Raw genomic sequence first — 144,179 nt, 5'->3', positions numbered from 1 at the left:
CAGAACCAGTAGGGAACAGTAATATCTATCAGAACCAGTAGGGAACAGTAATATCTATCAGAACCAGTAGAGAACAGTAATATCTATCAGAACAGTAGGAACAGTAATATCTATATCAGAACCAGTAGGGAACAGTAATATCTAAACAGAACCAGTAGGGAACAGTAATATCTATCAGAACCAGTAGGGAACAGTAATATCTATCAGAACCAGTAGGGAACAGTAATATCTATCAGAACCAGTAGGGAACAGTAATATCTATCAGAACCAGTAGGGAACAGTAATATCTATCAGAACCAGTAGGGAACAGTAATATATATCAGAACCAGTAGGGAACAGTAATATCTATCAGAACAGTAGGGAACAGTAATATCTATCAGAACCAGTAGGGAACAGTAATATCTATCAGAACCAGTAGGGAACAGTAATATCTATCAGAACCAGTAGGGAACAGTAATATCTATCAAACAGACTAGATAAGGGAACAGTAATATCTATCAGAACCAGTAGGGAACAGTAATATCTATCAGAAACAGTAGGGAACAGTAATATCTATCAGAACCAGTAGGGAACAGTAATATCTATCAGAACCAGTAGGGAACAGTAATATCTATCAGAACCAGTAGGGAACAGTAATATCTATCAGAACCAGTAGGGAACAGTAATATCTATCAGAACCAGTAGGGAACAGTAATATCTATCAGAACCTGTAGGGAACAGTAATATCTATCAGAACCAGTAGGGAACAGTAATATCTATCTCACCAGTAGGGAACAGTAATATCTATCAGAACCTGTAGGGAACAGTAATATCTATCAGAACAGTAGGAACAGCTTAGAACACAGTAGGGAACAGTAATATCTATCAGAACCAGTAGGGAACAGTAATATCTATCACCAGTAGGGAACAGTAATATACTCAATCAATCAAAATATAATAGAATAATAATCAAATATCAAGAACCATGTAGGGACAGTAATATCTATCAGAACCAGTAGGGAACAGTAATATCTATCAGAAACCAGTAGGGAACAGATAATATCTATCAGAACCAGTAGGGAACAGTAATATCTATAATACCAGTAGGGAACAGTATATCTATCCAAAGACAGTAATATGGGAACAGTAAATATCTATCAGAACAGTAGGGAACAGTAATATCTATCAGAACCAGTAGGGAACAGTATTATCTATCAGAACCTAGTAGGGAACAGTAATATCTATCTCATCAGTAGGGAACAGTAATATCTATCAGAACCAGTAGGGAACAGTAATATCTATCAGAACCAGTAGGGAACAGTAATATCTATCAGAACCAGTAGGGAACAGTAATATCTATCAGAACCAGTAGGGACAGTAATATCTATCAGAACCAGTAGGGAACAGTAAATATCTATCAGAACAGTAGGGAACAGTAATATCTATCAGAACCAGTAGGGAACAGTAATATCATATCATCAGTAGGGAACAGTAATATCTATCAGAACCAGTAGAGAACAGTAATATCTATTCACCAGTAGGGAACAGTAATATCTATCAGAACCAGTAGGGAACAGTAATATCTATCAGAACCAGTAGGGAACAGTAATATCTATCTCACCAGTAGGGAACAGTAATATCTATCAGAACCAGTAGGGAACAGTAATATCTATCTCATCAGTAAGGAACAGTAATATCTATCAGAACCAGTAGGGAACAGTAATATCTATCAGAACCAGTAGGGAACAGTATTATCTATCAGAACCAGTAGGGAACAGTAATATCTATCTCATCAGTAGGGAACAGTAATATCTATCAGAACCAGTAGGGAACAGTAATATCTATCAGAACCAGTAGGGAACAGTAATATCTATCAGAACCAGTAGGGGACAGTAATATCTATCAGAACCAGTAGGGAACAGTAATATCTATCAGAACCAGTAGGGAACAGTAATATCTATCAGAACCAGTAGGGAACAGTAATATCTATCAGAACCAGTAGGGAACAGTAATATCTATATCATCAGTAGGGAACAGTAATATCTATCAGAACCAGTAGAGAACAGTAATATCTATTTCACCAGTAGAGAACAGTAATATCTATCAGAACCAGTAGGGAACAGTAATATCTATCAGAACCAGTAGGGAACAGTAATATCTATCTCACCAGTAGGGAACAGTAATATCTATCAGAACCAGTAGGGAACAGTAATATCTATCTCATCAGTAAGGAACAGTAATATCTATCAGAACCAGTAGGGAACAGTAATATCTCAGACAGAGGACAGAATATCTATCAGAACCAGTAGGGAACAGTAATATCTATCAGAACCAGTAGGGAACAGTAATATCTATCAGAACCAGTAGAGAACAGTAATATCTATCAGAACCAGTAGGGAACAGTAATATCTATCAGAACCAGTAGGGAACAGTAATATCTATCAGAACCAGTAGGGAACAGTAATATCTATCAGAACCAGTAGGGAACAGTAATATCTATCAGAACCAGTAGAGAACAGTAATATCTATCAGAACCAGTAGGGAATAGTAATATATGTCTCACCAGCAGGGAGCAGTGTTGTCCCAGTGTGACATCAATAGGTTGAGTATTATACCATAGTGGATTTATCAACCCTTCCAGGTTCCTAACCTAAACCAGAAGTTATTTAAACACAACACATGATCAGTGCATCACCCAACCTAAATAGTACACTAAAATGAACGGTGAATTGTCTCAACCATCATTGGCAACTAATTATGTACAAAACCAGGAGCAACTGCAGGCGATGCACATAACATCCTATTATAGGTTCATCTATGGGGGGGGGTCACATAAGATGTAGTCAAGGTTCAGATTTGTTACAAGTTGTTGAACTGTGTAAAGCTAACTGTAGAAATTGTCGCCGCAGGCAAATATAATTTAACGCAATTAGCGGTAAGTGGGAATCAGTTGGCAACAATAGGGCCCTCTCTGGGAGTTTTTTGGGGAGGCCCAGGCATGCAACAATAGGGCCCTCTCTGTGAGTTGTTTGGGGAGGCCCAGGCATGCAACAATAGGGCCCTCTCTGTGAGTTGTTTGGGGAGGCCCAGGCATGCAACAATAGGGCCCTCTCTGTGAGTTGTTTGGGGAGGCCCAGGCATGCAACAATAGGGCCCTCTGGCCCTCTCTGAGAGTTGTTTGGGGAGGCCCAGGCATGCAACAATAGGACCCTCTCTGGGAGTTGTTTGGGGAGGCCCAGGCATGCAACAATAGGGCCCTCTCTGTGAGTTGTTTGGGGAGGCCCAGGCATGCAAGAATAGGGCCCTCTCTGGGAGTTGTTTGGGGAGGCCCAGGCATGCAACAATAGAATGTGAGTGAGTGACAAATTCAGTCACACATGGTCAGAGTATCATCAAAACATGTGTTGTGTCATTATGTAACCATAACAGGACCCCGCCCCCTCTGTGCAAGGCCCCATATCCTTCCATAACAGGACCTCCCCCCTTCTCTCTGCGGAGCCCCATATCCTTCCATCTTGCCTGAGTGCCTCAGCAGGAATAGCAACAGATCAATTGCTATTGAGCGGGGCGGCAGCGGGGCGGCAGCGTTCAAGTAGAAAAAGGGCTGACATTCTAGTTTGTTTTTGCAGGGACATCCAGGCGTGTTAATATGGTACAGGTTTGTTAGAGTTTCAAAAGAGGAGAGTTGAACGATCCAAAGACAGCCTGTCACCTCAGAGAGCCCTGAGACTCTGGCCTCTCTCATCACTCTGCTACCTCTCATCACTCTGCTACCTCTCATCACTCTGCTACCTCTCATCACTCTGGTGCCTCTCTCATCACTCTTGCCATCTCTCATCACTCTTGCCTCTCTCCACTCTGGTACCTCTCATCACTCTGGTACCTCTCATCACTCTGGTACCTCTCTCATCACTCTGGCCTCTCTCATCACTCTGGTACCTCTCTCATCACTCTGGCCACTCTCATCACTCTGGCCTCTCTCATCACTCTGGCCTCTCTCATCACTCTGGCCTCTCTCATCACTCTGGCCTCTCTCATCACTGGTCCCTCTCATCACTCTGGTCTCTCTCACCACTCTGGTCCCTCTCATCACTCTGGCCTCTCATCACTCTGGCCTTTCTCATCACTCTGGCCTGTGTTAGCCTGCAGGGCTACAGCTTATACAGCCTCGCCAGGCCTCTAGTGACCGAGCCTCTCTCTGATCCTCTCTCCTTGTTAGAGAGCTCTGTGAGAAGAGATATCCTACCAGAGAGCTGGGTGAAGTTAGTGCTATGTTTCCTAAACCCATCTAATTCTATCAAATCAGGGGCTAGGGGCTAGGGGCTAGGGGCTAAGGTCTAGGGGCTTGGAGGCAGACAGGGGTTTGATTTCTGACTGAGCACTGAAAAAAAAGGAGAATGAACGCTTGTGGGCCTGCAGTGAGAGAACACTCTCGTTTCATTCGATTTCATTAGGATACCTGTCAAACATTACAACGAGCTGAGAGAGGTGTAAAGAGGACAAGCTGAGAGAGGTTTAAAGAGGACAAGCTGAGTTAGGATCAATGTAAGATGGAGGATCTTTTATTATAATAACTGACTTTGAGGAGGCACAACAACACACTCCTGTGGTCAATAGAGGTGTTTCTTTTTGTTTCCTACTTGACCATCATGTGTTTGTTGGTGGTTTCTATTTGTCCATCATGTGTTTGTTGGTGGTTTCTATTTGGACATCATGTGTTTCTTGGTGTTTCTCTCTGGTCTCAGGAGGATGATGAAACACTTTGGAGCAAACAGACAGAACAGCAGCCCAAAGCTGGAAGCTAAAATGGCGAATATCTCCACAGCTACAGTGTACTTCCCAGGAGAGCTGACGTAGGCAGGGATGAAGGAGATCCATACGGCACAGAAGATCAGCATGCTGAAGGTGATGAACTTGGCCTCATTGAAGTTGTCAGGTAGTTTCCTGGCCAGGAAGGCTAAGAGGAGACAGAGGGAGGCCAGCAAGCCAATGTAGCCCAGCACCAGGGAGAAGCCGACCACAGAGCCCACCTCACACTCCAGGACCACCCTCGGCCCCCGACCCTCTCTGCCGCCCCTCTCAGCCGGCCGGGGTGGAGCTAGGATCAGCCACAGCACACAGATCAGCACCTGTGGAAGGGAAAGGAGTTTGGAAGGAAAAAGCAAGCACAGTTACCATAACAACAGAATATGGTCAGTGAAGGAAATAAATCAATTCCAATAGACTAGTAAAAACTAGACGTTCACCTGGATGAGTGTGCAGATGGAGATACCCATCCTTTGCTGAGCTGGGCTGAAGTATCTCATCAGGTTCTCTCCAGGCAGAGTGGCCCTGAAGGCCACCAGCACCACCACAGTCCTGCTGAGCAGACAGGAGATGCAGAACACAAAGCTTATACCAAACAGGGTGTGTCTCAGCATGCACGTCCATGGCTTCGGCCGGCCAATGAAAACCAGTGCACACAGGAAGCAGAGCTTCAGTGACAGCAGGAGCAGAAAGCTGAGCTCAGAGTTGTTGGCTTTCACCTGAAATGAGACAGAGAATGACAATTTAGACTGAGTGACGTCATAAATCTCATCCTTATGTGCCACAAGCAGTTAACTACACCCGCAATAGAATCTGTTAAATATGTGTATGTGACCAATAACATCTGCTAAATATGTGTATGTGACCAATAACATCTGCTAAATATGTGTATGTGACCAATAACATCTGTTAAATATGTGAACAATGGCATCTGTTAAATATATGACCAATAACATCTGCTAAATATGTGACCAATAACATCTGTTAAATATGTGACCAATAGCGTCTGTTAAATATGTGACCAATAGCGTCTGTTAAATATGTGACCAATTACATTAGCTAAATATGTGACCAACAACATCTGTTAAATATGTGACCAACAACATCTGTTAAATATGTGACCAATAACATCTGTTAAATATGTGAACAATGGCATCTGTTAAATATATGACCAATAACATCTGCTAAATATGTGACCAAAAACATCTGATGAATATGTGACCAATAACATCTGTTAAATATGTGACCAATAACATCTGTTAAATATATGACCAATAACATCTGTTAAATATGTGACCAATTACATCTGCTAAATATGTGACCAATAACATCTGATGAATATGTGAACAATAGCGTCTGTTAAATATGTGACCAATTACATCTGCTAAATATGTGACCAATAACATCTGATGAATATGTGACCAATAACATCTGATGAATATGTGAACAATAGCGTCTGTTAAATATGTGACCAATTACATCTGTTAAATATGTGACCAATAACATCTGTTAAATATATGACCAATAACATCTGTTAAATATGTGACCAATTACATCTGCTAAATATGTGACCAATAACATCTGTTAAATATGTGACCAATAACAACTTCTTAAGGCTGCAATCCCGTTAACGGGATCGATATGACAACAGCCAGTGAAAGTGCAGGGCGACAAATTCAAACAACAGAAATCTCATAATTAAAATTCCTCAAACATACAAGTACTGTATCTTATACCATTTTAAAGGTAATCTTGTTGTTAATTCCACCACAGTGTCTGATTTCAAAAAGGCTTTACAGCGAAAGCACCACAAACGATTATGCTAGGTCACCGCCAAATCACAGAAAAACACAGCGATTTTTCCAGCCAAAGACCGGAGTCACAAAAAGCAGAAATAGAGATAAAATGAATCACTAACCTTTGATGATCTTCATCAGATGACACTCATAGGACTTCATGTTACACAATACATGTATGTTTTGTTCGGTAAAGTTCATATTTATATAAAAAAATCTCAGTATACATTGGCGCGTTATGTTCAGTAGTTCCAAAAACATCCGGTGATTTTGCAGAGCCACATCAATTTCCAGAAATACTCATAATAAACGTTGATCAAAGATCAAGTGTTACACATGGAATTTTAGATCCACTTCTCCTTAATGCAACCGCTGTGTCAGATTTCAAAAAAGCTTTACGGAAAAAGCAAACCATGCAATAATCTGAGGTCGGCGCCCAGAGCCCAATCAAGACAAAAATATATCCGTCATAGTCAGAAATAACATTATAAATATTCACTTACCTTTGATGATCTTCATCAGAATGCACTCCCAGGAATCCCAGTTCCAAAATAAATGTTTGATTTGTTCGGTAATGTCCATCATTTATGTCCAAATAGCTACTTTTGTTAGCGCAATTGGTAAACAAATCCAAAGTCACGAAGCGCGTTCACTAAAAGCAGATGAAATGTCAAAAAGTTCCGTTACAGTCAGTAGAAACATGTCAAACGATGTATTGAATCAATCTTTAGGATGTTTTTAACATAAATCTTCAATAATGTTGCAACCGGAGAATTCCATTGTCTTCAGAAGTGTGATGGAACAGAGCTCCCTCTCATGTGAATGCGCATGGTAAGGGCATGTCCAGGTCATGGTAGACCTTACTCAATCCCCTCTCATTCGGCCCCACTTCACAGTAGAAGCATCAGACAAGGTTCTAAAGACTGTTGACATCTAGTGGAAGCCTGTGTATTGTGTATTTGTAAGCCTGTGTATTGTGTACTGTGTATTTGATTGGGGCTGAGTTGAAAATCGAGCAACCTCAGATTTCCCACTTCCTGGTTGGATTTTTTCTCAGGTTTTTGCCTGCCATATGAGTTGTGTTATACTCACAGACATCATTCAAACAGCTTTAGCAACTTCAGAGTGTTTTCAATCCAAATATACTAATAATATGCATATATTAGCAACTGGGACTGAGTAGCAGGCAGTTTATTCTGGGCACCTCTGGTCACCTTTTCAGCCAAGCTACTCAATACTGCCTCGCAGCCATAAGAAGTTTTAAATATATGACCAATAACACCTGCTAAATATGTGACCAATAACATATGTTAAATATGTGACCAATAACATCTGTTAAATATATGACCAATAACATCTGCTAAATATGTGACCAATAACATCTGGCTAATATGTAACCAATAACATCTGATAAATATTTGACCAATAACATCTGATAAATATGTGTATCACGCCCTGACCTTAGAGAGCTTTTTATGTCTCTATTTTGGTTTGGTCAGGGTGTGATTTGGGTGGGCATTCTATGTTCCTTTTTCTATGTTTTGTATTTCTTTGTTTTGGCCGGGTATGGTTCCCAATCAGGGACAGCTGTCTATCGTTGTCTCTGATTGGGAACCATACTTTCGTAGCTTTTCCCCACCTATTTTTTGTGGGTAGTTATTTTCCACAAGCGGACCAAGCAGCGTGGTATAGAGGAGCAGAGGGTTCAGGACTCCTGTACATGGGAGGAAATATTGGATGGAAAGGGACCCTGGAGACAGGCTGGGGAATATCGCCGCCCGAAAAAGGAACTGGAGGCAGCTAAAGCTGAGAGGCGGTGATATGAGGCGAGTCAGCGAAGCAGGCACGAGAGGCAGCCCCCCAATTTTTTTGGGGGGGCACACGGTGAGGTTGGCGGAGTCAGGCTATAGACCTGAGCCAACTCCCCGTGCTTACCGGAAGCAGCGTGGTACTGGTCAGGCACCGTGTTATGCAATAAAGCGTACGGTGTCTCCAGTGCGCGCTCATAGCCCAGAGCGCTATATGCCAGACCCCTGTAACTGCCATGCGAGAGTGGGCATCCAGCCAGGGCGGATTGTGGCAGCTCAGCGCATTTGGTCTCCGACGTGTCGTTTCGGCCCAGGGTATCCTGCGCCGGCTCTGCGCACTGTGTCTCCGGTGCGCTGGGACTGTTCAGTTTGTCCTTCCTGCGCTCCGCCCGTGCCGGGCTATAGTGGGCATTGAGCCAAGTGGAGATGTGTTCCACTCACTACTTGTAGTTGTATAGTCTGTAGTATGTTAGTAACTCCACTCACTACTTGTAGTTGTATAGTCTGTTAGTAACTCCACTCACTACTTGTATCTGTATAGTCTGTTTGTATCTCCACGCACTACTTGTAGTTGTATAGTCTGTTTGTATCACCACTCACTACTTGTAGTTGTATAGTCTGTTAGTAACTCCACTCACTACTTGTAGTTGTATAGTCTGTTAGTAACTCCACTCACTACTTGTAGTTGTATAGTCTGTTAGTAACTCCACTCACTACTTGTATAGTCTGTTAGTAACTCCACTCACTACTTGTATAGTCTGTTAGTATCTCCACTCACTACTTGTATAGTCTGTTAGTAACTCCACTCACTACTTGTAGTTGTATAGTCTGTTAGTAACTCCACTCACTACTTGTAGTTGTATAGTCTGTTAGTAACTCCACTCACTACTTGTACTTGTATAGTCTGTTTGTATCTCCACTCACTACTTGTATAATCTGTTTGTATCTCCACTCACTACTTGTATAATCTGTTTGTATCTCCACTCACTACTTGTATAATCTGTCTGTATCTCCACTCACTACTTGTATAGTCTGTTTGTATCTCCACTCACTACTTGTATAATCTGTTTGTATCTCCACTCACTACTTGTATAATCTGTCTGTATCTCCACTCACTACTTGTATAGTCTGTTTGTATCTCCACTCACTACTTGTATATGTATAGTATGTTAGTATCTCCACTCACTACTTGTAGTTGTATAGTCTGTTTGTATCTCCACGCACTACTTGTAGCTGTAAAGTCTGTTAGTAACTCCACTCACTACTTGTAGTTGTATAGTCTGTTTGTATGTGTTGTTGGTCTTGGCTAGCTTAATGTTCCGGTAGCTACTGGATGCTAGCATCGTCATGAAAAGGGGCATGAGGGAAGCCCTACAATACTTCACTTTTCGAAATAGTGAGAATGTTCTGGAGCATACAATGTTGAAATGTAATCTGTAGACGTGTTGTAGTTTTCTTAAATGTAGTTTTGAAATTGACTAAAAACAAGCAGACCACAATAAAATTGTGTTTGAAAAAGGTAAACTATTTCCTGTCAGTCAATGGTTAACCTAGGTTAACCACAGGTTGTCTCTCTTGAAAAAGACATGTTATCTCAATGAGTTTTAACCTGTATAAATAAAGGTAAACATTTTTTATATATATTTGTTTTAAATTATACCAACTGATGTGGCTCATGCAATGGAATGGATTTTTTGCAATGTCAGTTGAGTTGACTCAACAAATCATAGCACAGATTGAAGGGTACACTTCCAGCTTTTACTTCCTGGCATTGGTACACTCAAAGGATACGTTTGTAAATTCACTCTGGAGTGCCAGAGAGCGCTCTGGGCGTTCTTACATTCAGAGCATTGTCAGATTGTCAGTTGGTAAATTCAGATGGTTTTCGCACCCGGAGCGTTTAGAGAACACACTGGACGCTCTGGCCGAGGAGTAGTGTTGATCAAGCATTCTGACCTCACAACGGCAGTCAAGCACTCAAGAAAACTTGCTAACGTTAGCTAGCTTGCTAGCTACTTCCAGACATAAATGAGAGATCCCCTCACTCTGACCATTTTATTTGCCCTAGCAAAGCTGGTTAGGCTGCTTTCATGTTATCCAGCGCGTTGGTGACTACAACTGGGTTGCTGGCAACACTTGAATTAAGCTATTTAGAATCAGAGGAGAGTGCTCTGAAATCGGAGTAGATTAGCCAGAGTGAATTTATGAACGCATCCGAAATGTCTGCCAGTCCATCCATTATGCCATCACTGACTTTAATGGGGATGCCCGTTCTATTCATTGTATTTCTATGATCATATGATTCTACTCACCAGGGGCGTATGGCGGTGGTAGAAGAAGGTGGCCAGGGCACCAGCTGTGAGCGTTGCCCCGGAAACTGAGATGATGGATAGGATGACACCCATGGTGTCGCTGTAGGAGAGGAAGTCCACCAGCTGTGGGACGCAGGCCGTACGATCAGGGTTGGACCAGAACCGCTCTGGACACCTGATACACTCAACTGACCCTGACAGAGAAGGAACAGAAATCAAGAGTCAGGATCAGAACCAGTCAGAATCAGTACCAGTCAGAATCAGGACCAGTCAAGATCAGAACCAGTCAAGATCAGAACCAGTCTGAATCAGAACCAGTCAGAATCAGGACCAGTCAGAATCAGAACCTGCAAGATTCAGAACCAGTCTGATTCAGGACCATTCAGAGTCAGGACCAGTCAGAACCAGCCAGAATCAGTACCAATAAGAATGGGGACCAATCAGATTCAGGACCAGTCAGAACCAGTCAGCATCAGGACCAGTCAGAATCAGAACCTGTCAGATTCAGAACCTGTCAGATTCAGGACCAGTAAGAATCAGGACCAGTCATATTCAGAACCTGTCAAATTCAGAACCTGTCAGATTCAGGACCAGTCAGAATCAGAACCAGTCAGAATCAGAACCTGTCAGGATTGAGTCAAAAAATGAATTGGAATGAGAAAAGTTGATAGACTACCTGTTGTGTTGCTGATCTCTCCCTCAGCGCAGGACAGACAGTCGAAGCAGCACACAGGCTTTCCCTTCTGTACCGCATGCCTGGTACCAGGGGGGCAGGCAGCACTGCATATAGACACAGGGACCTAGCAGACGGTGGGGAGGATGCAGTCATCATCATCATCATCATCATCATCATCATCGCTATTATCACCATTATTACACACACACACACACACACACACACACACACACACACACACACACACACACACACACACACACACACACACACACACACACACACAGGTTTGCTGGGCCCCTCTGGGGACTCTGTGAGGGATCTGACCACACAAATATTCTACATTCAGTATCATGTTGTTGACAGAGCTTCCTGTCTGACCTAACATTCAGTATCATGTTGATGACAGAGCTTCCTGTCTGACCTAACATTCAGTATCATGTTGATGACAGAGCTTCCTGTCTGACCTAACATTCAGTATCATGTTGATGACAGAGCTTCCTGTCTGACCTAACATTCAGTATCATGTTGTTGACAGAGCTTCCTGTCTGACCTAACATTCAGTATCATGTTGATGACAGAGCTTCCTGTCTGACCTAACATTCAGTATCATGTTGTTGACAGAGCTTCCTGTCTGACCTAACATTCAGTATCATGTTGTTGACAGAGCTTCCTGTCTGACCTAACATTCAGTATCATGTTGATGACAGAGCTTCCTGTCTGACCTAACATTCAGTATCATGTTGATGACAGAGCTTCCTGTCTGACCTAACATTCAGTATCATGTTGTTGACAGAGCTTCCTGTCTGACCTAACATTCAGTATCATGTTGTTGACAGAGCTTCCTGTCTGACCTAACATTCAGTATCATGTTGATGACAGAGCTTCCTGTCTGACCTAACATTCAGTATCATGTTGTTGACAGAGCTTCCTGTCTGACCTAACATTCAGTATCATGTTGATGACAGAGCTTCCTGTCTGACCTAACATTCAGTATCATGTTGATGACAGAGCTTCCTGTCTGACCTAACATTCAGTATCATGTTGTTGACAGAGCTTCCTGTCTGACCTAACATTCAGTATCATGTTGATGACAGAGCTTCCTGTCTGACCTAACATTCAGTATCATGTTGATGACAGAGCTTCCTGTCTGACCTAACATTCAGTATCATGTTGATGACAGAGCTTCCTGTCTGACCTAACATTTAGTATCATGTTGATGACAGAGCTTCCTGTCTGACCTAACATTCAGTATCATGTTGATGACAGAGCTTCCTGTCTGACCTAACATTCAGTATCATGTTGTTGACAGAGCTTCCTGTCTGACCTAACATTCAGTATCATGTTGATGACAGAGCTTCCTGTCTGACCTAACATTCAGTATCATGTTGATGACAGAGCTTCCTGTCTGACCTAACATTCAGTATCATGTTGATGACAGAGCTTCCTGTCTGACCTAACATTCAGTATCATGTTGTTGACAGAGCTTCCTGTCTGACCTAACATTCAGTATCATGTTGTTGACAGAGCTTCCTGTCTGACCTAACATTCAGTATCATGTTGATGACAGAGCTTCCTGTCTGACCTAACATTCAGTATCATGTTGATGACAGAGCTTCCTGTCGGACCTAACATTCAGTATCATGTTGATGACAGAGCTTCCTGTCTGACCTAACATTTAGTATCATGTTGATGACAGAGCTTCCTGTCTGACCTAACATTCAGTATCATGTTGATGACAGAGCTTCCTGTCTGACCTAACATTCAGTATCATGTTGATGACAGAGCTTCCTGTCTGACCTAACATTCAGTATCATGTTGATGACAGAGCTTCCTGTCTGACCTAACATTCAGTATCATGTTGATGACAGAGCTTCCTGTCTGACCTAACATTCAGTATCATGTTGTTGACAGAGCTTCCTGTCTGACCTAACATTCAGTATCATGTTGATGACAGAGCTTCCTGTCTGACCTAACATTCAGTATCATGTTGATGACAGAGCTTCCTGTCTGACCTAACATTCAGTATCATGTTGATGACAGAGCTTCCTGTCTGACCTAACATTCAGTATCATGTTGTTGACAGAGCTTCCTGTCTGACCTAACATTCAGTATCATGTTGATGACAGAGCTTCCTGTCTGACCTAACATTCAGTATCATGTTGTTGACAGAGCTTCCTGTCTGACCTAACATTTAGAATCATGTTGATGACAGAGCTTCCTGTCTGACCTAACATTCAGTATCATGTTGATGACAGAGCTTCCTGTCTGACCTAACATTCAGTATCATGTTGATGACAGAGCTTCCTGTCTGACCTAACATTCAGTATCATGTTGATGACAGAGCTTCCTGTCTGACCTAACATTCAGTATCATGTTGTTGACAGAGCTTCCTGTCTGACCTAACATTCAGTATCATGTTGATGACAGAGCTTCCTGTCTGACCTAACATTTAGTATCATGTTGATGACAGAGCTTCCTGTCTGACCTAACATTCAGTATCATGTTGTTGACAGAGCTTCCTGTCTGACCTAACATTCAGTATCATGTTGATGACAGAGCTTCCTGTCTGACCTAACATTCAGTATCATGTTGTTGACAGAGCTTCCTGTCTGACCTAACATTCAGTATCATGTTGTTGACAGAGCTTCCTGTCTGACCTAACATTCAGTATCATGTTGATGACAGAGCTTCCTGTCTGACCTAACATTCAGTATCATGTTGATGACAGAGCTTCCTGTCTGACCTAACATTCAGTATCATGTTGTTGACAGAGCTTCCTGTCTGACCTAACATTCAGTATCATGTTGATGACAGAGCTTCCTGTCTGACCTAACATTCAGTATCATGTTGTTGACAGAGCTTCCTGTCTGACCTAACATTCAGTATCATGTTGATGACAGAGCTTCCTGTCTGACCTAACATTCAGTATCATGTTGATGACAGAGCTTCCTGTCTGACCTAACATTCAGTATCATGTTGATGACAGAGCTTCCTGTCTGACCTAACATTCAGTATCATGTTGTTGACAGAGCTTCCTGTCTGACCTAACATTCAGTATCATGTTGTTGACAGAGCTTCCTGTCTGACCTAACATTTAGAATCATGTTGATGACAGAGCTTCCTGTCTGACCTAACATTCAGTATCATGTTGATGACAGAGCTTCCTGTCTGACCTAACATTCAGTATCATGTTGATGACAGAGCTTCCTGTCTGACCTAACATTCAGTATCATGTTGATGACAGAGCTTCCTGTCTGACCTAACATTCAGTATCATGTTGATGACAGAGCTTCCTGTCTGACCTAACATTCAGTATCATGTTGTTGACAGAGCTTCCTGTCTGACCTAACATTCAGTATCATGTTGATGACAGAGCTTCCTGTCTGACCTAACATTCAGTATCATGTTGTTGACAGAGCTTCCTGTCTGACCTAACATTCAGTATCATGTTGATGACAGAGCTTCCTGTCTGACCTAACATTCAGTATCATGTTGTTGACAGAGCTTCCTGTCTGACCTAACATTTAGAATCATGTTGATGACAGAGCTTCCTGTCTGACCTAACATTCAGTATCATGTTGATGACAGAGCTTCCTGTCTGACCTAACATTCAGTATCATGTTGATGACAGAGCTTCCTGTCTGACCTAACATTCAGTATCATGTTGATGACAGAGCTTCCTGTCTGACCTAACATTCAGTATCATGTTGATGACAGAGCTTCCTGTCTGACCTAACATTCAGTATCATGTTGTTGACAGAGCTTCCTGTCTGACCTAACATTCAGTATCATGTTGATGACAGAGCTTCCTGTCTGACCTAACATTCAGTATCATGTTGTTGACAGAGCTTCCTGTCTGACCTAACATTCAGTATCATGTTGTTGACAGAGCTTCCTGTCTGACCTAACATTCAGTATCATGTTGATGACAGAGCTTCCTGTCTGACCTAACATTCAGTATCATGTTGATGACAGAGCTTCCTGTCTGACCTAACATTCAGTATCATGTTGATGACAGAGCTTCCTGTCTGACCTAACATTCAGTATCATGTTGTTGACAGAGCTTCCTGTCTGACCTAACATTCAGTATCATGTTGATGACAGAGCTTCCTGTCTGACCTAACATTCAGTATCATGTTGTTGACAGAGCTTCCTGTCTGACCTAACATCCAGTATCATGTTGTTGACAGAGCTTCCTGTCTGACCTAACATTCAGTATCATGTTGATGACAGAGCTTCCTGTCTGACCTAACATTCAGTATCATGTTGTTGACAGAGCTTCCTGTCTGACCTAACATTCAGTATCATGTTGTTGACAGAGCTTCCTGTCTGACCTAACATTCAGTATCATGTTGATGACAGAGCTTCCTGTCTGACCTAACATTCAGTATCATGTTGATGACAGAGCTTCCTGTCTGACCTAACATTCACCTGTTATTTGGTGTTTTTTTCTGTCTTTCTCTTTGCTGTATGTCTGCCTCAGGGTGAGAAACTAAACAAGTCTCTTTCTCTCTCACACACACACACACAAACAGACAGACAGACAGACAGACAGACAGACAGACAGACAGACAGACAGACAGACAGACAGACAGACAGACAGACAGACAGACAGACAGACAGACAGACACAAACACACACACACACTCTCCTCTCTGCCTCAGAGAAACCAAGCTAAATGGTACTCACCTCGTCTCTGCTGCCCCCTCCCCACACCACATTCTCCATATTGATGTGAAACTGGTCGTCCACTCCCACTGAAGACAGAAAATGGCCGACCTGGACAAACTCTGCCTTCCCTTCGGGGGTCACATGCCAGTTGATGATGTCATAAGAGGCAGGCGGATCACCATTCATGTCGAAGTGGAACAAATCCCCCACAGGAGTACTGAAGTTCACTCCCCTCAGATAATGAACAATCTCAAAGACAAAAGGTTTATTGAAACAGGATTAAGAGTTAGAACCAGTTGTGGCTTTGGGTCTTTAGTACTAAAAAAGTGTTCACTAGTAACACTAGTAAAGTGTTTCCACTGTATCCTGACTGGAAACATTAGTGTTGTTATCCTGAAAACAGATCAACATGCTATTGTCACCTGGCTGGGCTGAAGCTTCCTGATATCAGGGCACTGTCCACTATTAAAGGGTCCCTCCCCTGGTCGACAGGCCACCATGTCCTGAATGGCGTGGGCGATGGCGTACACAGCCTTGTACACATTGTAGCTGGCTCTCAGCTGAGACACGTCAGCATACTGGCTCTCCCCTTCACCTAGGATTGACACTTTATTTTACTGAGACAACATCGGGAAAGGATCAGGACACAAAAACAGAGCATTAGTTGTAAACTCTCTCTCACCTATGACCTCTGAACCAGTACACTGTCGCTGGGTCGACAGGGTCATGCTGAGGTCAATCCCCAAAGAACACCCAAAAATCTCCTCCCACAATTCCCTCAGGAAGGGGTCGGATTTCTGGTAGTCCCCATCAGGCCGGAGGCGTGTTAGGAAAGGGCCCAGGCTGGGAATGACAGCTTTCTTCAGGGCAAATCCAATAGTCCCGGCAAGAGAGGGCAGGTTTTTTGGGGAAGAGAGAGTAGAGTAGGTAACCCAGGCCTCCGAGGCGATCCACTGCCTGTCTGTTATGTTCTGACGGACAACCTCTTCCATCAGGGCCTGGAGAATGAGATGGTTGAAAAGATCAAGATAGTCAAGTTGACATACATTATTATCAATTAGAAAAACTTGTGTCTATAAAGGGCATCAAGACATGGTAGGACAAAAACACTCTGATACAGTTGTGTAACAAATACTTAACAATACTCTGACCAGTAACTGATTACCCGTGCATCCTGAGAGATAGCGAATGTCACCACCACTCTGGCAGTAGATCCTCTGATGGTGTCCACGATGTGCTTCATCCGTCTCTGAGATGGTACCTTGGGGATGACCATCAGTGAGAGAGAGGGAAGAGAGTCAGAGAAAATCAGAGAGAGAGTTTCTATGTTAGATTAGTGGACAGGGGGGGAAGCAGAGTAAAAGAGAGATAGAAAGAGAGAGTCTATTGTCAGATCATCAGAGTGAGGTCGTACCTTGGGGATGACCTCTGCGTAGGCGACACAAACCCCAGATCCTTGGAGATCTTGGAGAAGCATCTGAACTCCAAACTTTCCATAGTCATCATCCCCTGACACCAGCCCCACCCACTCCCAGCCCAGCTGATGCAGCAGCCTGACCATGCCCCGAGCCTGGAAAGCATCGCTGGGTATCGTACGGAAGAACGACGGGTACCTCCAGTTGTCACTCAAACACGCACAGGAGGCAAAATAACTCACCTGGGAGAGAACAGAGAGAGAGAGAGTCAGGGAGAATAAGAAAAAAAAGTGAACATAGAGTCATCAAGATAGATATTTGAATTGAATGTGTAAGAAAGTCATTTAGATAGATATTTGAATGTAATCTGTAAGAGAGTCATCATCTCTCCATCCCAGTCTGTACTCCAACCCCATGCCTCACCATGGGTAAATCAAACGGCCCGAGGGTCTGTGCCACCACGATGGAGGCTGAGGAGCGGGCATCACCGATGATGACGGGCACCTCAGGGGTAGCTCCACACTCTGTGTCCGCCACAGAGGCCTCCTGGCCGGTCACCATGGCTAGAGCTGCCCCCAGAGTTGTACCCTCTGCCAGGCATGTGTCAGCAGCCAGGAACCCCAGGGTGAGGTTAGGAAGGAGGACTGGGTCACGGTTAATCTCCTCCACCGCAAAGATCATAGTCTGGAGCCAGCGGTAAGCACGCTGGTAGAAACTGACAGATGGAGGAAGGGAAGAGACAGGTAGAGAGGAGGTAACTGAAAACACTTTACACATGAAAACAATGACACAAAGCTGTCATCACGCAATACTTCAGAGTTGCGTACATTGTACATGTCACATTTCCCTCAATACTCCTGAACTCCTGCTCTGGTAGAGGGGCATCCACATGGACGGGGAACAGGCCTCCAATGACCACATCTCCTGCCCGATAAACACTGCCCGAGATGGGGTTAGCCATCAGCCGACAGGCCCCCCCTCCACCTCCAGACTGACCCCAGACATACCCAGGGATAGGGAGGCAGCAGAGCAGCCTCAGCCAGCCACAGAGGCACATCACCTGGATAGAGACAAGGTCGAGGACTGGGAAAGTCCGTCACCTGGAGGAGAGAGATCAAACCAAGATCTTACAGACAGAACACTGAGTAAATAGAATGACATGAACAAAAAAACGCTATCAATAAAGAGATACACCACGGACACCTGTAACCAGACATATGTATGAAACAACAGTGATAGACACACAAAAAATATATGTTCCATCTCTGCCCTACCTATCAATAGTAAACCTTATCCTGGTGAGAGAGACAGACAGTCAGACAGACAGACAGACAGACAGACAGAGAGGATGCGTGTCTGTCAGTCTAGCATCTCCTGCAGAGAGTGAAAGAGGGAGAGGAAGAGGAGAGAAGGGGAGATGCTGATATAGGGAGAAATGAGCCCCCGGCTAAAAAACAGGCACGCAGCCACCAGGGGGTGCTTGTAGGGACGGGTGGGGCAGGAGGGGGTTAATTGGGGCTTGTTATTGGAGGATAACTTGGGGAACAGGTAATTGAGGGTAATTGGAGAAAGCCTATGAGGGTGATGTTATTGAAGGTAATGTAGTAGGAGAGGAGATGTGTAGAGAGAGAGAGCGAGTAAGAGAGAGAGGGAGAGCGAGAGAGAAAGAGAGAGAGAGAGAGAGAGAGGGGGAGAGAGAGATGGGGGGGGGGGGGAGTGAGAGAGAGACAGAGAGAGAGAGTGAGGGGGAGAAGAAAGAAAGAAATACATGTTCTTTCCCTAAACTCTCAGTTTTCCCTGAGCTGTACCAATGACAGCAGGTTGTTGTTAGGGATAATTGCATGTAATTGAAGAATGACTATGACACTGAAGTTAATCACTTTAATTACCACAGTCGCTGAGAACATGAGGTCATAAATCTTTTCCTCCTATTCTCTCTCTCTCTCTCTAACTCTCTTCCTCTCTCGCTCTCTCTCATTCGTTCTCTCTTTCCCTCTCTCTGTCTAGTACTTATCAAGAGTAATTCCACTGAGATGGGGTCTGTGCTCTGTTTGAGCCTGACACACAGGAAAATGTGGTGATTAGTGTGTGTGTGTGTGTGTGTGTGTGTGTGTGTGTGTGTGTGTGTGTGTGTGTGTGTGTGTGTGTGTGTGTGTGTGTGTGTGTGTGTGTGTGTGTGTGTGTGTGGAAGTCTAGTGCTGCGTCAACAGGAACGGAGTGCTGGAAAGGTCTGTTGTGAAAGGCAGGGGCAAGAGAGAGAAAGAAATCACCTGACATGTTCTATGTCGAGACTCATGAATATCCATGAAAATGCCCCCCCGCCTCCCCACTGAAGGAAATTTTGCCCACCTCACATGCAAAACATTTTAGTGGCCCCCCTCCTGGCGGCAAAGAGAACAAATAGCACTTTCAATTGATCTTCCTTGAAATGAACACATTTTGCCATTGGGCTGATTTTTTTTGTTGATATAATAGGATTCCACCTTATTCCGGTATTATTTATTTGTCTGTTTGATGGCTCTGCTGTAGCGGGAAATTCTGGTATGCATTCATTTCCTCTGCGTTGACTGCGATGTCCCTGTAGGGGTAGCTCTGTCAGTAGTAAGTAGGATAATGCACAATAATGTTTTATGCCCATGATTTCAGACCTAAATGTCAAAGGTCACGTAGATGCACACACTTAAAGTCAGTCAGTTTCTTAAAGGACTCTCAGACCATGAGAAACAAGATTCTGTTGTCTGATGAAACCAAGATGGAACTCTTTGACCTGAATACCAAGCGTCACGTCTGGAGGAAACCTGGCACCGTCCCTATGGTGAAGCATGGGGATGGCAGCATCATGTTTTTCAGAGGCAGGGACTGGGAGACTAGTCCCAGGGAAAGATGAACGGAGCAAAGGATAGAGAGATCTTTGATGAAAACCTGCTCCAGTGCGCTCAGGACCTCAGACTGGAGGAAGGTTCACCTTCCAACAGAACAATGACCCTAAGCACACAGCCAAGACAAGGCTTTGAGACAAGTCTCATAATGTCCTTAGGTGACCCAGCCAGAGTCCGGACTTGACCATCTCTGTAGAGACCTGAAAATAGCTGTGCAGTGATGCTCCCAATCCAACATGAGAGATCTTGAGAGGATCTGCAGAGAAGAATGGGAGAAACTACACAAATACAGGTGTGCCACATTTGTAGCATCATACCCAAGAAGACTCGAGGGTTTAATTGCAGCCAAAGGTGCGTCAACAAAGTACTGAGTAAAGAGTCTGAATTCTTATGTAAATGTGACTCATTTCAGGAAACTAGGTATTGTCGCTCGTCACTACTTCACAGGAGAGCCATTTGAACGTAAACTTTTTGGCAGAAATGCCTTCTGGAACATGTGAACTTTCATGTGCCTTAATAACAAACGTGTATGCCATCTGTAAATACTAATACAATTGTTAAATTATGAGCCTATGAGCCTATTATGAGCCTAGAAAAAGTCAGGAATCTTCCCGCTAGCCAAAATCTGGCATTTGACTGCAAATATGCAGACGGAGTTGATAAGAGAACACACAGAAGGCTGTTGTATAAAACACCTGTCTCTGGATTACATCTTCAAACTAAGGCAACCGTGGCATCCGTGAAAGAGGGATAGGGCGGCAGGGTAGCCTAGTTGTTAGAGCGGTGGACTAGTAACCGAAAGGTTGCAAGTTCAAATCCCCGAGCTGACAAGGTACAGATCTGTCGTTCTGCCCCTGAACAGGCAGTTAACCCAATGTTCCTAGGCCGTCATTGAAAATAAGAATTTTTTCTTAACTTCTTATGGCTGCAGGGGCAGTATTGAGTAGCTTGGATGAAAGGTGCACAGAGGTGCCCAGAGTAAACGGCCTGCTCCTCAGTCATAGTTGCTAATATATGCATATTATTATTAGTATTGGATAGAAAACACTCTCTAGTTTCTAAAACCGTTTGAATTATGTCTGTGAGTAAAACAGAACTCATTTGGCACAAACTTCCTGACCAGGAAGTGGAAAGTCTGAAATCGAGGCTCTCTTCTAAGTCCTGCCTATAAATGGGCATGATACCTATTAGTATACATGCACGTCATACACCTTCCACTGGTTGTCAAGAGGCAGTGAGAGAAGAAATGGGGTGTTTATCTTGGTCTGAGATGGAATACGTCCTCTTGGAATGACGTGTCACCGATTTCCTGTTTTCAGGAAGGCGCGAGGAGGACAGTGGGATTGCCTTTTGAAAAGCTGTCGTTATAGGCGACTACTATCTCCGGCTTTGATTTTATTTGATACATGTGACCATATCATCGTAAAGTATGTTTTTTCAATATAGTTTAATCAGATTATTGAATTTTTTTCGGGAGTTTTGCCGTGTTCCGTTCTCTTCCGTTTGTTGACATGGAGAGATTCGTGCCACTTGGCTAGTGTGCTTGCTAAATCGAGAGGGAAAGTGGCCGTTCTAAATCCAAACAACGATTGTTCTGGACAAAGGACCCCTTGTCCAACATTCTGATGGAAGATCAGCAAAAGTAGGAAACATTTTATGATGCTATTTCATATATCTGTCGTACATGTGAACTAGTCGTCGGCGCCCAGCTTTTGGGTACTCTAGCTATACCGAAGCTGTATGTCGAAATTAAGTTATTTTTTAGTATTCAAACACGGCGATTGCATTAAGAACTAGTGTATCTATCATTTCCTATACAACATGTATTTTTTAGTTATGTTTATGAATAGCTATTTGGTCAGAATATGTGTGTCAGAAAAAGTGTCAGAAAAAAATCCGGACGTTGTGGGAAAAAGTAGCTAAGTTAGCACAATGTATAACCATTGATTTCAGCTCTAAATATGCACATTTTCGAACAAAACATAAGTGTATGTATAACCTGATGTTATAGGACTGTCATCTGATGAAGAATATCAAGGTTAGTCAAAAATTATATATCTTTTACTGGTTTGTTACGATCGCTAACTTTTACTGCTGGGAAATGGCTTGTGTTTTTGGCTATTGTGGTAAGCTAATATAACGCTATATTGTGTTTTCGCTGTAAAACACTTAATAAATCGGAAATATTGGCTGGAATCACAAGATGCCTGTCTTTCATTTGCTGTACACTATGTATTTTTCAGAAATGTTTTATGATGAGTATTAGGGTATTTGGCGTTGGTGTCTGTAATTATTCTGTCTGCTTTCGGTGCAATTTCTGATTGTAGCTGCAATGTAAACTATAATTTATACCTGAAATATGCACATTTTTCGAACAAAACATAGATTTATTGAATAACATGTTATAAGACTGTCATCTGATGAAGTTGTTTCTTGGTTAGTTTGGTTGGTTCTTGGTTAGTTAGGTTGATTTTGTGCATGCTACCTGTGCTGTGAAAAATATCTGTCCTTTTTTGTATTTGGTGGTGAGCTAACATAAATATACGTGCTGTTTTCGCTGTAAAACATTTTAAAAATCGGACATGTTGGCTGGATTCACAAGATGTGTACCTTTCATTTGCTGTATTGGACTTGTTAATGTGTGAAAGTTAAATATTTAAAAAAAATATCTTTTGAATTTCGCGCCCTGCACTTGAGCTGGCTGTTGTCATATTGTGGGCGGCCTCGGGCAGCAGCCATAAGAAGTTAACTGACTTGCCTAGTAAAATAGAGAGGGAGAAGTGTCCATCCATGTATATGGGTAAAATAGTCTAGCTAGCTTAATTTTCCGATATTACACGTTTCTAATTTTGTCCGAAAGTCGTTTTCATTTCAAGTTAAAGCATCCGGTTAGCCAGCTATCTAACATTAGCTGGCTGGCTTGCTAGCTAACGTTACGTGTATGATCTGTGTAGTAATATTATTATTATCTCAGAGCTCTTTGCATTGCTAGTTATAGCCTAATGTTATCTAGCTAGCTAACATTGAACCTGGTTGGTTAGCTATCTGCAGATGAATGCAGGGTAGTAACGTTATGAGTCAGGATTACGGTTAATTGTTTAGATAAATAGCTAGCTACATGTCTAAACAAAATAATCCACTATGCAAGTATCTCCGACTTCAGAGCACGCGTCTGAGTGTGCCAGAGCGCAGAAAAAAACGGACGAATTTACAAACGCTGACCACCTGTTGAATATGGCCGTTCTCAGTAAACGTTGGCAAAAAAGCGTCATTAAATTGTTACCAGCAGTACAGTTGCAATCGCCAACTCTCTGGATAACATAAAAACAGCCTAACCAGCTCTGCTAGGGCGAGTAAAATTGTTCGAATTTGGGTGGTTGCTAAGCTTTAGAGGGCTAGTTTTGAGTTTGGGTGGTTGCTAAAGCTTTAGAGGGCTAATTTTGAGTTTGGGTGGGGGCTAAAGCTTTAGAGGGCTAGTTTTGAGTTTGGGTGGTTGCTAAAGCTTTAGAGGGCTAATTTTGAGTTTGGGTGGGGGCTAAAGCTTTAGAGGGCTTGTTTTGAGTTTGGGTGGGGGCTAAAGCTTTAGATGGCTAATTTTGAGTTTGGGTGGGGGCTAAAGCTTTAGAGGGCTTGTTTTGAGTTTGGGTAGGGGCTAAATCTTTAGAGGGCTAGTTTTGAGTTTGGGTGGTTGCTAAAGCTTTAGAGGGCTAGTTTTGAGTTTGGGTAGGGGCTAAAGCTTTAGAGGGCTTGTTTTGAGTTTGGGTAGGGGCTAAAGCTTTAGAGGGCTAGTTTTGAGTTTGGGTGGGGGCTAAAGCTTTAGAGGGCTTGTTTTGAGTTTGGGTGGTTGCTAATGCTTTAGAGGGCTAGTTCTGAGTTTGGGTGGGGGTTAATGCTTTAGAGGGCTAGTTTTGCATCATTCTATTGATTTTGTCAGCTTGTGAAGTTTCTCATATTCAGACGTAAGCTGATTAACTTTATTTTGAAAACTAGACTAAACTCTCTAGCGGAGTTGTTCTGCGGGAGAGATGTGTTAGATACTTAGTTCATGTCAAGTTATATACCGATACACCAAGATACTAGGTGTAGTTTATATACTTTGTAGTTTAGATACTTCCTTCGCAGGCTGGGATATTATATACTGGAATATTCTTTAAGAAGGTTGTTTCTGTGTCGAAGGTTGTGTTAGCTGACAAGACTCGGGTCAGTTGTGAGGTTAAAGACCTGGTCTGGGTTTTGTGGAGCAACACATCTGTGCCTCGTTTGTGCCTTCAAAGTTTGGTTTGAAAGTTTCACTTCCCTTTGCAGAGTATGTGTACACCTCCACTGTTTGTGTGTATACTGTTAGGGCTCTGTTCAATCAGATCTGCATACACATAGTGGTTGTTTTGGCGGAGTCGGAGGTGGAACTGTTTTAGTGCTGTCAAATCCTGGCATTATACCTAAAGCAGACATTGCCATTGGCTGCACAGAGTATCATTAACATAAATCCCACGCAGCTTTGTTTACAAGTTAGAACACTGGAATGTGAGATGTAATCTACTCCTTGACTAGGCTGATAGAAATCCTCATTGTTAAAGTGTACCACACTTAGGATGCTTAATAAGTGACAACAAACAACAAATATATAAAAATTATTATTTTTAATAAAATTCAACAAATTTATCCCATTATTTAACAATATGAAAGCAGATCTAATTAAATGGAACAATCGTTCCCATAAATCTTACAGGTAGAATAAACCTCTTCAGAATGGCATTGCTCCCAAAGTTTTTTAAATTTAATCTCTGTAATACCAATCACACCACCAAAGACATTATTTTAAAAAAGTATACTCGGTCATAACAGACTTTATATGGACAAATAATACTCATAGAATATAAAGGAAAGTTTAACATCTTCCTAAGTCACAGGGTGGTTTTGCCCTTCCAGACTTGGAGTTGTATCAACTCGCCAACCAGGGCTTTTACTTATGATATGAAGTTAAATGCACTAAAGAGGAATGGGTACACATTGAAGATGCGCATGCTCATCCCCAGAATATTTGTACGTGTCTATTTCCTAAGGCTAAAGTTCAAAACATTAACAACTTCATAGTTAAGAATACTGCAACAATATTGAAGTAAATTAACGTATTCTGCAAGAACCAATACCACTCCCTAAAAACACAACCCTATAGGACAATCCTTGATTAGCTTTTTCAGAATTCACCAATCACCGATACATTGGTCCAAATGGAAAACTAAAGGCATAGAAATCGCAAATGATTTGGTGACAAGAAATACATGTATTTCCATGACATAATTAAAAAGCAATTTTGGACTGACCAGTGTAGATATTTTCAAATGGATACAACTTATTAAAAGTTTCACATCAAAAAATGTTGATTTGAAATATTTTGGACATCAGAGCAGTCTTGAGGGAATCCTTTTTGAATCATAAAGGATGTTCATATGATAGGGAAGATATACAAAACCTTGCAGAGAACCTATCCAACTGACAATCTCTACTGGAGACCGAGACTTAAAAAGAACTGATATCAGCACAAGATGGAGAGAATGTTGGAACATAAACTAACAAAATGACACTTAACGAAAATGTACTCTTAATCCAGTATACTGTATATCATTTATTACAAGAGACATAATTCACACAGTCTACAGCACAACAGCAGTGTCATGTCTTAAGTGTAAAACTAATAATTACTTTCTGGGAATGCTATAAAGTCCAGAAGTTGCAGAGCTAGAAAGTTGCCTGTCAGAAGTATTACAATGTAAACTTACTTTTAATCCAGCTGTCTGCATACTTCAAGACATGACATATGAGGGTGCAGTGAGATACCTGATGGGTTGGACGATACTTTTCTCGTAAATCATATTGAAAAAACATATACTTAAAAACTGGGAGTCAACCAATCCTCCATCGTTAACACAATGGAAAGGTCAAATGCTGGAAAGTGTGTGGGCGACGGAGAGAAACAAAATGGTGCAGTTTTAGGCCATGTGGCGGAAAGTGATGTGGGCGTTGGAGATGGAGGGGTGAGCAGATGGGTTTGGGCAGGGGTGATGTTGTAGATGTCTGTGTGCATCTGTATGTTGTCATTTGTATGCATGTATTGTTTTAAAAAAACAATAAAAGAAAATCTAACAAAAAATAACAATAAATCCTCATTATTTAATTTATTGATTTTTCTATTTGAGCGTCATTATTTCTATATAGCCAATACTTTCTCTTTCGGGAACTTCTAAAGTGAGTGGGTTGGGTGCTGCTTCATGACAAAGATCACAAGAGCAGATGCTCACCGATTTGACGGCTCCAACCGCAGTTCCATCTCCGACACTGCCAAAACATCCGCAATGTGGGTGTCTGTTGTCGCCAGATAACACTTCTGATTGAATAAGGCCTTGATGTTTTACCGTTAGTGCTCTTGTGATGAACACTGAGGCTCTGAAAGGCTCTGAAAGTATATGAAAGTTACATTAGGACAACATTTGAACTGGTAGGACTGGTAGAACTGGGAGAATTGATAGGACTTGTAGGACTGGGAGAACTGGGATAACTGGTCGGACTGATAGGACTGGTAGGACTGGTAGGACTGGGAGAATTGGGAGAACTGGTAGGACTGGTAGGAAGGGCATGACTGGGAGGACTGGTAGGACTGGTAGGACCGGTAATACTGGTAGGACCGGGAGAATTGGTATGACTGGTAGGACTGGTAGGACAGAAGGAATTCGTAGGACTGGTAGGACTGGTAAACCTGGTAGGACAGGGAGAATTGGTAGAACAGGTAGAATGTGTAGGACTGGTAAAACAGGGAAAATTGATCGGACTGGTAGGACTGGGAGATTTGGTAGGACTGGTATGACTGGTAGGACTGGGAGATTTGGTAGGACAGGTAGGACTGGTAGGACTGTTAGAACAAGTAGGACCGGGAGAAATGGTAGAACTGGTAGGACTGGTAGGACTGGGAGAATTGGTAGGACTGGTAGGACTGGTAGGTCTGGGAGATTTGGTAGGACTGGTAGGACTGGTTGTACCAGTAGGACTGGTAGAACTGGTAGAGCGGGGATAAATGGTAGGACTGTTAGGACTGGTAGGAATTGTTGGACCGGGAGATTTGGTAGAACTTGTAGGACTGGGAGAACTGGTAGGACTGGGAGAATTGGTAGGACTGGTAGGACTGAAGGAATTCGTAGGACTGGTAGGACTGGTAGTACCAGTAGGACTGGGAGAACTGGGATAATTGGTAGGACTGGTAGGACTGGTAGAACTGGGATAATTTGTAGGACAGGTAGGACCGGTAGTACCAGTAGGACTGGTGGGACTGGGAGAATTGATAGGACTGGTAGGACTGGAAAGAATGGTAGGACTGGGAGAATTGGTAGGACTGGTAAAACGGGTAATACTGGGAGAACAGGTAGGACTGGGAGAACTGGCAGGACTGGGAGAACTGGCAGGACTGGGAGAACTGGCAGGACAGGGAGAACTAGTAGGACTGGTAGGACTGGTAGGACTGGGAGAATTGGTAGGACTGGTAGGACTGGTAGGTCTGGGAGATTTGGTGGGACTGGTAGGACTGGTTGTACCAGGAGGACTGGTAGAACTGGTAGAGCGGGGATAATTGGTAGGACTGTTAGGACTGGTAGGAATTGTAGGACTGGGAGATTTGGTAGAACTGGTAGAGCTGGTAGGACTGGGAGAACTGGTAGGACTGGGAGAATTGGTCGGACTGGTATGACTGGTAGGTCTGGGAGATTTGGTAGGACTGGTAGGACTGGTTGTACCAAGAACTCTGGTAGAACTGGTAGAGCGGGGATAATTGTTAGGACTGTTAGGACTGGTAGGAATTGTAGGACTGGGAGATTTGGTAGAACTGGTAGAGCTGGTAGGACTGGGAGAATTGGTAGGAGTTTTTGGAGTGGTAGGACTGGGAGAATTGGTAAGACTGGTAGGACTGGTAGGACTGGGAGAATTGGTAGGACTGGTAGGACTGGTAGGAATTGTAGTACTGGGAGATTTGGTAGAACTGGTAGAGCTGGTAGGACTGGGAGAATTGGTAGGAGTTTTTGGAGTGGTAGGAATGGGAGAATTGGTAGGACTGGTAGTACTGGTTGGACTGATAGAACTTGGAGAACTGGGGTAATTGGAAAGACTGGTAGGACTGGTAGGACTGATAGAACTGGGAGAACTGGGATAATTGGAAGGACTGGTAGGATTGGTAGGACTGGGAGAACTGGGAGAATTGTTAGGACTGGTAGGACTGGTAGGACTGATAGAACTGGGAGAACTGGGATAATTGGAAGGACTGCTAGGATTGGTAGGACTGGGAGAATTGGTAGGACTGGTAGGACAGGTAGGACTGGTAGGACTAGGAGAATTGGTAGGACTGGCAGGACTGTTAGTAACATTATGACTGGGAGAACTGGGAGAATTGGTAGGGCTGGTTGGACTGGTAGAGCTGGAAGAATTGGTAGTGCTGGTAGGACTGGTAGGACTGGGAGATTTGGTATGACTGGTTGGACTGGTAGGACTTGGAGATTTGGTAGGACTGGTAGGACTGGGAGATTTGGTAGGACTGGTATGACTGGTAGGACTGTTAGAACAAGTAGGACCGGCAGAAATGGTAGGACTGGTAGGACTGGTAGGAATTGTAGGTAGGAATTGGTAGAACAGGTAGGACGTGTAGTACTGGTGGAACAGGGGAAATTGATCGGACTGGTACGACTGGGAGATTTGGTAGGACTGATAGGACTGGTAGTACCAGTAGGACTTGGAGAACTGGGATAATTGGTAGGACTAGTAGGACTGGTAGAACTGGGACAATTTGTAGGACAGGTAGGACCGGTAGTAACAGTAGGACTGGTGGGACTGGGAGAATTGATAGGACTGGTAGGACACGGTAAGAATGGTAAGACTGGGAGAATTGGTAGGACTGGTAGAACGGGTAATACTGGGAGAACTGGTAGGACTGGGAGAACTGGCAGGACTGGGAGAACTGGCAGGACTGGGAGAACTGGTAGGACTGGTAGGACTGGTAGGACTGGGAGAATTGGTAGGACTGGTAGGACTGGTAGGTCTGGGAGATTTGGTAGGACTGGTAGGACTGGTAGGAATTGTAGGACTGGGAGATTTGGTAGAACTGGTAGAGCTGGTAGGACTGGGATAATTGGTAGGAGTTTTTGGAGTGGTAGGACTGGGAGAATTGGTAGGACTGGTAGGACTGGTAGGACTGTGAGAATTGGTAGGACTGGTAGGAATTGTAGTACTGGGAGATTTGGTAGAACTGGTAGAGCTGGTAGGACTGGGAGAATTGGTAGGAGTTTTTGGAGTGGTAGGAATGGGAGAATTGGTAGGACTGGTAGTACTGGTTGGACTGATAGAACTTGGAGAACTGGGATAATTGGAAAGACTGGTAGGACTGGTAGGACTGATAGAACTGGGAGAACTGGGATAATTGGAAGGACTGGTAGGATTGGTAGGACTGGGAGAACTGGGAGAATTGTTAGGACTGGTAGGACTGGTAGGACTGATAGAACTGGGAGAACTGGGATAATTGGAAGGACTGCTAGGATTGGTAGGACTGGGAGAATTGGGAGAATTGGTAGGACTGGTAGGACTGGGAGAACTGGGAGAATTGGTAGGACTGGTAGGACAGGTAGGACTGGTAGGACTAGGAGAATTTGTAGGACTGGCAGGACTGTTAGTAACATTATGATTGGGAAAACTGGGAGAATTGGTAGGGCTGGTTGGACTGGTAGAGCTGGAACAATTGGTGGTGCTGGTAGGACTGGGAGGACTGGGAGATTTGGTATGACTGGTTGGACTGGTAGGACTGGGAGATTTGGTAGGACTGGTAGGACTGGGAGATTTGGTAGGACTGGTATGACTGGTAGGACTGTTAGAACAAGTAGGACCGGCAGAAATGGTAGGACTGGTAGGACTGGTAGGAATTGTTGGACCGGGAGATTTGGTAGAACTGGTAGAGCTGGTAGGACTGGGAGAACTGGTAGGACTGGGAGAATAGGTAGGTCTGGGAGATTTGGTAGCACTGGTAGGACTGGTAGGACTGGTATGACAGGGAGAATTGGTGGGACTGATAGGACTGGTAGGACTGGGAGAATTGGTGGGACTGATAGGACTGGTAGGAGTGGGGGAATTGGTAGGACTGGTAGGACTGGTAGGTCTTGGAGATTTGGTAGGACTGGTAGGACTGGTTGTACCAGTAGGACTGGTAGAACTGGTAGAGCTGGGATAAATGCTAGGACTGTTAGGACTGATAGGAATTGTTGGACTGGGAGATTTGGTAGAACTGGTAGAGCTGGTAGGACTGGGAGAACTGGTAGGACTGGGAGAATTGGTAGGACTGGTAGGACTGGTAGAACTGAAGGAATTCATAGGACTGGTAGGACTGGTAAACCTGGTAGGACAGGGAGAAAAGGTAGAACAGGTAGGATGTGTAGGACTGGTAGAACAGGGAAAATTGATCGGACTGGTAGGACTGGGAGATTTGGTTGGACTGGTAGGACTAGTAGTACCAGGAGGACTGGGAGAACTGGGATAATTGGTAGGACTAGTAGGACTGGTAGAACTGGGATAATTTGTAGGACAGGTAGGACCGGTAGTACCAGTAGGACTGGTGGGACTGGGAGAATTGATAGGACTGGTAGGACACGGTAAGAATGGTAAGACTGGGAGAATTGGTAGGACTGGTAGAACGGGTAATACTGGGAGAACTGGTAGGACTGGGAGAACTGGCAGGACTGGGAGAACTGGTAGGACTGGTAGGACTGGTAGGACTGGGAGAATTGGTAGGACTGGTAGGACTGGTAGGTCTGGGAGATTTGGTAGGACTGGTAGGACTGGTTGTACCAGGAGGACTGGTAGAACTGGTAGAGTGGGGATAATTGGTAGGACTGTTAGGACTGGTAGGAATTGTAGGACTGGGAGATTTGGTAGAACTGGTAGAGCTGGTAGGACTGGGAGAATTGGTTGGACTGATAGAACTTGGAGAACTGGGATAATTGGAAAGACTGGTAGGACTGGTAGGACTGATAGAACTGGGAGAACTGGGATAATTGGAAGGACTGGTAGGATTGGTAGGACTGGGAGAACTGGGAGAATTGTTAGGACTGGTAGGACTGGTAGGACTGATAGAACTGGGAGAACTGGGATAATTGGAAGGACTGCTAGGATTGGTAGGACTGGGAGAATTGGGAGAATTGGTAGGACTGGTAGGACTGGGAGAACTGGGAGAATTGGTAGGACTGGTAGGACAGGTAGGACTGGTAGGACTAGGAGAATTGGTAGGACTGGCAGGACTGTTAGTAACATTATGATTGGGAAAACTGGGAGAATTGGTAGGGCTGGTTGGACTGGTAGAGCTGGAACAATTGGTAGTGCTGGTAGGACTGGTAGGACTGGGAGATTTGGTATGACTGGTTGGACTGGTAGGACTGGGAGATTTGGTAGGACTGGTAGGACTGGGAGATTTGGTAGGACTGGTATGACTGGTAGGACTGTTAGAACAAGTAGGACCGGCAGAAATGGTAGGACTGGTAGGACTGGTAGGAATTGTAGGTAGGAATTGGTAGAACAGGTAGGACGTGTAGTACTGGTGGAACAGGGGAAATTGATCGGACTGGTACGACTGGGAGATTTGGTAGGACTGATAGGACTGGTAGTACCAGTAGGACTTGGAGAACTGGGATAATTGGTAGGACTAGTAGGACTGGTAGAACTGGGACAATTTGTAGGACAGGTAGGACCGGTAGTAACAGTAGGACTGGTGGGACTGGGAGAATTGATAGGACTGGTAGGACACGGTAAGAATGGTAAGACTGGGAGAATTGGTAGGACTGGTAGAACGGGTAATACTGGGAGAACTGGTAGGACTGGGAGAACTGGCAGGACTGGGAGAACTGGCAGGACTGGGAGAACTGGTAGGACTGGTAGGACTGGTAGGACTGGGAGAATTGGTAGGACTGGTAGGACTGGTAGGTCTGGGAGATTTGGTAGGACTGGTAGGACTGGTAGGAATTGTAGGACTGGGAGATTTGGTAGAACTGGTAGAGCTGGTAGGACTGGGATAATTGGTAGGAGTTTTTGGAGTGGTAGGACTGGGAGAATTGGTAGGACTGGTAGGACTGGTAGGACTGTGAGAATTGGAAGGACTGGTAGGAATTGTAGTACTGGGAGATTTGGTAGAACTGGTAGAGCTGGTAGGACTGGGAGAATTGGTAGGAGTTTTTGGAGTGGTAGGAATGGGAGAATTGGTAGGACTGGTAGTACTGGTTGGACTGATAGAACTTGGAGAACTGGGATAATTGGAAAGACTGGTAGGACTGGTAGGACTAATAGAACTGGGAGAACTGGGATAATTGGAAGGACTGGTAGGATTGGTAGGACTGGGAGAACTGGGAGAATTGTTAGGACTGGTAGGACTGGTAGGACTGATAGAACTGGGAGAACTGGGATAATTGGAAGGACTGCTAGGATTGGTAGGACTGGGAGAATTGGGAGAATTGGTAGGACTGGTAGGACTGGGAGAACTGGGAGAATTGGTAGGACTGGTAGGACAGGTAGGACTGGTAGGACTAGGAGAATTTGTAGGACTGGCAGGACTGTTAGTAACATTATGATTGGGAAAACTGGGAGAATTGGTAGGGCTGGTTGGACTGGTAGAGCTGGAACAATTGGTGGTGCTGGTAGGACTGGGAGGACTGGGAGATTTGGTATGACTGGTTGGACTGGTAGGACTGGGAGATTTGGTAGGACTGGTAGGACTGGGAGATTTGGTAGGACTGGTATGACTGGTAGGACTGTTAGAACAAGTAGGACTGGCAGAAATGGTAGGACTGGTAGGACTGGTAGGAATTGTTGGACCGGGAGATTTGGTAGAACTGGTAGAGCTGGTAGGACTGGGAGAACTGGTAGGACTGGGAGAATAGGTAGGTCTGGGAGATTTGGTAGCACTGGTAGGACTGGTAGGACTGGTATGACAGGGAGAATTGGTGGGACTGATAGGACTGGTAGGACTGGGAGAATTGGTGGGACTGATAGGACTGGTAGGAGTGGGGGAATTGGTAGGACTGGTAGGACTGGTAGGTCTTGGAGATTTGGTAGGACTGGTAGGACTGGTTGTACCAGTAGGACTGGTAGAACTGGTAGAGCTGGGATAAATGCTAGGACTGTTAGGACTGATAGGAATTGTTGGACTGGGAGATTTGGTAGAACTGGTAGAGCTGGTAGGACTGGGAGAACTGGTAGGACTGGGAGAATTGGTAGGACTGGTAGGACTGGTAGAACTGAAGGAATTCATAGGACTGGTAGGACTGATAAACCTGGTAGGACAGGGAGAAAAGGTAGAACAGGTAGGATGTGTAGGACTGGTAGAACAGGGAAAATTGATCGGACTGGTAGGACTGGGAGATTTGGTTGGACTGGTAGGACTAGTAGTACCAGGAGGACTGGGAGAACTGGGATAATTGGTAGGACTAGTAGGACTGGTAGAACTGGGATAATTTGTAGGACAGGTAGGACCGGTAGTACCAGTAGGACTGGTGGGACTGGGAGAATTGATAGGACTGGTAGGACACGGTAAGAATGGTAAGACTGGGAGAATTGGTAGGACTGGTAGAACGGGTAATACTGGGAGAACTGGTAGGACTGGGAGAACTGGCAGGACTGGGAGAACTGGCAGGACTGGGAGAACTGGTAGGACTGGTAGGACTGGTAGGACTGGGAGAATTGGTAGGACTGGTAGGACTGGTAGGTCTGGGAGATTTGGTAGGACTGGTAGGACTGGTTGTACCAGGAGGACTGGTAGAACTGGTAGAGTGGGGATAATTGGTAGGACTGTTAGGACTGGTAGGAATTGTAGGACTGGGAGATTTGGTAGAACTGGTAGAGCTGGTAGGACTGGGAGAATTGGTAGGAGTTTTTGGAGTGGTAGGACTGGGAGAATTGGTAGGACTGGTAGGACTGGTAGGACTGGTAGGACTGGGAGAATTGGTAGGAATTGTAGTACTGGGAGATTTGGTAGAACTGGTAGAGCTGGTAGGACTGGGAGAATTTGTAGGAGTTTTGGAGTGGTAGGAATGGGAGAATTGGTAGGACTGGTAGTACTGGTTGGACTGATAGAACTTGGAGAACTGGGATAATTGGAAAGACTGGTAGGACTGGTAGGACTGATAGAACTGGGAGAACTGGGATAATTGGAAGGACTGGTAGGATTGGTAGGACTGGGAGAACTGGGAGAATTGTTAGGACTGGTAGGACTGGTAGGACTGATAGAACTGGGAGAACTGGGATAATTGGAAGGACTGCTAGGATTGGTAGGACTGGGAGAATTGGGAGAATTGGTAGGACTGGTAGGACTGGGAGAACTGGTAGAATTGGTAGGACTGGTAGGACAGGTAGGACTGGTAGGACTAGGAGAATTGGTAGGACTGGCAGGACTGTTAGTAACATTATGATTGGGAAAACTGGGAGAATTGGTAGGGATGGTTGGACTGGTAGAGCTGGAACAATTGGTAGTGCTGGTAGGACTGGTAGGACTGGGAGATTTGGTATGACTGGTTGGACTGGTAGGACTGGGAGATTTGGTAGGACTGGTAGGACTGGGAGATTTGGTAGGACTGGTATGACTGGTAGGACTGTTAGAACAAGTAGGACCGGCAGAAATGGTAGGACTGGTAGGACTGGTAGGAATTGTTGGACCGGGAGATTTGGTAGAACTGGTAGAGCTGGTAGGACTGGGAGAACTGGTAGGACTGGGAGAATAGGTAGGTCTGGGAGATTTGGTAGCACTGGTAGGACTGGTAGGACTGGTATGACAGGGAGAATTGGTGGGACTGATAGGACTGGTAGGACTGGGAGAATTGGTGGGACTGATAGGACTGGTAGGACTGGGAGAATTGGTAGGACTGGTAGGACTGGTAGGACTGGTATGACTGGTAGGTCTGGGAGATTTGGTAGGACTGGTAGGACTGGTTGTACCAGGAGGACTGGTAGAACTGGTAGAGCGGGGATAATTGGTAGGACTGTTAGGACTGGTAGGAATTGTAGGACTGGGAGATTTGGTAGAACTGGTAGAGCTGGTAGGACTGGGAGAATTGGTAGGAGTTTTTGAAGTGGTAGGAGTGGGAGAATTGGTAGGACTGGTAGGACTGGTAGGTCTTGGAGATTTGGTAGGACTGGTAGGACTGGTTGTACCAGTAGGACTGGTAGAACTGGTAGAGCTGGGATAAATGCTAGGACTGTTAGGACTGATAGGAATTGTTGGACTGGGAGATTTGGTAGAACTGGTAGAGCTGGTAGGACTGGGAGAACTGGTAGGACTGGGAGAATTGGTAGGACTGGTAGGACTGGTAGAACTGAAGGAATTCATAGGACTGGTAGGACTGGTAAACCTGGTAGGACAGGGAGAAAAGGTAGAACAGGTAGGATGTGTAGGACTGGTAGAACAGGGAAAATTGATCGGACTGGTAGGACTGGGAGATTTGGTAGGACTGGTAGGACTAGTAGTACCAGGAGGACTGGGAGAACTGGGATAATTGGTAGGACTAGTAGGACTGGTAGAACTGGGATAATTTGTAGGTTAGGTAGGACCGGTAGTACCAGTAGGACTGGTGGGACTGGGAGAATTGATAGGACTGGTAGGACACGGTAAGAATGGTAAGACTGGGAGAATTGGTAGGACTGGTAGAACGGGTAATACTGGGAGAACTGGCAGGACTGGGAGAACTGGTAGGACTGGTAGGACTGGTAGGACTGGGAGAATTGGTAGGACTGGTAGGACTGGTAGGTCTTGGAGATTTGGTAGGACTGGTAGGACTGGTTGTACCAGTAGGACTGGTAGAACTGGTAGAGCTGGGATAAATGCTAGGACTGTTAGGACTGATAGGAATTGTTGGACTGGGAGATTTGGTAGAACTGGTAGAGCTGGTAGGACTGGGAGAACTGGTAGGACTGGGAGAATCGGTAGGACTGGTAGGACTGGTAGAACTGAAGGAATTCATAGGACTGGTAGGACTGGTAAACCTGGTAGGACAGGGAGAAAAGGTAGAACAGGTAGGATGTGTAGGACTGGTAGAACAGGGAAAATTGATCGGACTGGTAGGACTGGGAGATTTGGTAGGACTGGTAGGACTAGTAGTACCAGGAGGACTGGGAGAACTGGGATAATTGGTAGGTCTAGTAGGATTGGTAGAACTGGGATAATTTGTAGGTTAGGTAGGACCGGTAGTACCAGTAGGACTGGTGGGACTGGGAGAATTGATAGGACTGGTAGGACACGGTAAGAATGGTAAGACTGGGAGAATTGGTAGGACTGGTAGAACGGGTAATACTGGGAGAACTGGCAGGACTGGGAGAACTGGTAGGACTGGTAGAACTGGTAGGACTGGGAGAATTGGTAGGACTGGTAGGACTGGTAGGTCTGGGAGATTTGGTAGGACTGGTAGGACTGGTTGTACCAGGAGGACTGGTAGAACTGGTAGAGCGGGGATAATTGGTAGGACTGTTAGGACTGGTAGGAATTGTAGGACTGGGAGATTTGGTAGAACTGGTAGAGCTGGTAGGACTGGGAGAATTGGTAGGAGTTTTTGGAGTGGTAGGACTGGGAGAATTGGTAGGACTGGTATGACTGGTAGGACTGTTAGAACAAGTAGGACTGGCAGAAATGGTAGGACTGGTAGGACTGGTAGGAATTGTTGGACCGGGAGATTTGGTAGAACTGGTAGAGCTGGTAGGACTGGGAGAACTGGTAGGACTGGGAGAATAGGTAGGTCTGGGAGATTTGGTAGCACTGGTAGGACTGGTAGGACTGGTATGACAGGGAGAATTGGTGGGACTGATAGGACTGGTAGGACTGGGAGAATTGGTGGGACTGATAGGACTGGTAGGAGTGGGGGAATTGGTAGGACTGGTAGGACTGGTAGGTCTTGGAGATTTGGTAGGACTGGTAGGACTGGTTGTACCAGTAGGACTGGTAGAACTGGTAGAGCTGGGATAAATGCTAGGACTGTTAGGACTGATAGGAATTGTTGGACTGGGAGATTTGGTAGAACTGGTAGAGCTGGTAGGACTGGGAGAACTGGTAGGACTGGGAGAATTGGTAGGACTGGTAGGACTGGTAGAACTGAAGGAATTCATAGGACTGGTAGGACTGGTAAACCTGGTAGGACAGGGAGAAAAGGTAGAACAGGTAGGATGTGTAGGACTGGTAGAACAGGGAAAATTGATCGGCTGGTAGGACTGGGAGATTTGGTTGGATGGTAGGACTAGTATTACCAGGAGGACTGGGAAACGGGATAATTGGTAGGCTAGTAGGACTGGTAGAACTGATAATTTGTAGGACAGGTAGAACCGGTAGTACCAGTAGGACTGGTGGACTGGGAGAATTGATAGGACTGGTAGGACACGGTAAGAATGGTAAGACTGGGAGATTGGTAGGACTGGTAGAACGGGTAATACTGGGAGACTGGTAGGACTGGGAAACTGGCAGGACTGGAGAACTGGCAGGACTTGGAGAACTGGTAGGACTGGTAGGACTGGTAGGACTGGTAGAATTGGTAGGACTGGTAGGACTGGTAGGTCTGGGAGATTTGGTAGGACTGGTAGGACTGGTTGTACCAGAGGACTGGTAGAACTGGTAGAGTGGGATAATTGGTACTGTTAGGACTGGTAGGAATTGTAGGACTGGGAATTTGTAGAACTGGTAGAGCTGGTAGGACTGGGAGAATTGGTAGGAGTTTTTGGAGTGGTAGACTGGAGAATTGTAGACTGGTAGGACTGGTAGGACTGGTAGGACTGGGAGAATTGGTAGGAATTGTAGTACTGGAGATTTGGTAGAACTGTAGAGCTGGTAGGACTGGGAGAATTTGTAGGAGTTTTGGAGTGGTAGGAATGGGAGAATTGGTAGGACTGGTAGTACTGGTTGGACTGATAGAACTTGGAGAACTGGATAATTGGAAAGACTGGTAGGACTGGTAGGACTGATAGAACTGGGAGAACTGGGATAATGGAAGGACTGGTAGGATTGGTAGGACTGGGAGAACTGGGAGAATTGTTAGGACTGGTAGGACTGGTAGGACTGATAGAACTGGGAGAACTGGGATAATTGGAAGGACTGCTAGGATTGGTAGGACTGGGAGAATTGGGAGAATTGGTAGGACTGGTAGGACTGGGAGAACTGGTAGAATTGGTAGGACTGGTAGGACAGGTAGGACTGGTAGGACTGGGAGAATTGGTAGGACTGGCAGGACTGTTAGTACACATTATGATTGGGAAAACTGGGAGAATTGGTAGGGATGGTTGGACTGGTAAGCTGGAACAATTGGTAGTGCTGGTAGGACTGGTAGGACTGGGAGATTTGGTATGACTGGTTGGACTGGTAGGACTGGGAGATTTGGTAGGACTGGTAGGACTGGGAGATTTGGTAGGACTGGTATGACTGGTAGGACTGTTAGAACAAGTAGGACCGGAAGAAATGGTAGACTGTTAGGACTGTTAGGAATTGTAGGACCGGGAGATTTGGTAGAACTGGTAGAACTGGTAGGACTGGTAGGACTGGTAGGACTGGAGAATAGGTAGGTCTGGGAGATTTGGTAGCACTGGTAGGACTGGTAGGACTGGTATGACAGGGAGAATTGGTGGGACTGAAGGACTGGTAGGACTGGGGAATTGGTTGGACTGATAGGACTGGTAGGACTGGGAGAATTGGTAGGACTGGTAGGACTGGTAGGTCTTGGAGATTTGGTAGGACTGGTAGGACTGGTTGTACTGTAGCACTGGTAGAACTGGTAGAGCGGGGATAATGGTAGGACTGTTAGGACTGGTAGGAATTGTTGGACGGGAGATTTGGTAGAACTTGTAGAGCTGGTAGGACTGGGAGAACTGGTAGACTGGTATGACTGGTAGGTCTGGGAGTTTTGGTAGGACTGGTAGGACTGGTTTGTACCAGGAGGACTGGTAGAACTGGTAGAGCGGGATAATTGGTAGGACTGTTAGGACTGGTAGGAATTGTGGACGGGGAGATTTGGTAGAACTGGTAGAGCTGGTAGGACTGGAGATGGTAGAGTTTTTTGAGTGGTAGGACTGGGAGAATTGGTAGGACTGGTAGGACTGGTAGGACTGGAGATTTGTAGGACTGGTAGGACTGGTTGTACCAGTAGGACTGGTAGAACTGGTAGAGCTGGATAATGCTAGGACTGTTAGGACTGATAGTAAGAATTGTGGACTGGAGATTTGGTAGAACTGGTAGAGCTGGGATGACTGGGAGAACTGGTAGGACTGGTATGACTGGTAGGTCTGGGAGATTTGGTAGGACTGGTAGGACTGGTTGTACCAGGAGGACTGGTAGAACTGGTAGGCGGGGATAATTGGTAGACTGTTAGGACTGGTAGGAATTGTAGGACTGGGAGATTTGGTGAGAACTGGTAGAGCGGTAGGACTGGGAGAATGGTAGGAGTTTTTGATGGTAGGAGTGGGAGAATTGGTAGGACTGGTAGGACTGGTAGTCTTGGAGATTTGGTAGGACTGGTAGTCGGTTGTACCAGTAGGACTGGTAGAACTGGTAGAGCTGGATAATGCTAGGACTGTTAGGACTGATAGGAATGTTGGACTGGGAGATTTGGTAGAACTGGTAGAGCTGGTAGGACTGGAGAACTGTGTAGGACTGGGAGAATTGGTAGGACTGGTAGGACTGGTAGAACTGAAGGAATTCATAGGACTGGTAGGACTGGTAAACCTGGTAGGACAGGGAGAAAAGGTAGAACAGGTAGGATGTGTAGGACTGGTAGAACAGGGAAATTGACGACTGGTAGGACTGGGAGATTTGGTAGGACTGGTAGGACTAGTAGTACCAGGAGGACTGGGAGAACTGGGATAATTGGTAGGACTAGTAGGACTGGTAGAACTGGGATAATTTGTAGGTTAGTTAGGACCGGTAGTACCAGTAGGACTGGTGGACTGGGAGAATTGATAGGACTGGTAGGACACGGTAAGAATGGTAAGACTGGGAAAATTGGTAGGACTGGTAGAACGGGTAATACTGGGAGAACTGGCAGGACTGGGAGAACTGGTAGGACTGGTAGGACTGGTAGGACTGGGAGAATTGGTAGGACTGGTAGGACTGGTAGGTCTTGGAGATTTGGTAGGACTGGTAGGACTGGTTGTACCAGTAGGACTGGTAGAACTGGTAGAGCTGGGATAAATTGTAGGACTGTTAGGACTGATAGGAATTGTGGACTGGAGATTTGGTAGAACTGGTAGAGCTGGTAGGACTGGGAGAACTGGTAGGACTGGGAGAATCGGTAGGACTGGTAGGACTGGTAGAACTGAAGGAATTCATAGGACTGGTAGGACTGGTAAACCTGGTAGGACAGGGAGAAAAGGTAGAACAGTAGGATTGTAGGACTGGTAGAACAGGGAAAATTGATCGGACTGGTAGGACTGGGAGATTTGGTAGGACTGGTAGGACTAGTAGTACCAGGAGGCTGGGAGAACTGGGATAATTGGTAGGTCTAGTAGGATTGGTAGAACTGGGATAATTTGTAGGTTAGGTAGGACCGGTAGTACCAGTCAGGACGGGGGACTGGGAGAATTGATAGGACTGGTAGGACACGGTAAGAATGGTAAGACTGGGAGAATTGGTAGGACTGGTAGAACGGGTAATACTGGGAGAACTGGCAGGACTGGGAGAACTGGTAGGACTGGTAGAACTGGTAGGACTGGGAGAATTGGTAGGACTGGTAGGACTGGTAGGTCTGGGAGATTTGGTAGGACTGGTAGGACTGGTTGTACCAGGAGGACTGGTAGAACTGGTAGAGCGGGGATAATTGGTAGGACTGTTAGGACTGGTAGGAATTGTAGGACTGGGAGATTTGGTAGAACTGGTAGAGCTGGTAGGACTGGGAGAATTGGTAGGAGTTTTTGGAGTGGTAGGACTGGGAGAATTGGTAGGACTGGTATGACTGGTAGGACTGTTAGAACAAGTAGGACTGGCAGAAATGGTAGGACTGGTAGGACTGGTAGGAATTGTTGGACCGGGAGATTTGGTAGAACTGGTAGAGCTGGTAGGACTGGGAGAACTGGTAGGACTGGGAGAATAGGTAGGTCTGGGAGATTTGGTAGCACTGGTAGGACTGGTAGGACTGGTATGACAGGGAGAATTGGTGGGACTGATAGGACTGGTAGGAGTGGGGGAATTGGTAGGACTGGTAGGACTGGTAGGTCTTGGAGATTTGGTAGGACTGGTAGGACTGGTTGTACCAGTAGGACTGGTAGAACTGGTAGAGCTGGGATAAATGCTAGGACTGTTAGGACTGATAGGAATTGTTGGACTGGGAGATTTGGTAGAACTGGTAGAGCTGGTAGGACTGGGAGAACTGGTAGGACTGGGAGAATTGGTAGGACTGGTAGGACTGGTAGAACTGAAGGAATTCATAGGACTGGTAGGACTGGTAAACCTGGTAGGACAGGGAGAAAAGGTAGAACAGGTAGGATGTGTAGGACTGGTAGAACAGGGAAAATTGATCGGACTGGTAGGACTGGGAGATTTGGTTGGACTGGTAGGACTAGTAGTACCAGGAGGACTGGGAGAACTGGGATAATTGGTAGGACTAGTAGGACTGGTAGAACTGGGATAATTTGTAGGACAGGTAGGACCGGTAGTACCAGTAGGACTGGTGGGACTGGGAGAATTGATAGGACTGGTAGGACACGGTAAGAATGGTAAGACTGGGAGAATTGGTAGGACTGGTAGAACGGGTAATACTGGGAGAACTGGTAGGACTGGGAGAACTGGCAGGACTGGGAGAACTGGCAGGACTGGGAGAACTGGTAGGACTGGTAGGACTGGTAGGACTGGGAGAATTGGTAGGACTGGTAGGACTGGTAGGTCTGGGAGATTTGGTAGGACTGGTGGGACTGGTTGTACCAGGAGGACTGGTAGAACTGGTAGAGTGGGGATAATTGGTAGGACTGTTAGGACTGGTAGGAATTGTAGGACTGGGAGATTTGGTAGAACTGGTAGAGCTGGTAGGACTGGGAGAATTGGTAGGAGTTTTTGGAGTGGTAGGACTGGGAGAATTGGTAGGACTGGTAGGACTGGTAGGACTGGTAGGACTGGGAGAATTGGTAGGAATTGTAGTACTGGGAGATTTGGTAGAACTGGTAGAGCTGGTAGGACTGGGAGAATTTGTAGGAGTTTTGGAGTGGTAGGAATGGGAGAATTGGTAGGACTGGTAGTACTGGTTGGACTGATAGAACTTGGAGAACTGGGATAATTGGAAAGACTGGTAGGACTGGTAGGACTGATAGAACTGGGAGAACTGGGATAATTGGAAGGACTGGTAGGATTGGTAGGACTGGGAGAACTGGGAGAATTGTTAGGACTGGTAGGACTGGTAGGACTGATAGAACTGGGAGAACTGGGATAATTGGAAGGACTGCTAGGATTGGTAGGACTGGGAGAATTGGGAGAATTGGTAGGACTGGTAGGACTGGGAGAACTGGTAGAATTGGTAGGACTGGTAGGACAGGTAGGACTGGTAGGACTAGGAGAATTGGTAGGACTGGCAGGACTGTTAGTAACATTATGATTGGGAAAACTGGGAGAATTGGTAGGGATGGTTGGACTGGTAGAGCTGGAACAATTGGTAGTGCTGGTAGGACTGGTAGGACTGGGAGATTTGGTATGACTGGTTGGACTGGTAGGACTGGGAGATTTGGTAGGACTGGTAGGACTGGGAGATTTGGTAGGACTGGTATGACTGGTAGGACTGTTAGAACAAGTAGGACCGGCAGAAATGGTAGGACTGGTAGGACTGGTAGGAATTGTTGGACCGGGAGATTTGGTAGAACTGGTAGAGCTGGTAGGACTGGGAGAACTGGTAGGACTGGGAGAATAGGTAGGTCTGGGAGATTTGGTAGCACTGGTAGGACTGGTAGGACTGGTATGACAGGGAGAATTGGTGGGACTGATAGGACTGGTAGGACTGGGAGAATTGGTGGGACTGATAGGACTGGTAGGACTGGGAGAATTGGTAGGACTGGTAGGACTGGTAGGTCTTGGAGATTTGGTAGGACTGGTAGGACTGGTTGTACCTGTAGCACTGGTAGAACTGGTAGAGCGGGGATAAATGGTAGGACTGTTAGGACTGGTAGGAATTGTTGGACCGGGAGATTTGGTAGAACTTGTAGAGCTGGTAGGACTGGGAGAACTGGTAGGACTGGTATGACTGGTAGGTCTGGGAGATTTGGTAGGACTGGTAGGACTGGTTGTACCAGGAGGACTGGTAGAACTGGTAGAGCGGGGATAATTGGTAGGACTGTTAGGACTGGTAGGAATTGTAGGACTGGGAGATTTGGTAGAACTGGTAGAGCTGGTAGGACTGGGAGAATTGGTAGGAGTTTTTGAAGTGGTAGGACTGGGAGAATTGGTAGGACTGGTAGGACTGGTAGGTCTTGGAGATTTGGTAGGACTGGTAGGACTGGTTGTACCAGTAGGACTGGTAGAACTGGTAGAGCTGGGATAAATGCTAGGACTGTTAGGACTGATAGGAATTGTTGGACTGGGAGATTTGGTAGAACTGGTAGAGCTGGTAGGACTGGGAGAACTGGTAGGACTGGTATGACTGGTAGGTCTGGGAGATTTGGTAGGACTGGTAGGACTGGTTGTACCAGGAGGACTGGTAGAACTGGTAGAGCGGGGATAATTGGTAGGACTGTTAGGACTGGTAGGAATTGTAGGACTGGGAGATTTGGTAGAACTGGTAGAGCTGGTAGGACTGGGAGAATTGGTAGGAGTTTTTGAAGTGGTAGGAGTGGGAGAATTGGTAGGACTGGTAGGACTGGTAGGTCTTGGAGATTTGGTAGGACTGGTAGGACTGGTTGTACCAGTAGGACTGGTAGAACTGGTAGAGCTGGGATAAATGCTAGGACTGTTAGGACTGATAGGAATTGTTGGACTGGGAGATTTGGTAGAACTGGTAGAGCTGGTAGGACTGGGAGAACTGGTAGGACTGGGAGAATTGGTAGGACTGGTAGGACTGGTAGAACTGAAGGAATTCATAGGACTGGTAGGACTGGTAAACCTGGTAGGACAGGGAGAAAAGGTAGAACAGGTAGGATGTGTAGGACTGGTAGAACAGGGAAAATTGATCGGACTGGTAGGACTGGGAGATTTGGTAGGACTGGTAGGACTAGTAGTACCAGGAGGACTGGGAGAACTGGGATAATTGGTAGGACTAGTAGGACTGGTAGAACTGGGATAATTTGTAGGTTAGGTAGGACCGGTAGTACCAGTAGGACTGGTGGGACTGGGAGAATTGATAGGACTGGTAGGACACGGTAAGAATGGTAAGACTGGGAGAATTGGTAGGACTGGTAGAACGGGTAATACTGGGAGAACTGGCAGGACTGGGAGAACTGGTAGGACTGGTAGGACTGGTAGGACTGGGAGAATTGGTAGGACTGGTAGGACTGGTAGGTCTTGGAGATTTGGTAGGACTGGTAGGACTGGTTGTACCAGTAGGACTGGTAGAACTGGTAGAGCTGGGATAAATGCTAGGACTGTTAGGACTGATAGGAATTGTTGGACTGGGAGATTTGGTAGAACTGGTAGAGCTGGTAGGACTGGGAGAACTGGTAGGACTGGGAGAATCGGTAGGACTGGTAGGACTGGTAGAACTGAAGGAATTCATAGGACTGGTAGGACTGGTAAACCTGGTAGGACAGGGAGAAAAGGTAGAACAGGTAGGATGTGTAGGACTGGTAGAACAGGGAAAATTGATCGGACTGGTAGGACTGGGAGATTTGGTAGGACTGGTAGGACTAGTAGTACCAGGAGGACTGGGAGAACTGGGATAATTGGTAGGTCTAGTAGGATTGGTAGAACTGGGATAATTTGTAGGTTAGGTAGGACCGGTAGTACCAGTAGGACTGGTGGGACTGGGAGAATTGATAGGACTGGTAGGACACGGTAAGAATGGTAAGACTGGGAGAATTGGTAGGACTGGTAGAACGGGTAATACTGGGAGAACTGGCAGGACTGGGAGAACTGGTAGGACTGGTAGAACTGGTAGGACTGGGAGAATTGGTAGGACTGGTAGGACTGGTAGGTCTGGGAGATTTGGTAGGACTGGTAGGACTGGTTGTACCAGGAGGACTGGTAGAACTGGTAGAGCGGGGATAATTGGTAGGACTGTTAGGACTGGTAGGAATTGTAGGACTGGGAGATTTGGTAGGAGTTTTTGGAGTGTTAGGACTGGGAGAATTGGTAGGACTGGTAGGACTGGTAGGACTGGGAGAATTGGTAGGACTGGTAGGAATTGTAGTACTGGGAGATTTGGTAGAACTGGTAGAGCTGGTAGGACTGGGAGAATTGGTAGGAGTTTTTGGAGTGGTAGGACTGGGAGAATTGGTAGGACTGGTAGGACTGGTAGGACTGGGAGAATTGGTAGGACTGGTAGGAATTGTAGTACTGGGAGATTTGGTAGAACTGGTAGAGCTGGTAGGACTGGGAGAATTGGTAGGAGTTTTTGGAGTGGTAGGAATGGGAGAATTGGTAGGACTGGTAGTACTGGTTGGACTGATAGAACTGGGAGAACTGGGATAATTGGAAGGACTGGTAGGATTGGTAGGACTGGGAGAACTGGGAGAATTGTTAGGACTGGTAGGACTGGTAGGACTGATAGAACTGGGAGAACTGGGATAATTGGAAGGACTGCTAGGATTGGTAGGACTGGGAGAATTGGGAGAATTGGTAGGACTGGTAGGACTGGTAGGTCTTGGAGATTTGGTAGGACTGGTAGGACTGGTTGTACCAGTAGGACTGGTAGAACTGGTAGAGCTGGGATAAATGCTAGGACTGTTAGGACTGATAGGAATTGTTGGACTGGGAGATTTGGTAGAACTGGTAGAGCTGGTAGGACTGGGAGAACTGGTAGGACTGGGAGAATCGGTAGGACTGGTAGGACTGGTAGAACTGAAGGAATTCATAGGACTGGTAGGACTGGTAAACCTGGTAGGACAGGGAGAAAAGGTAGAACAGGTAGGATGTGTAGGACTGGTAGAACAGGGAAAATTGATCGGACTGGTAGGACTGGGAGATTTGGTAGGACTGGTAGGACTAGTAGTACCAGGAGGACTGGGAGAACTGGGATAATTGGTAGGTCTAGTAGGATTGGTAGAACTGGGATAATTTGTAGGTTAGGTAGGACCGGTAGTACCAGTAGGACTGGTGGGACTGGGAGAATTGATAGGACTGGTAGGACACGGTAAGAATGGTAAGACTGGGAGAATTGGTAGGACTGGTAGAACGGGTAATACTGGGAGAACTGGCAGGACTGGGAGAACTGGTAGGACTGGTAGAACTGGTAGGACTGGGAGAATTGGTAGGACTGGTAGGACTGGTAGGTCTGGGAGATTTGGTAGGACTGGTAGGACTGGTTGTACCAGGAGGACTGGTAGAACTGGTAGAGCGGGGATAATTGGTAGGACTGTTAGGACTGGTAGGAATTGTAGGACTGGGAGATTTGGTAGAACTGGTAGAGCTGGTAGGACTGGGAGAATTGGTAGGAGTTTTTGGAGTGGTAGGACTGGGAGAATTGGTAGGACTGGTATGACTGGTAGGACTGTTAGAACAAGTAGGACTGGCAGAAATGGTAGGACTGGTAGGACTGGTAGGAATTGTTGGACCGGGAGATTTGGTAGAACTGGTAGAGCTGGTAGGACTGGGAGAACTGGTAGGACTGGGAGAATAGGTAGGTCTGGGAGATTTGGTAGCACTGGTAGGACTGGTAGGACTGGTATGACAGGGAGAATTGGTGGGACTGATAGGACTGGTAGGACTGGGAGAATTGGTGGGACTGATAGGACTGGTAGGAGTGGGGGAATTGGTAGGACTGGTAGGACTGGTAGGTCTTGGAGATTTGGTAGGACTGGTAGGACTGGTTGTACCAGTAGGACTGGTAGAACTGGTAGAGCTGGGATAAATGCTAGGACTGTTAGGACTGATAGGAATTGTTGGACTGGGAGATTTGGTAGAACTGGTAGAGCTGGTAGGACTGGGAGAACTGGTAGGACTGGGAGAATTGGTAGGACTGGTAGGACTGGTAGAACTGAAGGAATTCATAGGACTGGTAGGACTGGTAAACCTGGTAGGACAGGGAGAAAAGGTAGAACAGGTAGGATGTGTAGGACTGGTAGAACAGGGAAAATTGATCGGACTGGTAGGACTAGTAGTACCAGGAGGACTGGGAGAACTGGGATAATTGGTAGGACTAGTAGGACTGGTAGAACTGGGATAATTTGTAGGACAGGTAGGACCGGTAGTACCAGTAGGACTGGTGGGACTGGGAGAATTGATAGGACTGGTAGGACACGGTAAGAATGGTAAGACTGGGAGAATTGGTAGGACTGGTAGAACGGGTAATACTGGGAGAACTGGTAGGACTGGGAGAACTGGCAGGACTGGGAGAACTGGCAGGACTGGGAGAACTGGTAGGACTGGTAGGACTGGTAGGACTGGGAGAATTGGTAGGACTGGTAGGACTGGTAGGTCTGGGAGATTTGGTAGGACTGGTAGGACTGGTTGTACCAGGAGGACTGGTAGAACTGGTAGAGTGGGGATAATTGGTAGGACTGTTAGGACTGGGATGGGCCGGGAACCCATCCCAGCATCCTCATCAGTAAAAGCTGACTAGCATAGCCTAGCATAGCGCCACAAGTAAATAATAGCATATAAATATCATGAAATCACAAGTCCAATACAGCAAATGAAAGATAAACATCTTGTGAATCCAGCCATCATTTCCGATTTTTAAAATGTTTTACAGCGAAAACACAATATGTATTTCTATTAGCTAACCACAATAGCCAAACACACAACCGCATTTATTCACCGCATAGATAGCATTCGCAAAAACCAGCAAAATATATAAAATTAATCACTAACCTTTTCTCCTACTTCATCAGAATACAGTCTTATAACATCAGGTTATACAATACACTTATGTTTTGTTCGAAAATGTGCATATTTAGAGCTGCAAACCGTGGTTATACATTGTGAATATGTAGCATCGATTCACCAGAATGTCCGGAGCTATTTTGGACACTCACCTAATCTGACCAAATAACTCATCATAAACTTTACATAGTCCTAGGTCCAGAATAAATCGTTGTTTGGTTTTAGAATGTCCTTTTCTCCTGTCGAATTAGCAACCTTAGCTAGCCATGTGGCGTGAACATGTCCATCTTCTCTTGGCGCAAAGAACGGAAAATTCCAAAAGTCCCAATAAACATTGAATAAACTGATACAACACGGTTGAAAAAAACTACTTTATGATGTTATTATCACATGTATCAAATAAAATCAGAGCCGGAGATATTAGCCGTGTATACCGAACGCTTATCAGAAGACAATATGGAGGTGCTTCGCGCACCTAGGTAGAGAAAGGAAATTCCTGACCTGCCACTCCAAAAGCTCTTGTTCGACCTCAGATCAAGCTAGACACCCCATTCCACCTTCCACTGCCTGTTGACATCTAGTGGAAGGCGTATGAAGTGCATGCATATCGATAAATATTAGGCAATTGAATAGGCAGGCCCTGAAACAGAGCCTCGTTTTCAGATTTTTCACTTCCTGTCTGGAAGTTTGCTGCAAAATGAGTTCTGTTTTACTCACAGCTATAATTCAAACAGTTTTAGAAACTTGAGAGTGTTTTCTATCCAATAGTAATAATAATATGCCAATTGTACGATCTAGAATAGAGTACGAGGCAGTTTAATTTTGGCACGATTTTTTCCAAAGTGAAAACAGCGCCCCCCTATTGACAAGAATAAGTAACTAGCGCGATACATGTCTCATTTCACATTTTGCTAGATTATTCAGAAAGTTATCATTACAAGCTCTGTAATGCAACGTTTCCTGCATTACAAAGGGAGGATTGTGTGCTGAAATGTGCCTACTGGATTGTGGAGAAGCGCAGAAAGTGTGGACAGTTATTTCCAAAGTCAAATGAGATTCAAAATGAGCTGTAATTGAGAATGTGTTCTCAGTCACAAAAATAAACCTAGACAAGTATAAACCATTAGGAACATCGTCATAATATTGAGTTGCATCCCCTTTTGCCCTCAGAACAGCCTCAATGCCTATGGGCATGGACTCGAAAGCATTCCACAGGGATGCTGGCCCATGTTGACTGTCAAATTGGCTGAAGGTCCATTAGGTGGTGGACCATTCTTGATACACAAAGGAAACTGTTGAGCATGAAAAACCCAGCAGCGCTGCAGTCCTTGACACACTGAAACCGGTGCGCCTGGCACCTACTACCATACCCTGTTCAAAGGCACTTAAATATTGTGTCTTGCCCATTCACCCTCTGATTGGCAAACATACACAATCCATGTGTCACGTTCTGACCTTAGTTCCTTTTTTATGTCTTTGTGTTAGGTTGGTCAGGGCGTGAGTTGGCGTGGGTAGTCTATGTTCTTTTTTCTATGTTGTTATATTTTCTGTGTTTGGCCTGGTATGGTTCTCAATCAGAGGCAGCTGACGATCGTTGTCTCTGATTGAGAATCATACTTAGGTAGCCTGTTTTCCCCATTTTGATTGTGGGTGTTTATTTTCTGTGTAGTGTCTGTTAACCTTGCAGAACTGTTTCGTTTTCTCCTCGTTGTTATTTTGTGTAGTGTTCAGTTTTCAATTAAATTATGACGAACATGTAACGGCAGCCTTCCCTCTCTTCACTATAAGAGAGGGTGAAACAGGGATCGGACCAACACGCAGCGTAGCCAGTGCTCAACATGTTTAATTAAACAAAAACAGTGAACACTTACAACGAACAAAATAGCAAAATGTGGCAAACCGAAACAGTCCTATCTGGTGCAGAATACAAACACAGAGACAGGAAACAACCACCCACCATCCCCAACACAAAACAAGCCACCTATATATGATTCTCAATCAGGGACAACGATTGACAGCTGTCTCTGATTGAGAACCATATTAGGCTGGACACAGAAACAGACAAACTAGACACACAACATAGAATTCCCACCCAGCTCAGGTCCTGACCAACACTAAACAAGCAAAACACATAAGAACTCTGGTCAGGACGTGACAGAACACTTACGACGCTGCATTTTCGGTCCTCTTCTCCTTCACCAGATGAGAATCGTTACACCATGTCTCAATTGTCTCAAGGCTTAAAAATCCTTCTTTAATATATGGTTTATTTTATTAGTAATAAAAATGATACAAGATTATAATATATTTGCCACTGAGTTATGTGCAATATTGACCATGTATGATATGTTAAATATTTATCTAAGGTTAGGAAGAAGTTGCATAACAATATATGAAACTGAATACATGTACATGTTACTCTTTATTCTGAAATAAAACCAGACAATCTTCATGAGATTTTATGAGGAGTTATGTATTAACATTTGACTTATCTGCACACATCGTGGTAAAACAAGTATATACTGGAATTAATCAAGCAGTACACAGAAGGCTGATTAGTAATCGTTCATGCTGTCTCTTCCCCTTCATCTACAGTGATTTGTGGTAGACTTAATAACATGCAGGGTGGTGTAGTGTGTTAACAAACTGCACCACCTGCATGTTGCCTCAAGTTCCACATAAGGAGAGTTTCCTCTAGTTTTAGAAAGCACACCCTACTGAACTGTACCATAATCCATATCCTCATGAAGCCCTCGTCCCAGAATACAGCTGTCCAACTGCCAAAGAGATCCATCCATGCTGAACCCTCACAGACAGTAGGGCTTGTAGACCCTCACACCCACACATTCTGGGTCAAGGCAAGAGGCCTCTTTCCATGCTGTCTAGCTGACTGACCACCCTCTCAGATCACCTCCTGTCTGATAGGTCCGATCTCCCCACGGGATCCCAGTCAATAGAACGTCGAGAGCATCTGCCAGTTTCACAGCAACACAGTGACAACAACATACAACGGCCATGCACATTGGACCATAATGGAGTGAGACAGGAGACTAACACCGTTCACCACTCTACCTGAGTGGAGCACCAACGCATCCTACAACGATGTGAAGAGGCAGAGGGCTCACCTCCTTGCAGACAGGTACCTGCTGTAAGTCTCAGACCTCTAATCTACACACTCCTCAAGGAAGCTGTTGTCAGGGCAGAATATGAGCATAATGGTCAGTATAGAGCTAAGTCTTCCATGTGATGTACAGTATAGAAGTTTTAATATATACATACATGTTGTAGGGGATTCATTCAGGGCACCGTATTGCTCTTTTCCCTGCATGCCAGCTCTCAGTGTCTTTGTGGAGTAATGCAGCTGTGAACAAGGGAATCATATATTTACAGAGTTGAGACAACTTTTATCATTTTGAATATTGTTCTTTTTCTAGACATTCCGTGACAATACATTGTTGAAATATTCCCCATGTAGTGTTAACGGGGAGCTAGCCTGGCTGCCATAGAATGTTGTAGTCATTCAAATGAATCATAATGCAGAAAATCTTATTGGCCCAACTCTCTAGACACATGACTCTACTGTAAACCTATGGAGTAATGACTCATAAAGGCCCACTTTGTGTGATAACCTGCAGTGCCATTGGGGAACGCTGCAGACTACATGAGACAGAGAGGAGGACAGAGAGAGAGAGAGAGAGAGAGCGAGAGCGAGAGAGAGAGAGAGAGAGAGAGAGAGCGAGAGAGAGAGAGAGAGAGAGAGAGAGAGAGAGAGAGAGAGAGAGAGAGAGAGAGAGAGAGAGAGAGATAAACAGAATGAGTGTTATGTTGCCCCAGGCTATAGTTTGTCTCCTCTTAACTAATATCTCCCCTTGTGGGAAAGGGAAGGGGAGGGATGGAAAGAGGGAGGGAGGGAGGGGGTGGAGGAGGGCAATAAAGAGGTGTGTTGTGGCGCTCCAGGCAACAGTTTCCCCTCCTCTCCTCTAATACATCCCTGAGAGACTACCTCTGCTTAGTAAGTAGGGTCATAACAAGATGTCCCAGGGTGCACCTCTCTCAGAGGAGGACCTGTTCAGGTGATAATGAAGACAACATGATGAGAGAGAACAACACTGAGACAGTTACAATGTCAATGAGCTCCTCCAGGGAAGAGACAGGAGGCACAGAGCGGAGAGATTTAATCACGCAGTGTACAAATGCAATCAAATACTTGTGTATTGGCACTCTTGCATGATTCACTGTTTCTTCTAAAGTTGACAATGGAAAAAAAAATAACATGTGGTGTTTACACATATATTTGTTTGATTTAGAACTGCAAAGGACCAATACAATTATTTTAAACTGAATTAAATTGGCCTGGACTAAATTATTCAAAATTCGAATTAATTTGGTTGGAGGTAATGATTATCATTTTCTGTGTCATTTAACTCACCTGTAGTAAGTTGCAGGTGCCTACAGGGTAAAAATAGTAATTCAACCAGTTTTAAATAGAAAAAGCAGAACATTATACTTCATTGCACTCCTTTGTAAAGTGCAAGGGGGCCAATATTGTTGTGTCTAAACCCGGAATACTGATATAAGAGTTTTAGCTAACACTGAACTTGACTTGATCAGACACCATGACTGTCATATTATCAACAGAACACTGATATGGACTAGGCATATAGAATACATCACAATCACCTTGAAAACATGTCTAACTGGAAGCCCTTAATATCCTGATCAGACAACACCAAATGTTCTGTAAACACCAGCTCCAGAGGTTTGTAGGAAGCCAAAACAAATGCTCTGTAAACACCAGCACCAGAGGTTTATAGGAAGCCATACCAAATGTTCTGTTAACACCAGCCCTAGAGGTTTGTAGGGAGCCAAACAAAATGCTCTGTAAACACCAGCACCGGAGGTTTGTAGGAAGCCAAACCAAATGTTCTGTAAACACCAGCTCCAGAGGTTTGTAGGAAGCCAAAACAAATGCTCTGTAAACACCAGCACCAGAGGTTTGTAGGAAGCTAAACCAAATGTTCTGTTAACACCAGCCCTAGAGGTTTGTAGGGAGCCAAACAAAATGCTCTGTAAACACCAGCACCGGAGGTTTGTAGGAAGCCAAACCAAATGTTCTGTAAACACCAGCTCCAGAGGTTTGTAGGAAGCCAAAACAAATGCTCTGTAAACACCAGCACCAGAGGTTTGTAGGAAGCTAAACCAAATGTTCTGTTAACACCAGCCCTAGAGGTTTGTAGGGAGCCAAACAAAATGCTCTGTAAACACCAGCACCGGAGGTTTGTAGGAAGCCAAACCAAATGTTCTGTAAACACCAGCACCAGAGGTTTGTAGGAAGCCAAACCAAATGTTCTGTAAACACCAGCACCAGAGGTTTGTAGGAAGCCACACCAAATGCTCTGTAAACACCAGCACCAGAGGTTTGTAGGAAGCCATACCAAATGTTCTGTTAACACCAGCCCTAGAGGTTTGTAGGGAGCCAAACAAAATGCTCTGTAAACACCAGCACCGGAGGTTTGTAGGAAGCCAAACCAAATGTTCTGTAAACACCAGCACCAGAGGTTTGTAGGGAGCCAGACAAAATGCTCTGTAAACACCAGCACCAGAGGTTTGTAGGAAGCCAAACCAAATGTTCTGTAAACACCAGCACCAGAGGTTTGTAGGAAGCCAAACAAAATGTTCTGTAAACACCAGCCCCAGAGGTTTGTAGGAAGCCACACCAAATGTTCTGTAAACACCAGCCCCAGAGGTTTGTAGGAAGCCAAACCAAATGTTCTGTAAACACTAGCTCCAGAGGTTTGTAGGAAGCCAAAACAAATGTTCTGTAAACACCAGCCCCAGAGGTTTGTAGGAAGCCACACCAAATGTTCTGTAAACACCAGCCCCAGAGGTTTGTACGAAGCCAAACCAAATGTTCTGTAAACACCAGCCCCAGAGGTTTGTAGGAAGCCACACCAAATGTTCTGTAAACACCATTCCCAGAGGTTTGTAGGAAGCCAAACTAAATGCTCTGTAAACACCAGCCCCAGAGGTTTGTATGAAGCCAAACCAAATGTTCTGTAAACACCAGCCCCAGAGGTTTGTAGGAAGCCACACCAAATGTTCTGTAAACACCAGCCCCAGAGGTTTGTAGGAAGCCAAACCAAATGTTCTGTAAACACCAGCACCAGAGGTTTGTATGAAGCCAAACCAAATGTTCTGTAAACACCAGCCCCAGAGGTTTGTAGGAAGCCACACCAAATGTTCTGTAAACACCAGCCCCAGAGGTTTGTAGGAAGCCAAACCAAATGCTCTGTAAACACCAGCACCAGAGGTTTGTAGGAAGCCAAACCAAATGTTCTGTAAACACCAGCACCAGAGGTTTGTAGGAAGCCAAACCAAATGTTCTGTAAACACCAGCACCAGAGGTTTGTAGGGAGCCAGACAAAATGCTCTGTAAACACCAGCACCAGAGGTTTGTAGGAAGCCAAACCAAATGTTCTGTAAACACCAGCACCAGAGGTTTGTAGGAAGCCAAACAAAATGTTCTGTAAACACCAGCCCCAGAGGTTTGTAGGAAGCTAAACCAAATGTTCTGTAAACACCAGCACCAGAGGTTTGTAGGAAGCCAAACAAAATGTTCTGTAAACACCAGCCCCAGAGGTTTGTAGGAAGCTAAACCAAATGTTCTGTAAACACCAGCACCAGAGGTTTGTAGGAAGCCAAACCAAATGTTCTGTAAACACCAGCCCCAGAGGTTTGTAGGAAGCCAAACCAAATGTTCTGTAAACACCTGCACCAGAGGTTTGTAGGAAGCCAAACCAAATGTTCTGTAAACACCAGCCCCAGAGGTTTGTAGGAAGGAGGGAGGGATGTGATTGTTTTTTAAGTGATTATTCTAAAATCTTCATGAAAACAATATGCACATTTTTCAAACGGAGAAGAGCGGGAGCAGGCGTGACACTCGCATAATACATTTTACTGACACAAAAACACCCCACCATGTCCAACGAAGAAATTGTCTGTTCGACATTCATGAAATTGTTCTGGGATTTCGTGTTTCCAGCAGCCATGTCATTACTTTTTTCATGTGTAAGTTATCTGCATGATGATGGAAACCTGGTTAGATGGAAACCTTGTACCTCCAGTCTGGCGTCAATCACTATCAATAGACATGAGAATAACACATAAAATTCAGCACTAGTGACAACAACTCAGACAATAACCCGCACCTTGAACATCACAATCACTATCAATAGACATGAGAATAACCCATAAAATTCAGCACTAGTGACAACAACTCAGACAATAACCCGCACCTTGAACATCACAATCACTATCAATAGACATGAGAATAACCCATAAAATTCAGCACTAGTGACAACAACTCAGACAATAACCCGCACTTTGAGCGTCAAAATCACTATGAACAGACATGAGAATAACTCATAACATTGAGCACTAGTGACAACAACTCAGACAATAACCCGCACCTTGAACGTCACAATCACTATGCAAATTGCAAATTGTCCGGGAAGCCATTTGATTACCTGTTCAGGAGTCTTATGGCTTGGGGGTAAAAACTGTTGAGAATACTTTTTGTCCTAGACTTGGTACTCCGGTACTGCTTGCCGTGCGGTAGTAGAGAGAACAGTCTATGACTGGGGTGGCTGGGGTCTTTGACAATTTTTAGGGCCTTCCTCTGACACCGCCTGGTGTAGAGGTCCCATAACATGATAGCACTTCTTGCCCTGTGACAGAGATGGGGATCTGAGAGATATGAATCTAATATATGAAAGGTGATCAAATCAAATCAAATGTATTTATATAGCCCTTCTTACATCAGAAACCCAGTCTAAAACCCCAAACAGCAAGCAATGCAGGTGTAAAAGCACGGTGGCTATGAAAAACTCCCTAGAAAGGCCAAAACCTAGGAAGAAACCTAGAGAGGAACCAGGCTATGAGGGGTGGCCAGTCCTCTTCTGGCTGTGCAGGGTGGAGATTATAACAGAACATGGCCAAGATGTTCATAAATGACCAGCATGGTCAAATAATAATAATCACAGTCAGCAACTCAGGAGTAAATGTCAGTTGGCTTTTCATAGCCGATCATTGAGAGTATCTCTACCTTTCCTGCTTTCTATAGAGAGTTGAAAACAGCAGGTCTGGGACAGGTAGCACGTGAAGCACGGTGAACATGTCAGGGTTCCATAGCCGCAGGCAGAACAGTTGAAACTGGAGCAGCAGCACGGCCAGGTGGACTGGGGACAGCAAGGAGTCATCATGCCAGGTAGTCCTGAGGCATGGTCCTAGGGCTCAGGTCCTCCGAGAGAGAGAAAGAAAGAGAGAAAGAGAGAATTAGAGAGAGCATACTTAAATTCACACAGGACACTGGATAAGACAGGAGAAGTAATCCAGATATAACAAACTGACCCTAGCCCCCCGACACATAAACTACTACAGCATAAATACTGGAGGCTGAGACAGGAGGGGTCAGGAGACACTGTGGCCCCATCCGATGATGCCCCCAGACAGGGCCAAACAGGAAGGATATAACCCCACCCACTTTGCCAATGCACAGCCCCCACACCACTAGAGGGATTTCTTCAACCACCAACTTACCATCCTGAGACAAGGCCGAGTATAGCCCACAAAGATCTCAGCCACGGCACAAACCAAGGGGGGGCGCCAACCCAGACAGGAAGATCACGTCAGAGACTCAACCCACTCGAGTGACGCACCCCTCCTAGGGACGGCATGGAAGAGCACCAGTAAGCCAGTGACTTAGCCCCTGTAATAGGGTTAGAGGCAGAGAATCCCAGTGGAGAGAGGGGAACTGGCCAGGCAGAGACAGCAAGGGCGGTTCGTTGCTCCAGAGCCTTTCCGTTCACCTTCACACTCCAGGGCCAGACCACACTCAATCATATGACCCACTGAAGAGATTAGTCTTCAGTAAAGACTTAAAGGTTGAGACCGATTCTGCGTCTCTCACATGGGTAGGCAGACCATTCCATAAAAATTGAGCTCTATAGGAGAAAGCCCTGCCTCCAGCTGTTTGCTTAGAAATTCTAGGGACAATTAGGAGGCCTGCGTCTTGTGACCGTAGCGTACGGGTAGGTATGTACGGCACGACCAAATCGGAAAGATAGGTAGGAGCAAGCCCATGTAATGCTTTGTAGGTTAGCAGTACAACCTTGAAATCAGCCCTTGCCTTAACAGGAAGCCAGTGTAGGGAGGCTAGCACTGGAGTAATATGATACATTTTTTGGGTTCTAGTCAGGATTCTAGCAGCCATATTTAGCACTAACTGAAGTTTATTTAGTGCTTTATCCGGGTAGCCGGAAAGTAGAGCATTGCAGTAGTCTAACCTAGAAGTGACAAAAGAATGGATACATTTTTCTGCATCATTTTTGGACAGAACATTTCTGATTTTTGCAATGTTACGTAGATGGAATAAAGCAGTCCTTGAAACAGTCTTGATATGTTCGTCAAAAGAGAGATCAGAGTCCAGAGTAACGCCGAGGTCCTTCACAGTTTTATTTGAGACGACTGTACAACCATCAAGATTAACTGTCAGATTCAACAGAAGATCTCTTTGTTTCTTGGGACCTAGAACAAGCATCTCTGTTTTGTCCAAGTTTAAATGAAGAACGTTTGCAGCCATCCACTTCCTTATGTCTGAAACACAGGCTTCTAGCGAGGGCAATTTTGGGGCTTCACCATGTTTCATTGAAATGTACAGCTGTGTGTCATCCGCATAGCAGTGAAAGTTAACATTATGTTTTCGAATGACATCCCCCAAGAGGTAAAATATATAGTGAAAACAATAGTGGTCCTAAAACGTAACCTTGAGGAACACCGACATTTACAGTTGATTTGTCAGAGGCCAAACCATTCACAGAGACAAACTGATATCTTTCCGACAGATAAGATCTAAACCAGGCCAGAACTTGTCCGTGTAGACCAATTTGGGTTTCCAATCTCTCCAAAAGAATGTGGTGATCGATTGGTTTCAAAGGCAGCACTAAGGTCTAGGAGCACGAGGACAGATGCAGAGCCTCGGTCTGACACCATTAAAAGGTAATTTACCACCTTCCCAAGTGCAGTCTCAGTGCTATGATGGGGTCTAAAACCAGACTGAAGCATTTCATATACATTGTTTGTCTTCAGGAAGGCAGTGAGTTGCTGCGCAACAGCTTTTTCTAAAAATTTTGAGAGGAATGGAAGATTCGATATAGGCCGATAGTTTTTTATATTTTCTGCGTCAAGGTTTGTCTTTTCCAAGAGAGGCTTTATTACTGCCACTTTTAGTGAGTTATGTACACATCCGGTGGATAGAGAGCCGTTTATTATGTTCAACATAGGAGGGCCAAGCACAGGAAGCAGCTCTTTCAGTAGTTAATTGGAATAGGGTCCAGTATGCAGCTTGAAGGTTTAGAGGCCATGATTATTTTCATCATTGTGTCAAGAGATATAGTACTAAAACACTTGAGTGTCTCTCTTGATCCTAGGTCCTGGCAGAGTTGTGCCGACTCAGGACAACTGAGCTTTGGAGGAATACTCAGATTTAATTTGCTTTCTAATGATCATGATCTTTTCCTCAAAGAAGTTCATGAATTTATCACTGCTGAAGTGAAAGCCATCCTCATGGTCTGAGAGAGAGAGAGAGAGAGAGAGAGAGAGAGAGAGAGAGAGAGAGAGAGAGAGAGAGAGAGAGAGAGAGAGAGAGAGAGAGAGAGAATTAGACCAAAGTTCTATTGGTACGAAATATATAGAGTACTGTACACACTACAATTACTTAGGTTTAAAAATAAGCTCAACTGGACACCTTAATGAGGCAGTGAATGAACTGAGAGAGAAAGCACGCAGGGCATTCTACACCATTAAAAAGCAAATTGAAATACCTATTAAAATTTGGCTAAAACTAATTGAAATATGTCATTGAACCCATTGCACTTTATGGCAGCGAGGTGTGGGGTCTACTTGCAAAACAAGATTTCATCAAATGGGACAAATCAATCAATCAATCAATTTTATTTTATATAGCCCTTCGTACATCAGCTAATATCTCGAAGTGCTGTACAGAAACCCAGCCTAAAACCCCAAACAGCTAGTAATGCAGGTGTAGAAGCACGGTGGCTAGGAAAAACTCCCTAGAAAGGCCAAAACCTAGGAAGAAACCTAGAGAGGAACCAGGCTATGAGGGGTGGCCAGTCCTCTTCTGGCTGTGCCGGGTGGAGATTATAACAGAACTATGCCAAGATGTTCAAAAATGTTCATAAGTGACAAGCATGGTCAAATAATAATCATGAATAATTTTCAGTTGGCTTTTCATAGCTGATCATTAAGAGTTGAAAAACAACAGGTCTGGGACAGGTGGCGGTTCCATAACCGCAGGCAGAACAGCTGAAACTGGAATAGCAGCAAGGCCAGGCGGACTGGGGACAGCAAGGAGTCACCACGGGCGGCAGTCCCGACGCATGGTCCTAGGGCCCAGGTCCTCCGAGAGAAAGAAAGAGAGAAGGAGAAAATTAGAGAGAGCCAAGATTTTCAAAATGTTCATAAATGACAAGCATGGTCAAATAATAATCAGGAATAAATCTCAGTTGGCTTTTCATAGCCGATCATTAAGAGTTGAAAACAGCAGGTCTGGGACAGGTAGGGGTTCCATAACCGCAGGCAGAACAGTTGAAACTGGAATAGCAGCAAGGCCAGGCGGACTGGGGACAGCAAGGAGTCACCACGGCCGGTAGTCCTGACGTATGGTCCTAGGGCTCAGGTTCTCAGAGAGAAAGAGAGAACGAGAGAATTAGAGAGAGCATACTTAAATTCACACAGGACACTGGATAAGACAGGAGAAGTACTCCAGGTATAACCAACTGACCCTAGCCCCCCGACACATAAACTACTGCAGCATAAATACTGGAGGCTGAGACAGGAGCGGTCAGGAGACACTGTGGCCCCATCCGAAGAAACCCCCGGACAGGGCCAAACAGGAAGGATATAACCCCACCCACTTTGCCAAAGCACAGCCCCCGCACCACTAGAGGGATATCCTCAACCACCAACTTACAATCCTGAGACAAGGCCGAGTATAGCCCACAAAGGTCTCCACCACAGCACAAACACCCCATTGAAACCCTGTATGCAGAGTTCTGTAAGATTCTCCTACATGTCCAGAGGAAAACTACAAACAATGCATGCAGGGCAGAATTAGGCCAATATCCACTAATAATAAAAACTAAAAAAAGAGCAATGAAGTTTTGGAAACATCTAAAATACAGTGACCCCCTCTCATATCATTACCAAGCCCTGAAATGCCAAGAGCTGAGCAAAGAAAAGAGTCCCCTCATCCAGCTGGTCCTGGGGCTGTGTTCACTAACCTGTTCTACTAACACACTGAAGCCTCAGGACCAGAACATCCAATCAATCAGAATAAAACAAATTACAACACAGTCAAAACAAAACCACATTGCTTATTGGGAAACACAAGCACAAACACAAAGCAAAATGCAGTGCTATCTGGCCCTAAATCGACAGTACAGTACACCATGGCTAAATATTTGACCATGGTTACTGATCAAAACCTTAGAAAAACCTTGACAAAGTACAGGCTCAGTGAGCACAGCCTTGCCATTGAGAAGGGTAGACACAGGAAAACCGGGCTCCCTGTAGAGGAAAGGCTGTGCAACCACTGCACAACAGCAGAACCTGAGACGGAGCTGCATTTCCTGACAAAATGGCAAAAATATAAAACAATTAGAGAGTGTCATTTTCCCAAATTTGAAACTCTTATTCAAGGGAAGCAGCTCTTTCAGTAGTTTGAAAAAGAGAGAGAGAGAGAGAGAGAGAGAGAGAGAGAGAGAGAGAGAGAGAGAGAGAGAGAGAGAGAGAGAGAAAGAGAGTGAGAGTGAGAGTGAGAGAGAGACAGACAGAGAGAGAGAAGGTAGGGTGATTCATATGATAGTCATGTTCTTTGTGGATATGGAGTTCTTTCAGACTGCGTTGTAACACTGTACATTCACTTCAGTACAATACACTGTACATATACAGCTGTATAGTTTAGCTGTAGAGTACAGGTAGTCAAACAGGCCCCAACTTATTTTATGGACGAGCTATTATTCTTTTTAATGTTCAACCCCCCCCCCCCCCGCCCCCTACTGTTTAATGAAAAGCATGTGGGTGTTTTCTCTCCCTGAGCTCCCATAGTTTCAGCTGAGGTGCCTCGAAGTGGAAAACACCACTAACTGTAGCAGACTGGCGAAGAAAAACAATTACACAGAGACTTCCCCGGAGACAGGGAGGGTTGTTGTGAACTTAGAGCACCGGAAAATCACCTGCGCAACGTCCCAGCCTTGCCTGGAGCTCTGTTTTAACGAGCCATCTTAGACCAGATGTAACGAAGCATGACAAGGACTCGCTGAACCGGTTTAACGTGGCGCTTAGGGATGGGCAACGGTGAGGAAACCTTGCCCCAAACCTGCCAATTTACAGTAAGCCCTGGGGACGCAGGAGGAACGGAGAGGCCGGGCGGGCAGGCGGGGGCAGGTAGGTGTTTCATACACAGGTGATGACATCAGGACCCGGGGGCGATGAGGCGAGAGTTCACCAGGTGTGGCGTGGAAACATAATTAGTCTCCAGGTCTGGCAGAGGGATAAGGGGACGTGATTAGGAGATGCATTAGGAGATGCAACAGGCTGGCAAGGTGCACTCAGAGGGGTAACTGTGGCTCTGTCCAATGATCAAAAAACACTTATTATCTATGGGCTGGGAAGGGCTGCGCACACCACAGACCACAGTAGACCTATTTATACAATAAACAATGTTATATGTCCCGTAGAAATGGAGAGATGAAGTGAAACCTTTCTGAAGACATTGATATAAGCCTATCCTTACATGTTGAACGTTAATAGAACAATACTGTGAGGATGACAGTCACAGATGTGTAATGATCGATCACAATGACTGTGCTAGGCTGATGTACAAATGGGCCTGCGTAACAGATATGAAAGGGTCTTTCCAGGATCCAGGACAATCAACATGGGCTGACGTAGCCTGCTGTATCAGAACACATCTCAAAGTTTAAAACAAATCTACCCTTGACATCAGTACATTATTTACTCACTAATTTATCTAGTTAGTAATTGGCCCACTCTATCTTAAAAGGGCCAATCCGCAGTTAAAGCAATAACAAAGCGGGAACCCCGCCTCTGTTTTGATTTAAAAGTTGAGGGATAGGCCTGGAAAAATGTAACCACTCTCAAATTCATAGACCGAAATATGGATGCAAGGACTGACCATCCGTGATATAAAAATATTAGTTCAAACCATGTTTTAAGGCTATACAGTGTTTGTTTAACATTTACTTTGTTTACAAACATTGGAGTAAAACAAGTTGATCTTTTGGGTTCTGATGGAGTGTGACAGTTGAACTGAGCTCTTAAGGCATTTCTAAGTTATATTCTTCAACAATCAATGGGTATATATTAGCGATGTTAGCGTCTCTCCTTTCATGAAAGATTCACCATCTAGATGGTCTCCGACACGATACAGGAACGATAGGTTTTTAGTTTGAAACGAATAGATGTGATTCGGTTTGATTAGGGAACGAATAGATGTGATTCGGTTTGATTAGGGAACGAATAGATGTGATTCGGTTTGATTAGGGAACGAATAGATGTGATTCGGTTTGATTAGGGAACGAATAGATGTGATTCGGTTTGATTAGGGAACGAATAGATGTGATTCGGTTTGATTAGGGAACGAATAGATGTGATTCGGTTTGATTAGGGAACGAATAGATGTGATTCGGTTTGATTAGGGAACGAATAGATGTGATTCGGTTTGATTAGGGAACGAATAGATGCGATTCGGTTTGATTAGGGAACGAATAGATGTGATTCGGTTTGATTAGGGAACGAATAGATGTGATTCGGTTTGATTAGGGAACGAATAGATGTGATTCGGTTTGATTAGGGAACGAATAGATGAGATTCGGTTCGATACGATTTATTTTGCATGAACACATTCATTTTCCATTTCAAATACATTTCTGCTGCTAGTGGAGCTGGGCCTCTCTGAGCTGTGTCTGTCTGAGCTGGGCCTCTCTGAGCTGAGTGGCCCTCTGTTAGTGTGTGTGTGTGTGTGTGTGTGTGTGTGTGTGTGTGTGTGTGTGTGTGTGTGTGTGTGTGTGTGTGTGTGTGTGTGTGTGTGTGTGTGTGTGTGTGTGTGTGTGTGTGTGTGTGTGTGTGTGTGCGTGCCCGTGTGTGCGTGCGTGTCAATATCAATGGTGTGTAGGCACCTGCGCTGAGACCAGCTACCTGAGAATCTACCACCCCGCTATCAGACTAGGGTGGGGGGAAAATGTATGCTTTTTTTTGCCCCCCCCCCCCCACTTTATATTATCTGAAATCCCCATCACCCACTGATTAACCTATCGTAGCAGGCGTAAAAGAAAGGCCTGAAACTAGATCCTCAACATACTGGTCTTGACAAGAATGAAAAAAAATGATTGTTCAACCAATCCAGTAGATGTTGAGGAGGAGTTAAGATGGAGAGTGGCCTCGTTAATGTCTCGTCACAAACTGTCTTTCCATTTCCCTTCATCGCTGGACCATCCAGTCGTTGGGGACTCAGCAGAGGTTACCCACTGATTAACTGATCATTTTTGGACATTTGAAAATGTTTTGAGCTAGTACTCTGTCATTATTTATATTTAGAAATTAGCATTGGCATTTAGCCAATTAATATATAATGCCATGCTTAGAATTTTACCCCTTCCCCCCCCGCCCGTCTCGAAAGCAAGTGGTTTAGCCCATTTGGAATTTAAGAAGAGCTTCTCACCTTTGACAAATAAATAGGAAATCATTGCTGTCCCTGTTACCCTGTTCATCAAAAAATTACCAAATACACTGACTGTTTAAAGCAAAACTAGCCAAACTTTTTATTACGGTGAACCTTTAAAATCTAAATAAAGTTTGCATGACTGAAAATGTGAGTTGCGTCCACTCTGGTAGGCTACATAACTCCTGTAAAACACACTTTACTACAGCGCATTTGGTAACAATGACCCAGCAAATTACATTGGTTGTCACTCAACTAATTAAGCCTATGAATTGACATCGCAAAATCTATTTTGCAGCATCTGAATGCTGAAGGCGCCAGATTTACGACTAGCCTATTAGAAGAACAGTGATACCTGTCTTTGGCGCCAGCAGCTGTGTGTCCTGCACACCTGCTATCTGACAGTCATATGCAGTTCCAAGCATAAAAGTTCGATAGGCTACCGAACTGAAGGAGAAAACGCATCATTTCAACAGACAAGAGGTATAAAACAAATAACGTAGAAAAAACAATAGTGAGCTATTTTAACATTTTAATCGGTTTTCTGACCGATTCATGCTTCATTTGGATTAGTTTTGGATCCCCACGACCCAATGCACTCATATCTTAACATTTGAACCAGGGACCAATGTGTTTGGGTGAATCATACATCCTTAGAATATTTACAATTATTATGATTTCAAAAATGGACGTTTCAAATGCAGATTTCCCCTTTAATAAACGAGATTTGGCAAATAATGTTGAGAATGCTGGTGCACACATGAGAGTCCATCTAGAGAAGCTACACCATTGGGAGAACATAATAATTTGTTCGAATAGTCAAGTTAGTAATAATCTCACACTATCAGGAAACTATACAACCCCTGTTGAATAACATGCCATATAATACAACCTGCAGTCAACATCGTGTTGACAGAGAGGATGCTTCTGCATGTTGTCATTCACTACTAGTGATCTAGCGAGGCTGCTCTCAGTCAACACAGTCAGTGGAGGGAGACAGAGTCCATGATATGGCCCTCTGTGCCTCTCTGTCTCACTGAGATAGTTAGTAGTCAACACTTGTGTCTGGGCAGAGAGACACATACTCTGAAAGCAACACCTAACCCCTAGCCCATGCCAGAATGGACATATGAAAGGATGGGTTAGGTATAAGTAATATCGTGGAATCTCCATCTGGCCTACTGAAGGGTATTTCATATTGTTTATACCTCATCTATTTTCCTTTCATACAGTCCAGGGATAGTGGTAGGAGTTTTTAATTTATTTGTATTTAACCTTTATTTTACAAGGGAGTCACACTGCGACCAATATCGATATTAGAGATGAGCCCTGAATTATATAAATTACAGAAAACACACACATCAATTTGATTGGTTGATTTTGGACTGGGCAATAGAGAAGTCATCTACAAAGGAGTCCTTTTCTTACAGCAGTCCAAGACTATCCCATTGTCTTAGAGCAGTCCAAGACTGTACCATTGTCATACAGCAGTCCAAGACTGTCCCATTGTCTCAGAACAGTCCAAGACTGTCCCATTGTCTTAGAACAGTCCAAGACTGTCCCATTGTCTTAGAGCAGTCCAAGACTGTCCCATTGTCTTAGAGCAGTACAAGACGGTCCCATTGTCTCAGAGCAGTCCAAGACTGTCCCATTGTCTTAGAGCAGTCCAAGACTGTCCCATTATCTTAGAGCAGTCCAAGACTGTCCCATTGTCTTAGAGCAGTCCAAGACGGTCCCATTGTCTCAGAGCAGTCCAAGACTGTCCCATTGTCTTAGAGCAGTCCAAGACTGTCCCATTGTCTCAGAGCAGTCCAAGACTGTCCCATTGTCTCAGAGCAGTCCAAGACTGTCCCATTGTCTTACTGCAGTCCAAGACTGTCCCATTGTCTTAGAGCAGTCCAAGACTGTCCCATTGTCTCAGAGCAGTCCACGACTGTCCCATTGTCTCACAGTAATCCAAGACTGTCCCATTGTCTTACAGCAGTCCAAGACTGTCCCATTGTCTCACAGTAATCCAAGACTGTCCCATTGTCTCACAGCAGTCCAAGACTGTCCCATTGTCTTACTGCAGTCCAAGACTGTCCCATTGTCTCACAGCAGTCAAAGACTGTCCCATTGTCTTAGAGCAGTCTAAGACTGTCCCATTGTCTCACAGCAGTCCAAGACTGTCTCATTGTCTCACAGCAGTCCAAGACTGTCCCATTGTCTCACAGCAGTCCAAGACTGTCCCATTGTCTCAGAGCAGTCCAAGACTGTCCCATTGTCTTAGAGCAGTCCAAGACTGTCTCATTGTCTCAGAGCAGTCCAAGACTGTCCCATTGTCTTACAGCAGTCCAAGACTGTCCCATTGTCTCACAGCAGTCCAAGACTGTACCATTGTCTTAGAGCAGTCCAAGACTGTCCCATTGTCTCACAGTAATCCAAGACTGTCTCATTGTCTCACAGCAGTCCAAGACTGTCCCATTGTCTCACATCAGTCCAAGACTGTCCCATTGTCTTACAGCAGACCAAGACTGTACCATTGTCTTACAGCAGACCAAGACTGTACCATTGTCTTACAGCAGACCAAGACTGTACCATTGTCTTACAGCAGACCAAGACTGTACCATTGTCTTAGAGCAGTCCAAGACTGTCTCATTGTCTTACAGCAGTCCAACACTGTCCCATTGTCTCACAGCAGTCCAAGACTGTCCCATTGTCTTAGAGCAGTCCAAGACTGTCCCATTGTCTCACAGCAGTCCAAGACTGTACCATTGTCTTAGAGCAGTCCAAGACTGTCCCATTGTCTCACAGTAATCCAAGACTGTCTCATTGTCTCACAGCAGTCCAAGACTGTCTCATTGTCTTAGAGCAGTCCAAGACTGTCCCATTGTCTTACAGCAGTCCAAGACTGTCCCATTGTCTTACAGCAGTCCAAGACTGTCCCATTGTCTCACATCAGTCCAAGACTGTCCCATTGTCATAGAGCAGTCTAAGACTGTACCATTGTCTTAGAGCAGTCCAAGACTGTCCCATTGTCTTACAGCAGTCCAAGACTGTCCAATTGTCTTACAGCAGTCCAAGACTGTCCCAATAGGTTATCTGCTCACTATCCCAAATTAACCATAATTTAATCAATGACATAGCCACAGTACGTGCTTGTGGAAAGTATTCTGGAAACATCATTTTTTTTGATAGGTATCGCAACTCTATGTATTGCAACTCTATGTATTGCCACTCTATGTATTGAAACTCTATGTGTTCAAATCAAATCAAATCAAATGTTATTAGTCACATTCGCCGAATACAACAGCTGTAGACCTTACAGTGAAATGTTTACTTACGAGCCCCTAACCAACAAAGCAGTTTATAAAAAAAGAAGAACAAATATGAATAAGAATATGAAATAAAAGCATCAAGTAATTAAAGAGCAGCAGTAAAATAACAATAGCGAGATTATATACAGGGGGGTACAGGTACAGAGTCAATGTGCGGGGGCACCGGTTAGTCGACGTAATTGAGGTAATATGTACATGTAGGTAGAGTTATTAAAGTGACTATGCATAGATAATAAACAGAGAGTAGCAGCGGTGTAAAGGGGGGATAATGCAAATAATCTGATTAGCCATTTGTTTAGATGCAACTCTATGTAATGAAACTCTATGTATTGAAACTCTATGTATTACAGATCTATGTATTGAAACTATGAATTGAAACTCTATGTATTGAAACTCTATATATTACAGCTCTTTGTATTGAAACTATATGTATTGAAACTATGTATTGAAACTCTATGTATTGAAACTCTATGTATTACAGATCTATGTATTGAAACTATGAATTGAAACGCTATGTATTGAAACTCTATATATTACAGCTCTATGTATTGAAACTATATGTATTGAAACTCTATGTATTGAAACTCTATGTATTACAACTCTATGTATTACAACTCTATGTATTGAAACTCTATGTATTACAACTCTATGTATTACAACTCTATGTATTACAGCTCTATGTATTGAAACTATATGTATTGAAACTATGTATTGAAACTCTATGTATTACAGATCTATGTATTGAAACTATGTATTGAAACTCTATGTATTACAACTCTATGTATTACAACTCTATGTATTACAACTCTATGTATTACAACTCTATGTATTACAACTCTATGTATTACAACTCTATGTATTACAACTCTATGTGAGCCTTACAGTGGGCTCAGTGTTATTTAGCAGGGAGGCTGAACGTTTGAAAGTTAACATTGCATTTGTGATTAGAAAGTGCTGTTCCTCTGTCCGTTCTTTATTGGCCAGGTTGTGTTGACCACTTTCAACGCCACGGGAGTCCAGGGGGCAGGCCATGCTTTCATCAGCTCAGAGCCAGAAGGTTAGCCCGGTGCAAGACACAAAGGGAAACCAGGAAGAACCACGGGAGTCCAGGGGGCAGGCCTCAGGCTCCTCCAGCTCAACACGTGTTCCTGAGCTCAGATCTAACTCCCCTATGGACGGCCCTCAGAAGATCACTCGCCTGGAAAACGATCTGACAGGCGTCTGCACAAACACACAACACAAACAACCCAGGTTTTAATTAAATATCAGAAGATCATTAAACATCTGCAGGGAAACATAATAACAACACATTGAACACAGCGACAACGTCTCGCTAAATCAGGCACACTGAATGAATTGTTTACATAGTGTGGCTGTCAAAAGTCTGATTTTAATACCCACATCTAGATGATTATGATGGGCCTAAATTGCAGAAGAATGAGGTGATGTAAAGATAGATGATGGAAGTGAATACATCAAATTAAAATTACAGCAATCTGCCAAAATCACACAAACATAAACAAATAAGCTGTCTGCCAAACATGTGCACACACAAGTACTCACGCACGGACTCACGCACGGACTCACACACAGTGGCTCTGTTCAAGAGCATTTTAAACCGTGATGTATCATGGGTCAATTGTGACTGCCTGACTGTTCTACACATACTATTCAATAGTCATTTATGATGCAAGTTGATTTGTAGATCAGTCAGTCTAGACTCACCTTTAACACTTGTGCTTTGCTGAAAAATGACGTCCATTGTGATATGGGTCAGATTGACCCACACAGTTTAAAACACGATTCAAGACAATCAAAGAATCAAGTAAAAACAGACCAAACTTTATTTTGTCTGTGTACTTCTCCCTTCACAGAACAGCGCAAACTGGCTCGAACCAGAATAGAAAGAGGAGTGGGAGGCCCCGGTGCACAACTGAGCAAGAGGACAAGTACATTAGATTGTTAGTTTGAGAACCAGATGCCTCACAAGTCCTCAACTGGCAGCTTCATTAAAGAGTACCAGCAAAACACCAGTCTCAACGTCAACAGTGAGGAGGCGACTCCGGAATGCTGGACTTCTAGGCAGAGTTGCAAAGCCATATTTCAGACTGGCCAATAAAATTTAAAGATTAAGAAGGGGAAAATAACACAGACACTGTGGGTGGCAGGTAGGCAGCAGGTAGCCTTGTGGTTAGGGCGTTGGACTAGTAACTGGAAGGTTGCAAGATCGAATCCCCGAGCTGACAAGGTAAAAATCTGTCGTTCTGCGCCTTAACAAGCCAGTTAACCCACTGTTCCTAGAGTGTCATTGAAAATAAGAATTTGTTCTTAACTGACTTGCCTAGTTAAATAAAGGTAACATTTTTTTAAACTGTACTGAGGAAGATTGGAAAAAAGTGTTATGGACAGACAAATCTAATTTTGAGGTGTTCAGATCACAAAGAAGAACATTCGTGAGACGCAGAAAAAATTTAAAGATCCTGGAGGAGTGCATGACGCCATCTGTTAAGCATAGTGGAGGCAATATGATGGTCTGGGGGTGCTTTGGTGGTGGTAAAGTGGGAGATTTACACAGGGTAAAAAGCATCTTGAAGAAGGAAGGCTTTCACTCCATTTTTCAACGACATGCCATACCCTGTGGACGGCGCTTATTTGGAGCCAATTTCCTCCTACAACAGGACAATGAACCAAAGCACAGCTCCAAACTATGCAATAACTATTTAGGGAAAATGCAGTCAGCTGGTATTCTGTCTATAATAAAGTGGCCAGCACAGTCATCGGATCACAACCCCATTGAGCTGTTGTGGGAGCAGCTTGACCCTATGATACGTAAGAAGTGCCCATCAAGCCAATCCAACATTTGGGAGGTGCTTCAGGAAGCATGGGGTGAAATCTCTTCAGATTACCTCAACAAATTGACAACTAGAATGTAAAGGTTTGCAAGGCTGTAATTGCTGCAAATGGAAGATTCTTTGACAAAAGCGAAGTTTGAAGGACACAATTATTATTTTAATAAAAAATCATTGTTTATAACTTTGTCAACATCTTGACTGTATTTTCTATTCATTTTGCCACTCATTTCATGTATGTTTTCATGGAAAACAAGGACATTTATAAGTGACCCCAAACTTTTGAATGGTAGTGCAGGTTCTGACCCTAAATGAGGAAAAGTAATTTAATTTCATGGAGAAAAAGAGGTTCACTAGTATTTTAGACAAATCAAAAGTGGAAATGGGTCAAATTGACCAACAACGTAACAGGAGGGTTAACCTCCTAAGGTCGAAGTCGAACTTCCCAACAGTTTGGGCTAACACTATGACCCCTCCGTGGAAAGGTGAGACTCTCACAAACACGTACATTGTTTTGCTCTAGGACGTCCGGAGGCCTCACAAGACTTGTCTGAAGGTCCCCTGGTACCAGTTGAAAAAGATTATGGAAGTACTGAATATATGGAGACTGTTAAGAGACACAAATAAGGGGTTAAATACATGTACAAAAAAATTACAAATGTTTCTTGATCTTTCTATTATCAATCAAATTCAATGAAATTAATTTATAAAGCCCTTTTTACATAGCCGATGTCACAAAGTGCTACACAGAAACCCAGCCTAAAACCCCAAACAGCAAGCAATGCAGATGCATTGTCTGTTCCCATACAATTGAAGTCAGAAGTTTACATACACTTAGGTTGGAGTCATTAAAACTCGTTTTTCAACCACTCCACACATTTCTTATTGACAAACTATAGTTTTGGCAAGTTGGTTAGGACATCTACATTGTGCATGACACAAGTAATTTTTCCAACAATTGTTTACAGACAGATTATTTCACTTATAATTCACTGTATCACAATTCCAGTAGGTCAGAAGTTTACATTAACTAAGTTGACTGTGCTTTTAAACGGCTTGGAAAATTCCGGAAAAATATGTCATGGCTTTAGAAGCTTCTGATAGGCTAATTGACATCATTTGAATCAATTGGAGGTGTACCTGTGGATGTATGTCAAAGCCTACCTTCAAACTCAGTGCCGTCTTGCTTGACATCATGGGAAAATCAAAAGAAATCAGCCAAGACCTCAGAAAAATAATTGTAGACCTCCACAAGTCTGGTTCATCCTTGGGAGCAATTTCCAAACACCTGAAGGTACCACGTGCATCTGTACAAACAATAGTACGCAAGTATAAACAACATGGGACCACGCAGCCGTCATACCGCTCAGTAAGGAGACGTGTTCTGTCTCCTAGAGGTGAACGTACTTTGGTGCGAAAAGTGCAAATCAATATCAGAACAACAGCAAAGGACCTTGTAAAGATGCTGAAGGAAACAGGTACAAAATGATCTATATCCACAGTAAAACGAGTCCTATATCTTCATAACCTGAAAGGCCGCTCAGCAAGGAAGAAGCCACTGCTCAATAACCAACATGAAAAAGCCAGAGTACGGTGTGCAACCTTATTTCCCTTGTTTTGTATGTATTTAGTATGGTCAGGGCGTGAGTTGGGGTGGGTTGTCTATGTGTGTTTTCTATGTTGGGATGTTTGTGTTCGGCCTGGTATGATTCTCAATCAGAGGCAGCTGTCAATCGTTGTCCCTGATTGAGAATCATACTTAGGCAGCTGGGGTTTCACGTTTGGTTTGTGGGTGTTTGTTTCCTGTGTCAGTGTTTGTGCCACACGGGACTGTTACGGTTAGTTCATTTGTTATTTTGTATCGTGTATTGTTTTCGTGTTTATTAAATTCATGGAAACTTACCACTCTGCAAATTGGTCCTCCGATCCTTCTCGCCTCTCCTCGTCCGATGAGGAGGACGACTTAGACTGCCGTTACAGCTCTGTTACCAGAGTTTACACAGTTATATATAGAGTCATGTCATCAAGGAATGTTCTGCCACCAGAGGTTACTCGGTTATGTATAGAGCTCTACCACTCAGCTGAAGTCCTGGAGCTCTACTACACAGCTGAAGCCCTAGATTTCTACCACTCAGCTGAAGCCCTAGATTTCTACCACACAGCTGAAGTCCTGGAGCTCTACCACACAGCTGAAGTCCTGGAGCTCTACCACACAGCTGAAGTCCTGGAGCTCTACCACTCAGCTGAATCCCTGGAGCTCTACCACTCAGCTGAATCCCTGGAGCTCTACCACTCAGCTGAAGTCCTGGAGCTCTACCACTCAGCTGAATCCCTGGAGCTCTACCACTCAGCTGAATCCCTGGAGCTCTACCACTCAGCTGAATCCCTGGAGCTCTACCACTCAGCTGAGTCTCTGGAGCTCTACCACTCAGCTGAGTCTCTGGAGCTCTACCACTCAGCTGAGTCCCTGGAGCTCTACCACTCAGCTGAATCCCTGGAGCTCTACCACTCAGCTGAGTCTCTGGAGCTCTACCACTCAGCTGAGTCTCTGGAGCTCTACCACTCAGCTGAGTCCCTGGAGCTCTACCACTCAGCTGAATCCCTGGAGCTCTACCACTCAGCTGAGTCCCTGGAGCTCTACCACTCAGCTGAGTCCCTGGAGCTCTACCACTCAGCTGAATCCCTGGAGCTCTACCACTCAGCTGAATCCCTGGAGCTCTACCACTCAGCTGAGTCCCTGGAGCTCTACCACTATGCTGAATCCCTGTTATCCTGTCTTTAAAGCAGCGCAGTGAAATGTCATTCTGCTATCCTGTCTTTAAAGCAGCACAGTGAAATGTCATTCTGTTATCCTGTCTTTAAAGCAGCACAGTGAAATGTCATTCTGCTATCCTGTCTTTAATGCAGCGCAGTGAAATGTCATCCTGCTATCCTGTCTTTAAAGCAGCACAGTGAAATGTCATCCTGCTATCCTGTCTTTAAAGCAGCACAGTGAAATGTCATCCTGCTATCCTGTCTTTAAAGCAGCACAGTGAAATGTCATCATGTTATCCTGTCTTTATAGCAGCACAGTGAAATGTCATTCTGCTATCCTGTCTTTAAAGCAGCACAGTGAAATGTCATTATGTTATCCTGTCTTTAAAGCAGCACAGTGAAATGTCATTCTGCTATCCTGTCTTTAAAGCAGCGCAGTGAAATGTCATCCTGCTATCCTGTCTTTAAAGCAGCGCAGTGAAATGTCATCATGTTATCCTGTCTTTAAAGCAGCACAGTGAAATGTCATCCTGCTATCCTGTCTTTAAAGCAGCGCAGTGAAATGTCATCCTGCAATCCTGTCTTTAAAGCAGCGCAGTGAAATGTCATCCTGCAATCCTGTCTTTAAAGCAGGCCAGTGAAATGTCATCCTGCTAACCTGTGTTTAAAGCAGCACAGTGAAATGTCATCCTGCTAACCTGTGTTTAAAGCAGCACAGTGAAATGTCATCCTGCTAACCTGTCTTTAAAGCAGCACAGTGAAATGTCATCCTGTTATCCTGTCTTTAAAGCAGCGCAGTGAAATGTCATCTTGCCATCCTGTCTTTAAAGCAGCACAGTGAAATGTCATCATGTTATCCTGTCTTTAAAGCAGCACAGTGAAATGTCATCCTGCTATCCTGTCTTTAAAGCAGCGCAGTGAAATGTCATCATGTTATCCTGTCTTTAAAGCAGCACAGTGAAATGTCATCCTGCTATCCTGTCTTTAAAGCAGCGCAGTGAAATGTCATCATGTTATCCTGTCTTTAAAGCAGCACAGTGAAATGTCATCCTGCTATCCTGTCTTTAAAGCAGCACAGTGAAATGTCATCCTGCTATCCTGTCTTTAAAGCAGCACAGTGAAATGTCATCCTGCTATCCTGTCTTTAAAGCAGCACAGTGGAATGTCATCCTGTTATCCTGTCTTTAAAGCAGCACAGTGAAATGTCATCCTGCTAACCTGTCTTTAAAGCAGCACAGTGAAATGTCATCCTGCTAACCTGTCTTTAAAGCAGCACAGTGATGATACGTTATTACAATAGAGGCAGTAATATCCACAGTGGCCCGTAGAGACCGTCCCATTACGCCTGTCTCTGATTGGATAACTCTAGTCCACCATGCCCTGCAGCTGTCTTTGTGAGTATAAAACTCCGTGTAGGTGTCTGCTCAGGTCTCAGGTCAGGGAGTGAAACCCCTTCAGAGTGTGTGTGAGAGAGTGTGATGCAGCTGCTGTGGGTGGTAGTGGTGGGGTTGTTAGGAGTCTTTGGGGCAGAGGGAACGGAGGCTGTCTGTGGGATGCTGGGGAGCCCAGAGTTCCCTCTGCTGTCCAAGGAAGGAGACGTGACTATAGGAGGAGCCTTTTCCATCCACAGCAAAACCACACAGCCCCCACTCTCCTTCACAGAACCACCACCCTCTCTCACCTGCTCCAGGTAAGCTCCTTCACAGACACCACCGCTCAAATTCTCCAAGTAAGCTCCTCCTTGGTTACAGTTTATTGAATATTTGGCTATTTTAAAATTATAAGTTTTTAAAAAATTATCAAATTAAACACAATTTTTGTGGTTGTATGCTCATGATTGGTAAAACTTCAACTGATCTCTTTCTTGACCTTTCCTCTAGTGTAAACCTCAGAGAGTTCCGGTTTGCTCAGACCATGATCTTCGCCATCGAGGAGATCAACAGCAGTGACACTCTGCTTCCGAATGTCTCTATTGGATATCGTATTTATGACAACTGTGGCTCGACTCTGTACTCTATGCGTGCGGCCATGGCCCTGATGAACGGTCAGGAGAGGACGGTGGGAAAGACCTGCTTTGGCCAAACAGCAGTTCACGCCATCATCGGAGAGTCAGAGTCCTCCTCCACTATAGTGATGTCACGCACCACCGGTCCATTCCAAATACCTGTGGTAGGAGGCCCTATAGGACAAGCAATTATACGAGAATTTAAGTCTATCTTGTTTTAGTGTATTCAGTTCCGTCTCTTTCTCTCTCCCTCTGTCTCTCCCTTTCTCTTTCTCTCCCAATCCCTGTCTCTCTCCCTTTCTCTCTCTCTCTCCATGTCTCTCTCGTCCTCTCTCTCTTCTGTAGATCAGCCACTCTGCCACATGTGAGTGCCTTAGCAGCAGGAAGGAGTACCCTTCTTTCTTCCGAACCATCGCCAGTGACTTCTATCAGAGCAGAGCCCTGGCCCAGCTGGTCAAGTACTTCGGCTGGAGCTGGGTGGGAGCGGTCAACAGTGATAGTGACTATGGCAACAGCGGCATGGCTATCTTCCTGGCTTCAGCCCAGGAGGAGGGTGTCTGTGTGGAATACTCAGAGAAGTTCAGCCGGACGGAGCCAGAGAAGCTGTTAAAGGTTGTTAATGTGATCCGAGGTGGGAAGGCCAAGGTGATCGTAGGCTTTCTGGCCCACGTGGAGATGAACAACCTGCTGGAGGAGCTCAGTCTGCAGAACATCACCGGCCTACAGTTTATTGGTGTGGAGGCCTGGATCACTGCAGACAGCCTGGTCACCCCTACTAGCTACAGTGTGCTGGGGGGTTCACTGGGGTTCGCTGTCCAGAAGGCCAACATCAGCGGCTTCTCTGACTTTGTGATAAAGCAGTTCTGGGACACGGCATTTCAATGCACAGAGACAAGCCACCAGGAGAATGCAACAGTGAGTAGTCCTTGTAGTGAGAATCAGGATCTGATAGAGCTGAGAGATTATAATGCAGACGTGGAAGAGCTCAGATACTCTAGTAATATCTATAAAGCCATATATGCAGTGGCCCACTCCATGCACAGCTTGCTGAAGTGCAAAGAGGGACGCGGATGTGATCAAAATGTGAGAACTGAACCTTGGCAGGTAACAGCAACTAAAAACATCCATTCTCTATTCCTCACTGCCAGTATATCTCAAAATAAAAAGCTCATACTTGTTCCTTTTTTCCCCAGGTAGTGGAGTCTCTGAAGCAGGTGAATTTCACCATAAAGACAGGGGACCAGGTGTGGTTTGACAGTACAGGTGCTGCAGCAGCCAAGTACGAGGTGGTGAACTGGCAGCGTGGGCCAGACGGAGGGGTCCAGTTTAAACCAGTGGGCTACTATGATGCCTCCCTACCCCTTGGACAACAGTTTGTCCTCAGGACAGAGGACATAATTTGGGCTGGGGGGCTCCAACAGGTAAAGTAAATAGGTGCCAACAGAGTAAAACGAACTAATTTACAAACACAACGTTTCTGAATAACAGAAGCTTAGCGGTTAGAGCGTTGGGCCAGTAACTGAAAGGTTGCTGGTTCAGAAATTCAAGCGTACAAGGTTAAATATCTGTCGATGTGCCCATGAGCAAGGCATTTCACCCTAATTAGCTCCAGGGGCTCGGTACTACTATGACTGACCCTGTAAAACAACACATTTCACTCCACCTATCCGGTGAACGTGAATATAAAACATCCTTTCCTTCCTTATTGCGTGGCTCATTATTACAATTGAAAACATTTATGTAACAAACCCTGCTGGAGTAAAACATGTAACATTTACAGTAAACCGTGTATGCTCTCTGTACCCCTAAAGATGCCCTTGTCAGTGTGTAGTGAGAGCTGTCCCCCAGGCACTCGTAAGGCTGTACAGAAAGGAAAGCCTGTATGCTGTTATGACTGTGTCCCATGTTCAGAGGGAGAGATCAGCAACGCTACAGGTACCACAAGCCCAACATTCATTCTACACAGAACTTACACAAATTGCGCGATGTGTGTCCTAATCCAGTTTTTCAGAGTTCAGTCCTTGGTCAATGTAATGTCTAGATTATGACATCATGTGTTCTACTTTACTACTCATCATACTAATCATGATTTCCTTTCAGATTCTAATGGCTGCATACACTGCCCTGATGTGTACTGGTCCAATCTTGGCAGAGACAAATGTATATTTAAAGCTATTGAGTTCCTGACGTTTACTGAGGTCATGGGGATTGTACTTATGCTTTTCTCCTTGTTTGGAGTGTTTCTAACTGTGCTTGTGGCTATTCTCTACTTGATAAAGAAAGACACTCCCATCGTCAGGGCCAACAACTCTGAGCTGAGCTTCCTGCTTCTCTTCTCCTTGACTCTGTGTTTTCTGTGCTCTCTTACTTTCATTGGCCGGCCCTCTGAGTGGTCCTGTATGCTGCGTCACACAGCGTTTGGGATCACCTTCGTCCTCTGCATCTCTTGTGTTCTGGGGAAAACAATAGTGGTGTTGATGGCCTTCAGGGCTACACTTCCAGCCAGTAATGTCATGAAATGGTTTGGTCCTCCACAGCAGAGACTCAGTGTTCTGGCTTTCACTCTCATACAGGTCCTGATCTGTGCTCTTTGGTTAACAGTCTCCCCTCCTTTCCCCTACAATAATATGAAAACCTACAAGGAAAAGATCATTCTAGAGTGTGATGTGGGTTCAGCTATTGGTTTCTGGGCTGTGTTGGGCTATATAGGACTGCTCTCTCTCTTGTGCTTTGTGCTGGCTTTTCTGGCTCGGAAGCTGCCTGATAACTTCAATGAGGCCAAATTCATCACCTTCAGCATGCTCATATTCTGTGCAGTCTGGATCACCTTTATCCCAGCTTATGTCAGCTCTCCTGGGAAGTTCACTGTAGCTGTGGAGATCTTTGCTATTCTGGCCTCTAGTTATGGAATGCTCTTCTGTATATTTGCACCTAAATGTTATATAATCCTGTTTAAACCTGAGCTAAATACCAAGAAACACATGATGGGGAATATGAAATGAAATTAAAACTTACAATAAAAACATGCAATGATGCTTTTCCTAAAATCTTTCCATGTGCTGCTCTGCTGGAACACGTAAAACTTGTCATTGGAAATGTGTTAAGCTTCAATGCTATTCTGTCAACATACAGTACATGCACCCCACTGTTAGTGAAAGACACACAAGCAAATGGCATGTCCTTATTTTGGCAAATAAGCCACTGGGTCTTTCCACGAAATGAGTACCTTCCGGCTACTGTAACTTGGTGGGAAAAAAAATGTTGATTTCACCTGATTTTAATATTCTGTCATGAAGAGAACATTTTCAACTGAATAAAAAACATGTTTTCCCATCTCAAGAGGTTAAAATTTACAGTCCTTAATTGAAACAATACTAAAGCCAACACCCTGCCTCAGTTTTGGTAAAAAATCTGTTTAAAAAACGTATTCAGGATCGGTGTCCCTTCCACGGGACGGTTGAGCTAATGTAGCCTAATGCGATTAGCATGAGGTTGTAAGTAACAAGAATATTTCCCAGGACATAGACATATCTGATAGCTTAAATTCTTGTTCATCTAACTGCACTGTCCAATTTACAGTAGCTATTACTATGAAAGAATACCATGCTGTTGTCTGAGGAGAGTGCAGAATTTTTAACATAGAAAGTTATTAATAAACAAATTAGGCATATTTGGGCAGTCTTGATACAATGTCGGGAACAGAAATGCAATAGTTAATTTGATCCGTCTAAAACGTTGCACATACACTGCCGCCATCTAGTGGCCAAAATGTATATTGCACCTGGGCTGGAATAATACATTATGGCTTTTCTCTTGCATTTCAAAGATGATGGTACAAAGAAAATACAAAAGAGCGGTTGGTTTTTTCTTTGTATTATCTTTTACCAGATCTATTGTGTGATATTCTCCTACATTCCTTTCACATTTCCACAAACTTCAAAGTGTTTCCTTTCAAATGGTACTAAGAATATGCATATCCTTGCTTCAGGTCTTGAGCTACAGGCAGTTAAATTTGAGTATGTCATTTCAGGCGAGAAATGAGAAAAAGGGACGGATGCTTAAGAGTTTTTTAAGCATTTCTAGCCTGTCTATTTATAGGTAACAGGGTTGACATGTTATGTTCGACCCGCTCAGATTTCCACCACATAACAAGAAAATGGCCAAGAGTAGACCCGCCTCGGCTGCTTTTACACTGTGATTTCACTAACAGATGTTCCACAAACTATTTATATTTTCTTTAATCAGTAACCCGTTTACTTACATGTCCGAGCTGAGCTTCTCTAATAATGTGTATAAAGCAGTGTGTGCTGTAGCCCACTCCATACATGACCTGTTGACCTGCAGGCACAGTAAAGGCCAAGGTGTTAATAGGAACTGTGCACACAGAGACAGCATCGAGCCAGGACAGGTGAGACAGCATCGAGCCAGCACAGGTGAGACAGCATCGAGCCAGGACAGGTGAGCGGCTACCTTTATGGCCCACAGATAGTTCATTTTGTTCAACTGATTTGATAATTGACTGACTGGTTTTATGAAAATTACAAATATTTACAATCACACCATTTTACTTCTAAAGTACATTCATTCTACACTCTTAAAAAAAAGGTGCTATCTAGAACCTAAAAGGGTTCTTCGGCTGTCGCCTTAAGAGAACCCTTTGAAGAACCCTTTTTGGTTCCAGGTAGAATCTTTTTTGATTCCGTGTAAAACCCTTTCCACAGAGGGTTCTACATGGGAACCAAACATGGTTTTATTAGGAACCAAACAGTGTTATCCTACTGGGACAGTGTACATCAGTACATGGTGATTATTTTAAGTCATGCAGGTGTTGAGATACCTGCGATACGTAAACTTCACCATGAAGTCTGAGGAGAGTGTTTAAATTTTTTTTTAACAGAGAGCCCACTGCCATGTATGAGGTGGTGAACTGGCAGAGAGACCAGGCAGCAGAGACAGTGTTTGTCACTGTGAGGAATTTTGATGCCTCTCTCGCAAATGGAGAGCAGTTTGCCATAAATGGGATAAAGAGAGAATGGGCGTGCAATCCCTTAAAGGTACACATTTACACAGAAAACACATGGTAGCAGTTACAGGTACTTTCATAAAACATAGATAAATAGATTAAAGATATATTCATTTGTCGGAGATGACACATACAATGTGTAGGCGGGAATGAATTGAATGATTGTGTGACCAAGGGGGATTTATAATATGAGTGAAGGAGTAAAGAGAGACAGACAGGTTAGAGGGAGTGTGCAGGTGTTGTGTTTCAGAGGTCTCGGTCTGTCTGTAGTGACAGCTGCTTCCCAGTGTTCCTCCAGACAGCGATCAAAAACAATACCAGTCTGCTTTTTATCCTGTATCCCCCCTGTGCTGCTGGGGAGATCAGCAACCTAACAGGTGAGAAAACTGATACCACAGCCGGCCCTTAGCCTTTTGGAGGCCTTAAGCTAAATGTATTTATTTTTGGTCCGGGGGACCCCTAGCGGCCCCGCATGTCTCTTAGTGGATAGGGCTGGGCTCTGACTGATACAAACCAAATCCACTGACCAAAAAGATAGATTAACTGTAGAATATGTGTTCACTTTTAGAATATGTGACTCACTACCTGGATTCGGTCTTATGTAGCAAAATTTGAAATTGTGTTTTTTACATTGGATGAAAGTAGAGACTCAGAGCTACAAAATTGTATATCATACACTGCATTTGAGGAACAATGGGAAAGTAATTTCAAATCAAATCAAATGTATTAATATAGCCCTTCTTACATCAGCTGATATATCAAAGTGCTTTACAGAAACCCAGCCTAATACCCCAAACAGCAAGCAATGCAGGTGTAGAAGCACGGTGGCTAGGAAAAACTCCCTAGAAAGGCCAAAACCTAGGAAGAAACCTAGAGAGGAACCAGGCTATGAGGGGTGGCCAGTCCTCTTCTGGCTGTGCCAGGTGGAGATAACAGAATATGGCCAAGATGTTCAAATGTTCATAAATGACCAGCATGGTCAAATAATAGTAATCACAGTGAACAGGTCAGGGTTCCATAGCTGCAGGCAGAACAGTTGAAACTGAAGCAGCAGCACGGCCAGGTGGACTGGGGACAACAAGGAGTCATCATGCCAGGTAGTCCTGAGGCATGGTCCTAGGGCTCAGGTCCTCCGAGAGAGAGAAAGAAAGAAAGAGAGAAAGAGAGAATTAGAGAGAGCATACTTAAATTCACACAGGACACCGGATAAGACAGGAGAAATACTCCAGATATAACAGACTGACCCTAGCCCCCCGACACATAAACTACTGCAGCATAAATACTGGAGGCTAATTCTGCTTTGAAAGTTGATCAACTTGTAAACTCACTTTTGAGAAAAATTGCCTTTGAATGTTTTGGTATCGAGTGAAGAACTCGTCTTTGTCTACACCCATTCAGCATAGTTCACACCCTCTTCAGCTTTAGCCCCACCCATCTCGTTTTGCTCTCGGAGCGCACATCTGACACTCTGGCCGATGATTTGTTTACCTCTGGATAACATGAAAACAGCCTAACCAGTCTAGCTGAAAAAAAATGTATGCCGCTTTTTTCTAGACGCTTACTGACACCGGCCATATTCAACGTGTGTTGTACACACGTCACGTAACGTCAGCTAACGAGCCAGCCAGCTAACGTTAGCTAGTTAAACAACAATGAACAAAGTGCAAATAATGCCACAGTGCTGGAGCTAACCAACCAGGTTCAATGTTAGTTAGCTAGCTAACATTAGGATCTAACTAGAAAAGCAAACGGCTCTGGGAAGTGACAGCTGCCTATTATAATACATTACTTGATTATAGCATTTTCCTTGTACATTCCTTGTACGTTCCCTGGAACACTGGTCAAACGGAGACAAGAGTCGCTGTGTCCCAAAGGGGGTGGCATTTCTCTCATTTGACGAGACCATGGGAATCCTCCTGGCTGCAATCTCATTGGTCGGAGCGTGTTTGACCACAGTGGTGCCATTGGTCTTCGTTCACTTCAAAAAGACTCCCATTGACAGGGCCAACAACTCTGAGCTGAGCTTCCTGGGGAAAACAATAGTGGTGTTGATGGCCTTCAGGGCTACACTTCCAGCCAGTAATGTCATGAAATGGTTTGGTCCTCCACAGCAGAGACTCAGTGTTCTGGCTTTCACTCTCATACAGGTCCTGATCTGTGTTCTTTGGTTAACAGTCTCCCCTCCTTTCCCATACAACAATATGAAAACATATAAGGAAAATATCATTCTAGAGTGTGATGTGGGTTCAGCTATTGGTTTCTGGGCTGTGTTGGGCTATATCGGACTCCTGTCTCTCTTGTGCTTTGTGCTGGCTTTTCTGGCTCGGAAGCTGCCTGATAACTTCAATGAGGCCAAATTCATCACCTTCAGCATGCTCATATTCTGTGCAGTCTGGATCACCTTTATCCCAGCTTATGTCAGCTCTCCTGGGAAGTTCACTGTAGCTGTGGAGATCTTTGCTATTCTGGCCTCTAGTTATGGTTTACTTTTCTATATATTTGCTCCAAAGTATTATATCATATTACTTACACTTTATACACACTTTAGTATTGAGAGGGGTTGGGGAGGATGTGGGCGTTAGACAGGTGCACTGGTCCCCCCCCCCCCCCCCCCCCAAAATGGTCAGTATTGTGAAATAATTCTAAAGTTAAGGAAATGTTTGAATGGAGAAAGCTGATCCTAGAGCAGCGCTGTCTTTCTTTCGATCCCGTCAATATCGACACACTCTCCAACGACGCACTTAGCGACCGTTCTCTCGGCGTAATGTTTTGGGAAACGCATGTTAAATCTTCGGCTGTTTTAAAACAGTCGTAAACCTAAGTTTCATCGCTATCGGGAAACTGGGCCCTGGATTGCTCTAGAAGTGAGGATAAATGGTAGGCATGTTTTCTGCTATCCACTTTATGTTTAAATTATTATTTTGGGTATAAGGGAGGGTCACTTGTTTTTTTTAAAAATCTTTCATGGAGAGTTTAGTTCAAATATATATTTCCTGAAGGGAGGGCATTCGATTTTGTTTGAAGATAGGTCAGATTTTCTCCAGGTACTGCTTATTATAAATAACCTACAGTACATGTTGACTGATTGAAATAAGTTATTTCCTAGGGACAAATTATGACTAGAAAAACAATAATGCTAAACTATTCACTAATACTCCAAAAACAACTCTCTTGTATTTCTGCCTGAATTACAGTTTCACCGGAAACGTTCTGATTTCCCCCAAAAACTCGCCACGTAAAAAAATAAAGGTTTCTTCAGGGAACTTATATTTTAGAATCTATATTCAGAAGTGACTGAGCCATTGGTTCTGGGAAAGACACACGGGACTGCACTACTCTTACTTAAAACCTCTTAGGGATCCCTTTTAACACCTAATAGGCCAACTGTTTTGTCAATCACTCAGTGAGTGTCATCATTGGTTGAAACTAAGACATTGAAACAGTTGTAAGCTCCTATAGCATCATACCCATCATTAATGGTAACATATAAAGGAGCCCAGATGGAGCATTGTCGGGACGGTGAGAGGTGAGAGACTCGGTAAAAAGCTATGCTGCAGCTAGCAGACCTTCTGGTGATCCCTCTGCTGATAGTGACAGCTAAGGCTGGGCAGCCTGTGTGCAGATCTTATGGAACAAAAGAACTGTCACAGTTCTCAAAGGAGGGAGACATCAACTTAGGAGGTATTTTCTCCTTTCACCAAAACCCAGTCAGTGTGAATCCAACTCTGCAAGTCAACCCAGGAAGCATCCAGTGTGAAGGGTAAGAACATGTTGAATAGTTTGCTGTGAATCATAATGCTCATGTCTCTGTTCACATGGACAAACATGTATGTTCACAGGTGTGTAAGAGAAATTATGTTCAAAAAGTGTTGAAAACTGTCTGTCTCTGGCTGGGTTTTCACGGACTAAATGCTTTATACGTCTGTCTCTGGCTGGGTTTTCACTGACTAATGCTTTATAGGTCTCTGGCTGGGGTTTTCACAGACTAAATGCTTTACAGGTCTCTGGCTGGGGTTTTCACAGACTAAATGCTTTACAGGTCTCTGGCTGGGGTTTTCACTGACAATGCTTTACAGGTCTCTGGCTGGGGTTTTCACTGACTAAATGCTTTATACGTGTCTGGCTGTGATTTCACTGACTAAATGCTTTATATGTCTGTCTTTGGCTGGGGTTTTTACTGACTAAATGCTTTATACGTCTGTCTCTGGCTGGGATTTCTCTGACTAAAACTGAAGTGACAGTACTAGAAGTCGTCTCTGCAGGCTGGACCCAGGTGAGCTCCAGTATGCCCAAACTATGATCTTTGCCATAGAGGAGATCAATAACAGCTCTGAGCTGCTGCCAGGGCTGTCTCTGGGCTACAGGATCTTTGACTCGTGTCCCAGCATCCCCCTGTCTGTGCGGGCGTCCCTGGCTCTGATGAATGGATATGAGGAGGAGCCACAGAGCTGCACCAAGCTCTCCACTGTGCATGCTGTCATAGGGGAGACCACCTCCACCTCCACTATAGCCATGGCACGCACCATGGGGCCCTTCCACATACCAGTGGTGAGTCAGGGAGTGTATGTGTGTATGTATTGAGAGAGTGAAAGGCAGAGATGATACTATGTGAAAATGCTGCCGTGCCCATGTGCTACTTTTACAGAACGGCAACGTTGGAGCAGTGTGTTAGAAACGTCTGTCTTTGTTGTCTTTCCAGCTCAGTCATTCAGCCACCTGTGCTTGTCTGAGTAACAGAAGGCAATACCCTTCATTCTTCAGAACCATCCCCAGTGACCACTACCAGAGCAGAGCCCTGGCCCAGCTGGTCAAACACTTTGGCTGGACCTGGGTGGGGGCCATCAGAACCAACAGTGACTATGGTAACAATGGCATGGCCACCTTCCTGAAAGCAGCGTCCAGTGAAGGGGTGTGTGTAGACTACTCAGTGGCAATCTACAGGACCGACCCCAGAGAGTGGTTCCTGAAGGTGGTGGACATCATTAAACAGTCCACCTCCAAGGTGATCGTGGCGTTTGCAGACGGCACAGACCTGGAAATCCTGATAAAAGAGCTGTACCTGCAGAATGTGACGGGGTTGCAGTGGGTGGGTAGCGAGGGATGGATCACCTACCGTTACATCGCCTCCCACGTCAACTACGCCGTGGTCCAGGGGGCGGTGGGCTTCGCTGTGCCCAACGCGGTCATCCCCGGCCTGGGGGAGTTCTTGGCCAACAGGCGGCCCTCCACCCAGCTGGGGGACAGGGGTCTGGTGGAGTTGTGGGAGAGCGTGTTCAGCTGCAGCATGACTCCTGGCTCTCCGGTCAGAGCCTGCACAGGGAGGGAGTCCCTGAGAGACACTGGCTCCCGCTACACAGATGTGTCAGACGCTAGTCTGCTCAACAACATCTACAAGGCTGTGTACGCTGTGGCTCACGCTCTACACCTGCTCACTACCTGTCAGAGTGGACAGGGGCCATTTCAAGATAACACGTGTGCAGCCAGGGATAAAATAGAGCCGTGGCAGGTAAAGTAACTATGTGGCTTTACTAAGCCAACAAATAACACCTGTAGCCTGTAACTATGTGGCGTTACTAAGCCAACAAATAACACCTGTAGCCTGTAACTATGTGGCGTTACTAAGCCAACAAATAACACCTGTAGCCTGTAACTATGTGGCGTTACTAAGCCAACAAATAACACCTGTAGCCTTTAACTATGTGACGTTACTAAGCCAACAAATAACACCTGTAGCCTGTAACTATGTGGCGTTACTACGTTAACAAATAACACCTGTAGCTTGTAACTATGTGGCGTTACTAAGATAACAAATAACACCTGTAGCCTGTAACTATGTGGCATTACTAAGATAACAAATAACACCATTTGCCTATGACACGAGGTCGGGTGGAGAACGTAAGATTGTGTTATAAAAAATACCACTGGGCCTCCCGAGTAGCGCAGTGGTCTAAGGCACTGCATCGCTATTGCTAGATGTGCCTATAGAAATTCTGGGTTTGAGTCCAGGCTCTGTCGCAGCCGGCCTGGACCCGGAAACCCATGGGGCGGCGCACAATTGGCCCAGAGTCGTCCGGGTTAGGGGATGGTTTTGCTGGCAGGGATGTCCTTGTCCCATCGCGCTCTAGCGACTCCTGTGGCAGGCTGGGCGCATGCACGCTGACACGGTCGCCAAGTGTACTGTGTTTCCTCCGACACATTGGTGTGGCTGGCTTCTGGGTTAAGCGAGCAGTGTGTCAAGAAGCAGTGTGGCTTGGTTAGGGGCGTGTTTCGGAGGACGCATGACTCTCGACCTTCGCCTCTCCCGAGTGCATACGGGAATTGCAGCGATGAGACAGGGACTGTAACTACCAATTAGATACAACGAAATTGGGGGAAAAAAGGGGTAAAAAGTTCAAAAATCAACACCACTTATTTTCTTTCCTTCCTCCAGGTGTTACATTACCTGACCCAGGTGAATTTCACCACTAGGCATGGTGAGAGGGTGTTCTTTGATGATCAGGGGGACCCATCGGCACGCTACGCCCTGGTCAACTGGCAGATGGATAACACAGGGTACATCTCGTTTGAGACCATCGGCTACTATGACGCCTCACAACCTGAGGGCCAGAAGTTTGAGATGAAGGAAGGTGTGAGTGCTGTCTGGGCAGACAATCAGTCTGAGGTGAAGACTTGTTAGGGAGAAGCATCTATTAATCATTCATCACAACTGTGTTCCTTTAAGAGTTTTGCATTAAAGTATACTGTATACTTGTGTGTGTTTAAATATGAGTGATCCCTTGGCGTAAAGGGTGTCTGTGTGTTCCAGGTACCCAGGTCTATCTGCAGTGAGAGCTGTCTGCCAGGGACACGCAGGGCCTTCGTTAAGGGGAAACCTTTCTGTTGCTTTGACTGCATCGCCTGTGCAGATGGGGAGTTCAGCAACACCACAAGTGAGACCTCAGGACTCGTAGCTTTTACGCTAGCCTTCATCCTGTTCATGTTGGGAAAAATCTCAGCCAGCACTTTACTGGTCTATCTGAAGATGTACTCGCTGTACATAATCAAACTATTTATGCTTTCAGATGCAGTGACATGTACAACATGCCCCCCCGAGTACAAGTCAAATGAAGAGAGGAATAACTGTCATTTGAAAGGCATTGAATACCTCACCTTCAAGGAACTCATGGGTGTACTGTTGGTAGCATTTTCTGTGTTTGGTGGGTGTCTGACAATGACAATAGCACTGATATTCTTCCACTACAGAAAGACTCCCATCGTCAGGGCCAACAACTCTGAGCTGAGCTTCCTGCTGCTCTTCTCCTTGACTCTGTGTTTTCTGTGTTCTCTTACTTTCATTGGCCGGCCCTCTGAGTGGTCCTGTATGCTGCGTCACACAGCGTTTGGGATCACCTTCGTCCTCTGCATCTCTTGTGTTCTGGGGAAAACAATAGTGGTGTTGATGGCCTTCAGGGCTACACTTCCAGCCAGTAATGTCATGAAATGGTTTGGGCTTCCACAGCAGAGACTCAGTGTTCTGGCTTTCACTCTCATACAGGTCCTGATCTGTGCTCTTTGGTTAACAGTCTCCCCTCCTTTCCCCTACAAGAACATGAAGACAGATAAGGAAAAGATCATTCTAGAGTGTGATGTGGGTTCAGCTATTGGTTTCTGGGCTGTGTTGGGCTATATCGGACTCCTGTCTGTCTTGTGCTTTGTGCTGGCATTTCTGGCTCGGAAGCTGCCTGATAACTTCAATGAGGCCAAATTCATCACCTTCAGCATGCTCATATTCTGTGCAGTCTGGATCACCTTTATCCCAGCTTATGTCAGCACTCCTGGGAAGTTCACTGTAGCTGTGGAGATATTTGCTATTCTGGCCTCTAGTTATGGAATGCTCTTTTGTATATTTCTCCCTAAATGCTACGTAATTTTATGTAAACCAGAGAAAAACACCAAGAAACATTTGATGTGTAAAACGTCATCAAAAGCACTTTGACTTTGTTACAACACCTTTTGAATATATTTTTACTTTAAAATGTTTTGATGTTAGATGATATTGTTTATAAAGTCTTTTGTTTGATTTAATGTTTTTAGATAATATTACAGCTCGTAAGTTTCATCTCATATCTTTATATCCTGATCTGTGTATTATGCAAGAAACTATTTGTTGATAATGGTTCCTCTGCTAATTTCTCAGAGATCTCTTCTCAAATGTGATAATAACCATTGAAACTCAGTGAAACTAATGAAATGTTGAAATCACATCTGACAGTTTATTTTAAAAGGTAAAATCACTTCACCAAAACAACGAACTCATCATGCTGCTTCTTTTTGTGCAACACTTAATTTTAAGGGGTCTTTATGTGTAATTACGCTGTAACAAGTAATGTGTTTAATTATATAGTTACACTGAAATAACAATATTTAACTGGTGGCAACTGCAGTTTGTAATTACAGAGGTGTAACAACAAATGCTTGTTACCATGCATATTACAAATGGGCAAGTGTCCATTTAATTTACCAATGTAGTGTTCAGTTTCTACTCAGCTGCATCCTATTCAGTAATACGTGTCACAAGGTTGTAATATCTTGTGGACAAATGCGCTGGGTGTCCCAGATTACAGACGTTGAAGGTTCAATAGGCTCTCATTACCTACCTGTGAAAGCGAACTCTTCAAAATATCCACTCAATGTTGTTGACAGCAATTTCCCCCCCCACCCCCAAAAAAAGTGTACCATCTGGGTTTACTAAAACAGATCGGATATAGATCCACCTTACTGACTACCGTCTACCGTATGGATGTCATCCCAGATTATAATATTTTTTACTTTTAATTAATCTTACCCATTATGACAAGCTGAACCTCCTTGCCAACCAAGTGAGAGGATAAACCCACGACTACACCACATAATACATGTAATATCTGCGTAAGTACAATGTAATTACTAGGTGTTACACAGGCTTTCTTTATCGAGTTAAAATTAAGTGTTTTTCTATGTACTTATTACTCATTACCAAGTGAAAATACCTACAAAAGATGAGCTTCTACTTCAGTCAACTTTATTGAAACATGTAAAAAAGACCTTACATTTCTTACAAAATTATAAGGATGTTTAATTAGATTTCAAACATAGATACAGTTGAAGTCGGAAGTTTACATAAACCTTAGCCAAATACATTTAAACTCAGTTTTTCACAATTCCTGATATTTAATCCTGGTAAAAATTCCCAGTGTTAGGTCAGTCAGGATCACCACTTTATTTTAAGAACGTGAATGTCAGACTAATAGAGAGAATGATTTATTTCAGCTTTAATTTCTTTCATCACATTCCCAGTGGGTCAGAAGTTTACATACACTCAATTAGTAGTTGGTAACATTGCCTTTAAATTGTTTAACTTGGGTTAAACATTTCAGGTAGCCTTCCACAAGCTTCCCACAATAATTTGGGGGAATTTTGGCCCATTCCTCCTGACAGACCTGGTGTAACGGAGTCAGGTTTGTAGGCCTCTTTGCTAGCACATGGTTTTTCAGTGCTGCCCACAAATGTTCTATTGGATTGAGGTCAGGGCTTTGTGACGGCCACTCCAATACCTTGATTTTGTTGTCCTTAAAAGCCATTTTGCCACAACTTTGGAAGTATGCTTGGGGTCATTGTCCATTTGGATGACCCATTTGCGACCAAGCTTTAACTTCCTGACTGATGTCTTGAGATGTTGCTTCAATATATCCACATAATTATCCTGCCTCATGATGCCATCTATTTTGTGAAGTGCACCAATCCCTCCTGCAGCAAACCACCCCCACAACATGACACTGCCACCCCCGTGCTTCATGTTTGGGATGGTGTTCTTCGGCTTGCAAGTCTCCCCCTTTTTCCTCCAAACATAACAATGGTCAGTATGGCCAAACAGTTCTATTTTTCTTTCATCAGACCAGAGGACATTTCTCCAAAAAGTATGATCTTTGTCCCCATGTGCAGTTGCAAACCGTTGTCTGACTTTTTTATGGCAGTTTTGGAGCAGTGGCTTCGTCCTTGCTGAGCGGCCTTTCAGGTTATGTCGACATAGGACTCGTTTTACTGTGGATATAGATACTTTTGTACCTGTTTCCTCTAGCATCTTCAAAGGGTCCTTTGCTGAGGTTCTGGGATTGATTTGCACTTTTCGCACCAAAGTACGTTCATCTCTAGGAGACAGTACGCGTCTCCTTCCTGAGCCATATGATGACTATGTAGTCCCATGGTGTTTATACTTGCGTACTATTGTTTGTACAGATGAACGTGGTACCTACATGCATTTGGAAATTGCTCCCAGGATGAACCAGACTTGTGGAGGTCTACACTTTTTTTTCTGAGGTCTTGGCTGATTTCTTTTGATTTTATCATGATGTTAAGCAAAGAGCCACTGAGTTTGAATGTAGGCCTTGAAATAAATCCACAGGTACACCTCCAATTGACTCAAATGATGTCAATTAGCCTATCAAAAGCTTCTAAAGCCATGAAATAATTTTTTGCAATTTTCCAAGCTGTTTAAAGGCACAGTCAACTTAGTGTATGTAAACTTCTGACCCACTGGAATTGTGATACAGTGAATTATAAGTGAAATAATCAGTCTGTAAACAATTGTTGGAAAAATGACTTGTCTCACACACAAAGTAGATGTCCTAACCAAATTGCCAAAACTATAGTTTGTTAACAAGACAGTTGCGGAGTGGTTGAAAAACATAATTTTTTTTGACTACAACCTAAGTGTATGTAAACTTCCGACTTCAACTGTATAAGCCTACTCAATCACATAAATCTGTAACCTAAAGTATGGTGAGTAGCCAAGATCAGTGGATCCCAAACTGTTGGCAGTTTCTCGCATGGAATAGCCTTCATTTCTCAGAACAAGAATAGACTGACGAGTTTCAGAGCAAAGTTATTTGTTTCTGGCCATTTTGAGCCTGTAATCGAACCCACAAATACTGATGCTCCAGATACTCAACTAGTCTAAAGAAGGCCAGTTTTATTGCTTCTTTATCAGTACAACAGTTTTCAGCTGTGCTAACATAATTGCAAAAGGGGTTTTCTAATGATCAATTAGCTTTTTAAAATGATAAACTTGGATTAGCTAAAACAACCTGCCATTGGAACACAGGAATGATGGTTGCTGATAATGGGCATTTGTACGCCTATCCATTAAAACTCTGCCGTTTCCAGCTACAATAGTCATTTACAACATTAGCAATGTCTACACTGTATTTCTGATCAATTTGATGTTATTTTAATGGACAAAAAATGTGTCTTTCAAAAACAAGAACATTTGTAAGTGACCCCAAACTTTTGAACGGTAGTGTATATATTTTTCAAAATCTTTGATATGCAAGAGAAACGCAATACAATCAGATAGGAGTTTAGGTGTAAGTCAGATTTTGGCCACCAGATGGAAGCAGTATGTGCAAAGTTACAGACTGAGCCAGGGAAGCATTACATTACCACACTATATTTTGCCTCAAGTCTGCCAGGAGTTTGCCCAAATGTGCCAATTTGGTCAATTGATACATTTTCAAGTACATAACTATAGAGATAATAAAAAATGAAAGTTTACACACTCCCAGGAATGTCATACATTATGGATAATTAGCTTCCCTGCAGAAAAGACATGAACCTTCACACATCTAGATGGCCGTGCGGGGTGGGTGTGAGGCCAGAGACAGCAGGGGTTCAAACTGTAGAGCCCAGTTCCTACATTTGAATATAAAAATAGATTTTATCAAACAAAACCATGCTACATTTTATGTCTGGGACCCTCAGGATGACAAATCAGAGCAAGATTACTGAGTGTAAGTACATGATTTAACTTCAGAGGTGAATGTATCAAACCAGTTGCAGTGATAAAAGTGTTTTGTAGTTGTGCATTATCCTCAAACAACAACATGGTATTTTTTCACTGTAATAGCTACTGTAGATTGGACACTGCAGTAAGATTAACAAGCATTTAAGCGTTCTGCCCATGTAAGACATGTCTATGTCCTGGAAAGTTGGTGTCACGTTCCTGACCTGTTTTCCGTTGTTTTTGTATTTGTTTAGTATGGTCAGGGCGTGAGCTGGGTGGGTAGTCTATGTTATGTGTTTCTATGTTGGGTTCAATGTGTTGCCTGATATGGTTCTCAATTAGGGGCAGGTGTTTGACGTTTCCTCTGATTGAGAACCATATTAAGGTAGGCTGTTCTCACTGTTTGTTTGTGGGTGATTGTCTTCCGTGTCAGTGTTTGTTACCACACGGGACTGTTTCGTTTGTCTAGTCTGTTCCTGTTCGTGCGTTCTTCATTTATATGTAAGTTCTCATATTCAGGTCGGTCTACGTCGTTTTTGTTATTTTGTAATTTATCAAGTGTGCTTCGTGTTCGTCTTGTCTAAATAAATTCATCATGTCTTGACAACACGCTGCGTTTTGGTCCTCACCTACACCTCCTCTTCAGACGAAGAGGAGGAAATCAGACGTTACAGTTGGCTGTTGTTTACAACGTCATTCTAGTCAAATTAGTGCACATTAGCAACAACCGTCCCAGTTTAGGGACACCTATCCCGTAGAGGTTTTAAAAAGTTCCCCCTCAACCCGAGAAAAGCCCTATCACTTGGGTAATATTTTGGGGTTTTCCATGTGTGTTCCATCACATGTCGGGGCGACAAGTAACCTAGTGGTTAGAGTGTTGGACTAGTAACCGAAAGGTTGCAAGATCAAATCACCGAGCTGACAAGGTAAAACATCTGTTGTTTTGCCCCTGAACAAGGTGATTAACCCACTGTTCCTAGGCTGCCATTGAAAATAAGAATTTGTTCTTAACTGACTTGCCTAGTTAAATAAAGGTGAAATAGGAAGTTGGGACCCTTCAGTTGAAAAGAGCTCAAAGTGTCACTAACAAAACAAAATCGGGTTAGAGCAGGAAGCATTTCCACCCTTTCACCTCAGTTGTACTATATAACTTTGGTGTAATTATAGTTTTTTATAATCTTTCCCCCAAAGTCATTAATTCCTTTCAAATTAGTCAGATTACGTGTAACACTGTAAGTACTTCCTACAAAATATATCCTTTAACAAGAAGCATGCGGTCGAAATCTTACATTCAAGGGAGGGACTATGAAAATTTGTCAGCCGAATATTGTCATCCAAAAGACTGCTGGTCTCACGGTAATTGACCGTTAATTAACACGTTTAGCATCTCCACATAATAGACGCTGCTGCCGGCTTTAGATTATCTACATTTAAAAAGTATAATAAATCAATTGAATATACACCATCATAATAAATCCTATATTTATTTTAGGCAGGTCTAAAGAAACATGAAGAAATCGCATTTCAGAAGTACAGAATATGAGTTGGCCAACTGTAAGCCTATGTTATCTGGCTATGCTCCATGCCATAGGCTGTAGGCTTGTTGATTTAGCTGACAAGATATACTTGGAAGTCCTGTGCCATTAATTTATTTTATCTGATTGTAAAGTAAGAAGAATATATTGTAATTGAACTTTTTTTTTTAGCTATTTGGCAACTTTAGTTGTGAATGATACACAACTTAGACTGTCTTAGAAATCAGAACATATACATTGCATTAGGAAACTTTATAGACCCCTTGACACATTTTGTTACATTACAGCCTTGTTCTCAAATTAATTAAATAGTTTTTCTTCCCCTCATCAATCTACACACACAAAAAAAAAAAAAAAAAAAAAAAACAGAATTACCTTATTTACATAAGTATTCAGACCCTTTGCTATTAGACTCGAAATTGATCATCCTTGAGATGTTTCTACAACTTGATTGGAGTCCACCTGTGGTAAATTCAATTGATTGGATTTGGAAAGGCACACACCTGTCTACATAAGATCCCACAGTTGACGGTGCATGTCAGAGCAAAAACCAAACCATGAGGTTGAAGGAATTGTCCGTAGAGCTCCGAGACAGGATTGTGTCGAGGCACAGATCTGGGGAAGGGCACCAAAACATTTCTGCAGCATTGAAGATCCCCCAAGAACACAGTGACCTCCATCATTCTTAAATGGAAGAAGTTTTGTACCACCAAGACTCTTCCTAGAGGTGGCCTCCTGGCCAAACTGAGCAATCGGGGGAGAAGGGCCTTGGTCAGAGAGGTGACTACGAACCCGATGGTCACTGACAGAGCTCCAGAGTTTCTCTTTTGGAGATGGGATAACCTTCCAGAGGGACAACCATCTCTGCATCACCAATCAGGCCTTTATGGTAGAGTTGCCAGACGGAAGCCACTCTTCAGTAAAAGGCACATCACAGCCCGCTTGGAGTTTGCCAATAGGCACCTAAAGGACTTTCACACCATGAGAAACAAGATTTTCTGGTCTGATGAAACCAAGATTGAACTATTTGATCTGAAAGCCAAGCGTCAGACTCACGTCTAGAGGAAACCTGGCACCATCCTTACGGTGAAGCATGGTGGTGGCAGCATCATGCTGTGGGGATGTTTTCAGCGGCAGGGACTGGGAGACTAGTCAGGATTGAGGGAAAGATGAATGGAGCAAAGTACAGAAAGATCCTTGATGTAAACCTGGCCAAAGCGTTCAGGACATCAGACGGGGTTGAAGGTTCACCTTCCAACAGGACAACGACCCTAAGCACACAGCCAATACAACTCAGCATTGGTGTCACGTTCCTGACCTGTTTTCTGTTGTTTTGTATGTGTTTAGTTGGTCAGGGCGTGAGTTGGGGTGGGTATTCTATGTTGTGTGTCTAGTTCGTCTGTTTCTGTGTTCAGCCTAATATGGTTCTCAATCAGAGACAGCTGTCAATCGTTGTCCCTGATTGAGAATCATATAAAGGTGGCTTGTTTTGTGTTGGGGATTGTGGGTGGTTGTTTCCTGTCTCTGTGTTTGTGTTCTGCACCAGATAGGACTGTCTCGGCTTTCACGTTTGTTATTTTGTTATTTGTTAATGTTCATTGTTTATTGGTTAATTAAACATGTTGAACACTAACGGCGCTGCATTTTGGTCCTCTCCTTCATCCCAGGAAGAAAGCCGTTACAGAACCACCCACCAAACAAGGATCAAGCAGCGTGGCAACGGGCAGCAGCGACAGCAGCAGCGGTACCAGGAGGAATGGTCATGGGAGCAAATATTTAACGGAGAAGGACCCTGGGCTAAGGTTGGAGAAGATCGCCGCTCTCGGGAAGAGATGGAGGCAGCTAAAGCCCAGGAGCGGTGGTCTGAGGAGGCAGCACGGAAGCCATCCGTCTGCCCAGCGCCGTCTGAGCCATCCGTCTGCCCAGCGCCGTCTGAGCCATCCGTCTGCCCAGCGCCGTCTGAGCCATCCGTCTGCCCAGCGCCGTCTGAGCCATCTGTCTGCCTAGCGCCATCTGAGCCATCTGTCTGCCTAGCGCCATCTGAGCCATCCGTCTGCCCAGCGCCATCTGAGTCATCCGTCTGCCACGAGCCATTAGAGCCGCCCGTCTGTCCCGAGCCATTAGAGCCGTCCGTCAGTCAGGAGCCGCTAGAGCCGTCCGTCAGTCAGGAGCCGCCAGAGCCGCCAGCCAGTCAGGAGCTGCCAGAGCCGCCAGCCAGTCAGGAGCCGCCAGAGCCGCCAGCCAGTCAGGAGCCGCCAGAGCCGCCAGCCAGTCAGGAGCCGCCAGAGCCGCCAGCCAGTCAGGAGCCGCCAGAGCCGCCAGCCAGTCAGGAGCCGCCAGAGCCGCCAGCCAGTCAGGAGCTGCCAGAGCCGCCAGCCAGTCAGGAGCTGCCAGAGACGCCAGCCAGTCAGGAGCTGCCAGAGCCGCCAGCCAGTCAGGAGCTGCCAGAGCCGCCAGCCAGTCAGGAGCTGCCAGAGCCGCCAGACAGTCATGAGCTGCCCTACAGTCATGAGCTGCCCTACAGTCATGAGCTGCCCTACAGTCATGAGCTGCCCTACAGTCATGAGCTGCCCTCCAGTCATGAGCTGCCCTCCAGTCATGAGCTGCCCTCCAGTCATGAGCTGCCCTCCAGTCCGGAGCTGCCACCCAGTCCGGAGCTGCCACCCAGTCCGGAGCTGCCACTCAGTCCGGAGCTGCCACTCAGTCCGGAGCTGCCACTCAGTCCGGAGCTGCCACTCAGTCCGGAGCTGCCATTCAGTCCGGAGCTGCCATTCAGTCCGGAGCTGCCATTCAGTCCGGAGCTGCCATTTGTCCGGAGCTGCCATTTGTCCGGAGCGATTTCTCTGTCCTGAGCTACCTCTCTGTCCTGAGCTACCTCTCTGTCCTGAGCTACCTCTCTGTCCTGAGCTACCTCTCTGTCCTGAGCTACCTCTCTGTCCTGAGTTGTCTCCTCTATTTAGGAGGGGCCTTGGTGAAGGTTCCTGGACCATGGTCGGGGGCGAGGGTCGCCACCCAAAGGACGCTAAGGAGGGGGACAAAGACAGTGGTGGAGTGGTGTACTCGTCCACCGCCGGAGCCGCCACCGCGGACAGATGCCCACCCAGACCCTCCCCTTGAGTTTTAGGGGTGCGCCCGGAGTTCGCACCTTGAGGGGGGGGTTCTGTCACGTTCCTGACCTGTTTTCTGTTGTTTTGTATGTGTTTAGTTGGTCAGGGCGTGAGTTGGGGTGGGTATTCTATGTTGTGTGTCTAGTTCGTCTGTTTCTGTGTTCAGCCTAATATGGTTCTCAATCAGAGACAGCTGTCAATCGTTGTCCCTGATTGAGAATCATATAAAGGTGGCTTGTTTTGTGTTGGGGATTGTGGGTGGTTGTTTCCTGTCTCTGTGTTTGTGTTCTGCACCAGATAGGACTGTCTCGGCTTTCACGTTTGTTATTTTGTTATTTGTTAATGTTCATTGTTTATTGGTTAATTAAACATGTTGAACACTAACGGCGCTGCATTTTGGTCCTCTCCTTCATCCCAGGAAGAAAGCCGTTACAATTGGCTTCGGGACAAGCCTCTGAATGTCCTTGCGAGGCCCAACCAGAGCTCGGACTTGAACCCAATCGAACATCTCTGGACAGACCTGAAAATAGCTGTGCAGCAACGCTCCCCATCCAACCTGACAGCGCTTGAGAAGATATGCAGAGAAGAATGGGATAAACTCCCCAAATACAGGTGTGCCAAGTGTGTAGCCTCATACCCAAGAGGTCTTAAGGCTGTAATCACTGCCAATGGTGCTTCAACAAAGTACTGAGTAAAGGGTTTGAATACTTTTGTAAATGTGAAAATATTATAATGTTTTGTAAGAAATTTCAACAACAAAAAAAGTACCTGTTTTTGCTTTGTCAATATGTGTCACGTTCTGACCATAGTTCTTTTGTGTTTTCTTTGTTTTAGTGTTGGTCAGGACGTGAGCAGAGTGGGCATTCTATGTTTTGTGTTTCTATGTTGGGTTTGTTATTTGGCCTGATATGGTTCTCAATCAGAGGCAGGTGTTTGTCATTTTCTCTGATTGGGAACCATATTTAGGTAGCCTGTTTTGTGTTGGGTTTTGTTGGTGGTTGTCTTCTGTCTTTGTGTCTATGCACCAGATAGGACTGTTTCGGTTTTTCACATTTGTTGTTTTGTATTTTGTAGTGTTCACGTTTATCGTCTTTATTAAACATGTTGAACACTAACCACGCTGCGCTTTGGTCCTCTCCTTCGTCCACAGAAGAAAGCCGTTACAATATGGGGTATTGTGTGTAGATTGATGAGGGGGAAAAAAACATTTTATCAATTTTAGAATTAGGCTGTAACGTAACAAAATGTGGAAAAATTTAAGGGGTCAGAATACTTTCCAAATGCAGTGCATTCGGAAAGTATTCAGACCCCTTGACTTTTTCCATGGAGACAAATTAGTGCGACAAATAAATTATTAAATTTCCTGATCTTTTTCATATCTTTCAGATATAATATAGACACTTCAAAACAAGCTTATTTTAGATTTTGTGGGGGGGACTATCTATTGTACCATGTAGTGACTATGTTATTCAACGCATTTGTATGGGCTATTAGCAGTAAGGCCAAATTCAATGTTTCATCAAATATTTCGGGGTGGATATTTTTTGGATACTTCAAGGGGTCTTAAAATTCAAAATCAAATAGCTAAATGATCCTTGGTATGACCTTCTTAAAACAATTCCACACTAATCATACCAGTAATTTTCTACTAATCAATACAGTGTCATAATCATCCTTGGAATGACCTTAAAACAACTCCACACTAAACATACCAGTAATTTTCTACTAATCAAAACAGTGTCATAATCATCCTTGGAATGACCTTCTTAAAACAACTCCACACTAAACATGCCAGTAATTTTCCGGTAATCAATACAGTGTTGTTATCATGACACAATGCAGCACCTCCCTCACTGATGCCCAATGGTGCTCGTTCCCTAGTGGAGTATGATTGTGTCACACTGTGCCGCAACGTATAAATATCAGTTTCAGCAATGCCATCCCTTTGTTGGGCACCTGTAATGCCAGCCAAGCACGCTACAGAAGCCTAGCAGTGCCAGGTATGCTGTCCACACATAGGTGGCCAGAGCAGGGCTGGGCGATGCTACAGCTGGTTCTGGTGGTTGCTCTATCCAGGGCAGAGCCAGATGACCTGGTGGTGTGCAGGCGGAGAGGAGGACCAGAGTACCCACAGCTGGCCAAGGACGGAGACATCATTCTGGGAGGCATCTTCTCATTCCACAGCAGCTGGCAGAACAGAGAGCTGAACTACACACAGAGCCCACCACCTCTGCAGTGCACCAGGTAAACTACTGGCAGGAATGAGGTTGGCATAATATTGAAATTCAGGGAAAATACTATGGGTAAGTTTTAAGAATAACATACATATTAAGAAAATAGCAAATTCCTTATTTTTCTACGATGGTTGTCAACAATTATCGGTTTCAGTAATGTATCTCTAGAATAATTTCTTACAAAATATTTTTTTCAATATTTATTAAGGAGAAAATATTGTTCATTTTAGTCAGGGAACATTTGAACCCCAAACCCTGACATTAACAACTGTCATGTTGGAACCAGTCTGAATTTCAGAGCGTTCCAGTTTACCCAGGCTATGCTGTTTGCCATAGAGGAGATCAACAACAGCACATCCCTGTTGCCCGGTGTCTCTCTAGGCTATAAGATCTATGACTCATGTGGCTCCATAGCCAGAGGGGTGAGGGTGGCCCTGGCGCTGGCTAACGGGAACCAGGAGACAGCCACAGAGGGTTCAGGTTGCTCCAGACCAGCCCAGGTTCAGGCCATCATGGGGGAGGACTCCTCCTCACCCAGCATGGCCACTGCTACCGTCCTCGGTCCCTTCCATATCCCGATGGTAGGTAGTGGGCAGGGTTAGGAGTCAAGAGGGTATCAGTGTATTAAGATGTTCTATACATTAATTCAAAACATGCTCATTGGTAGTCATTAAAAACTTTTTGAAAAATGCTTTCTCCCCTAAATAGTAGTATTTGGATGTGTTGTCTATTCTTATACTGACGATAGATAGTTGTATGTCCTAATTGGTTGTCTATTGTTACTCCTGTACAATTTTTTTCCTCAGATCAGCCACTTTGCCACATGTGGGTGTCTGAGTAATAAAGTCAAGTACCCCTCCTTCTTCAGAACCATCCCCAGTGACCACTACCAGAGCAGAGCCCTGGCCCAGCTGGTCAAGCACTTTGGCTGGACTTGGGTGGGCGCCATCCGAACCAACGACGACTATGGAAACAACGGCATGGCCACGTTCATTGAGACGGCAGAGCAGCTGGGGATCTGTCTGGAGTACTCTGTGGCCTTCTTTAGGACAGACCCTGAGGAGAAGCTGCAGAGGGTCATAGAGAGCATCAAGACGTCCAAATCCAAGGTCATTGTCGCCTTCCTCTCCTTCCTGGACCTAGACTTGCTGGTGAAGCAATTTGCCCGCCACAATCTGACAGGCTACCAGTGGGTGGGCTCCGAGGGATGGATCATTGACTCCTACATCGCCAGGGTGGAGGCCCACCACGTCCTGAACGGAGCCATAGGCCTGTCCATCGCCAAAGCCCATGTCACAGGGCTGGGAGAGTTCATCCTGGACGTGAGACCGCTTATCTCGGCCGGCATTGACAGCAGCATGTTCACTGAGTTCTGGGAGGCTCTGTTTGACTGTCGCTTCAGGCAGGGTGTGAGCTCAGAGTCCGAGACGGGTCAGTCTCAGCAGGGTGAGAGCTCAGAGTCCGAGACGGGTCAGTCTCAGCGAGAGTGTACAGGCAGGGAGAATCTGTCTGGGTTACAGAACATCTTCACTGATCTGTCTCTAATGGCTATCTTTAATAATGTCTATAAAGGAGTTCTGGCTGTGGCCCATGCCCTCCATAATGTTTGGGGCTGTGGGGAGACATGTGGCAACAAGACACAGCCTGATCCACAGACAGTGAGTTGATGAGCACACATTTTGAAGTGTAACTCAGATTTTCATATGACGGACATTTCTGTTCAAACTGCACAAAAAAGCTGGCTTGTGAACATTCCTGATATGTTATTATTATTACTGTTATTGTTATGTCTCCTTAGATTCTCGAGCACATAAAAAATGTGCGTTTCAAGACAAAAGAGGGGGAGGAGGTGTATTTCAACGAGAAAGGAGACGTTACTGCCAAGTATGACATCATCAACTGGCAGCCGAAGGAGGACGGCAACGTGGAGTTTGTTACCGTGGGTCTCTACGATGCCTCCCTACCTGCAGACAGGCAACTCACCATCAATAACAGCTCCTTAGTGTGGACACAGAATGCAAAGCTGGTGGGACTAATTGAATGTCAAATACACGCTATGTGTTGCAGGCTATCATATGTAACAGTACACAGAGTAGTGGATTGTGTCACCATGTTCTCTAATGTATACCACCAATGCTTTTCTTTTTTTACAGGTGCCTGTGTCAGTGTGCAGTGACAGCTGTCCCCCAGGCACTCGTAAGGCTGTACAGAAAGGAAAGCCTGTATGCTGTTATGACTGTATCCAATGTGCAGAGGGAGAAATAAGTAATAACACAGGTAGGAACTAATCAGTCAAACAGTGATAAGAGAAAAACAAAACGACCTACACTGTTGTCCTGGAATGAAAAATAGTTTGTGTGTAGTCTTTATTAAACGTATTACATTCCTTTTGCTTTTTATAGATTCTGTCACCTGTGATCAATGTCATCCTGAGTTTTGGACCAATAAGAAGAGGGATATGTGTGAAAAGAAGGAAATAGAATTTCTCTCCTATGAAGAAATCATGGGAGTGTTGCTGACTGCTGTCTCCCTGCTAGGAACATGTATGACTAGTATTGTGGCATTTATTTTCTTCAGAAACAAGAAAACCCCCATCGTCAGGGCCAACAACTCTGAGCTGAGCTTCCTGCTGCTCTTCTCCTTGGCTCTGTGTTTTCTGTGTTCTCTTACTTTCATTGGCCGGCCCTCTGAATGGTCCTGTATGCTGCGTCACACAGCGTTTGGGATCACCTTCGTCCTCTGCATCTCTTGTGTTCTGGGGAAAACAATAGTGGTGTTGATGGCCTTCAGGGCTACACTTCCAGCCAGTAATGTCATGAAATGGTTTGGTCCTCCACAGCAGAGATTGACTGTAGTGTCCTTCACGTTTGTCCAGGCTTTGATATGCACTCTGTGGTTGGTCCTGTCCCCTCCCTTCCCCATTAAAAACTTCACTACCTACAAGGAAAAGATCATTCTAGAGTGTGATGTGGGTTCAGCTATTGGTTTCTGGGCTGTGTTGGGCTATATAGGACTGCTCTCTCTCTTGTGCTTTGTGCTGGCTTTTCTGGCTCGGAAGCTGCCTGATAACTTCAATGAGGCCAAATTCATCACCTTCAGCATGCTCATATTCTGTGCAGTCTGGATCACCTTTATCCCAGCTTATGTCAGCTCTCCTGGGAAGTTCACTGTAGCTGTGGAGATCTTTGCCATTCTGTCCTCAAGCTTTGGGTTGCTTTTCTGTATATTTGCACCTAAATGTTATATCATTTTAATGAAACCAGAGAAAAACACTAAAAAGATGATGATGGGAAAATGTTCAACAAAATCAGCATGAATGCGCAATTGTTTAGTCATATTTCTCATGATAATGTACTTTATTTTGACATTTTAAGTATTTCAGGTATGAACGTTTAATTGTTGAAAATAAACAATATATAACTAGAAAATGAATCGGTTGTTTTTTTTAAATTATGAACTAAGTCCAATTTAACATTTTTTTTTTATTGTCAGAGTATGGCTAAACTGTAGTGAATGAGGTATATAACCTGAATACCATGAAAACCTTCCCAACAACCAGAGAAAGTACCATGCAACCTTCCCAACAACCAGAGAGAGTAACATGCCAAATGTCCCAACAACCAGAGAAAGTACCATGCAACCTTCCCAACAACCAGAGAGAGTACCATGCCAACCTTCCCAACAACCAGAGAGAGAACCATGCCAACCTTCCCAACAACCAGAGAGAGTGCCTTGCCAACCTTCCCAACAACCAGAGAGAGTACCATGCCAACCTTCCCAACAACCAGAGAGAGTGCCTTGCCAACCTTCCCAACAACCAGAGAGAGTACCATGCCAACCTTCCCAACAACCAGAGAGAGTGCCTTGCCAACCTTTCCAACAATCAGAGAGAGTACCATGCCAACCTTCCCAACAACCAGAGAACCATGCCAACCTTCCCAACAACCAGAGAGAGTGCCTTGCCAACCTTTCCAACAACCAGAGAGAGTACCATGCCAACCTTCCCAACAACCAGAGTACCATGCCAACCTTCCCAACAACCAGAGAGAGTACCATGTCAACCTTGCCAACAACCAGAGAGAGTACCATGCCAACCTTCCCAACAACCAGAGAGAGTAACATGCCAAATGTCCCAACAACCAGAGAGAGTACCATGCCAACCTTCCCAACAACCAGAGAGAGTACCATGCCAACCTTCCCAACAACCAGAGAGAGTACCATGTCAACCTTATAAACAACCAGAGAGAGTACCATGCCACCTTCTCAACAACCAGAGAGATTATTATGTCAACCTTCCCAACAACCAGAGAGAGTACCATGTCAACCTTATAAACAACCAGAGAGAGTACCATGCCACCTTCTCAACAACCAGAGAGATTATTATGTCAACCTTCCCAACAACCAGAGAGAGTACCATGTCAACCTTCCCAACAACCAGAGTACCATACCAACCTTCCCAACAACCAGAAAGAGTACCATGTCAACCTTCCCAACAACCAGAGAGAGTACCTTGTCAACCTTCCCAACAACCAGAGTACCATGCCAACCTTCCCAACAACCAGAAAGAGTACCATGCCAACCTTCCCAACAACCAGAGAGAGTACCATGCCAACCTTCCCAACAACCAGAGTACCATGCCAACCTTCCCAACAACCAGAAAGAGTACCATGTCAACCTTGCAAACAACCAGAGAGAGTACCATGCCACCTTCTCAACAACCAGAGAAAGTACCATGCCAACCTTCCCAACAACCAGAGAAGGTACCATGCCAACCTTCCCAACAACCAGAGAGAGTACCATGTCAACCTTGCAAACAACCAGAGAGAGTACCATGCCAACCTTCCCAACAACCAGAGAGAGTACCATGCCAACCTTCACAACAACCAGAGAGAGTACCATGCCAACCTTCCCAACAACCAGAGAGAGTACCATTCCAACCTTCCCAACAACCAGAGAGAGTACCATGATAACCTTCCCAACAACCAGAGAGAGTACCATGCCAACCTTCCCAACAACCAGAGAGAGTACCATGTCAACCTTGCAAACAACCAGAGAGAGTAACATGGCAACCTTCCCAACATCCAGAGAGAGTACCATGGCAACCTTCCCAACAACCAGAGAGAGTACCATGCCAACCTTCCCAACAACCAGAGTACCATGCCAACCTTCCCAACAACCAGAGAGAGTACCATGCCAACCTTCCCAACAACCAGAGAAAGTACCATGTCAACCTTCCCAACAACCAGAGAGAGTACTGTGGCAACCTTCCCAACAACCAGAGAGAGTACCATGCCAACCTTCCCAACAACCAGAGTACCATGCCAACCTTCCCAACAACCAGAGAGAGTACCATGCCAACCTTCCCAACAACCAGAGAAAGTACCATGTCAACCTTCCCAACAACCAGAGAGAGTACCATGCCAACCTTCCCAACAACCAGAGAGAGTACCATGGCAACCTTCCCAACAACCAGAGAGAGTACCATGCCAACCTTCCCAACAACCAGAGAGAGTACCATTCCAACCTTCCCAACAACCAGAGAGAGTACCATGCCAACCTTCCCAACAACCAGAGAGAGTACCATGCCAACCTTCCCAACAACCAGAGAGAGTACCATGTCAACCTTCCCAACAACAAGAGAGTGCCTTGCCAACCTTTCCCCTTACCAGAGAGAGTACCATGCCAACCTTCCCAACAACCAGAGAGAGTACCATGCCAACCTTCCCAACAACCAGAGAGAGTACCATGTCAACCTTCCCAACAACCAGAGTACCATGCCAACCTTCCCAACAACCAGAGAGAGTACCATGCCAACTTTCCCAACAACCAGAGTACCATGCCAACCTTCCCAAAACCCAGAGAGAGTACCATGCCAACTTTCCCAACAACCAGAGAGAGTACCATTCCAACCTTCCCAACAACCAGAGAGAGTGCCTTGCCAACCTTCCCAACAACCAGAGAGAGTACCATGCCAACCTTCCCAACAACCAGAGTACCATGCCAACCTTCCCAACAACCAGAGAGAGTACCATGTCAACCTTCCTAACAACCAGAGAAAGTACCATGCCACCTTCTCAACAACCAGAGAGAGTACCATGCCAACCTTCCCAACAACCAGAGAGAGTACCATGCCAACCTTCCCAACAACCAGAGAGAGTACCATGCCACCTTCCCAACAACCAGAGAGAGTACCATGCCAACCTTCCCAACAACCAGAGAGAGTACCATGCCACCTTCCCAACAACCAGAGAGAGTACCATGCCACCTTCCCAACAACCAGAGAGAGTACCATGCCACCTTCCCAACAACCAGAGAGAGTACCATGCCAACCTTCCCAACAACCAGAGAGAGTACCATGCCACCTTCCCAACAACCAGAGAGAGTACCATGCCAACCTTCCCAACAACCAGAGAGAGTACCATGCCACCTTCCCAACAACCAGAGAGAGTACCATGCCAACCTTCCCAACAACCAGAGAGAGTACCATGCCACCTTCCCAATAACCAGAGAGAGTACCATGCCAACCTTCCCAACAACCAGAGAGAGTACCATGCCAACCTTCCCAACAACCAGAGAGAGTACCATGCCACCTTCCCAACAACCAGAGAGAGTACCATGTCAACCTTCCCAACAACCAGAGAGAGTACCATGCCAACCTTCCCAACAACCAGAGAGAGTACCATGCCAACCTTCCCAACAACCAGAGAGAGTACCATGCCACCTTCCCAACAACCAGAGAGTACCATGTCAACCTTCCCAACAACCAGAGAGAGTACCATGGCAACCTTCCCAACAACCAGAGAGAGTACCATGCCAACCTTCCCAACAACCAGAGAGAGTACCATTCCACCTTCTCAACAACCAGAGTACCATGCCAACCTTCCCAACAACCAGAGAGAGTACCATGTCAACCTTCCCAACAACCAGAGAGAGTACCATGCCAACCTTCCCAACAACCAGAGAGAGTACCATGCCAACCTTCCCAACAACCAGAGAGAGTACCATGTCAACCTTCCCAACAACCAGAGAGAGTTTCATGGCAACCTTCCCAACAACCAGAGAGAGTACCATGCCAACCTTCCCAACAACCATAGAGAGTACCATGCCAACCTTCCCAACAACCAGAGAGAGTTTCATGGCAACCTTCCCAACAACCAGAGAGAGTACCATGCCAACCTTCCCAACAACCAGAGAGAGTACCATGCCACCTTCCCAACAACCAGAGAAAGTACCATGCCACCTTCCCAACAACCAGAGAGAGTACCACGTCAACCTTCCCAACAACCAGAGAGAGTACCATGTCAACCTTCCCAACAACCAGAGAGAGTACCATGCCACCTTCCCAACAACCAGAGAGAGTACCATGCCAGCCTTCCCAACAACCAGAGAGAGTACCATGCCACCTTCCCAACAACCAGAGAGAGTACCATGCCAACCTTCCCAACAACCAGAGAGAGTACCATGCCACCTTCCCAACAACCAGAGAGAGTACCATGCCACCTTCCCAACAACCAGAGAGAGTACCATGCCACCTTCCCAACAACCAGAGAGAGTACCATGCCAACCTTCCCAACAACCAGAGAGAGTACCATGCCACCTTCCCAACAACCAGAGAGAGTACCATGCCAACCTTCCCAACAACCAGAGAGAGTACCATGCCAACCTTCCCAACAACCAGAGAGAGTACCATGCCAACCTTCCCAACAACCAGAGAGAGTACCATGCCACCTTCCCAACAACCAGAGAGAGTACCATGCCAAACTTCCCAACAACCAGAGAGAGTACCATGCCAACCTTCCCAACAACCAGAGAGAGTACCATGCCACCTTCCCAACAACCAGAGAGAGTACCATGTCAACCTTCCCAACAACCAGAGAGAGTACCATGCCAACCTTCCCAACAACCAGAGAGAGTACCATGCCACCTTCCCAACAACCATAGAGTACCATGTCAACCTTCCCAACAACCAGAGAGAGTACCATGGCAACCTTCCCAACAACCAGAGAGAGTACCATGCCAACCTTCCCAACAACCAGAGAGAGTACCATGCCAACCTTCCCAACAACCAGAGAGAGTACCATGTCAACCTTCCCAACAACCAGAGAGAGTACCATGCCACCTTCCCAACAACCAGAGAGAGTACCATGCCAACCTTCCCAACAACCAGAGAGAGTACCATGTCAACCTTCCCAACAACCAGAGAGAGTACCATGTCAACCTTCCCAACAACCAGAGAGAGTACCATGCCACCTTCCCAACAACCAGAGAGAGTACCATGCCAACCTTCCCAACATCCAGAGAGAGTACCATGCCACCTTCCCAACAACCAGAGAGAGTACCATGTCAACCTTCTCAACAACCAGAGAGAGTACCATGTCAACCTTCTCAACAACCAGAGAGAGTACCATGCCAACCTTCCCAACAACCAGAGAGAGTACCATGCCACCTTCCCAACAACCAGAGAGAGTACCATGTCAACCTTCTCAACAACCAGAGAGAGTACCATGCCACCTTCCCAACAACCAGAGAGAGTACCATGCCACCTTCCCAACAACCAGAGAGAGTACCATGATAACCTTCCCAACAACCAGAGAGAGTACCATGCCACCTTCCCAACAACCAGAGAGAGTACCATGCCACCTTCCCAACAACCAGCGAGTACCATGTCAACCTTCCCAACAACCAGAGAAAGTACCATGGCAACCTTCCCAACAACCAGAGAGAGTACCATGTCAACCTTCCCAACAACCAGAGAAAGTACCATGGCAACCTTCCCAACAACCAGAGAGAGTACCATGTCAACCTTCCCAACAACCAGAGAGAGTACCATGCCACCTTCCCAACAACCAGAGAGAGTACCATGCCACCTTCCCAACAACCAGAGAGAGTACCATGCCACCTTCCCAACAACCAGAGAGAGTACCATGTCAACCTTCCCAACAACCAGAGTACCATGTCAACCTTCCCAACAACCAGAGAGAGTACCATGCCACCTTCCCAACAACCAGAGAAGGTACCATGCCAACCTTCCCAACAACCAGAGAGAGTACCATGCCAACCTTCTCAACAACCAGAGAAAGTACCATGCCAACCTTCCCAACAACCAGAGAAGGTACCATGCCAACCTTCCCAACAACCAGAGAGAGTACCATGCCAACCTTCTCAACAACCAGAGAAAGTACCATGCCAACCTTCCCAACAACCAGAGAAGGTACCATGCCAACCTTCCCAACAACCAGAGAAGGCACCATGCCAACCTTCCCAACAACCAGAGAAGGTACCATGCCAACCTTCCCAACAACCAGAGAGAGATCAAAACATCCTGATCACAATGAGACAGAATCTCAACGTGTCTTTGATTTCTTGTTTGGTTGAGTGTCCCCTGGTCTCCTGAGACCTTCCTCCTCCAGGAGCCACACCAGGGCTGGAGCCATAGCAGCTACCCCTGCTGCAGGGGCGGGGGGCCAGGGGCTATATAAGGGCTAAGGCCGGGAGCTGTAGAGTCTAAGAGCCCTGACTGCACTACAGAGCCAGGAGCCATGCCACTGCTGGAGCTGGTCCTGTTGGTGCTGCTGGTGGTGATGGGGGAGGGAGAGCCAGTGTGCAGGCTGCAGAGCAGGGCAGAGCTGCCAGACCTGGCCAAGGACGGGAACCTTGTCATCGGAGGCATCTTCTCATTCCGCACCGAACAAGATGGGGTCATAGACACATTTCAGACCATCCCCAAAATTCGTAGATGCATAAAGTAGGTATATTCATCATGTTTATTTGTTTCAAACAGTGTTGTTTTTTTGTTATTTGAAGTTTAAAGTGTACTAAATAATTTCTAACTACAATTTATTTTTAGTTATAATTTCAGAGAATTCCAGTTTGCTCAAACAATGATCTTTGCAATTGAGGAGATCAACAGAAAATATGAAATTCTTCCAGGCATTAGGCTTGGATACAAAATCTACAATCACTGTGGCACTATGGATATACTGAGAGCTGCGATTGCTCTGGTGAACGGACAGAAGAGCATAATCAATGACAACAGCTGCACTGAATCGGACACAGTCCAGGCCATCCTTGGGCATTCTGGATCTACACCTACTATCGGAATGGCACAGATGGTTGGGAGGTTTCAAATACCAGTGGTAAGAAACAAAATGAACATAAAGTGAACAACATAAACTGCCTAGTAAATTACAATGTCATCTTGAACAAATTACTACTTCATGTAGCTTTTAAATCAAATGCACAAGTATCTACAGTATGCTCTATTCTGTGATATTCAGAGTGCTGTGATATTCAGAGTGCTGTGATATTCAGAAGTGCTGTCATATTCAGAAGTGATGTCATATTCAGAGTGCTGTGATATTCAGAGTGCTGTGATATTCAGAGTGATGTCATATTCAGAAGTGATGTCATATTCAGAGTGCTGTGATATTCAGAGTGCTGTCATATTCAGAGTGATGTCATATTCAGAGTGCTGTGATATTCAGAGTGCTGTCATATTCAGAGTGATGTCATATTCAGAGTGCTGTGATATTCAGAGTGCTGTGATATTCAGAGTGCTGTGATATTCAGAGTGCTGTGATATTCAGAGTGCTGTGATATTCAGAGTGCTGTCATATTCAGAGTGCTGTGATATTCAGAGTGCTGTGATATTCAGAGTGCTGTGATATTCAGAGTGCTGTCATATTCAGAGTGCTGTGATATTCAGAGTGCTGTGATATTCAGAGTGCTGTGATATTCAGAGTGCTGTGATATTCAGAAGTGCTGTCATATTCAGAGTGCTGTGATATTCAGAGTGCTGTGATATTCAGAGTGCTGTGATATTCAGAAGTGCTGTGATATTCAGAGTGCTGTGATATTCAGAGTGCTGTGATATTCAGAGTGCTGTGATATTCAGAGTGCTGTGATATTCAGAAGTGCTGTCATATTCAGAGTGCTGTGATATTCAGAGTGCTGTGATATTCAGAAGTGCTGTCATATTCAGAGTGCTATGATATTCAGAAGTGCTGTGATATTCAGAGTGCTGTGATATTCAGAAGTGCTGTGATATTCAGAAGTGCTGTGATATTCAGAGTGCTGTGATATTCAGAGTGCTGTGATATTCAGAGTGCTGTGATATTCAGAAGTGCTGTGATATTCAGAGTGCTGTCATATTCAGAGTGCTGTGATATTCAGAGTGCTGTGATATTCAGAGTGCTGTGATATTCAGAGTGCTGTGATATTCAGAAGTGCTGTGATATTCAGAGTGCTGTCATATTCAGAGTGCTGTGATATTCAGAAGTGCTGTCATATTCAGAGTGCTGTGATATTCAGAAGTGCTGTGATATTCAGAGTGATGTCATATTCAGAGTGCTGTGATATTCAGAGTGCTGTGATATTCAGAAGTGCTGTGATATTCAGAGTGCTGTGATATTCAGAGTGCTGTGATATTCAGAGTGCTGTGATATTCAGAGTGCTGTGATATTCAGAGTGCTGTGATATTCAGAGTGCTGTGATATTCAGAGTGCTGTGATATTCAGAGTGCTGTGATATTCAGAGTGCTGTGATATTCAGAAGTGCTGTGATATTCAGAAGTGCTGTCATATTCAGAGTGCTGTCATATTCAGAAGTGCTGTCATATTCAGAGTGATGTCATATTCAGAGTGATGTCATATTCAGAGTGCTGTCATATTCAGAAGTGCTGTCATATTCAGAGTGCTGTCATATTCAGAGTGCTGTGATATTCAGATGTGCTGTCATATTCAGAGTGCTGTCATATTCAGAAGTGCTGTCATATTCATAAGTGATGTCATATTTAGAAGTGATGTCATATTCAGAAGTGCTGTCATATTCAGAAGGGCTGTCATATTCAGAAGTGCTGTCATATTCAGAGTGCTGTCATATTCAGAAGTGCTGTCATATTCAGAGTGCTGTCATATTCAGAGTGCTGTGATATTCAGATGTGCTGTCATATTCAGAGTGCTGTCATATTCAGAAGTGCTGTCATATTCAGAAGTGCTGTCATATTCAGAGTGCTGTCATATTCAGAGTGCTGTCATATTCAGAAGTGCTGTCATATTCAGAGTGCTGTCATATTCAGAGTGCTGTCATATTCAGAGTGCTGTCATATTCAGAAGTGCTGTCATATTCAGAGTGCTGTGATATTCAGAGTGATGTCATATTCAGAGTGCTGTGATATTCAGAAGTGCTGTCATATTCAGAGTGCTGTGATATTCAGAGTGCTGTGATATTCAGAAGTGCTGTCATATTCAGAAGTGCTGTCATATTCAGAGTGATGTCATATTCAGAGTGCTGTCATATTCAGAAGTGCTGTCATATTCAGAAGTGCTGTCATATTCAGAAGTGCTGTGATATTTTGTCACTAATGTCACAAACTGTCTTTTGTGACCCTCACCAAAACAGATCAGCCATTTCGCCACCTGTGGGTGTCTGAGTAACAGAAAGGAGTTCCCTTCCTTCTTCAGAACCATCCCCAGTGACATCTACCAGAGCAGAGCCTTGGCCCAACTGGTCAAGCACTTTGGCTGGACCTGGGTGGGGGCTATAAGCAGTGATAATGACTATGGGAATAGAGGCATAGCCACATTCATGCTAGCTGCACAGGAGGAGGGAGTGTGTATAGAATACTCTGAGGCATTTGAACAGACAGGTCCGCGCCATGAGCTTCTCAGGATAGTGGAGATTATTAAACAGTCCAGTTCAAAGGTCATCATGGCCTTCATGACCCACAGGGAGATCAAGGTTCTGGTGAGTGAGCTCTACAGGCACAATATCACAGGACTACAGTGGATCGGCAGTGATGCCTGGATCACAGATCCTTCTCTCACTGCCATCGAGGGACACAGAGCCCTGGTGGGCGCCATAGGCTTCACGGTGACCAGGGCTCACATCCCCGGGCTGGGAGAGCATCTGAGGGATGTCCACCCCTCTCACTTCCCCAACAGCATGTTTCTCAGGGATTTCTGGGAGATTGTGTTCGACTGCTCGCTCAATATGACTACAGAACCTAAGAGGAAGCCATGCAACGGCTCGGAGAGTTTAAGAGACGTGCAGAACACGTTCACAGATGTGTCCGAGTTCACGTTCACTAATAATGTGTATAAGTCTGTGTATGCTGTGGCTCATGCCCTCCACAACCTGTTGACATGTGAGGAGAGCCGGGGACCCTTCTCTAATGGGAGCTGTGCTCAACCCACACACATCCAGCCATGGCAGGTGAGCAGGAACCAGTCAGAGAATTCAGTAGTTTTCGTTGTCACATGTTACGTATCATAAACAAATACGCTGGTGAGAGATTATACGTTCTTCTTCAACATTTTTTTAGTAGCTGAACTATTTTTGTAATTTCTCCCCCAACCACAAAAGGTTTTGTATTACCTTCAAACAGTGAATTTCACAACAGAGGAGGGGGAGAGAGTGTTTTTCGATAGTAATGGAGACTCACCGGCTAGATACGAACTGGTTAACTTACAAACCACTAACCCAGGCACCATGGATGGAGTCACCGTCGGTACCTATGATGCCGCACTGCCAAAAGGCCACCAGTTCATGATGAATAACGTCAGTGTCGTTTGGAGAGGAGGTAGTAAAAAGGTGAGGCTCTTAGTCACTCAAACATCTCTCTCTCGCTATATATATATATATAATCTCCAGTGAATACAAAACTCTCTGTATTCTTCATATTCTATGTCAAAATACATTTTAGGATCTAAGTGTACACAAGTATATTGACATGATTCTGTCATTACACTGCTTTTGATTGAATTGTTGTGGTTGTTTTTGCTGTTTTCTGTGTATCAGGATGCCTTTGTCAGTGTGCAGTGAAAACTGTTACAGACCCTGCTGGAGTAAAACATGTAACATTTACAGTAAACCGTCTATGCTCTCTGTACCCCTAAAGATACCTGTGTCAGTGTGTAGTGAGAGCTGTCCCCCAGGCACTCGTAAGGCTGTACAGAAAGGAAAGCCCGTATGCTGTTATGACTGTGTCCCATGTTCAGAGGGAGAGATCAGCAACGCTACAGGTGATGGGCAAACACACAGCATTACGGCTCACTGAAACAGTCACTCAGAAATCGACACAGGTCCCAGAGGCACGCTCCTAAAAAAAAACACATTTTAAATGATGTCATATTTCAGACATCGATCTTAGTATGTAATTGCTTTACGATTGTAAAAGTGAAGTCTGACTGTTGTTTTTTTCCAAATAACTTCAGATTCCATCGACTGTACCAGGTGCCAGCTGGAATATTGGTCCAACAAGTACAGAGATTCCTGCCTTCCGAAAGAAGTTGAATTCTTATCTTATGAGGAAATCATGGGGACACTGCTGGCCTTGTTTTCATTGCTAGGGTTGTTTCTTACGGTGATGACATCATTAATTTTCTACTGTTACAGAGAGACACCCATCGTCAGGGCCAACAACTCTGAGCTGAGCTTCCTGCTGCTCTTCTCCTTGACACTGTGTTTTCTGTGCTCTCTTACTTTCATTGGCCGGCCCTCTGAGTGGTCCTGTATGCTGCGTCACACAGCGTTTGGGATCACCTTCGTCCTCTGCATCTCTTGTGTTCTGGGGAAAACAATAGTGGTGTTGATGGCCTTCAGGGCTACACTTCCAGCCAGTAATGTCATGAAATGGTTTGGTCCTCCACAGCAGAGACTCAGTGTTCTGGCTTTCACTCTCATACAGGTCCTGATCTGTGCTCTTTGGTTAACAGTCTCCCCTCCTTTCCCCTACAATAATATGAAAACCTACAAGGAAAAGATCATTCTAGAGTGTGATGTGGGGTCAGCTATTGGTTTCTGGGCTGTGTTGGGCTATATAGGACTCCTGTCTCTCTTGTGCTTTGTGCTGGCTTTTCTGGCTCGGAAGCTGCCTGATAACTTCAATGAGGCCAAATTCATCACCTTCAGCATGCTCATATTCTGTGCAGTCTGGATCACCTTTATCCCAGCTTATGTCAGCTCTCCTGGGAAGTTCACTGTAGCTGTGGAGATCTTTGCTATTCTGGCCTCTAGTTTTGGTTTACTTTTCTGCATATTTGCTCCTAAATGTTTCATTATATTGCTGAGGCCAGAGCAAAACACCAAGAAACATATGATGGGGAAGACATCCAATGATATACGTCATTAACATATTTTAGAAAATGTTGGGGCCTACTAATTGATATAGTGTTTGTCAAATGTTCTGTAGTGAACTGTGAGGACAACAACTGCTGCATGTTTGAAACTTGTTAAAATAATATAAGTCACTAGCTGTTTAGTGTTTAGTGTTTTTACTGTTGTGTGTATTCAAATAAATCACAATCAACAAAAACCTTTTGTGAAATAATAGATATTGAAACATGAACATTAGGACATTGTCAAAGATAGACAGGCTGACAGACAGACAGGCAGGCAGGCAGACAGGCAGACAGACAGACAGACAGACAGACAGACAGACAGACAGACAGACAGACAGACAGACAGACAGACAGACAGACAGACAGACAGACAGACAGACAGACAGACAGACAGACAGACAGACAGACAGACAGACATGCAGTCAAACAGACAGACATACAGGTAAACAAGTAACCACCTGGTACAGACAAGCAGGCCCTTTGACACACACACACACACACACACACACACACACACACACACACACACACACACACACACACACACACACACACACACACACACACACACACACACACACACACACACACACACACACACACACACACACACACACACACACACACACACAGTGGGATGACTCTCTCCAGGTACAGAGGAGCTGCTGCTAGTGCCACAGAGCACAGTCCCAGGGGAGGAAACACCTCAAGGCCCCCAGCTCATCCTTTAACACAACAACAACAGTAGCAGCTTCCCATCCAAGGACACAGTATACTGTAATATACAGATTCTGTCAAATAGTGAACACCTTTGCATGATTCGCTATTTCTTCTAAAGTAAATTGAAATTGATAAAAAAATAATTTGGTGTTTACATTTGATTTAAAACTGCACAGGATCAAGAATTGGAAAAAATGAAATACAATGGAAATGTCCTAATTAATTTGGTTGGGGGCAATGATAATCCTTTACGTTGTAATTTAACTCACCTCTGATTAGTTGCAAGGTGCCTACAGGGTTAACAATAGTCTTCAATCAATTTTGAAAAGAAAAACAGAACATTCTGATCCATTGCACACCATTTTATAGTGCCTCTTATTTTATTTTTACATTTATTTTTGTATTTAAATATTTTTAAAGGGAAGTCATACTAAGACTAGGCTCTCTTTTACAGATGAGTCCTGCATAAATATATCAAACACATACAACATACAATATACACAATTACAAAACACATTAAGAAAAGCAGACACATTTATTATTAACATAGAGGTCTCTGATCATTTCTCTGAACTGACCACGGGGGGATCAGAACATCGAATTTCAGAGAGCTCTGTAAGTTGTTCCACATAAAAGATGCAAAAACCAAACTCTGTGGAGAACGAAGGGGCCTCCAGTGTAAATCGAAGCCTGAGACCAGGTTTGTTCATTTGTAAGTCTAAATCAAACTAATGATGACAGATACATAGGACGTTTTATTGCATGAGTGCTTTGTAGATAAACACAACAAAATGTCCCTTACATACGAAGAGGCCCAAACCAGAGCAGGCCAATCTATTTGACCGTGATCTCTTTAAGTCTACTCTTTAGCAATCATACTACAAAAAATACACTATACTATCAAATCAACCATGCGCCCAGATATCAACCTGTCACTTTATCCCAACCATTGTAATATAAAGGGACTTACTGGATTATTGGGGGTTGGACAGGTGTCTATGCGAGTCCACGGCGGTGCCTCAGCCTCTCCTGGTTGCTGATAAAGCTCTTCTAAAAGGATAGTTGACCTTGCAGACTGAAAACCTCAACAGTCACAGCTGGTGAAGAAAGATGAACTAGTTATGGGTACACATTTATACCCTCAATGAGTCCAGTTTCATGTTGTTGTTTTTTTTCTCCAAATGGTTCGACAAGTAATGTTCAATTGCATAAAACCCCTGATATATTTTCTGTACATCTCACAGACTACAGCCGCCACACAATTTTCAATCTGTGAATTTGAATGGCTGTAACAGAGCTTTGGAGACCATAAAATAGCAGCCACGTGCCCGGATATGTATATGCCACATTTTGCCAGTGTTCCATTAGACTGTGGACACTAGGACACTAACCTACGGTACAGCAGTTAGAGAGACCTACAGCCTAAATCATGCATGGCACATGCGTCCTCACTGTGAGGACTTGGGTAGCCCGGCGCTGGCTGGCTCTCCAATGCTCTCTTATTAAGACCCCTATGTCATGCTCTCGATACCTCAAAGACGTGTCACACCTCCTACATGCCAGGTTGAGGGGTGTGTGGGCAGGATGTGGACGGGGACAGGAGCAGGGGCGGGAGCACCGACTGACAGGGCCTCTGTGGTAAGGCTCTGAGACAGACACACGGTTCAGAGAGTATAAAGAGAGGAGCTGTGAGGGGTAAGAGCCACAGAGCCAGCCCTAGCTCTAGACTGCACTACGGAGCCAGCCCTAGCTCTAGACTGCACTACGGAGCCAGCCATAGCTCTAGACTGCACTACGGTGCCAGCCCTAGCTCTAGACTGCACTACGGAGCCAGCCCTAGCTCTAGACTGCACTACGGAGCCAGCCCTAGCTCTAGACTGCACTACGGTGCCAGCCCTAGCTCTAGACTCCACTACGGAGCCAGCCCTAGCTCTAGACTGCACTATGGAGCCAGCCCTAGCTCTAGACTGCACTACGGAGCCAGCCCTAGCTTTAGACTGCACTACGGTGCCAGCCCTAGCTCTAGACTGCACTACGGTGCCAGCCCTAGCTCTAGACTCCACTACGGAGCCAGCCCTAGCTCTAGACTGCACTACGGAGCCAGCCCTAGCTCTAGACTGCACTACGGAGCCAGCCCTAGCTCTAGACTCCACTACGGAGCCAGCCCTAGCTCTAGACTCCACTACGGAGCCAGCCCTAGCTCTAGACTGCACTACGGAGCCAGCCCTAGCTCTAGACTGCACTACGGAGCCAGCCCTAGCTCTAGACTGCACTACGGAGCCAGCCCTAGCTCTAGACTCCACTACGGAGCCAGCCCTAGCTCTAGACTGCACTACGGAGCCAGCCCTAGCTCTAGACTCCACCACGGAGCCAGCCCTAGCTCTAGACTGCACTACGGAGCCAGCCCTAGTTCTAGACTCCACTACGGAGCCAGCCCTAGCTCTAGACTGCACTACGGAGCCAGCCCTAGCTCTAGACTCCACTACGGAGCCAGCCCTAGCTCTAGACTGCACTACGGAGCCAGCCCTAGCTCTAGACTCCACTACGGAGCCAGCCCTAGCTCTAGACTGCACTACGGAGCCAGCTCTAGCTCTAGACTCTACTACGGAGCCAGCCCTAGCTCTAGACTCCACTACGGAGCCAGCCCTAGCTCTAGACTGCACTACGGAGCCAGCCCTAGCTCTAGACTCCACTACGGAGCCAGCCCTAGCTCTAGACTCCACTACGGAGCCAGCCCTAGCTCTAGATTCCACTACGGAGCCAGCCCTAGCTCTAGACTCCACTACGGAGCCAGCCCTAGCTCTAGACTCTACTACGGAGCCAGCCCTAGCTCTAGACTGCACTACGGTGCCAGCCCTAGCTCTAGACTCCACTACGGAGCCAGCCCTAGCTCTAGACTGCACTATGGAGCCAGCCCTAGCTCTAGACTGCACTACGGAGCCAGCCCTAGCTCTAGACTGCACTACGGAGCCAGCCCTAGCTCTAGACTGCACTACGGAGCCAGCCCTAGCTCTAGACTCTACTACAGAGCCAGCCCTAGCTCTAGACTCCACTACGGAGCCAGCCCTAGCTCTAGATTCCACTACGGAGCCAGGAGCCATTCCACTGCAGGAGCTGGTCCTGTTGGTGCTGCTGGTGGTGATGGGGGAGGGAGAGCCAGTGTGCAGGCTGCAGAGCAGGGCAGAGCTGCCAGAGCTGACCAAGGACGGGGAACTCGTCATCGGAGGCATCTTCACCTTCCAGACGGAGTACGACAGCAGGGTACCCACCTTCCAGAGTTTACCAGATCTACCAAGGTGTAAGAAGTGAGTATCTTGTTTCAGTTGACTTGAAAATTGTTAGTTTTTTTTTTTAAATATGGGAGTTTTATTGTTTTCAATGTTATGATAGATTTTTTTATCTACTGTACATCTGAGGTTTATTTCCTATTTACCGCTCTATAAACGTGACCTTAGTCTATTGCAAATCATTTAAAGTAAAATAAATGATTTCACTGTAGTCTGATAATACAGTAACAGAACGATGAATGCAAAAGCTACATAAATAAAATTATTTTCTCTCTTTATCATTTTCCCCTTTAGCATTTGCACTACCTATAGACTGTCAATTTCACAATCGGAGAGGAGAAAATAGCTTTTTTTTGCACATGAGTGAACATGAGTGAACATGAATACACAAAACGTAACCCATCTGCCCCACATAATGCTTAAAAACCAAACACCGTTCAATACATATCCAACAGTATAACGCATACAGCAGCAGCCCAGTGCACCTGAGGAAAGATGTACAGTACTATACACCGACAATCCTGAAGGGTTGGCAAAGGAAACAGTCTACCCTCTAGTGGATTAAACTTGAAGTATAACTACATCTCATTCATTGACATCTTTGAAGTCTACAGACATGCATAGCTTTGGCTGAATTTGATATATTCTCTCTGTGTCCAATATGAAAAATACCCTTCTAATGCATATCTCACATACTCATCAAATGTGAAGAAGACTTATCCATAATCAATTACTTGCAAAGACAGTCATTCATAATATGGCAGATAGATGTCATAATATGGTGGATAGATGTCATAATATGGTACAAATATGTCATAATGTGATTGATAGATATATGTCATAATATAGCAGATAGATGTCATAATATGGCAGATAGATGTCATAATATGGTAGATAGATAGATGTCATAAAATTATAGAATGATGTCATAATATGGTAGATAGATAGATGTAAAAATATGATAGATGTCATAATATGGTAGATAGATAGATGTCATAAAATTATAGATAGATGTCATAATATGGCAGATAGATGTCATAATATGGTATATAGATAGATGTCATAATATGGTAGATAGATAGATGTCATAATATGATAGATAGACGTCAAAATATGATAGATAGATGTCATAAGATGGTAGATAGATGTCATAATATGGTAGATAGATAGATGTCATAATATGATAGATAGATGTCATAATATGGTAGATAGATAGATGTCATAATATGATAGATAGATGTCATAATATGATAGATAGATGTCATAATATGGTAGATAGATGTCATAATATGGTAGATAGATGTCATAATATGGTAGATAGATAGATGTCATAATATGGTAGATAGATGTCATAATATGGTAGATAGATGTCATAATATGGTAGATAGATAGATGTCATAATATGGTAGATCGATGTCATAATATGATAGATAGATGTCATTACATGGCAGATAGATGTCATAACATGGCAGATAGATGTCATAATATGGCAGATAGATGTCATAATATGCCAGATAGATGTCATAATATGGCAGATAGATGTCATAATATGGCAGATAGATGTCATAATTTGGCAGATAGAGTCAAGGTCTATTTTTGCAGCTGACACGCTAGGCTTTGTGAATGATATCTATCTGTAACTGAAAACCAGTGTAACCCATTTCAGATAGATGTTGAAATAAAATGAAGGTAATCTAATAACAAATTACTTAGATAATAACTAACCGTACTGTGTACACTAGAATGGAAAGGGCTGTTACCCCCGGCCCTGTGTCACAGTGTCTCCTGACCCCTCCTCTCTCAGCCTCCACTTTTTATGCTGCAGTAGTTTATGTGTCGGGGGGCTAGCATCAGTCTGTTATATCTGAAATATTTCTCCTATCTTATCCGGTGTCCTCTGCGCACTCCACTGGATATCATAAGGTGAATGCACCAATTTGTAAGTCGCTCTGGATAAGAGCGTCTGCTAAATGACTTAAATGTAAATGTAAATTTAAGTATGCTCTCTCTAATTCACTCTTTCTTTCTTTCTCTCTCTCGGAGGACCTGAGCCCTAGGACCATGCCTCAGGACTACCTGGCATGATGACTCCTTGTTGTCCCCAGTCCACCTGGACGTGCTGCTGCTTCAGTTTCAACTGTTCTGCCTGCGGCTATGGAACCCTGACCTGTTCACTGTGATTACTATTATTTGACCATGCTGGTCATTTATTAACATTTGAACATCTTGGCCATGTTCTGTATAATCTCCACTCGGCACAGCCAGAAGAGGACTGGCCACCCTTCATAGCCTGGTTCCTCTCTAGGTTTCTTCCTAGGTTTTGGCCTTTCTAGGGAGTTTTTCCTAGCCACCGTGCTTCTACACCTGCATTGCTTGCTGTTTGGGGTTTTAGGCTGGGTTTCTGTACAGCACTTTGATATATCAGCTGATGTAAGAAGGGCTATATAAATACATTTGATTTATATTAGGCCACACAGTGAGAGTGGGAATGGGAAAACTTCTCTTGAAAGAGATAAACAATTACTGTGGTAAATAAACGTAAATGACCATTAGTTGACCAAGGAATCAGATGTCATGTTGTTTGTTCTCCTAAGTTCTGGAAGCCTTACGCAATAATTGTGTTTGCTTGTCAGTCTGTCCCCAATTGAATAGCCCCTTACAGCTGGGTAGGAGACAAGAGGCTATAAAACACAGAGACTCTCCAGGATGGTGACTGTGCCAAGGCGAGGCTCTGAGATGAGACCAGTCACACTTGTCTTGTTAGCTCTGTTCACCGGGGCAGTGACTCCCTACTGCAGAAGACTCTGTCTGACTCTGGACCCGAGCACTGAGCAACCACACAGTAGAGAGGATGGGGAGACAAGAGGTTTCACTTTAAACAACTCCGTTGGAGACGCTCTCACTCACTGTAGAATGAATCTGGTTCTGAAATATGAAAGGTGAGTATACAAATGGAATTGTAATTATTGGAAAAACATGTTTTTACTAATGCCATCTCTTATCAGCACTAACAATTTCTCTCTCTCTAGGAACATTATATTTAGGAATAATCGCTACATTTATTTAATGTATTTTTGTCTGTAATACACATATAACTTCTTATTATAACATTATATTGTAAGATTTGGAGGACCTGGATTTAAATGTTACCCTTGGTTGTTTAATCAGCACTGATTTTGTAATTGTTTTTAATTGTCTCTGTGGGAAACTGAGATCAAATGATTGGACTCTAAATGACATATCATGGGAAATCTAAAAAGGTAATTAAACAACCTGATGGGAAACTCCACAGGATGCCGGAGAAATGTACTAGTTTCTCCCGAAGTCACTCCAGATCTCTCTCTCTCTCTCGTTGAGGACTAAATGTATACAAATAAACTGGACTCATCTTGAATTGTTATAAGCAGGTTACAGCTGTATTAAATGTACAGATGTAACACCAGACATTCATATGTATTCTAAATTTAGTTTTTTGTTCATTGTTGTCGGAGGAGGAACTTACTGTCTTCCAAATTGTTCAAAAGATTTTGAAGGGCGAATGGGGTGTATGTACAGCCATGTGAAAATATCTTATGCTATTTTATTCTCCAGCACAATTCAAGAGGACTGGATGGTGCTATTCACTGGGAAGGAGATCTACAGAAACTCTGAACTTATACCAGCTGTGACTCTGGGCTACAACGTCTATGCCATCTATAGGAGCAAATACCTGCTGCGAGCCATTCTGGAGGCTTTGAATGGAGGGGAGCAGAGAGAGCCGACAGGACTGCGGAGCTGCAGCCGCAGCAGGGTGCTGGCGCTGGTGGGACACTCCTCCTCTGGACTCGGCAGCTCCTCACACTGGCTACAGGTGAGACGGACAGGGAGTGTGATACCCAGCAGTACATATTGTGCAGCCCTACCTTCTACAGAATGATTTGTTGAGTAATGGAAGTTTAAAAATGAATACAATCTTGTTGATTCCGACATTAGTCAAGTAAGTGTGCTCAACAATAATATGTAAACTGAATGTGCTGTTCTCCCTCCTGTCCTTGTGCACAGATGATCCACATATGTACTTGTGCATGTCTGAGAGACAGAGTTGTTAACCCCAGAGCCATTCTCCTCAGAGCAGAGTCAAGTCACTGTGCCCAGAACCTATGCCTGATGCTGCCCCTGACATGCTGGAGCAGAGTGGATATTGTCTGTGGGACATGCAAACTGGAGGGTAAAGCTGAGGGTCAGGCTCCCTTACATGAAGTGAAGGGGTTTGTTCTCCCAGGCCTGACTGAGTTCTTACTAAATCTGATACCCTCAGATGGATCACAGAGTACTTTTATCTGTGACTGGAGCCTGGCTGCTCAGCAGTGGCTGTGCTCCCCTTTACCTGAGGGCCAAGCCTGGTTCAATGTCCATAGAGCCATGTGTGCATTGACAACGGCAGCTGACATGGTCATGAGAAAGAAATGCAGCGACAGCCATACTAAAGCTGACTGTCTAAAATATGCTGTATTGCCACCAAACCAGGTACTTGCTTACTTGTAATTTTGTAATTACTGTACTATTTATGAAGGCTGATGCAATGAGAGGAAAATGAAAAGTGGCAGATTTCCCCACCCCCCCCCAAAAAAGTATTTCTCCCATATATTTGTATTACCTTTAGTTAACTAGGCAAGTCAGTTAAGAACAAATTCTTATTTTCAATGACGGCCTAGGAACAGTGGGTTAACTGCCTTGTTCAGGGTGTAGAACGACAGATTTGTACCTTTCGGTTACAAGTCCAACGCTCTAACCACTAGGCTACCTGCCTCCCCATATAAAAATAGATTGTATGTCTAAGTGCATTGTGTGTCCATGTTGTGGTAACTATTGTAGTATTCCACTGACAGCTACCAAAGGCGGTGTGCATAAAGATATCTCCGCTGGGCAGATGGAGTGATGCTAACACAATAGTATCACGTTGTTTCAACCTAAAAGTGACGACTGACAGAGAACACGGTCAGAAAAATGGTGAGGAAAAATCCACTTGTGAATTGTGACTGATATAATGTTGACTTCCTCTTCTTCCTCTATAGTAATGGTCGTGTTTTTGTAACAAATCATGAAACGCAAATTGTTCATAAATAATCTGTTTGAATAAAACGTCTGATCAAGCATTTGGTTCAACCTAAAATTTAGTGTGAAAATCACGCTGAAATAAAAAAAATTATATCAGGACCGAAAGCCACGGTAGAAAATGTTGTGAATTCTACAACAATTTAAGTCAGCGTAATCTTACCCTAAATACCTCAAATCATATTAAAGACAACCAATGATCTATTCAAGCTACAATGTCGCTTTTTTGATGTTTTGCTTATTGACAGTGTAAAATCCCCGCATTGTTCTAAATGCTGTGTTTCTTTACCAGATGCTAGTAACTATATCCCACATATCCTGCAGAGCAGACATCAGTGTGTCTCTTATGGCTGGGTGGAAGAAGGACTACTGCTAACGGCTCTGTTCTGGCTTATGATCTACACCAGTAGATCTCACAGAGACACCCCTATCCTCAGAGCCAACAGCAAGCTGAGCTTCCTGCTGCTCATCACACAGACTCTTTGTTCTCTCTCACCTCTCACCGCCATTGGCCGGCCCTCTGATTGGTCCTGTATGCTGCGTCACACAGCGTTTGGAATCACCTTCGTCCTCTGCATCTCTTGTGTTCTGGGGAAAACAATAGTGGTGTTGATGGCCGTCAGGGCTACACTTCCAGCCAGTAATGTCATGAAATGGTTTGGTCCTCCACAGCAGAGACTCAGTGTTCTGGCTTTCACTCTCATACAGGTCCTGATCTGTGTACTTTGGTTAACAGTCTCCCCTCCTTTCACCTACATAGGACTCCTGGCCTTCTTGTGCTTTGTGCTGGTCTCTCTGGTCAATAAGCTACCTTCTATGCAAGCTAAGTTCATTCTATTGACTGTTCTTATACATGTACAATTAGCAGCATGGCTGCAAACCTCCAGGGCACCAACAAGGTATAAATTGATCATTGAGATACATTCAACATAGCTAGATGTCTAAACACATCAACTGAAAGGTTGTACACGAGGGATGGGCAACTCCAGTCCTCGGTGGCCTGATTCGTATCACACTTTTGCCCCAGCCTCAGCTAACACACCTGACTCCAATATTCAACGAATCATGGTCTTCAGTTTAGAATGCAATTGGTTTCATCAGGTGTGTTAGCTATAGGGTTGTGGGAAAGTGTGTCACCAATCAGGCCCCGCCGAGGACTGGAGTTGCCCATCCCTGTTGTACATCAATTCGTTGTTTTCTAATCACTTGTTAATATTATCCATAGAAATAAAATAGCTTTGTAACCACAATCATTTTACCTCTATTTAACAAATTAATAACAATAATAACAATAACAATAACACATTTTTATTTTCAATGACGGCCTAGGAACAGTGGGTTAACTGCCTTGTTGAGTGGCAGAACGACAGATTTTTACCTTGTCAGCTCTGGGATTCAATCTTGCAACCAATCTTGCAACCCTAGTCCAACGCTCTAACCGCCAGGCTACCTGTCACCCCTAAGAAATGTATCTAATGTCATCTTAATAAAGCAACAATAAAAAATAAATAATTATGTGACTGTTTCCTACAACTGTGCACAAAGCATCCTTAAGTGCAATACGACATACATTGGCAGCAGCTAATGGGGATCCATATTAAATACAAATACACAATACTATCATTACACTCAACTCTGGGTAATAAACTGGTGACCATAACGTAATCCCACAATCAATCAATGAAACAGAGAACGTATGTCTATTAACCCTTAGAGGACATTATACAATATAATAAGGTATCTGAACCTCTGGTGAATAGAGGTGTTTGGAAGTGTCAACACTACAGATGTAGTATCTTAATTTAAGTCAGTTTGCTAAAATAATCGTGCAGCAACAGGAAATGTGAATTATTATGTGGATTATTAATGAATGGATATTTTGTTGGGGTTGATACATTTTTCGTTAGGGCAAATTCAAGTCTGAAATGTCAAAGTGAAAATTACAAACTTTAGAAGCCCGTTTAAATCTAAATTATAAACCTGGTGGTTCAAGCCATGAATTCTGATTGGCTGGTTGGTATAACAAAACCTTTCTTTTTACTGCTCTAATTACGTTGTTAACCAGTTTCTGATAGCAATAAGGCACCTCTGGGGTTTGTGGTACATGGCCAATACACCATGGCTAAGGGCTGTATCCAGGCACTCCGCTTTGCGTCAAAAGAACAGCCCTTAGCCGTGGTATATTGACCATATACCACACCCCCTCGGTCCTTATTGCTAAATACACTACAAGTTTGCCTTTCCTGCTTAGCAGGAAATTTCTCGCCAACAAAAGAGTGATCAAATTAAGACCTACATCTGTATGTTACCTGCTTGAGCTGTAGGCCTGCTGGGCTCCTCACTGACATAGCAATGAATGGAGCACATAGTAGTTGTACTGCCCATTGTGAGAATCAGAGGCCTAAACCTCCCTTTCATTATTACAAAGAACTCACACACAACAGACGACATTCATTAGCCAGCTGGGTCCATTACATTGAAATTTGATTCAGGTCTCCAACAGGTAGGCTGAAATAGGGGTGTGATCAACACACTAGGTACAGTATGGTCCCATCAGTATAAGCCTAAACATATAGCAGTGGGCTAAATCAGAGTCACACAGGCTGTTTCTGGGTTGTCTCAAACCAATCTACTTTGAAACAAAAGTGTACACCTCACACACATGGGTATTGGCTTAAAATAAAGAGGACACCTGTACTATGTCAGATATAGACTTAAAACATGTTCCATTTTGAGTTTACATCCCAATATTACACTTTATATATACAGAAGACTTTCAAAAGTATGTAACAACAACAAAAAAAGCCAACAATTCTGGTGTTTATATGTCAAACGGTATTGTTCTATTTCAAATATGAATAAATATTAAAAACATTCCACCCATGAGGCCAATAGAGGGCAAGTTGGTCATTTGACTGCAGGAGAGGGGTATGCGTGAGAACACATACGCCTGGTTCTTTGGTCATTGGTGAATTAATGTCAATCTTGCTATTTTCAATTAGCCTACATTAGCCTACATTTTCCAGTTTTAGGCCTTACTAATAAATAACATTTTTTTTTTTACTCATGTCTTGAACCAGAGATTCCAGGCATCTCAGGAATTACCAATAATCCACCATTCTCTGACATACAGCAACTAAGGGTAGCTTCGTGTTGGCTAACTGTCCAGCGTCAAATCCAGATAGCTAGCTAATGTAAATAGTCTGGGTGGCTATGGTCGGAAGCTGAGCAGTTGCCATACCAGGTCGTGATGCAACCACTCAGGATGCTCTCGATGGTGCAGCTGTATACCTTTTTTAGGATCTGGGGACTCATGACATATCTTTTCAGTCTCCTGAGGGTGAAAAGGTGTTGTCGTGCCCTCCTCACAACTGATTTGGTGTGTTTGGACCATGATAGTTTGTTGGTGATGTGGACACCAAGGAACTTGAAACTCTTGACCCGCTCCACTACAGCCCCGTCGATGTTAATGGGGGCGTGTTCGGCCATCTTTTTCCTGTAGTCCACAATCAGCTCCTTTGTCTTGCTGAAGTTGAGAAAGATGTTGTTGTCCTGGCACCACACTGCCAGAGCTCTGACATCCCCCTATAGGCTGTCTCATCGTTGTCGGTGATCAGGCCTACCACTGTTGTGTCGTCAGCAAATGTAATGATGGTGTGGGGTCGTGCTTGGCCAGGCAGTCATGGTGAACAGCGAGAACAGGAGGGGACTAAGTATGGTAGATGTGTTGTTACCTACCTTTACCACATCAGAAAGTCCAGGATCCAGTTGCAGAGGGAGGTGTTTAGTCCCAGGGTCCTTAGCTTAATGATGAGATTTGTGGGCACTATGGTGTTGAACACTGAGCTGTAGTCAATGAATAGCATTCTTACATAGGTGTTCCTTTTGTCCAGGTTGAAAAGGGCAGTGTGGCGTGCAATAGAGATTGCATCATCTGTGGATCTGTTAGGGCGGTATGCAAATTGGAGTGGATCTAGGGTTTCTGGGATAATGGTGTTGATGTGAGCCATGACCAGCCTTTCAAAGCACTTCATGGCTACAGACGTGAGTGCTACAGGTCGGTAGTCATTTAGGCAGGTTACCTTAGTGTTCTTGGGCACAGGCACTATGGTGGTCTGCTTGAAACATGTTGGTATTACAGACTCAGGCAGGGAGAGTTTGAAAATGTAATTGAAGACACTTGCTACTTGGTCAGCGCATGCTCGCAGTACAAGTCCTGGTAATCCGTCTGGCCCTGCGGCCTTGTGAATGTTGACCTGTTTAAAGGTCTTGCTCACATCGGCTGCAGAATGCATGATCACACAGTCTTTCGGAACAGCTGGTGCTCTCATGCTTGTTTCAGTGTTATTTGCCTCGAAGCGAGCATAGAAGTAGTTTAGCTCGTCTGGTAGGCTTGTGTCACTGGGTAGCTCTCGGCTGTGCTTCCCTTTGTAGTCTGTAATGGTTTGCAAGCCCTGCCACATTCGTCAAGCATCAGAGCCGGTGCAGTACGATTCGATCTTAGTCCTGTATTGATGCTTTGCCTGTTTGATGGTTCGTCGGAGGCCATAGCGGGATTTCTTATGAGCTTCAAAGTTAGAGTCCCGCTCCTTGAAAGCAGTAGCTCTAGCCTTTAGCTCAGTGCGGATGTTGCCTGTAATCCATGGCTTCTGGTTGGGGTATGTACGTATGGTCACTGTGGGGATGACATCATCGATGCACTTATTGATGAAGCCAATTACTGATGTGGTGTACTCCTCAATGCCATCAGAGGAATCCTGGAACATATTCCAGTCTGTGCTAGCAAAACAGTCCTGTAGCTTAGCGGCACGACAAGCAGCATGACAAAACCTATTCCCCCTCAGGAGACTGAAAATGATTTGCATGAGTCCCCAGATCCTCAAAAGGTTCTACAGCTGCAACATCGAGAGCATCCTGAAGTTGCTTACGGAGCCAAACTGCAGTCAGGTCAAGACCCTGGTGAGGACAACAAGCATGCAGATGAGCTTCCCTGAGACAGTTTCTGACAGTTTGTGCAGAAATTCTTCGGTTGTGCAAACCCACAATTTTATCAGCTGTCTGGGTGGCTGGGCTCAGACAATCCCGCAGGTGAAGAAGCCAGACGTGAAGGTTCTGGACTGGCGTGGTTACACGTGGTCTGCTGTTGTGAAGCCGGTTGGACGTGTTAATATTATATATATTATACGTATTATTTATAAATATTATATATTTATGTTGTATTTATTTATATATACAAGTCTGAAATGTTAAAGGGGAAATTACAAACGTTAGAAGCCTTTTTAAACCTTGAATACACTACAAGTTTGCATGCAGGAAAAATCTCAACAACAAAATCAAATTAAGATCCAGCATCTGTATGTGTGTCGTTAATGCCTGAAATCAGGCTTGGCAGCATGGTTTTCAATGGGGAAAGTTTGCTTCCGTACCCCACTCGCCCCTACTTGTGTGAATTTTTAAACTCTCTAAAGTAGTAAGAAATATATATCATTGTTGTCACGTTCTGACCTTTATTTCCTTTGTTTTTGTCTTTATTTAGTATGGTCAGGGCGTGAGTTGGGGTGGGCAGTCTATGTTTGTGTTTCTATGTTTTTCTATTTCTGTGTTTGGCCTGATATGGTTCTCAATCAGAGGCAGGTGTTAGTCATTGTCTCTGATTGGGAACCATATTTAGGTAGCCTGTTTTGTGTTGGGTTTTGTGGGTGGTTGTGTTCTGTCTTTGTGTCTCTGCACCAGATAGGACTGTTTTCGGTTTTCACGTTTGTTGTTTTGTATTTGGAAGTGTTCAGTTTATTGTCTTTAATTAAACATTATGGACACTTACCACGCTGCGCTTTGGTCCTCTCCTTTTTCCACCGAAGAAAACCGTTACAATTGTTGTTTTTTTTGTTGAACATTTTGAATGTTCTTCATTTGACATTGGGAATTATTTATTTTACGCTAATTTACTTATGGTGGACAGAACGTGTTACTACATTAAACGTTTTCACCACACAAGAATTACAGGAAATACACATCCTTTTGACCTCAGATTGGTGATGTTATTATAAAAGTTTAAAGTTATCACAATATCATATTTTTTTGTTATATGCACCTGTCTGTAGTGGGATCTCAAATGCACCTGTAATTTAGAGGCTCCTCCTATAAAAGTCTCTGATATGAATTCACGGATTTGAGGGTTAAGCTATCACTCAAATGAAAGCCAACCCTTGCCGCTATTTAAAACCTGATGAGGATAGAGGGCGCTATTTACACTTTGGGGGAAAAACGTGCCCAATTTAAACGGCCTCGTACTCTATTCTTGCTCGTACAATATGCATATTATTATTACTATTGGATAGAAAACACTCTCTAGTTTCTAAAACCGTTTGAATTTTGTCTGTGAGTAAAACAGAACTCATTTGGCAGCACACTTTCTGACCAGGAAGTGGAAAGTCTGAAAATTATGCTCTGTTCAAGGGCCTGCCTATAAATGGGCATGACACGTATGAGTATACATGCACGTCATACACCTTCCCCTAGATGTCAAGAGGATGTGAGAGAAAAAATGAAGTGTTTATCTTGGTCTGAGGTGGAATATATCCTCTTGGCACGACGAGTCATCAATTTCCTGTTTTCTGGAGAGCGCGCAGATGGACCTGGAATTGCCTTTTGAAAAGCCGTCGTTATAGGCGACTACTATCTCCGGCTTTGATTTTATTTGATACATGTCACAATATCATCGTAAAGTATGTTTTTTCAATATAGTTTTATTAGATTTTTGAAATTTATTCGGGACGTTAGGCGTGTTGCTTTGTGTGCCTTTTTTCAGAAAGGAGAGCTTCGCGCCACTTTGCCAGTGTGCTTGCAAATTCAAGAGGGAAAAACAATGTTCTAAATCCAAACAACGACTGTTCTGGACAAAGGACCCCTTGTCCAACATTCTGATGGAAGATCACCAAAAGTAAGAAACATTTTATGATGCTATTTCATATATCTGTCGAACTGTATACTAGTAGTTTTGCGCCCCGGTTTTGGCCACTCTCTCGCTATAACATAAGCCTTATGTCGTAATGAAGATATTTTTAGAATTCTAACACTGCGATTGCATTAAGAACTAATGGATCTATCATTTCCTATACAACATGTATTTTTTTGTAATGTTTATGAATTGCTATTTGGTCAGAATAGGTGAGAGTCTAATAGAAATATCCGCACATTCTGGGAAAAGGAAGCTACGTTAGCATAATGGATAACCACTGATTTCAGCTCTAAATATGCACATTTTCGAACAAAACATAAGTGTATGTATAACCTGATGTTATAGGACTGTCATCTGAGGAAGGTTTATGAAGGTTAGTGAAAATTGATATCTTTTGCTGGTTTATTCGCTAACGCTAACGTGCCTATTGCTATCGCTAACGTGCCTTGATGAATGAATGCGGTTGTGTGTAGGCTATTGTAGTAAGCTAATATAATGCTATATTGTGTTTTCGCTGTAAAACACTTAAAAAATCTGAAATATTGGCTGGATTCACAAGATGCTTGTCTTTCATTTCTGTACACGATGCATTTTTCAGAAATGTTTTATGATGAGTATTTAGGTATTCCACGTTGGTCTCTATAATTACTCTGGCTGCTTCGGTGCTATTTTTGACGGTAGCTGTGATGGTAGCTGCAATGTAAAACTGATTTATACCTTAAATATGCACATTTTTCGAACAAAACATAGATTTATTGTGTAACATGTTATAAGACTGTCATCTGATGAAGTTGTTTCTTGGTTAGTTTGGTTGGTTCTTGGTTAGTTAGGTTGGCTTTGTGCATGCTACCTGTGCTGTGAAAAATGTCTGTCCTTCTTTGTATTTGGTGGTGAGCTAACATAAATATACGTGCTGTTTTCGCTGTAAAACATTTTAAAAATCGGACATGTTGACTGGATTCACAAGATGTGTATCTTTCATTTGCTGTATTGGACTTGTTAATGTGTGAAAGTTAAATATTTCAAAAAAATATTTTTTGAATTTCGCGCTCTGCCTTTTCAGTGGAATGTGGGAGGAGTTCCGCTAGCGGAACGCCTGGGCGAGACAGGTTAAAAACCAATGATGTGATGATTCGTTGAAATTATCCAGCCAAAAAAGTGTTGTGTTTCCTGAGAAAATGTGTCTGAAATACACATTTTCTCACAGAGAAATTACACGTTCTCATCTATTGACTGTTAGTATCCACAAGTTCATTGTCTGTTAGAGGAGAGCAAACGCTACATGTCTTCATGGTTATTGTCCCAGTTGCCTTGATTTCAATACAATATCGATGTGAGCGATTAATTTGCGCTTACTATTGTTTTCTATTGATTACTTTTTGTAGAACCCCCTGTGGAAAGGGAACCAAAAAGGGTTATTGAGATGTCTCCATAGAATAACCCTTTTTGGTTTCAGGTAGAACCCTTTTGGGTTCCACGTAGAACCCCCTGTGGAAAGGGTTCTACATGGAACCAAAAAGGGTTCTTCTATGGAGACAGCTCAATAACCCTTTTAGGTTCTAGAGCATATTTTTTTCTAAGAACAAAGCTCATCAGTTTCAGTCTGAAGTGACCGCTTGGTAAAAGTTGGTGCGTGTGCAGTTTATATGGTACTATTGTATCAAAGTGCAAGTAGGGAGTAATTTTATGTCTTGGAATTTGGACATTTAAAACCAGTGTTTTGACATTCGGCTATAAATCAATAATACATGACAACAGGAATCAGCAACACTATCATTACCAACTCATGTTTTAGGAATATAAACGGTACTTTTAAAGGGATATTTTGTGGATGCCATTTTTATGTCTTTGTGTCGATTATGACGGTAGTTAGATAAAGGGCCACCTCTAGCTGCCTCCAGCTTAGATACAGTATATATTTATTTTTATTTCACCTTTATTTAACCAGGTAGGCCAGTTGAGAACAAGTTCTCATTTACAACAACGACCCGACAGAGATAAAGCAAAGCAGTGCGACACAAGCAACAACACAGAGTTACATATGGAATAAACAAACAGTCAATAACACAATAGAAAAAAAATATATATAGTGTGTGCAAATGAGGTAAGATTAGGGAGGTAAGGAAATAAATAGGCCGTAGTGGGGAAGTAATTACAATTTAGCAATTAAACACTGGAGTGATAGATGTACAGAAGATGAATATGCAAGTAGAGATACTGAGGGGCTATAAAGAATAAAGGCCACATTGTCAAAATGTAACCCTTTAGCATACTTACTCAACAGAATTCTGCTTAATCATGTAACAACTATTGAATGAGCACAAAACGTTCTATGAATTATTGATATTGATGATATTAGTGATATATTTGTCTTGCCGAGAAGAAGTGACGCAACCTCACATTAGAAACAGGCATGTGGCGCCCTCTTCTGGCCACACCGGTACTGCTATATATTACAAACACGGCCATGATGCCTCGTTCCCTTTCTAATAGATGTTAGATGGTTCCTCGCCCTGAGTGCCAAGACAAATTGTAATCTATTCTTCGCTTTTCTTAAAATAAACTTCAGCTACATTTTGCCAAGTCAAGTCCAGTAAAGTTAGCTTAAAGGTGTGGTAGCTATTTAAAGATCCTTACTGTAAAGTGTTACTACCATGTTTATCGTTCCATAAAGCCGTTAAAACGTTTTGAATGAGAATTCCATGTTTTTAAAGGTTCTAGTCCCCCTCTACAACATAAATAGATAGATTCTTTATTCTCTATTGTTCTATAGTCCCCTTTAAGCTATGTGTATATCATATTGTTGTACCCACTATTTTTGCCAAGTGGTGCCAATCCAAGAATGCCAGTGCTGAACCCTCTGGGAGAAGCATCACTGAGGAGGTTTTCCAGTGGGCACACCTCCTGCCTGTCCCCAACACACACACACACACACACACACACACACACACACACACACACACACACACACACACACACACACACACACACACACACACACACACACACACACACACACACACACACACATGCCCAACACACACACATCCCAAACACACACACATCCCCAACAGGAACAGAGGTGTATATAAAGCCCAGACATAGAACGGAACCCGCTCACAAGATGCTGAACGATCATGTGTGGACTAGAGAGGGTTATACTCGGCTCATTGCCATTGCTCTGCATCCACACAGCGTTTGCCTGTGAACTATTGGGCCGGTTTGACATGCCTAGTTTGTTCAAAGCAGGGGATGTCATGATAGGGGGCATTTTCCCTGTATTCAACAAACAAGAGGACAGCAGTGCCTCTTTTGTGAAGGAGCCTGATAAAGTGAAGTGTGCTGGGTAAGTGTGCCACCCGTCTGTACCATGAGATAACAGTTGTGTGTATGTCTGTTCATTCTGATTATTAACTCTTTCTTTTACCCTTTTCTTCTCCTGAAAACCTGCTCTGGCAGATTTGACATGCGGGCCTTTCGCTGGACCCAAGTGATGATGTTTGCGATTGATGAAATAAACAAAGACAGTAGTCTACTACCCAACGTCTCCCTAGGCTACAGGATCCTTGACTCGTGTGCATCTCCCACCAATACTTTACGGGCTGCTCTGACGTTGGTTAGCAGTCCAGAGGAGATCGAGCCCACTGCCCCATGCCTACCTACTATATCTGCCCTTATAGCTGAATCAGGCTCCTCTCAGTCCCTGGCTGTGGCTGGAACACTGGGACCATTCAGAGTGCCAATGGTAAGAGCCACATGCTTCATTTGTGATGGGTGTCTAGCTAAATTGAAAAGATGTACAATACCGATTTACTTGGTATCCTGTAATGTTTGCATGTCAGGTGTGTGATGTGTTCTCATAATTGTAAAGCTTTTAAATCAAAAATAATACTTTGAGTAAAGATAGAAAGCTTTTCATTGACTTTCTTCTTCGTTCTATTATTTATTTATTTATTTCTTCTGCCTTTTATCAGGTCAGTTACTTCTCCACATGTGCATGTCTGAGTGATAAAGGTAAATACCCCACATTCTTCCGCACCATCCCCAGCGACTACCATCAGGCTAAGGCTTTGGCAGCCCTGGTCAAGCACTTTGGCTGGACTTGGATTGGGGCGATACAGTCCGATAATGACTATGGCCGGAATGGGGTCCAAGCCTTCACTGAAGAGGTTAAAAAACTTGGGGTTTGCATTGCATTCGTTGGGACGGTGTTACGAACCTACCCAAGTAGTAAAATCCTTGATGTGGTGGACATGATCAAACAATCAACAGTCCGAGTCATCCTGTCATTTGTTCCTGAGGGTGACCTTTACCCGCTGATGAGGGAGGTGGTGAGGCAGAACATAACGCACATTCAGTGGATCGCCAGTGAGGCTTGGATCACAGCAGCCCGGCCCTCCACCCCTGAAATATACAGCTCCTTCGGTGGTGCCATAGGATTTGTGGTGCGGAAGATGGCCATCCCAAAACTACGACACTTTCTCATGGGCATCAGTCCATACACAGATCGAAAGGCTGCCTTTGTGAGGGATTTCTGGGAGAAGATAGTGGGTTGTCGGCCTCTCTCAGCCGGTGAGCCCTCAGTCTCTGAGACGAGCAGTAAGACGTGCACTGGAGCGGAGACACTTGTGGACTCACAGGATCTGTTCTTCAACGTCACACAGCTGAGAGTGTCTTATAATGTGTATAAGGCAGTGTATGCTGTTGCACACGCCCTTCATCGCTTAATATTTTGCAAAAAAGAAAAGGAAAGCACTATGAGACCATGTGTAAATCTATCACAGATACAGCCTAATGAGGTGAGCTGAGGAGGGGGACAAAAAAGCATTGGCTTTTTTCTTGTCCTACTACTATTCATGCAAAAACATTTATTTTTTTATCCTTCTTCTAATCGATAGGTCAGTGATCAACTGAAGACTGTGCATTTCATAAATCAATTCGGTGAGGCTGTGTTCTTTGACGAAAATGGAGACCCCCCTGCCTCGTATGACGTCATCAACTGGCAGCTGAGGGCAGGGCAGGTGCAGCATGTGACTGTGGGCCAGTTTGGCTTAGCTGCTAACCAGGCCTACGAGCTCAGCATCCAGGAAGATAGCATAGTCTGGAGGACAGGGAAATCGGTAGCTATAGCAGCACACCTTTGACAGACTATTTAGGGTAGAAAGATGCATTACAATAATGTATATATTTATTTGCATGGAAAATTGCAAACATGTATACTAATACTACTAATAATAATATAATATAATACTACTACTATACATATTTACTTTCCTCATTAGATTCCTGAAGCAGTGTGCTCTCAAATCTGCCCTTTTGGAACCAGAAAAGCCCAAATCAAAGGAAAATCTGTCTGCTGTTTTGATTGCATCCCCTGTGCTGATGGGACAATAGCCAATGCAACGGGTAAGCCAACAGTCAACACACTGCAATATCAACAGGTAAGCCAACAGTCAACACACTGCAATATCAGCAGGTAGGTTTACAGTCAACACACTGCAATATCAACAGGTAGGTTTACAGTCAACACACTGAAATATCAGCAGGTAGGTTTACAGTCAACACACTGCAATATCAACAGGTAGGTTTACAGTCAACACACTGCAATATCAACAGGTAGGTTTACAGTCAACACACTGCAAAATCAACAGGTATCCACAGTCAAAATGAAAACTAATTTGTGCTATTAATGAACTATAAGCTGGTGTTGTGTGTGAGTTATTCAGGAGCAGCGGACTGCAGCCCCTGTCCACAGGAGTACTGGTCCAACGACGGGAGGGACCAATGCATCCTGAAAACAGTCGAGTTCCTGTCTTACCACGAACCAATGGGGATCGCCCTTACTATGGTGTCCCTGCTCGGGGCCTGCCTGTCGTTTGCCACCATGCTGGTGTTCATCCACTATAAGGACACACCAGTGGTCAAGGCCAGTAACTCTGAGCTGAGCTCTCTACTGCTGTTCTCTCTCTTCCTGTGCTTCCTCTGTCCCCTCACCTTCATCGGCAGGCCCACCGCCTGGACCTGTATGCTGCGCCACACCGCCTTCGGGGTGACCTTTGCCCTCTGCATCTCCTGCATGCTGGGCAAGACTATCGTGGTGGTAACAGCCTTCAGGGCTACGCTGCCCGGCAACAACGTGGCAGGGAAGTTTGGGCCCTCCCAGCAGAGGATCATCGTGTGCTCCTGCACCGTGGTTCAGATATTTATCTGTGTGCTGTGGCTAAACCTGAACCCGCCTTATAGGGACTTCAGATATAGTCATAGGAAGATAGTTCTAGAATGTAATACTGGTTCCGAGACTGCATTCTATGCAGTGTTGGGATATATAGGTATTCTTGCAGGGATATGCTTGGTTCTGGCTTTTCTTGCTCGGAAGCTGCCTGATAACTTCAATGAGGCCAAATTCATCACCTTCAGCATGCTCATATTCTGTGCAGTCTGGATCACCTTTATCCCAGCTTATGTCAGCTCTCCTGGGAAGTTCACTGTAGCTGTGGAGATCTTTGCTATTCTGTCTTCCTCCTTTGGATTATTGATTTGTATTTTTGCTCCAAAATGTTATATACTTTTTATAAAACCAGAGAAAAATACCAAGAAACATGTCATGGGGAGGAATTGAAACAAACACTTGTGATGTGCTCAGCTATGGCTATTAAAGTATGAATGACTTGATTATTAAATTAGCTTTGCTTTTGTGTAGCTAGCACTTTAAAACATTTCTTCTCAGATTGCTGAGTGCTAACAAAACACATTTGAAAAATATGTATTTTCTGTACTACACTACTTGTCAAATATTGTATAACTTATCCTTTTCATTCCCCCTGCTGCTGCTGAGCAAATCTAGGGAAAGTATTTTATAACATTCAGCATGAATGCCTACTAATCAGCCTTTTATATACTGCTTGTTTAATTCTAGTATATACTTGTTTTACCAAGATGTGTGCAGATAAGTCAAATGCTAATAAATAACTCATCATAAAATCTCATGAAGATTGTCTGGTTTTATTTCAGAATAACTACTTCCTAACCTTAGATAAATATTTAACATATGATACATGGTCAATATTGCTCATAACTCAGTGGTGAATGTATTATAACCTGTCTAGCCCCGGGGTTCCGCTAGCGGAACCCCGCCCACATTCCACTGAAAAGGCAGAGCGCGAAATTCAAAAAATATTTTGTAGAAATATTAAACTTTCACACATTAACAAGTCCAATACAGCAAATGAAAGATAAACATCTTGTGAATCCAGCCAACATGTCCGATTTTTCCAGCGAAAACACCACGTATATTTATGTTAGCTCACCACCAAATACAAAAAAGCACAGACATTTCTTTCACAGCACAGGTAGCTTGCACAAAACCAACCAAACTAACCAAGAACCAACCAAACTAACCAAGAAACAACTTCATCAGATCACAGTCTTATAACATGTTATACAATAAATCTATGTTTTGTTCGAAAAATGTGCATATTTGAGGTATAAATCATAGTTTTACATTGCAGCTACCATCACAAATAGCACCGAAGCAGCCAGAGTAATTACAGAGACCAACGTGAAATACCTAAATACTCATCATAAAACATTTATGAAAAATACATGGTGTACAGCATATGAAAGACAAACATCTTGTGAATCCAGCCAATATTTCAGATTTTTTAAGTGTTTTACAGCGAAAACACAATATAGCATTATATTAGCTTACCACAATAGCCAAAAACACAACCCATTTATCAGCAGCAAAAGTTAGCGATCGTAAAAAAAACAGCAAAAGATATATAATTTTTCACTAACCTTGATAAGCTTCATCAGATGACAGTCCTATAACATCAGGTTATACAATACACTTAAGTTTTGTTCGAAAATTTGCATATTTAGAGCTGAAATCCGTGGTTATACATTGTTAATATGTAGCAACTTTTTTCCAGAATCTCCGGATATATTTTCTGACACTCACCTATTCTGACCAAATAACTCATAATAAACTTTACTAAAAAATACATGTTGGACAGCAAATTAAAGATACACTAGTTCTTAATGCAATCGCCGTGTTAGAATTCTAAAAATAACTTTAGTACGACATACAGCTTATGTTATAGCGAGACAGCGCCCAAAATCTGGGCGGAAAGTAATAGTAAACATTTTCGACAGAAATACGAAATAACATCATAAATGGGTCCTACTTTTGGTGAGCTTCCATCAGAATCTTGTACAAGTGGTCCTTTGTCCAGAATAATCGTTGTTCGGATTTAGAATGTCCTCTTTGTCTGTTGAATTAGCAACCAAAACTAGCGTTGTGGCGCGAAGCTGTCCATCGTCACCAAACGCAGAGAACGGAACACGCCAAAACTCCCGAAAAAATTTCAATAATCTGATAAAACTATATTGAAAAAACATACTTTACGATGATATTATCACATTTATCAAATAAAATCAAAGCCGGAGATATTAGCCGTCTATAACGATAGCTTTTCAGAAGCAAATGCTGATGTCCTTTCCGCGTCTTCCTGAACAAAGGAAATTGGGGTCATGTCATTCCAAGACCTCTCTTTTGACCATAGATACAGCTAGACACTCCATTTCACCGCTCACTGCCTATTGACATCTAGTGGAAGGCGTATGAAGTGCATGTATAGTCATAAATTTCAAGCAAATTATTAGGGAGGCCCTGGAACAGAGCCTCGATTTCAGATTTTTCACTTTCTGACAGGAAGTTTGCTGCAAAATGAGTTCTGTTTTACTCACAGATATAATTCAAACGGTTTTAGAAACTTGAGAGTGTTTTCTATCCAATAGTAATAATAATATGCATATTGTACGAGCAAGAATAGAGTACGAGGCCGTTTAAATTGGGCACGATTTTTCCCCAAAGTGAAAATAGCGCCCTCTATCCTCAACAGGATAAACTTTATTACTAATGAAATAAACTATATATACAAAAGTATGTAAACACCCCTTCAAATTAGTGGATTCAGATATATTTCAGCCACACCCATTGCTGACAGGTGTTTAAGCACACACCCCTGAGGGGACCCAGTGTTGAGGATCTGCGTGGCAGAAGTGTTGTTGCCTACCCTTACCACCTGGGGGCGGCCCATCAGGAAGTCCAGGATCAAGTTGCAGAGGGAGGTGTTTAGTCCCAGGGTCCTTAGCTTAGTGATGAGCTTCATGGGCACTATGGTGTTGAACGCTGAGCTGTACTCAATGAACGGCATACTTACATAGGTGTTCCTTTTGTCCAGGTGGGAAAGGGCAGTGTGGAGTGCGATTGAGATTGCATCATCTGTGGATCTGTTGGGTTGGAATGCAAATTGGAGTTGGTCTAGGGTATCAGGGAGGATACTGTTTATGTGAGCCTTTCAAAACACTTCATGGCTACCGATGTGAGTGCTACAAGGCAGCAATCATTTAGGCAGGTTACCTTCGCTTCCTTGGGCACAGGGACTATGGTGGTCTGCTTGAAACATGTAGGTATTACAGACTCGGTCAGGGAGAGGTTGAAAATGTCAGTGAAGACACTTACCAGTTTGTACACGCACGCTTTGAGTACACGTCCTGGTAATCCATCTGGCCACACAGCTTTGTGAATGTTGACCTGTTTATAGGTCTTGCTCACATCGGCTACCGAGAACATTATCATACAGTCATCCAGAACAGCTGGTGCTTCAGTGTTGCTTGCCTCAAAGCGAGAATAAAAGGCATTTAGCTCGTCGGGTAGGCTTGCATCACTGCGCAGCTCACATCTGGGTTTCCCTTTATAGTCCGTAATAGTTTTCAAGTCCTGCCACATCCGACAAGCACCAGAGCCGGTGAAGTAGGATTCAATCTTAGTTCTGTATTGATGCTTTGCTTGTTTGATGGTTAGTCTGAGGGCATAGCGGGATTTCTTATAGGCGTCCGGATTAGTGTCCAGCTCCTTGAAAGTGGCAGCTCTAGCCTTTAGCTTGATGAGGATGTTGCCTGTAATCCATGGCTTCTGTTTGGAATATGTACGTAAGGTCACTGAGGAGACGACGTCATCATTGCACTTATTGATGATTCTGATGACTGTGTTGGTATACTTCTCAATGCAATTTAACGTCTCTTGGGATAGGGGGCAGTATTTTCACATCTGGATGAAAAGCGGGCCCAAAGTAAACTGCCTGTTACTCAGGCCCAGAAGCTAGGATATGCATATAATAGGTAGATGTGGATAGAAAACACTCTAAAGTTTCTAAAACTGTTAAGATAATGTCTGTGAGTATAACATAACTGATATGGCAGGCAAAACCCAGAGGACAAACCATCCCCCCCAAAGAAATTCAGCCTACCACTATTTTCAATGGCTGTCACTTTTATTATAAGGTGAAGTCCTCCCAGATTGCAGTTTCTAGGGCTTCCACTAGATGTCAACAGTCTTTAGAAAGAGTCTGAGACTGTTTTTTGGAAAAATGAGCCAGAAATAGTAGTTTTTCTAGGTGGCTCCCATTTTGGCATTAGTGTTTCCAAGCGAGGGAATGACAGCACGTTCTTTGGTATTTTTCTCCGGTAAAGACAATAATGATTCTCCGTCTTAACCTCTCTTGGGCACGTGAGACGGTAGCGTCCCACCTCTTCAACAGCCAGTGAAACTGCTGGGCGGCAAATTCAAATACAGAAATACTCATTATAAAAATTCAGAAAACAAAACATATTTTACATAGGTTTAAAGATGAACTGCTTGTGAATCCAACCACCCTGTCAGATTTAAAAAATGCTTTACGGCGAAAGCATACCTTACGATTATTTGAGAACATAGCCCACTAGACAAATCATCACAAACAGTAGCCAGCCAAGTAGAACATTTATTAGAAATAGAGATAAAATTAATCCCTTTCCTTTGGTGATCTTCATATGGTTGCACTCAGCAGACATTCATTTACTCAATAAATGTTCCTTTTGTTCGCAAAAGTCTCTTTATACCCAAAAACCTCTGTTTTGTTTGCGCGTTTTCTTCAGTAATCCACAGGCTCAAACGCAGTCAAAACAGGAAGACAAAAAAATCCAAATTGTATCCGTAAAGTTCATAGAAACATGTCAAACGATGTTTATATTCAAACCTTGTTTTTGTTTGTTTTTTGCCTAAATAATCGCTAATATTTCAACCGGACATAACGTCGTCAATTTAACTTCTCTAGGTTATGTGGGACGGTAGCGATATCCATAAAAACTCAGTTTAGCTGGCGCGCTTCAGTCAATAATCCACCCAGTTTCCCTCCATCAAAATGCATACAAAATTAATCCCAAACGTTACTAATAAACTTTCCCAAACAAGTCAATCAATGTTTATAATCAAACCTTAGGTACCCTAATAGTAAATAAACGATACAATTTAACTTCTCTAGGGTAGGGGGCAGCATTCGGAATTTTGGATGAAATGCATGTCCAAATTAAACTGCCTGCATCTCGGGCCCAGAATATATGATATGCATATAACTGGTAGAATTGGATAGATAACTCTCTAAAGTTTGCAAAACTGTTAAAATAGTGTATGTGAGTATAACAGAACTGATTTGGCAGGCAAAAACCTGAGAAAAATCCATTCAGGACATATTTTTGGAGGGTTTTGTAGTTTTCTATTCAATGCCAATACAGTATCCATTGACTTAGGACTCAAATTGCAGTTTCTATGCCTTCCACTAGATGTCAACAGTCTTCAGAAATTGTTTCAGGCTTGTATTCTGAAAAATGAAGAAGTAAGAGCAGTCTGAATGAGTGGACCCTGCCATGTCACAGAGCTTTTTCCTACGCCAGACCGAGAGAGTGCATTTCTTGTTTACCTTTTAACTTCTCTAGGGTAGGGGGCAGCATTTTCACATTTGGATGAAAAGCATACCCAAATTCAACTGCCAGTTACTCATCCCCAGGAGATAAGAAGTGCATATTATTAGTAGATAGTAGATATATAGTAGATTAGTAGATAGTATTAGTAGATTGGATAGAAAACACTCTGAAGATTCTAAAACTGTTTGAATCATGTCTGTGAGTATAACATAACTTATTTAGCAGGCGAAACCCCGAGGACAAACTATTCAGATTTTTTTTTTTGAGGTCACTGTCTTTTCAAAGAGATTTCATTGGGAAACCAGATTTCTAAGCGATTTTTTTGCAGTTCCTACGGCTTCCACTAGATGTCAAGAGTCCTGAGAAATAGGTTGAGGTTATTCCTTTGTGTAATGAAGAAATATGGCCATCTTGAAGTCGAGGCACTCCAGGTGTCCTGGACATGCGCTTCAATCAAACATGGGCCAAACGCCAACAGGTAAGTCCAAACAGTCCAGCTCATACACGGTAAATCGAGCCGATATATATCGTTTCTTTCTCTCTGGTTCACAAATCCTTCCAGCCCTTTCTCTCTCTCTTCCTGGTTTGTCTTGACCCTTTATCTGTGCGTCGGCCCCACCTTCTGAGGGTTCCCCTTGCTTCTAGGAATTGTAGTTATGGCCGTCGGCCATTTTGTGATGTATAGTTCTGATCAATGTGGCCATTTTAGTGATAGAGCCTGTTTATTGGTTCTGCTCTCACATATCTGCCATTTATCACTCGACCCCCTTCTTTGCCACAGTATTTATTCCTGTGTTTTCTGTCTGTCTGTGCCAGTTTGTCTTGTTTTGTCAAGTCAACCAGCCTGTTACTCTGCTTTTTCCTTTTCTCTGTTTTTTGCTAGTCATCCCGGTTTTGACCCTTGCTTGCCTTGACTCTAAACCCACCTGCCTGACCATACTGCCTGCCCTGACCTCGAGCCTGTCTGCCACTCTGTACCTCCTGGACTCTGACCTTGTTATGATCCTTTGCCTGTCCACGACCATTCCCTTGCCTGCCCCTTGGATACTAATAAATATCAGAGACTCGAACCATCTGCCTCCCGTGTCTGCATCTGGGTCTCGCCCTGTGCCCTTATACCGAACTGCTAAAACAGAGGGAGACCTACAACGGGGTGAGATCCCAACAACGCAAACTAAGCCTAAGGTGTGGCTTCCTCCACCCATCAAAAAATGAATCTTGCCTTTCCAGAACACAACACACATTTTCCACTGCAAATGAAGCTCAAGTCTTCTTCGATAAACATACAGGGGGGCAACTGCTGTCGGGAGACACCAGCTGTGTTTATTACGCTCTTGTCCGGGACAATCCGGAGTTCCGATGCGGAAGTGGTTTGCTACCCGGGGATTGCAGGAATGAGGTAGCTATGCTTAGCAAACAAATCTAAATTCTGCACGAACTTAGAAAACACAAATTGGAACTTTCTCATTCTCAACACCTATGGCAGGATGCTGCTCGGGCCTAATGGATGTTTCGCTCCTTGCGGGGAAACATCTGTCCCTATTGGAATGCCCTGTGCTACCTGGAACTTGCCTGCCAAGGAAGTCGTCTCCATCTGCTTCTCCTCTTCCATCCTGTATTGAAGTAGACAGAGAACAGTGTCAAAACGTGCTCTTTTGGGTGAGGATCATAGGTCCCAGATCCCCCCCCCCTCTCTCTCTCTCTCCCTCACTCCCACCATTTTTTGACGGTCGTAAATACGTGCAGGAAGTCTCTCTCTCCCACAAAATGAAAGGGAAGTGAAAATCCCCTTGTCACAACAGAGAGAGATTTTGCAGTACGGTGACATCAAAAGGTTAAATCATGAATCAATATGTCTGTAATCCAAACAGTTGGAATGGTCCATGGGTACTTAAAGAACAATCCTGTTGAAATTGTTAATATTTTGTGATGTAACTAAGGACAGTATAACAACATAACTGTATCTCTGAATGTGTATATTTCCCAGTTGTCAGGTTCACATCCAAATGTTGGGGAACTTATATGATTAAATATGAAACTATTTGTGAGAAGATGAAATGTGATTTTAGCCTTCTAAATGAGATAATTGTTTTTCATATAAAGTCTTAACCAGTCATTGACCACACCCACGTGAGCACAGACATTATGTCAGCGTCATGGAATTCCCCTTTTGTGCATAAGACCCACTTCTAGCGGAATTAACATTAGACCAATGGGACCGATAGTGTGAGCTGGAAGGTACGAAATGGCTAGACACTCTGAAACTTTCAACAGAGAAGAAGAAAATCTCTATAGACCAGAGAGCATGGAGCTGTAGCTACATGTTGAAATGGCTGGCAATATAAATGGCTACCACTCTATAGACCAGTTACGTGCAGCGCCAGCTGAATACGTTACCAATGGTTAACTTCTTGTCAATAGGGGGGGCGCTGTTTTCACT

At 44.2% G+C, this 144,179-nt stretch overlaps 7 protein-coding genes and 1 pseudogene across 7 annotated transcripts; 7 read left to right on the top strand and 1 right to left on the bottom strand.

Moving 5' to 3' along the window:
- Window positions 1-4,679: 4,679 nt before the first annotated feature.
- Window positions 4,680-18,523, bottom strand: LOC120029024 (extracellular calcium-sensing receptor-like). Its single transcript, XM_038974309.1, has 11 exons — window positions 18,294-18,523; window positions 17,890-18,181; window positions 17,466-17,708; window positions 17,217-17,312; window positions 16,734-17,049; window positions 16,474-16,646; window positions 16,070-16,300; window positions 11,378-11,501; window positions 10,702-10,895; window positions 5,226-5,504; window positions 4,680-5,108 (listed from the first exon to the last, which is right to left on the bottom strand). The coding sequence occupies exons 1-11, from the start codon at window positions 18,521-18,523 to the stop codon at window positions 4,680-4,682; spliced, it is 2,607 nt and encodes an 868-aa protein (XP_038830237.1).
- Window positions 18,524-71,763: 53,240 nt separating this feature from the next.
- On the top strand, window positions 71,764-78,062 carry LOC120028522 (extracellular calcium-sensing receptor-like). The gene is given in 8 exon segments (XM_038973717.1): window positions 71,764-71,838; window positions 72,349-73,075; window positions 74,556-74,745; window positions 74,936-75,224; window positions 75,406-76,164; window positions 76,254-76,481; window positions 76,872-76,995; window positions 77,161-78,062. Coding segments are annotated over 8 exon segments (3,294 nt in total).
- Window positions 78,063-79,970: 1,908 nt separating this feature from the next.
- Window positions 79,971-82,665, top strand: LOC120028521 (vomeronasal type-2 receptor 26-like). Its single transcript, XM_038973716.1, has 2 exons — window positions 79,971-80,027; window positions 81,883-82,665. The coding sequence occupies exons 1-2, from the start codon at window positions 79,971-79,973 to the stop codon at window positions 82,663-82,665; spliced, it is 840 nt and encodes a 279-aa protein (XP_038829644.1).
- A 966-nt stretch (window positions 82,666-83,631) lies between these two features.
- Window positions 83,632-88,058, top strand: LOC120028786 (annotated as a pseudogene).
- A 10,508-nt stretch (window positions 88,059-98,566) lies between these two features.
- On the top strand, window positions 98,567-102,072 carry LOC120028520 (extracellular calcium-sensing receptor). The gene is made up of 7 exons (XM_038973715.1): window positions 98,567-98,766; window positions 99,043-99,337; window positions 99,563-100,187; window positions 100,242-100,414; window positions 100,555-100,782; window positions 100,910-101,033; window positions 101,159-102,072. Exons 2-7 carry the CDS (start codon window positions 99,077-99,079, stop codon window positions 102,070-102,072), a joined length of 2,325 nt encoding a protein of 774 aa, XP_038829643.1. The 5' UTR covers window positions 98,567-98,766; window positions 99,043-99,076.
- A 6,310-nt stretch (window positions 102,073-108,382) lies between these two features.
- On the top strand, window positions 108,383-113,886 carry LOC120028801 (extracellular calcium-sensing receptor-like). Its single transcript, XM_038974041.1, has 6 exons — window positions 108,383-108,501; window positions 108,604-108,892; window positions 111,156-111,968; window positions 112,119-112,346; window positions 112,654-112,777; window positions 112,970-113,886. Exons 2-6 carry the CDS (start codon window positions 108,638-108,640, stop codon window positions 113,884-113,886), a joined length of 2,337 nt encoding a protein of 778 aa, XP_038829969.1. The 5' UTR covers window positions 108,383-108,501; window positions 108,604-108,637.
- A 6,719-nt stretch (window positions 113,887-120,605) lies between these two features.
- LOC120028802 lies at window positions 120,606-124,318 on the top strand. The gene is made up of 5 exons (XM_038974042.1): window positions 120,606-120,821; window positions 121,474-121,732; window positions 121,924-122,388; window positions 122,751-122,871; window positions 123,269-124,318. The coding sequence occupies exons 1-5, from the start codon at window positions 120,619-120,621 to the stop codon at window positions 123,907-123,909; spliced, it is 1,689 nt and encodes a 562-aa protein (XP_038829970.1). The 5' UTR covers window positions 120,606-120,618; the 3' UTR covers window positions 123,910-124,318.
- Window positions 124,319-133,191: 8,873 nt separating this feature from the next.
- Window positions 133,192-136,553, top strand: LOC120028795 (extracellular calcium-sensing receptor). Its single transcript, XM_038974036.1, is given in 6 exon segments — window positions 133,192-133,286; window positions 133,394-133,679; window positions 133,909-134,481; window positions 134,833-134,955; window positions 135,217-135,340; window positions 135,667-136,553. Coding segments are annotated over 6 exon segments (2,088 nt in total).
- Window positions 136,554-144,179: the final 7,626 nt, after the last annotated feature.

Source organism: Salvelinus namaycush, chromosome 34, assembly GCF_016432855.1.
Source record: "Salvelinus namaycush isolate Seneca chromosome 34, SaNama_1.0, whole genome shotgun sequence".
NCBI classification, from domain to species: domain Eukaryota; kingdom Metazoa; phylum Chordata; class Actinopteri; order Salmoniformes; family Salmonidae; genus Salvelinus; species Salvelinus namaycush.
This window is presented reverse-complemented; position numbering and strand designations above follow the sequence as displayed.

Coding starts and splice junctions, on each gene's coding strand:
- LOC120029024 (XM_038974309.1), bottom strand. CDS start 18,523: ATGTGCCTCTGTGGCTGGCTGAGGCTGCTCTGCTGCCTCCCTATCCCT. Junction 17,050..17,216: donor CTATCTCTCAGGATGCACGG/GTAATCAGTTAC, acceptor CTCATTCTCCAG/GCCCTGATGGAAGAGGTTGT. Junction 11,502..16,069: donor GAGGGGGCAGCAGAGACGAG/GTGAGTACCATT, acceptor ACCGTCTGCTAG/GTCCCTGTGTCTATATGCAG.
- LOC120028521 (XM_038973716.1), top strand. CDS start 79,971: ATGTATGAGGTGGTGAACTGGCAGAGAGACCAGGCAGCAGAGACAGTG. Junction 80,028..81,882: donor CAGAGACAGTGTTTGTCACT/GTGAGGAATTTT, acceptor ACTTGATTATAG/CATTTTCCTTGTACATTCCT.
- LOC120028520 (XM_038973715.1), top strand. CDS start 99,077: ATGCTGTTTGCCATAGAGGAGATCAACAACAGCACATCCCTGTTGCCC. Junction 99,338..99,562: donor GTCCCTTCCATATCCCGATG/GTAGGTAGTGGG, acceptor TTTTTTCCTCAG/ATCAGCCACTTTGCCACATG. Junction 101,034..101,158: donor AGAAATAAGTAATAACACAG/GTAGGAACTAAT, acceptor TGCTTTTTATAG/ATTCTGTCACCTGTGATCAA.
- LOC120028801 (XM_038974041.1), top strand. CDS start 108,638: ATGATCTTTGCAATTGAGGAGATCAACAGAAAATATGAAATTCTTCCA. Junction 111,969..112,118: donor CACACATCCAGCCATGGCAG/GTGAGCAGGAAC, acceptor CAACCACAAAAG/GTTTTGTATTACCTTCAAAC. Junction 112,778..112,969: donor AGAGATCAGCAACGCTACAG/GTGATGGGCAAA, acceptor AAATAACTTCAG/ATTCCATCGACTGTACCAGG.
- LOC120028802 (XM_038974042.1), top strand. CDS start 120,619: ATGAGACCAGTCACACTTGTCTTGTTAGCTCTGTTCACCGGGGCAGTG. Junction 120,822..121,473: donor CTGGTTCTGAAATATGAAAG/GTGAGTATACAA, acceptor TTTATTCTCCAG/CACAATTCAAGAGGACTGGA. Junction 121,733..121,923: donor GCTCCTCACACTGGCTACAG/GTGAGACGGACA, acceptor CCTTGTGCACAG/ATGATCCACATATGTACTTG.